At 39.4% G+C, this 144,179-nt stretch overlaps 2 protein-coding genes, 1 long non-coding RNA gene and 2 pseudogenes across 5 annotated transcripts; 1 reads left to right on the forward strand and 4 right to left on the reverse strand.

Annotated features, from left to right (window-relative positions):
- The first annotated feature begins 6,144 nt into the window (after positions 1–6,144).
- Positions 6,145–27,652, forward strand: EMB1579 (ATP/GTP-binding protein family). 2 transcript variants are annotated; one of them, XM_088894150.1, is made up of 24 exons: positions 6,145–6,284; positions 9,746–9,836; positions 10,057–10,257; positions 13,192–13,476; positions 13,618–13,644; positions 13,734–13,807; positions 14,017–14,685; positions 14,791–14,836; positions 15,675–15,767; positions 15,858–15,913; positions 16,179–16,296; positions 16,681–16,892; positions 16,982–17,045; positions 20,456–20,626; positions 20,725–20,755; positions 20,858–22,050; positions 22,147–22,221; positions 25,494–25,568; positions 25,661–25,993; positions 26,528–26,740; positions 26,855–26,896; positions 26,981–27,043; positions 27,155–27,254; positions 27,459–27,652. In XM_088894150.1, exons 2-23 carry the CDS (start codon positions 9,765–9,767, stop codon positions 27,242–27,244), a joined length of 4,203 nt encoding a protein of 1,400 aa, XP_088750276.1. In that variant the 5' UTR covers positions 6,145–6,284; positions 9,746–9,764; the 3' UTR covers positions 27,245–27,254; positions 27,459–27,652. The 2 variants fall into 2 exon arrangements, with proteins under 2 accessions (XP_088750276.1, XP_010274405.1); XM_010276103.3 differs by lacking the exon at positions 27,459–27,652 and having other exon boundaries at positions 6,146–6,284; positions 27,155–27,442.
- A 7,248-nt stretch (positions 27,653–34,900) lies between these two features.
- Positions 34,901–38,214, reverse strand: LOC104609730 (uncharacterized). Its single transcript, XR_016080086.1, has 2 exons — positions 37,175–38,214; positions 34,901–35,978 (listed from the first exon to the last, which is right to left on the reverse strand). It is a non-coding gene; the product is annotated as an uncharacterized LOC104609730 (long non-coding RNA).
- Positions 38,215–39,528: 1,314 nt separating this feature from the next.
- On the reverse strand, positions 39,529–63,956 carry LOC104609793 (anaphase-promoting complex subunit 2-like; annotated as a pseudogene). The gene is made up of 19 exons (XR_016082436.1): positions 63,316–63,956; positions 63,040–63,129; positions 62,358–62,584; positions 57,999–58,058; positions 49,772–50,060; positions 48,447–48,714; positions 46,738–46,813; positions 45,895–46,353; positions 45,574–45,775; positions 45,347–45,461; positions 45,147–45,213; positions 43,845–43,864; positions 42,011–42,126; positions 41,732–41,820; positions 41,577–41,658; positions 41,304–41,492; positions 40,478–40,546; positions 40,212–40,389; positions 39,529–39,984 (listed from the first exon to the last, which is right to left on the reverse strand). The product of XR_016082436.1 is annotated as an anaphase-promoting complex subunit 2-like (transcript).
- A 1,322-nt stretch (positions 63,957–65,278) lies between these two features.
- LOC104609731 (putative complex I intermediate-associated protein 30) lies at positions 65,279–90,893 on the reverse strand. Its single transcript, XM_010276105.3, has 7 exons — positions 90,707–90,893; positions 88,273–88,386; positions 75,620–75,670; positions 72,980–73,071; positions 66,930–67,010; positions 66,688–66,786; positions 65,279–65,745 (listed from the first exon to the last, which is right to left on the reverse strand). The coding sequence occupies exons 1-7, from the start codon at positions 90,756–90,758 to the stop codon at positions 65,557–65,559; spliced, it is 678 nt and encodes a 225-aa protein (XP_010274407.1). The 5' UTR covers positions 90,759–90,893; the 3' UTR covers positions 65,279–65,556.
- Positions 90,894–91,904: 1,011 nt separating this feature from the next.
- On the reverse strand, positions 91,905–93,757 carry LOC104609794 (U-box domain-containing protein 38-like; annotated as a pseudogene).
- Positions 93,758–144,179: the final 50,422 nt, after the last annotated feature.

The following is a 144,179-nucleotide window of genomic DNA, read 5'->3' on the forward strand; positions in this document are numbered from 1 at the left end:
CCATCTCTCTCCATTTCCTTTATAAATAGAGGCCCAGCTCGAGCTTGAGGAGGGGAGAAAAATATGGAAGTTTCCCAACTTCTGTGATACACCCATTCTGCTTGTAATCCTGAAATCCCCGAAACCCAAACTTAAGCCTCATCCCCTATTTTCCAAACTTAACACCAGAAACACTTAGCCAGCTCCTGCTTTGCTCAACTTTCGCTTGAAGTCCTCTTAGCTGCTGGAAAACTTTTGCTAAGGTACATACGAAAGGTAAGTCTTTTTTAGTTTTTCTAGGTTGTTTGAGGTTCTGAAATGTTGGAGAATCATCGTTTGTATTTTCTTCTTGGCTGAGAATAGAAGTAGAGAGGCGATGGTCTTAGGGAAATTAGTACTTAAGACCCGATAAAATCACCTCAAAATCAGTCTTAGGAGAAGTTGGAAACATGTTCCTCTAGATTTAAGAAATTCTTGCAACCATTTCTGTTTTGCTTCGAAAGAAACTGAGCCTGAACAACTCCCATATTGGGCTACTATACTAGCTTGGAGAGAGGGGTGCCTAATACCTTCCCTCTTTCAATCCTTAGGACCCAAATCTCTTGGTTATGTGCCTTTCCCATGGAGGATGGAGTTACTATCAAAGACTTAAATCAAGTTTTTCAAATTTAAAAATGAGGGTCCATTTCCTCTAAAAAAATGGGTGGTGATTCCATCTCTTTTAAGCTGGCCATGAGCTTTCCGGAGCTCACATTGTATTTATTGTATTTTTGTTATAACTTATTGATTAATATTTATTGGAGATTAAACTATTATTTGAGATTATACTACTTTTTACTAAGCTAATATATTTTTAATATTTATTGTATTTTTCATCAATATATTTTCAATAATTGTGTATTTTCGCTATAAATTTTCAATAATTATTGAAAATTAAACTATTGTTAATTATTAGAGATGAGACTATTAATTTAACTGAAATTATGAGTGTTCATGAGTTGATTCGGTTTGATCATAGGCTATTTGGCCAACCAAATTGACTTGGTAAGGTTAGGGAGTTGGTTAGCTAAAACCAACTGACCTTTTGTGAAAACCTACCCATTGTCATATAATGGAAGATTGATTAATTCCATTGCAAATTATAAGTGGTGTTTTAGTAAAATGCTAACTATAGGGTAGATTTTAGTAAATCCATTAAACTATAAGGGGTATTTTAGTAAATGACCTTTCTATTATTTAGCCTTTGCTTAATAAATCTCGTGCATCGCACGGGTCCCCGCTAGTAGCTTATATATCCACGTGTCATCTAGATTCAACTAATGTTTGCTAGGGAGGGGTTTAGTGGTTACTGGTTAGTGATTAACGTGAATGGGAATAATAGACCTAGGATAGATTGCCAATGAGGATGTTCATGAATAGAAAGTACAATGGTGGAGTCAATGAGATATGACAAATGCACAACGACGAGAACTCAATAAGGTTATGAAAGATTGTGAGGTGGTGGACGATGGATGTAGTGATGACGGTGGTAGTGAAATTTTTTATCAATTGGATTTCATTTTAAAAATTTGAGGGTAAATTTGATATTTCGTTTTTTTCTATTAGTGACAATGTCAATTATCAAAAGAGCATGAGAGTTAGGGGTGTCCACGGTTCGGTTACATGGTTTTTTTTGTAAACTGAACCAGTGGTACCGGTTTTTCCATTTCTCCAAACCAAAACCGAACCGGTACCACTGGTTAACCGATCCGCCGATTTTGGTTTTTTATATTCATAATATATATTATATAAATATATGTATAATATTATATTATAAATAATAAATGATATATAATATATTATAAATATTTTAAAAATATATAATAGATCATTATAAATATAATATAAGTATATATTTATATATAATGAATATATATTTATATATAATATATAGAAAATATGTGACATTTATTAAAAATATATATAAAATATACATATAAATATATATACCGGTCGGTTCGGTTAATCGCCGATTTTTTGTAGGTTAATCGAAAACCAAACCGTTCCTTTGTTTTTTTCAAAAATTCTGAACCAAAACCGAACCGATCGATTCGGTTAACCACATTTCACAATTTGGTTTTCTCAATTCGGTTCAGCTTTTCGATTTTTCTGTTTTTCATTGACACCCCTAATGAGAGTAAGGGTATAGTAAGTCAATTAACTAAACACTATTTTTTTATTTTTTTTGCTTGATCGGTTTTTATGTGTTTTATATTATTTTATTTTACTTTTTCACTTGATTGTTGTTTTGCGATCTTGGCATCTTGCGATATTAAGCAAAGGGGTAAAAAGAGTACCGGTCGATTTTTGTCTTCAGCACATATGACATATAAACCATAACCCTCTCTATGTAGGTGCTGCTTAGGGTTTTCTGTTATCTCTCGTGCAAGTATCCACCGTACATAGTCTATCATGTTCGAATAACAAGCGAGATGATCTCCTCGGTTCTTCGCGGTCATCCATTGAAAGTACTTCCTGAACACTGTTCCTCTATTTCTCTTGCAACCTATGTGTGTCGCTTTTAGTCTCTTTGTGCAAATCTATGGTACGGTTCCTCTTTCTCGGACCATGCTTAAATGCATCATAAGCATAGAAATTCGAGCAAGAAGTTATAGAGTTAGTGAAATCTGCAATTTTTTTTTTCTAGCAAATAGTTATATATTTCAAGAAAAAAACTAGTTTTTGACATATCATTGATACAAGGTTACAAGCTCCATTGGTTATGGATTGTCTATCTAGCATGACATTACTTGTATATTTTTTATAACTTTTTTGGATGATCATTTTTTTGCCTTTTCCAATTTTAGTGATCCGTTTGTTAGTTACAACTCTTAGTGGAAAAACGCTACTATGTAATAGTTATTTGTGGATTCCCTTGTTCTTTCTAGCTGAATCTGGTTGTCACAAATTTTACGATAATTACATGCCTCACACCTTCTTTTAAATATTATGGTTCATTCTTGATACGAGAGATTGTTGTTATTTTAAAAATTAATTTCCACCTACCCTACCCCGCGCCACTCCAAACAAAAGGGTCCCCATCATATGGGAAAATAGATGCTAGTATTTTTGGTTAGATGATTCTTTGGTTAAGGTACGAGCACAAGTCAATGCATAAGGTATGGTAATTCCATTTTATGCTTCAATTACCTAGGTGATCATGATTTAATTTTGTGCATTATACGTCATAGGAATTACACACTATTGAAGATGAGGATATTTAGATGTTGTATGATATTCGTTATTTCTTTATTTTGCACATTCTTTTTAAAAATGATATCAGAAATATAATGTAAGTTCAAAAAATTAGGGAAGAGAGGCATCATAGAGGTGGTTGGCCTTTCTCGAATTGTGAAATGTAATTTTTGGTGTATTTATGTAATTGTTTATTTTCCTAGAGTTGAGGAGTTATTATGTCGTGGTATCCATATCTGATCTCTATACTACACATTCATTGTGTGAGCAAATTAAGTTTTACCCAGACATGTCATGTATAGCGGTGGCAATTGGGTGGGTTGGGTTGGGTTGGGTTTGGTTTGGGTTGAACTTCAACCCAACCCATCTAACCCGCCAACCCATTAATGACCCAGTTATATAAAATTAAATGGGTTGGGTTCAATCCAAACTCGCTTTAACCCAATCCAACCCGCCTAAACCCATTAATCTTATATTTATTGACTTAAAAAACAAATTCTCTTTTAACAAATAAGTTGGTCATAACTTGGTGGTAATAGTAATTATTATTTACACAAGTGGTGAAGGTTCAAATCACATTACATGCATGCTATTTTTACACAAGCGACAAAGCCATTTGACTATATTCGGATTTCGGGTTTGACCAAACCACTTAGGTTCAAGCCAATTATACCAACTTGAACTATATAATTGGATTATCTTCGAGCTAATCACATCGAGGGTGGTTGAACCGTTTATATCTGGATTAGTCAGATCAAACTGGGCCAACCCAATTCAATCGATCGTGGATTGACTTTGACCGACCCATATAAGGTTTGTGCACGGGTTTGGGACCAAACCAACTGACCCAAAGTGGGTTAACGTAATTAAATCGGGTCGGATTGTGTGGATATTGGTCGGTCCGAATGGTCCAGACCACGCAAAGCACGCTGACACTGAACCATCCTGCTCAAAACCATTTCGGATTCAGGTCGACTCGAGTCGACTTGTACCGGGTCAAGTCGGGTTGTGTAAATGCTGGTTGGATCGGATGATCCAAACCGAACAAAGCAAACGATATCAAACCATCCTGCCTGGGGCCTATTTCGGATTCAGGTCGACCTAGATCGGCTTGTACCGAGTCGGGTCGAATTGTACGGATACTGGTTGGATCAGACGACCCAAGCTAGGCAAAGTAAGCGATATCAAACCATCCCGCCTGGGGTCTATTTCGGATTTGGATCGATCCATATCGGCTTATGCCAGGTCGGGTCGGGCTGTGTGAATACTGGTTGGATTGGACGACCAAAACCGGCCACAGCAAGCGGTACCGAACCATCCCGCCCGAGGTTTATTTCGGATTTGGGTCGACCCATGTCGATATATGTTGGATTGGGTCAGCCCGCATTGGACTGGTTCGGACTCGGGTCAAATTGATTTGGATTTATGTTGGGTCAAGTGTGTTTATTCAAGACAAAAATAAATTTAGTCGATAATTAATAGAAAAATAATGCATTAATTATAAATTATTTAATTCAAATGAAGAACTAAAAAAAGGCTACGAAATTAATACTTATGTCTTTAAAGGTTAACCCAATGGTTATCCACAACCCAATCCATTTAAATGGGCAGGTTGGGTGATGGGTTGATCATACAACCCACCAAGTAAATGGGCAGGTAAGATTTTGGGTGGGTTCAACAGATTGGGTGAAAAATTGCCACCCCTAGTCATGCATACCAAGTTGAAGTGTCCTTTAAATGTCAAATGCACCACAACAATTTCCAAACATGGAGTGTTGAATGAGATCATATCTTGTTACAAAATGAGATGTTCTTGGTAATGAAATGCTTTTCTTAGATTTGAAAAGAATTATATTACTCAAAGCTAAAGTGGAGGCACAAAAAGTTTGAAGAGGAGTAATGAAAAAAACATGGCTTTGTACACTAAGAAAGATTTTGTAGCTCAACCTTTAGGGGGGGGTTATGGCTTAAACAGAAAAGATTGTGGAAAAGGAATTTTGTAAGCAGACACATCCAGTGTTAATGGTGGAGTAATGTTGATAGCACGATGATAATGCTCATTGTCAACACTCGATTTTTGCTCGGTCTGCTGCTTGAACCTTCAATTTACCTCAAATACCCGATTAGACACTCCTAATCTCTCCGAAATACTAAAAAACCCAAAAATTCCAAATTTCAACCCAAGAGCCCTTAGATCAACCGTTAAACATGCCCAATACCTAACTGATGGCCCTAATCAACCCCTACTTACACCTCAACCATTAGATCAGAACAAAACCATTAGACCCATGACCTTTCAAACACCTACCCATAAATTTTTTGGTTTAATAGTTGAACTCCAAATACATCAAAACACTTGCCCATAAAGTTTCAATCCTATATACCCCCATGTGCCCTTCCATCAAACCAAGATTTCATTTCGAAACATCCCATTGACCCAAATTCCTTCGATCTTGACCCTCTAAGACTGATCAGGCCTACCATTAGATCCCGGATACCTCCAAATACCCACTTGTGAAATCGCATCCCAAAATACCTAATTTTACCCTTTAATCACACTAAGATTCCATTTCAAGGTCCCAAATTAACTAGATTACAAATCTGCCCGATTCGGGCCCAGTTGGCTCAATCTAACCTTACCAATCACCTCAGAGTATCCAAAAATCGTACCTTGTGAAATTTCAGCCAAAAATACCATCTTCGGCCATCCATCTAAAAAGATTTCATTTCAGCCAATCTCGTGGGTCCATTCACACAAAACCCTTCTCAGCGGTAACCACCCACCATTGGTCCACAACCCCGGTTCAACCCCTTAGACCCGGATTGACCCAATTACTCTAAAAGTACCAAAATACCCCAATGTTCTCGAAATTACAAAATTGCCCCTTCCTCCCATATAAATTCAATCTAAACTTCCATTCGCCCTAATCCGAAAAATTCGAAAGAAGGCACTTCCAGCGAAATCAGCAACCTAGACGCACACTCCTAGTTGCAGCGTTAGATTTCAGACCGGAATCCCAATCAAAGTTCCTCTGTTTTGCCGACTGTGTCCAGGCCGGAATCCCAATCAGGTACTCTGTCATCGTTTCTCCTCTTTTCTTTTGTCTTTCTTTTTCTTTCAAATTTTCCCGTTTTGCCTCTCCTGTGTTTTGTCGCGGAATAGCGGGATCCAAATGGGGTATTTAGCCTCTCCAGTGATGGAGTTTTCGTTGAACCAGTTCCGGCGAAACCATCGTCGCCAATCCATTCCCTGAAGTTTTAATTATTATGTGAATCTAGATGGCCAACATCAATTTGTCATTTTGTCTACTTTAACTGTTGACTAGCCTATATTACACTGTCTTCGTTTTTTAGTTATCTGAGTGCAAATTAGGTAATTGCCTGTTTCGTTTTATTGAATTAGTTAGTTTTATTCGTTTTTAATTTGTTATTTGTTCTATCAGTTTAAATTAGTTCATTCGATCTGTATGCAATAAAAAAATGTAAACAAATAAATGTTATATTGGAGACAAGGAGTATATACACATAATAAGAAAGAAGGGGTAAAGGATTCGTTGATGGACGGAGAAGAGTAAATGATAGGGGAAAATTTAATATCAAGTTTGACAAGTCTGAATGGTTAGCCCGAAAGTCAGGAAGCATCCATTGGATAGATGATAGGGGGAAAATTAGCTACTAAAAGGGAAACAGTAATAAAAAGTAAAAAATTATATATAAAAAAATAAAAAAATGAAACATAAAAACATAAAAGATCAAAAATAAAAAAAGAATTCCATAAAATAGATAAAATCAAGTAGGGTTCCTTAAGAAAAACAACAAGAAAATAAATAATTAATAAAATAAAAGGAAGAAATAACAAAATAAAACAAATAAAAATATAATAAAAAGTAAGAAGGAAATAAAAAAATAATAAAGATTGATACAGTAGATTCCCTTTTGTGCTGGCTTGTTTTGATGCTTTGTTCTTATTATTGTTCATTTGTGATTGCTTGTTTGGACCTCATGTGGGCCCACCTATTGGACCCGGGAGAGGGGTGCCTGACCCTTCCCCTCTCCCATCCGAGTCTTACCTGGACTGGCTAGCCAGTGCCCTAGGTTTTGGAGTCACTATTTAATAAAAATGATTTTTATGCCATTCTTGGAGGTTCCATCACCTTCATTTCTTAATATGATGGGTGGCGACTCCATTTCCAGCCCAAGTGAGCTGTTTTCCGATGCTCACACTCACCTTAAGATATAGTAGCATTAAAGGAACATGAAAATGTAAATCATGTTTGTGAAAATCTTGCAGAAACCATTTGAGAAATTGTTCATGCATAATATCTAGTTATATAAGATCAGTATTTAGCATCTTATTTGATGGGCTAGGGAGAGAAGATTCATTTATCTGACACATGATCTTTGTATTTGGATACCTATACTACAAAATGTAAAGGAGAGTGAAAAAGAAAGTCTTGTAAAAGGAAAGAGTAAAGAACAGATAGCCAAGTAAATGGTGTATGTCTAGATAAATGGTGTTGAAGTGTATGTCTAGATAAATGGTGTTGAACATTGTAAGTGGGTGGGATGAAAAAGTAGCTATAGGAACATGTGAAGCGTGTTGAAAAGAGACGAGGGTTCTCTTTTTGAACTGGATGGTTGCAGTGAAGTTCTGTGTGTAGATAAATGGTGTTGAACACTGTAAGTGGGTTGGATGGAAAAAAGGGTGTATCCATGTATGTCTAGATAAATGGTGTTGAGCACCATAAATAGGTGGGATGAAAAAAGTAGCTACAGGATCATGTGAAGTGTGTTGAAAAGAGATGAGGGTTCTCATTTTGAACGGATGGTTGCAGTGATTAAATTGTGTGTCTCTAGACACTAATTATATATGAAAATTGTTTTTTACTTGAAGAGATTATCTGAAGTGGTTTCTTGGTGGACAACTTGAATTTTGTTAATAACATTTCTATTTAATTGCACTTGGATATGGACACCAAATTAAACTTTTTGTATGTTTAGACTGATAAAAGAACCATTTTGCATTTCTGGACTTTGGAACTTGGAAGTTTAGAATAAAGTGATTTGTAAACAAAGTTAGCACTTCACTTGAGAAAGTTGGAGAATTCTTGATGTGAAAGAGATTATTCTTTGTTTTCAATCTCTCCTCCCGTTTCTTCTCTATTTTTATGATTATGATCAGTAACAGGTCATTGTGGATTTATTATTTATAGAATGAAAAGAGGAAATGCAATCAAAGATTCAAAGGTAAACCAAAAGGCTGGCCAGCACCAGCCTCCGTACAAATCTCCATATACAACAGTTAGAACCTAATCTGATAGGGTAGATCCCCAATACAAGTGTCTACTGTTTATCCAATACTGGTTAAAAGAGTTAGCCGAATCATTTGCAGATCTCCTACTTAATCATAATCTAATCTTGTAGGATAGAGCCACAATACAGATGATTCCTACTTATCCTATTCCTGGCTGAAAGAGATCCAAATCATCTGCACATCTCCTAAGTCCTAGCCCAACAGAATGAGATGCTTCCCAAGGATGTTAGTGATGTAGCCTCTATTGTACAATAATGATGAACCAATGGGTACAACTTATTCCTACTTCCACACACCTGGCAAAAAGAATTAGCCACATAATGCAGATCTCTTAAACCAGTGAGCGAGATGCTTCCATTGGATGTAGTTATCATCTCCTGCGTCCCTCATCTAGCCATGCACTACCTGTGAATCTCCCTCTTCCTGCACCCTTGAATTGCCAATAGCATACAATACTCATAATCCTCTCACAATTCGTTCAACTTGAGTAGAATCACCCCATCTCACTGATCCATAATGGACATGTGGTACCTTCCCGTTGTGACTCCTCCCTCTGTAGTTTCCAATCTCCACCTTGGAATCTTGGATTTTGAAAAATCTTCAATCTTGTATATCGGGTGTAGTCTCCTTTGATTTTGTGACTCTTGCCCTGAGACAGACTGTGAACTAGAGGCATGCTAAGGGGTGGTGATATTGAACAGAAAGATTCCAATTCCATTGGAACTAGTGAAGCGGCAAATTGGGTTTGAACTTGACAGTATTGATTTCTGTGTTAAAGTGAACAGTCACCTTCTCCTGTACATTGAGCAACAGACAGAGGACTAGAAGTTCTTTAGAAATCCATATTTATCTTGTAGTTTTAGGGTTTCTGGAATCTAAGTATACCACTATAGGACAATGGAGATCCCAAGGAAATAATTCCTGACAGACCTGTCTTGGCAAGGAGCTCATAAACTGGATCATTTGTGGTTTCGGACAGACCATAGAATATTCACTACATGTATTTAGTAATTAAGTTCGTGTTCATAAGATCTCTCTTCAATGGAAAATGCCACATGGTTATAGCCGATTTGGTAATTTGCGTAAGCTTTATAATATTGACATGTTTGCATAGGAAATAGTACCATTGCATCCAGATTAATTTAATGCTAATTTTTACATGCATCATCATCCTAGTGAAGAAAAACTAATTTGTATAATTTTTATGATTCTGTGCAGTTTTTGTTATCTGAGAGACATGTATTCCTCCAGGGGGGGTAATGCATATGGCCAGCAGTCATATTCTGCACAACCGGCATATGGGCAAAGTGTAAGTGTAGAATGTAGATACAATCGTCAAATTACATTTCCATATTAGAAGTATATCATTTTCAACTATATAAATTAAATTTCTAGATGTTGAGTCGACTACAAAAATAAAAAAAAGATGAAATTGAGTCTTTTTAGTGATGAGTGATGGTTGATGCTCAACAATTTCTGATAACTTAGTATTATATATTGACTATTTTTGCTATCTTTTTACTTTGTAGTCTGGACCTTATTCTGGAGGCTCTGTTGGTGGCCCTGAGGGAGGGTCTCAACTTTCCCTGGCCTCTCGGCATTCATCCATGTTAGGTGGTTCTCAAGAAGCAGATGTTGGTGGATATAGAGCTCATCCATCAACTGCAGCACATTATGGGGGACAATATGGGGCTGTTTATGGTGCATCTTCTTTGAATACCGCTCAACAGGTTAGTTTTTATTTTCACTTCCAAATGTACTAGTTTGCATCTGATTTGTTCATAATTTGTTTGTTCTTTCTCTGTGGTATGTATTTTTTTAGACTTCCTTTTTTTATTTTTATTTTTTTCATATTGTACTTGAGATATATAGACTTGATTATGTGGATAGAAATGTATCAGTATTACAGTATTCACTCTGGTCTGTGGTATGTATTTTTTTAGACTTCCTTTTTTTATTTTTATTTTTTTCATATTGTACTTGAGATATATAGACTTGATTATGTGGATAGAAATGTAAAAGCATAAAAATTTAACTCTCTATATGCACCAAATCCGCCAATGATAAACTTCTCAAATACCATTACATGCTTTGTCCACTTTGATTTTTTTTTGATAATTAATGTATAGCCTGTAGTTCAACAAAATCTTTCCCCTATGACTGAAACCTCTTACTAGCCATGAAGAAATCAGAAGTGAAGTTCCTTGGGGATTACATAGATCCTCTTTAAGAGAGCAATAAAGGTAAAACATATCTAATAAAGTATGTGTAGGGACTAGGGACACTGGAGAAGGAGATTGGGGAGTGATTCCTCATTCTGCACGAAAAGTATCCACTTTCTGAATAGTTAGACAATGTGATTGGTAGTAATTTTGTCCAACACTGCTCTCCACATAAAGAATGAAACTTTAGGTGGCACATTCTCTTCCCATATCCAGTGACAAGGAACAGAACCTGGATGCCTACTAGAGCTGCATAGAAGGGCTTGACTAAGAAAACATCCATCAGTCTGTTTGCAGACTATTCAAGGGGGTTTTGTGCAGGTGGATCTGGAATATTTGTGGTGCATATGGTGGAGTGAACTCCAGGAGTTAGAATTAAGACTATAATTGCAGGACATGAGGGGAGACAACATCCCCCCCCCCCCCCCCAAAAAAAAAAAAAAAAAAAGAGAAAAGAAAAAACTGCTGCAATTCTTTGGAATTGAAAAACCTCTCTCTTGCTCTATACCTAATTCCCAGACCTTCCCTTTGATTGTAGATTACTTCATCTGCAAAATCCTTGTTCCTCTCTAGTCTCTCCATTTCAGAACCAAGTGTAGGTTCAGTCTGCCAGGATGATTTAGTTTCAAGGCCGGCCATGTACAGAGAATTAAAACCTTCATGTTCTGATTGCTCATTTTGTCAGCAGATTTGGTTAATTGTTCTACTCTTCTTTATTGCCGTTTCCAATTACAGCACATGGAGACATGAGAATAACTCTGCAGCTATCAACATGCATTCCCGATCTCTGCTACCCTGGGGATGGTTTCTCTTTGCTTCCTTTTACCACCTACCCTGATTTCATGTAATAGGAGTATCAATCTGAAGTTTCAGTTTCTGTTCATTTGAGTTGATATCATACATGAATCTATTTTGAGTACAAAAGTATTTATCTTGCAAGGTTAACCAGTTAAAAGGCATTTTTTTGAGGAACAAGGTGAAGCTTGATAAGGTGTATTATCACATGTTAAGTTGATTCTGATTTCAACAAAAATGTTAGGGAAATTGTCAAAAACTCACCATGAGTTTTCAGCATCTCTTAAACTCACCACAACTTTTCAAAATGTCTAAAACTCACCATGTCACTAACTTGACGTTAAAGAGACTAATGGCTGTTAATGTATTACCATTTTGATCTTCATAGAAAAATATAAAATATATACATATATAAAATATATACATATGTTTTAATATTTAGACATGAAAAAAAGGAAAAAGTTCAAAAAATATTTTCAAATATAAAATACATAAAAACACAGAAATTACAAAAAACGTAAAAAGTTATAGAAATTGCACACAAATAAAAATTATTTCAAATTGAAAAACAAAATCAGAAAATAAAAATTGTAGAAAAAACACCAAAAATTATAGAAAAAACAGAAATTGCAAATAAATAACAAAAAATACAGGAAATTTATAGATGGTAGAAAATAGAAAAATGTAAAAGAGCAGAAATTATAAAAAACATTAGAAATTATAACAAAACACTTAAAATGTAAAAAAATAGAAAATTGAAAAATGAAAAAGACCCTTTTCCTCTAACTTGCCATTTTAGGGTGATTTGGTTATAAAAATTGTTATTTATGCTGACGTGGACACCTCTGTTAAGAAACATTAACGGTGCGCTAACAGAAGTTGAGTTTTGGAAAATAAAAACTTACTAACATGGTGAGTTTTAGACGTTTTGAAAAGCCGTGGTGAGTTTAAGAGAAATGCTGAAAACTCATGGTGAGTTTTAGACAATTTCCCAAATTATTAATATTTAGCTCTTGGAAATATATTGAATTAGAATTATGTTAATGGAATTCCAAAATTCAATTCCAATTCCCTGAACCAAAGAGAGTCTTAGTGAATATGTTTCCTAATAATTTACACTACACTGACAGTAATGTGTTCAAACCAATTTCTTTTAATTAATATAGTTACTAGTGGAGGGGGCCCTGCGTTGCAGGGGTTCACTCATAAACTATCAGGCTCGAGCTTGATTCGAATTAGAAACTTGAGCTCGGCTTGTGTCAAAAACTCAGAAGTTCGAGCTTGGCTACCTTGCAGGTCTCTCAAGCAGTTGAGGTGCCGAGCCGAGGTCTCCCTCAATTGCCGAGGTGTTATTAAGTTATCATGCCAAAGTTTTGGTGTTATTAATGCAATATATGCTTTGCTGCATAATTTTAGGGGAGTCTTCTGGGTTTTAAGCATCACAGAAGTTAGCATGTCAAAGCTTTCTGCCACCTTTTGATCAATAACTTTTGGCAGATTTACTTGTACTATTCATGTTATTAATGCAATATATTCTTGACTTGCATATTTTGCTATCTACAGGGTCATCTATAATGTTGGCATATGAAAATATAAACTGTTTTAATGTACCATTGATCTTACTAGGTAGTTTGCATTCTTTTTCAGCTTTCTGCAATGAGCGGCAAGGTAGGGGGTTCTTCAGCCCTTCAAAGTCGGGGTTATTCCTCAGCTATGGCAGAATCACCTAAATTTGCATCTGGTGACTATGTATCATCATCAAGCCATGGTTATGGTCTCAAGGGAGACCAATTCTCCTCAGGAAAGGTTTCTGACTATTCATCACTGGATAGACGACAATATAGTGAACAAAATGCTTATCTTGGACAGGAGTTACAAAGTGAATCAAGTAGACGATATGTAGATTCTATTGGTCTTGGTCATCAACATCAGGTGTGAAGATTGTAGTTATTTACACAATTCATTGTTTCTTTTCTTAATCTTCAATTTATGCCCCCAAGTTTTTAATTATCTTTAATCTCTGTCTGCTTCTCTAATTGTTTCCCTGGATGGTCTTCTTGTCCTTCACAATAGCCTGAGATTTATGATCGCATTGATCAGGTAAAATGCCTTTGGGTCTAAGACACACATGTTTCATTTAGGTATATTAATCTCTTGAAGATTCTCATTTGAGGTAAATTATTTGCCAGGCATCTTTTCTACGGCAACAACAAATGCTGAAAGCTCAATCGTTGCAATCTGCTTCTCTAGATGGAGGTGCAAGGTATTTCTCAATTGCCATAATTGTACTTACTGGTAACATTCACATCTCTTCTATGAATGGTTCTAGTATGTATTCCATAAATTGTCCGCAATACTCCCACTTGTTCAATGTTAAGATGGTGTACCATTCTTTGTTAGTGGCAATAGTGCCAACCCTGTGCAGAGTTTTTGTTAGGTTACCACACTGAGTAGCATACACATTTCTGGCAGACCCATTGATTATCTTGCAGCAAGGGGTGCTACTGTTCGTCATGCAACTGAAGATCTTAGCTCTTATGGTGGAAGAATGGATGCTGATCCGCGCACTTTATCAATGCTTGGTGGTTCTTCATATGGTGGGCAAAGCGCTCCATCAATTCTAGGGGCAGCTCCTCGCAGGAATATGGATGATCTAATGTATGCACAAGGATCTTCAAGTGGTGCTTATGGGGTGAGTCTGCCTCCTGGACGGGACTATGTCACGGGGAAAGGACTTCGGGGTGCATCAATTGAGTCTGATTATCCAGGTAGCATGCTTTCGCGTGGTGGGCATCCTGGCATTGGAGCATCCAGGGTTGATGAGCGGAAGGATGACAGAGCTGGGCTTCGTCGGGAGATTGAGATGAGGGAGGATGAGCGTCGTAGGGAGCATTTACGTGAGAGAGAGAAAGAAAGAGAAAGGGAGAAGGAGCGGGAGCGAGAAAGAGAACGGGAGCGTGAAAGGGAACGCCTTCAGGAGCGCCGGGACAAAGAGAGAGAACGTGAACGTAAGCGTGGACTTGAACTTAGGCGTGAACGAACTCCACCAAGAGTCACTAGGGACCGACATGGTTCCTCTTTGATGAGAGATGAGAGGCCTTTACGACGAGATTCTTCTCCCCGTCACGAGGCTTTACATAGGTGGACCTTTGATGTTTTATTTTGCCCTACTATAGTTATGAGTAGATTGCTGTTTTGTATATGGCACGGCCTTCTTAACTGACTCTGTGCTCTGCTATGCTGAAGGCATCATTCACCCGTTAAAGAAAAAAGGAGAGAATATGTCTGCAAGGTAACCACATAAGAATTTAGTCGTTCAATGATGTTGGGAACTTTTTCGACTGTGAGGATCTCAAGATGGGGGGGGTGTTTCAAATCTATCTTGTCTATTCATATCCTTTTGCTATGGAGCTTGGATTTTCTTCTTGAGATATTAATTTCATTTCCTCATTCCTTGGTCCGTAGCTGACGTTTTAAGTCTTGCCTTGATTCTTCTTATCCTTTGGCATTGACATCTGAGTTTTCTTAAGACTTTATTTTCTTTCCTGTCATTATTTGGCTCTGGGGTTGGTTTTCTTCTTAGTACTGTTCTTCTTTCCTCAGATCTTTTGGGTTTAACAAAGTTGCTAGGATCTTGTTTTATCTCGATCTTGGGCTATCTTTAGAACTGAAATAATTAGAGCCATCTATCTCATGTCTTTGTCCAAACAGCTTAAGAGTTGCAGATGCTATTATATGTTTTACTAGGATATGATCAAGATATATTTCGGGGACTTCCTTTTGAACCTATGGAGTCAACCGATCTCTGCTTGTGATTTGAGACCCTCAAATTTGCTGCTATTCATTTCCGATGGTGTTGTGTTGAAATGTATGCTATTAATATAATTTTATTGTGCCACCTTTGGTTAAGCTGTGAATGGGTTCCTTTCCAAAAAGTGACAAGGATTGAAAATTTCTATAGAGTTGAGACTTCCATAGTCATTTGTGAATTTGCTTTATGTTTGTAGACTTTCATTGGCTAATAACTGCTTTGCTCTCTGGTTTTCTGGTTTACTTCATTCTTTTGATCAGGATGCTGTCATGTTAGTTGTGTTTGTGGAGCTAACTTCTCATGTTAATTGATTTTTCAGGTCTATCAATCCTGTTTAGTGGACTCTGAAAAGGATTATTTGTCCTTAAACAAACGCTATCCAAAGCTTTCAATTTCACCAGAATTCTGCAAGGCATGCTATATTTATTTCTTTTACATGAAAGGAATAGCATCATTATATAATTTCAGTCGTTTTACTTAGCTTGGCTTCCAATAATTGTAGGTTGTTCTTCACTGGCCAAAGGGAAACCTGAAGCTTTCTTTACATACTCCTGTCAGGTAGCTTTTCCCAGGATCTTCTGTTTGACTAGGCCTTGCACAACTTTAAATTTTGTTTTGCCTTTTTTGTCTTCTCTTTGCTGTCACCAGTTGTTTCAACATTTTTGGTCTTGGTAGCGTTATTCCAAGCTTCATGTTGACCCTGCTTGGAAATCAAATATAGATTTCATCAACCATTATTATATAAATCTTTAACATTTCATATAGATTTCATCAACCGTTATTATATAAAGCTTTAACATTTCACCGCCATGTTGTGGAACAGTTTTGGGCATGATCTTGTTGAAATAGAGGAGAAATCTGAGCAGAAGGATGCATCAACAAAAGTGTTAACCGAAGAATCTGGGATGTCAAATTGTGGAAGGACTGTGTGGAATGCAAAGGTAGATCCTATCAGAGTTTAGGGTTTTTGCACAGATTCCTTTACATTGCTACCTCTTTGCAGTGACGATTTTATTCCATTCATGGTTGTACCCTGTGAGACAAACATCTAAACATCTAAACGTCAGTGGGAGCTGATCATGGAAGCTAGGCACAAGTGCATGATCTTTTATGAGTTAAATGTGTCGCTATACAAATAGGCATGCAATGATACAGCACAGGCAAAGGTCCAGACATGGCATTTGCACTAAAGATTGATAGTTTCCAACAGGACACTGCATTCATTTTGAACTGTGAAGTGCAATGTAGCACAGATGTAGCTTGATTGTCTATCTGTACAGATTGTCTTGATTAATGCATGCTTTCTGTGTTTGTCATTTACTCAGGTGATCCTGATGAGTGGAATCAGTAAAGATGCTCTGGATGATTTGTCTTCTGATAAAAGCTCTGATGACCGCATACCACATTTCAATAATATCCTGAGGTTTGGCATTCTCAGGAAAGATCGTTCCTTTATGGCTATTGGAGGCCCATGGGATGTTGTTGATGGTGGGGACCCTTCAATTGGTGACGATTCCTTGATTCAAACAGCTCTTAGGTTTGCTCTTATTATATGTTACTTCATTTGTTTGTAAGTAGGAGATTGCTATTTTTGCCAACTAAATAGAGGAGATGATTTATTTGCAGACATGTGAAGGATTTAACTCAACTTGATTTGTGTAAGTGCCATAATTGGAATCGTTTCCTCGAGGTAGTCTCAACTTTCTTTGATATGGCATTTCAAGACCTGTATGCCTAATTTTTGAGGTTGGTTAGTATGGTTTGATGAGAGGTTTGGATGGAGTACATACATTGAATAATGGGTTGAGATTGAAACTTAATGTCTAATATTGATCTAAGCAATGATTTGTCCTTGTACTCAGATCTGCTAAAATCATGCTTTGAGTGTTTTTTTAATGAATTTAACTCAAGTTGATGTGCATTACTTCCGTAATTGGAGTTGTTTCCTTGAGATAGTCTCACTTCCCTTGATGTTGCACTTAAAGACCTGCCTACCTAAATTTTTAGGTTAGTTAATATGGTCTGATGAGAACTTTGTATGGAGTGTACACGTAGAATAATGAATTGAAATTGAAACTTAATGTCTAATATTGCTCTAAGCAATGATTTATCCTTGTACACATAACATATCTGCTAATTTTTAATCTCTAAATCATGCTTAGAATGCTTGGTAAGAGAACTTTGCATTCAGCCCATAGTTGTCGTTGGTGTCACCTAGGTGATAAGGTACCTTTGATAGGGTTCCTAGCCTGAGTGCCCACCTAGGGAACAAAAATTACAATATGGGTGCCTTGTTATGATATTATAATAGTTGCATCCTATTAGCATATTGATACTGAGTTTTTATAATGTAATATATATTACTTATGCTTTGTTTTAGGGGTTTGCTATTTAAATTTAAAGGATGAATTTTGATCACATATAAGGATGGGCTTTTATAATGTACTATATATTACTTGCACTTTGTTTTAGGGGTTTGCTATTTAAATTTAAAGGATGAATTTTGATCACATATAAAGGATGGGTTTTATAATGTAATATATATTACTTATGCTTTGTTTAAGGGGTTTGCTATTTAAATTTAAAGGATGAATTTTGATCACATATAAGGGAGGAGTTTTTATAATGTAGTATATATTACTTATTCTTTTTTTTCTACAACTACTTTCCATCTCTTTTAATAAATAGATCTGTCCCATGTTTTTTTCTCCTTTTGCTACTTTATATCTCTAGATTTTATTAAATGAAATTATAACTTTCTAAAGGATGAATTATTGTTTTTGTTGTTGAAGTTAATAGGTTTAAAATGCTATTTTCTTTAAGTATAATGATTTGCCATGTTTTTAGAGGAAACTTGATGATAATTGTAAAGAGTATTTCTTATAAAAGATTGTAAAGAGTATTGCTATTTTTTATATGCGTGCTGATTGCTATAAAAAACTAGGGAATTTACCTAGAATTATTTTTTTATCTTGAAAAATTATATAAGGGTACTTCACAATTGCCTATAATTGCTTATATATCATAACAACTTTGATTTGGCATCATTAGTGATTCTTTGATCATTCTTGTTAACAAATCATTTAATAGTTTCTCACAGTGAATTGCTTGTTTGTGAAGGGGCAAATTATTGTCAAAGCTATTGATCAAAAAAAAAAAAAGGGCAAAGCTATGAGCCTGACCATGGGGCACAATTTTAGGGCTGAACCTTTCTTTCTTGTGGGCAGGAATACAAACCCCGCAAAGAAAAGATATGCACTTTCACAAGGCATAGGCTTACTATATGGCTTGATTGCACTTATATCTCTATAATTAACGATTATCTCTAATAGACCAGCTTTACATAACCACTGATATAGGATTGTAGAAGACCTGCCAGACACATACATAACTAAGATGTAGCCTAATGTTTTAAAATTCTCTTTTTAATGCTTGGCCTAAGCATCAAAGCACGTTTCCATTTGTCTGCCAAGTTTCTGGCGGCTCCAAGTCGTCTACTTTATTCAACCTTTGGTACCGTCTCTAGGCTATTTCATCATCATCATCTAACCCTTGTCCCAACTATATGGGGTTGGCTACAAGAATCCTGTGTTGTCATTCCAGTCTGTTTGGTGCCATATCCATTGTTAAATTATAGGTGCTTAAATTATTACTTCCACCCAAGTCCTTGGTCTGCCCCCAGCTCTTCTAGTCCCTTCAACCTGTAGCAGATCACGTTTTCGAGCAGGTGCTGTAGATGGTCTTCTATGACCATCTCAATCTATTTCTTTTGGTAATTTTCTCTTTTACATTGTCGATTTCTATGTAAACCACATCCAATTATGTTCTTGCACCATTCATATTATGCTGTTATTTACCTGTTGTACCATCTAACTCTTGGTTGTTTCAATGATGGTGCCACTGCTAAATGAATTGGCATTGGTGATTGCCTACATTATCACCTCAAACTGCTTGTTGCCCACATTAGTCTGCATGTGTGCTTGCACCACCTGGGTGCATGTGTTTGTCCATGTCTGTTAGAGGTGTAAATACAACCCTCTCAAAAAATAAACACAAAGCAATAATTGTCTATTTGATGTCTCTGATAGAAATCCTTTTTTATTAAATTGTATTGAATTTCAAAAAGCTGTATGCATGCAAGTGTGAAGCCTATGTGCATCAATTTGTTATATATTTGAATCTCTTTTGGCTCTCAAAAGCCAAAAGGTGAAACTTACTATTGTATCTTTTAGCTTGAAGTACATTTATTGTTGTTTATGCTGTTCTCTCCATTAATTGAACTAGCAACAATGACATTCACTCAAAGAGGCTATGTTTACCATAAAAACCACCATGGCGGGCATCATCCCCCACCCCAATGAAACAAAAACAAAATCCGGTTCTTGGAATTAGACCTGAAAGTAGATTTTATGGTTCATGCTTTTTAAAGCACATGTTTTGCATGTATTGCACGGCAATTCATATTCTCATACCGAGGGAAAGACTGGCACCCCCAGTTCTGGCATTATGACACTGTGGTTCCACCCCAATCTGGTGCTTTGCAAACCTATGCCACTTACCTAGAGACCTTTTTCTGGTGGTTTCTCTGACTTCATCCATGCCAAGCAATTCTTCTCGAATCATGTCATTAGACATCATATTTTTAATCATCTTGTATCTAGGTTCAATGCCATCTTCCACAATAAAACTGTTAATTGTCACAAGGAGATATCTCACATATGACATAACCAAATGGTTATTGCTGACCATGTGTCACCTCAAAATCCCTAAATGCATGAGTGCCCATGTGCATGCCTACAATCACCTGTCTGAAGTCTGAACCCCACACAAACTATTGATGGTCTGGCATACGACCACCAACACCAGTAACATCGCTACCACAACAAGAACAAATGGGAAAACAAAAGCCAGATTATATAAATAATTGTTTATCGAAGTAAAAATTTGGATTTCTTGCTCAATTACCGACTTTTTAGTTGTTACATGGTTGGTATGATGACCACTGAAATTGGAACACAGTTTTTTAAGGTTCGGTGGTGTAGGACTTTTCTTGATATTCTATTGTCTTGAAATATGAATGCAATCTTTTATTTGATACAGATACACTATGATAGAGTTGGAAAGGATGGATTATTCAGCCACAAAGAGATTACTGTCCTATTTGTTCCAGATATGTCTCAGTGTCTTCCTACGGTGGAAGCATGGAGAGACCAATGGCATGCATACAAGAAAGCCATAGCTGAGAGAGAGCATCAACTTTCTTTAAAAAAGGTCTGCTATTTTTATTTTGTTTAGATTCCTTTCCCTTGGTTATTGTTTTCCATTCTGTATGTATTAACCACCAATCTTGTTCCATTTGTTTCTTTCAGAAATCTAGTGAGAAGAAAGAAGTGGTGAAAGGTGAGTAGTTGGATGTATTTCCATCTAGTGCTGGTTCTTAGTTGTCACAAAGGGTTTCTAACCTTACTATTCAGAATAATGATTTTATTAGTTTATTCTCAGGGGATCGGAGTCAATCAAAATCAGATAAGGACATGGGTTCCCCAAAAACTGAAAAAGCTGAAGGCAATGTAGCAAAGGATGAAAAGGATGAAAAGAAGGGGCCACATGGTACACCCTCTGGACAGGCTATTGATGTCAAGAAAAAGGAGAATGATGATGGAAATGGTGCCAAAGGAAAAACAGCTGAGAGAGAGGGGGATGCACTTGAGAAGAAGAATGAGAAAAAAGATGGAGAAGCAAGTGGAACGGGAAAGCATGTTGAAAAAGTGGAGCAGGATGACTCTTCCACTGCCCAGACAATTGAGCAGAAGCCTGCGAAGAAGAGAGTTGTGAAAAAAGTTACAAAAAAGAAGGTTTCTATTAGTAAGATAAATGACTCGGAAGAAACAGTTGACAAACAAAATGAGACATTGGATGAGAAAAATGTAGAGGAAAAGCAAGTTAAGCCAGAAACCACTGTAGAGCAGGATGGAACTCCTGCGGATACTTCTGGTGTCAAAACCTTGAGAAAGAAAATTGTAAAAAAGGTTCCTGTGGGAAAATCTTCTAAAAAAGGTGGTATAGGTGTAAGCTCTGACGAAATGCAAACTGGGAAAGAAGAAGAAAATCCAAAAGATAAGACAGATCTCAATGGTTCTTCTGCTGTGCCAGAATCTGCTGTCAAAACAACTACTAAGAAGAAAATCATTAAGAAGATACCCAAAAAGAAGGCCAACAATGTGGAAGAAAAGAGTGGAAATGCTGAGAGCAAGGATGTTGAGAAAGAAGAAAATAAGACAGTTGAAGGAAATGAAGCAGAAAACATGAAAGAATCAGCTGCTGATGCAGATAAGCAGGCTGCTGAGGCAAACAAGTTGGGGAAGAAGAAAAACCCTAAAACAGAGTCGAAAGCAACGGACACTGAGAAGCAAGAAGCTGGCAAGGAGATTAAAAAGGAAGAGAAGGATGCTGATATTAAAAAGGACTCCAGGTCTAAAGTGGACTCTGAGGCTTCCAAGGAAAAATTTTCCAATAAGGATAGCCGTGAGGCCAAGAGGGAAAAAACCAAAGATGAGAAAGAGAAGAAAGGCAAAGATGGGAAAGATGAATCTAGGGGCAAATCAAGTAAAGAGGTAAAAGAAAAGGGAAAGTCAGATGAGCCTCCTCAGCATCCTGGCTTGTTACTACAAACAAAATGGACCAAGGATTCTAAAGTAGGTTAAAATTGCATGCCTTAATGTAATTGCTATTTAAATTGTATCTATGTTAACTTTCAAACTGTGTTGCCTGATCCTAATTGTTGTGTACAGATCCGATCATTGTCGCTTTCACTGGATTCACTATTGGATTATAATGACAAGGATATTGAGGAAACAACCTTTGAGGTTTTCTTTTCAACTTAACTGCAAATATTCAATGCTTGTAGTTAGTCTGTTAACATTGACCATTTTATTTTTTATATTCAGTGCTTAATCTTATCCCAGAACTATCCTAATATCAAGTGATGTGGGCCTGAGTTTAAGGTCTGAAGAGGTCTTGGACCTGGATACCCATTGGTAGTTCTGTCAGTGTGTTGGGTCTGGTCCAGGTCAGGGTAAAACTGGTCCCGACCAAAAAAATGAATTTACAGAACCAGTTCTGAACCAGACCCTATGGTCTGTAATTATAGATCCAGTACCAACCCAATTATTAATAGGGACTATTGGGCCTGACCTATTTAACATGTAATTTGACAAAAAACCTACTTAAATTTTTGATGAGTAATAAACCTACTTAATTGAAATTATTAAAAAGTAAAATCTACTTAATTGACACATTTGGACCATAATAATGATAATATTACTAGTATATCATGAGAAAAAATATGTATTTGGTATATTTGTAATATTTTAATAGTATATATATAATCGGATCAGTTCTTAATTGGTTTGGAACAACCAAAATATCCCCAACCCAATTATAATCGCGACCAGTGTTTTAAAAGGCATGGGAGGCATATGCCTGGAGGCGCCTCCAGGCGAGGCGCTCCCAAAATGCTCTGAGGCGTATGCCAGAGGCGCCAACACCTCTGAGGTGTACGCCTCTTGCGCTTTTTTCATGAGGCGTGCTAGAGGCGTACACCTCATGTGCATCTTGCACATCTGATATAAAAAGACAGAAAAAAAAGAAAAAAGAAAAAAAGAAAAGGAAAGGAAGGGGAAAGAAAGGGAAGGGAAAGAAAAAGAAAAAGGAAAGAAAAGGAAAGGAAGGGGAAAGAAAGGGAAGGGAAAGAAAAAGAAAAAGGAAAGAAAAGGAAAGGGAAGGGAAGAAAAGATAAGGGGAAAGAAAGTGGTTTGCCCCTTGCCCCTTTGGCTAGGGGGCTTCGCCCCCCAAACCCCCACCCCCTTTTCAATTCAGCCCAATTTGCTTTTCTTTGAGTTAACCAACTATGATGATGTCTACTAAAGGGCCAAGTCACAATTTAACCAGCAGCCTGCCCTGCGGCCCACTAGGCCTGGGCCTCGGGACAGGTTCCCCGCGGGCGTGCATGTGCAGGCGGTGGCTGTGCGCAGGCATGCGTGAACTGCCACGTGTGGGTGTGCTGTGGTACCCCCGTGGTGTGTCATGGTGCAAGTGGTTACTGTGGTGCCTCCATGTGAGGTGACCAATATTAGAAAACACTAAACTACCTTGGTGTGTGTTAAACATGCTAACACTACACGTGTAGTGTTTTCTACTATTGTAGTGACAGAGCTGTAACACACCATGTAGTAGTTTACAGCCCTACTACACCCACTGTGTGTAGGTAGGGCTGTAACACTACCACTTGTGTTAGGTGCACCAATTCCACCTTTGCATAGTGTGTAGTTTACAGCCCTACTACACTATTAACACAGGGTGCAAGTGGGTGTGCATCGTGGTGGATGTGCTGACACTGCACACAACACCCCATGCTGCATCATTTTGCACTATGTGGGTGTGCACACCCACATTGCAGTTGGTGCCTCATGTGGTGTGTCGTGGTGCAAGGGATGTGCACACCCACAATGCACTTATGACCATTGTTGCTCTTTCAGCATATCACCCATACACACCCCCATGTCACCGCTTTGATTGACAGTCCCAAACTCGTCTTTGTGCACCTTTCTTGCATGAAACTAGCTCATCTTTTCATAAAAGTAGTGTGGGAGTGTTCCCTTTTGATTCTATGCAATCCCATTTCCACAAAATAAATTTTCCCATTTTTTGTAATTTCTAGAAATTAAATATTAGTGAAAAACCATTTTTATCAATACTTTTCGGCATGAAACCAGCTTATTTTGGTGCACAAATTTTTTTTTTGCAGGTGTTCCAAGCAAACCCCTATCCTCCAAAATTATTTTTTCAGATTTTTCCAATTTTTGGTAATTTTTAGTGATTAAAAATTACCCCCCCTTTCAACTAATGTTATGCATCTTTATTCTTCTTAATATAAATGTTTTTTATTAAAAATAAAGAAAAAATGAGATCCCCCCTTCTTCTTCATCCTACTCCTAACCCCTTTCCTCTTAAGGAGGCTTATGCCTCTTGCGTTTTGAACTACGCCTCACGCCTCTAGGTAGTGGAACGTCTCGCGTCACGCCTCCGTGTTTTAAAACATTGATCGGGACACATGATGTAGATTTGGATCCTATATGATTGGAATGTTTTGGTTTAGTTCTATCAGGTCTTCCTTAGTGTTTTAAAAGCGCAAGGGCCAATTTGCGCCTCAGGCGCAAGGCGAGGCACACACCTTTTTGAAGCAAGGCACAAAATTACAAAAAATGGCTAAAAAATAAAAAAAAATTGTTAGAAAATTCAAAAAAATAAAAAAAGAAAGAATTCAAAAAATATTAAACATAATGTTAATAAAAAAATAAACTTAAATTTTAAAATAAGTGTTTTAAAAAACCTGTTATCTAAAATTAAGATACATAAACATAACATGTAAAGCGTATTCAAATGAAAATTTAAAAATAAAAGAAAACATATAAAGCATTTACAAGCATGTAAAACCCACAATCTCTTTTTTTTCCTCAATTGCATTACTTCAAATATCTAATGTGATGTAAAACATATTGCATTCTTGGTTCTATGAGTCGCCTTTGTACCAAACCTCTTGAGACAAGCCCGAACAAGTCCATGTTAGGGTCTTAATTCTTATTTCTCACATAAGAAATAATAATTTTATAACTTTAATTGTCTTTTAAGAAGATATTTTATTGGAATGATGAATGAAGAACATTAGCAAATAGGGGGTTTTTGGAGCTCCGGTTTGGGCTTGCCTCAAGGGGCGTGATCGGGAGTCTAGGGTCTTTGCCCCCGGCCCAGCCATTAGGCTCAAAAAAGCAAAAAGTGCAGAATTTTAAAAAGGCGCTTGCCTGGGCTGAGGTGCAAGGCACATCAGGCACACGGCTAGGTGCACCAGGTGTGTGCATTTTGAAAGGGGTGTGCTTAGGACCTGGGTTAGGCACATACCCTAAAATGCGCCTCGCCTGTGCGCCTTTTAAATCACTGGTCTGCCTGACCATCCCTATGCTTTGGTCCATGCCTGCTCATGCAATCAGTACTTGCCATATTATCATCCTTTGCTTATTAACTTGATAGTTGAAGTTAAACATGACACTTTGCTGAAGTTAAAAATGTGCATCTTTTGCAGCTTTCCTTATTTGCAGAGTCATTGTATGAAATGCTTCAGTACCAAATGGGCAGTCGTCTTCTGACATTTCTTCAGGTTCCTTTCACAAAGCTGACCAGACTATGTATTTAGCTGCGTCAATCTTTTCATTGGTGCTCATTGGGTCAATATGCTTTCTCTGCTTGTAGAAACTGCGTGTCAAATTTGTGCACAGAAGAAATCAAAGGAAAAGACAGCGTGATGAGAACCCTGAGAAGGATACTGATAAGGAGAAATCATCAAGGAAGCGTTCCAAGACGACTGATGAACCTCCTGTGGAGAATGAATCTGGTAAATCTGAAAAGCCTGAGTCCACCAATGTAGAAACCCAAGAAACTAATGCTAAGGAAATGGATACTTCTGCGGATGTGGATGATAAGTCCAATGTGGATAATGAATCTGAAGAAGAGGATCCAGAAGAAGATTTGGATGAAGATCAAGAAATGGAAGATGCAAGCCCCCAAAATGATACTCCTAAGGAAGTAGGACTTCTTTTTTTCCTTGTTAAATTTGTATGGTGTGTTAATTCTTAGGGCAACTTTTTGTGTGATGGATGATGGTTTCCATTTTATTTTTTGCATTTTCCCAAATTAATTATCTTGGATATAGTTGTTCCTAGTTTTCTTTTTTTCCTACTTTGTTATTTAAGTAATTCAACCATTAGTTTATTCTTCATTGAAAGGAAGAACAACCCAACTAGAAAAATTTAGCATCTGGGATTAAAAGACATTTCACTTGGAAGAAAGTGCAGTAAAAATTAAGAGTTGGGGGGAGGAGAAGGTATCGATTTTATTATGTTGTGATCTTATATTTGAGGCTGGAACACTATTGGTAATTGTTATGTCGTGAACTGCCATTGTGCAAGCTTCAAATACTGAAGGCATGCATACATTTTTGTGGTGGCTGGTGCCACTGTAACATCAATGTCGGAGGAGATTCAGTTTTTATTTGTCTTGGTTCATTTTGTTTGTCAACCACTTGCATCACCTCTTGCTATAATTTACTTTTTTCTGCAGGTTGAAAATGAAGACAGGCAAGCTGATGCGGAGGCTAAGCCTGAGGACTTGCTTGATGAAAAGCATGATGCAGAGAAATCTATGCAGGAGCAGAAGACTGATAAGAAATCTTCAGGTACAGAGGAAAAATCCGAGACGTTGGAAAAGGAGAAAGAGGTAGGGGTGGAGACACCTAAGAAAGTAGATCCTGTTGCTGACAAGGAGCTATTGCAGGTGTGCCATTTTCCCTTTTCTGTTTGTTTCATGCTTAATTGTCTAATCAATTATGCAGATTGTGTTGTGTTTTCTGCTATTGCTTATTTGATGGGGATTTTGTATATGTAACAGGCATTTAGGTTCTTTGATCGCAATCGAGTTGGCTACATCAAGGTAGCTCTTATTCTCTTTCCTTTGGGGAGGGGGATTCATGATAGGATTGTGGGTGAGGCCTAAATTCCTTTTCTACTTTTGCAGGTTGAAGATTTGAGATTGGTTCTTCACAGCTTGGGTAAATTCCTTTCACACAGAGATGTTAAGGTGGGGTTCTTGCACCTAGTCAAATTTTCATTTTCAAGGTTTTATTTGTTTCTTTGCTATGTTTTGTTTCCTTGATGACCTGATAGCGATCAGAGCTGTTTCATTGTACAGGAACTAGTGCAGAGTGCATTGCTTGAGAGCAACACAGCAAGAGACAATCGCATTCTCTACAATAAGCTGGTGAAGCTTACGGACATCTGAAATTGGATAGGTGAGTAGCCAGGGGCCATTGAGGTCTTCCATGGATAATTTTCTTTAGGTCTGAGTGAAGATTGTTATACTTTTCGATATTTAATTCCTTTCGGCTCAACTCCAATGTAAAGAATTGGGCGGATCTTGCATTTTACAGAAAATTGAGGATTCTGCTTCTTCCCATAAAATTATTTAATTGGAACTCCATTGTCCTCGCATTCAGGTATGAAATGCAGCGAACATGATAGGTTGATATTTATAAGGGAGCATCCAGTCCACTCCCAAGACCCCACGTAGCTAGGATCGACATTGTTTTAAAATTGTGATTTAGGCATCCTAAAGGGTGTAGATTTTGTTTCAGAAAACAATTGGTGTTAAACTCTGAAGTGATGGTAAAACAAAAACAGAATTTAGAGATGTATGATTTACGAAAATTGATGAGAAATGTTTGGTTTAAGGCAAAACGTATTTTTGAAGTCGGAAGTTTAAGAACATGTTTAGAAGTTCATGTTTTAAAAATGCAAATCACGTCGAAGAACACCCCTAAAATATTCATGTTTTATTGATTTTAGTTCTACGAGACTATTTCTTCTGTCAAGGAAAAAAAGAGAAGTGAAGTTTTTTCAAACTTGAATTGATGGCACACAAATTTTACGTGACGGTAATTATCCAATTGACGTGCACATTTAAAAAATGACATGCATTAATTATTAACTAGTAAAGCCTTTGACGCAATGAGCTTTCGAGTTGTCTGGTCTGAATCTGATAATGGCGAGTCTGATTCATACTGAACCATAAGGACTTTTCAATTCTCAACCTTGTTCAACCGTGTAGTCCAGTTTGTAAATGTATTGGTCCTTGTTGATACACTAATCCAATTTTAGTTAAGGTTCAACCTTGTTCAATCTTTACCCGGACCGTTTAGAATTTGCCTTAAATTACCACCTAGTTTCCTGACAATTGACCAAGTCCTGCAAGTGTCCGTTCACACATCACATTTGACACCATGTGGTTTATAAAATTATTTTAAAATTCAATATTATCTGTTTGTGGTTGATTGTCTTTCAATATTCTTTAATTTTTAAATAAAATTTAATAAATCCAAAATTTCAATGCTTCTACTTCGATAACTGGAGTTCACATCTGTGCCCCACAATACCCACAGTACATCCCTACCTTGTATTTGGAACATCTCCTGTGATGTCTTGTCATTTCCCGTATTATTATCGGGAGGTGTACCCAATACAAGGTGGGGATGTGCTGTGGGGCATTGTGGGACACATGTGAACTCCAATAACTGGTGTCTGACGTGCTCCCACCATTGCCGTTCGCCATAACTGATAAAGAGATTTTATTGACCAAGTGAGATAAAATAATATTGCCATAAGCCTTATAAACTAGACAGGGAAACCCAAACCTTTCGATTGGATCACGAGTGGAGGTGGAGTTTGATATTGTTGTTGAAAACAGACTTGGCAATTCATTATTTGGTAGCTCGCATATAATCAAAGCTCAAAGCCATAAAGGAAAAATGGAAAAGATAAATATTAATGTTGGAAAATATGCCCCTCTCTCTCTCAAAAGTCCCTTCACCGGTTGTTGTAATATGGTGTTCCCGTTTTTATATCAACCAGCAAGGGCAATTAAAAGGCTTGATATAAAAATGTTATAGGTTTATGACACCAAGTTCCCTTTCACAGGTCTCCCTTTTATTCAAGCAAATGAAGCTCTCCTTGCTTTAGGTGTTATTGTAATTTGGTGAATGCAAAGAGGTTGCAGATATCAGTGTTGTGGTCGTTGGAGTTGAGGGATGGCAATTTTCCCAATCCCCATCAGGTAACTGGCCTTCTTGACCTGATGGGTCAGGGATGGAGATTACCTTGACAGGGGTGCAGACGATCGGGGATGGGAATGAAGTCCTATATATATATATGATATTATTTATATTATACATTGAAACATATTTATTTTTTTTATATTTTAAAATTTTCATTATTTTAAGTAAATCTATTTTCTAAAAATACTTTTAATTAAAAAAATATGGGGATTTGAGTCCCTACGGTGAACCCATCTTTGTTGAGGATTGGGGATGAAGTATAACTTTTATCGCTGTTGAGGTTGGGGATGAGGAATATGGTTCCCACCCTATTGCCATTCCTACTGGAGTTTCAGGACATTGGAGTTGTGACATGTCCTTAGTTGTCTATGCGCTAAGAGCTTCGTCTCTCTTCCTTCCATTTTTAAAAAGTAAAAAACAAAGCAACTAGATGTTTATTCAAATGTTTCCATTTTGAAAATTTTAAGAATGAAGGGTAAAATAGTTTTTTCAATTTTTCCATTAATGAATGCTAATGATTGTCAAAAACTTGGGGGGTCTTTAAGGCAATTTCTAAACACTTAAAATGTAGAGTTAGAGTTAGTCCATTTCTTAAATCTTAAGGGTAGTTTAAGGAATTTCCCCTTGTTTAAATCTATAAAATCCTTTTTAATAATTTGTTTCTTACTTAAGACATTTAAATTTGTCTATTTCTGTTGTACTACGGGATTTGGACCAACTGAGTAAACATTTATAAAGTTCGCTTTTGAAGACCCATTTTAGTATGTATAGGGGGAGGCTGATGCAATATAGAAAAAAAAAGATAATAAGTTCTGTGCATGTTGGGACCACTCCAAGACACATAAGAAGTTGGGACGACGTTACTAATCCAACCGAGTAATTAATTACCAAGCTAAAGCCAATAAGGAATTTCTATCTTAGTTTGAATTTATTAAATTAGCATCAACACGAAACTCCTATCTTAGTTCGTAGTTACTAAGCTAGCGATTAGATCGTGATTTCCAAATTTTTGTTTAATGAAGATTTTATATTTGAGGAGATTTAGTAAAATTCTATTATCACACATTAGAAAACTTCCTCTTAGGATTCATAAGGGTGTGTAAGTCTATATAAAGAGTGGCTAAGACAAAACTATGATAGTTTTATATTGATTTTTTCTTAAGTATTCAGTGAAGAATTCTTCTTCCTGTTTATTTCAACTTTTACTCTTTTATTTGAAGTTTCTTTCAACATGATTTCTTTTCATACTGTGCCAATTTTACTCCCAAGTTTTTATACAAAGTAAATTACCTTAGAATTATCTCCTGTGTGGTTATCCACGTGTTTAGAATAGAAGGCCCAATTACACGAGTGATTGGAATTATTACCTATTTGAACACGTATGCAAGATGTAACTATATTATAACGACTAGAAATTTGTATTTGCAATCAAAGGGATTTTCCTTTGATTATGATGGTACCAAAATTTGCAACATGGATAGAATTGGAAAATTGCTGGAGATCTTTGGATGAGAGGGTGTAACCTCAGTTTTTATGGCACCTATGATAAGAAAAAGAATGTTAGAGACCCCAAGGTGATATTTTAGAGGTGTGGGCTCTAATGGTTATGTCAGTAATGCTAATAATAGATATGATGAGTTGAAGAGCTCAATGAAACAAGATAGGAGATGAAGTGAGATTTTCCGTGTATTTTGTGTATAATATTCAATGTAATATCCTTACACGAATGAGGGTTTCAAAAAAGTGTCATTCAAGAATAGGTGTGTCACTCACACGTGATCGGAGCTCGGTTCACTTGTCAATTGATCCTATTGAAGTTGAAAAAATGCCAAGTATATCTGTAGAGGTATTATTTTGAGCCATTTTTTCATATTGACCCCACACTCTCCAATGAAATTAAACGAAAACTTAAAAGGGTGTGGGATTAATATAAATATTAAAGAGTGGGTTAGCCTATTAAAAGGGTGTGGGATCAAGAAGCATGAGCTTTAGTTGTTGGATAAAAAACACAAAAGACAAAAATCCCTTGGGTTTTAACATTAGATGAAACAAAAACAAAAGGAGAAGCTTCAAAAGAAATCTACAATTCCAATAGAATAGCCCTCTCATATATCTTATGCATAAGAGTTTTTAATGTAACTTTCTTGTTTTTTGATGCAAGACTTGTTATAAAGTTAAAACCAATAGCGCACCACATTAATTTAATTATAAACATTACAAGTATAAAATTGTGTAGTTCACTTAATTATATATGCTTTCAATTTTTCCTTTTGGAATTATTTTTTTATACTTATATTTATTTATTTTTGTTTTAAGATATACAATCATTGAGGACAATTGTAAAGTGGCATTTATTAGTTTTTATTGAAATAGTTTGATTAATGTATTAAGCTTTTTTTTTCTTATATTTGTATTTTAAAAATTTTATTTTATTTTTTACTTTTAGACAAATTATTTAATATATGAAAATATTTTTGATACAAATTTTTAAATGACCCCACTGGAAAAAATTACTGGCTACGCCATTGGTCGTAGGCAATGGGTTTGCAATGAATGCATTAACATTGGGATTCTGATCAACTCGACCATACGTAGCATCTGGCTCAATCAAGTTAGCTGCCTCTAGGGGACTTCCTACTAGTTGTCGATTTGGCTGTATCAACTAGCATTTAGGTTTTTTTGCCCCAATAGTAGTAAATGAAAGTCGCTATTCACAACAAAACTAAATTTCTGATTCATTTTCAAACCCATCCTATCAATATTGTAAGTTAACATGTTCAACATCTTTTTTTTTTTTTTTGGTAAAATATAAAAACCTTTCCTGAAGTTTCTGACAATCATAAAAACCTCCCCTATAGTTTCATTTTAACAAATACCTCTCTGAACTTTTGAAAAACTAGACAAAAACCTCCTTTCCGTTACTTCCCCAGATGGAAAACGTTAGACCGATTCACCATTTTTTTTCAAATACCCATTTTACCCTTTTTTAAATTATTTTATACAAAAATACTGAAATAAAACTACTTCAATTCAACAAAAACATTCGAATATGACCATTAAAAAGAGGTTTTTGTCAAGTTAAAATAAGGTTATTTTAGTAATTTTGTATGTAAAATAATTTATAAAAGGATATAATGGGTATTTAGAAAAAAACTAGTGCATCAGTGTCTAACAGTTTGTGTTTGAGAAAGTGGCAAAAGGGAGATTTTTGTCGAGTTTCTCAAAAGTTCAGGGTGGTATTTGTTAAAATGAAATTACAGGAAAGGTTTTTATGATTGTTAGAAATTTCAAGGGAGATTTTTATATTTTACCTTTTTTTTTTAGCAATTAGAAGGATGACTTATAAAGAAGCAAGAATTTGGGGTCAAGAGGTAGATTAGTCTCTCGGTTCTTTAGAGATAAATTGATAACTGGTTTGAGGTTGAGCCTGAGATGGATAGATGTTGAACAGTGTTGGAACCAGGGGCGGAGCCAAGTATATTGGTGGGGGCATGGTTTTTAAAAATGAACCGGTGATCGAACCGGTCAGGGGTTCGGTTACCAGTTCGAATGGTCCAATCGTTCGACCCAAACGTCTGGCCCGTTCTGACAAAAACAATATAAAACCTTAAAAAAATTAAAAAAATTGTAAAACGGTCAAAACCGTTCGAACAGTTCAAATGATTAACGGGCCGGTTCAGCGATTTGCTGACCAAAATCAACGGTTTTGAAGAAAAAAACAGTTTTTGGAGGAAAGCAGAACCAGTTAGGTGACCGGTTCCTAATTTTTCCGGTCCGATTTTGAAAATAGTGGGTAGGGGTCCTTGGCCCCCAAACTTTTTGTTATAAATGTTATTTATAAGAGGAGGCTAGGTCAAAACATAACAGTGGGTCTTTGGCCCCCTCAAAACTTGAACTAAAATGTAACACATCAATCTCTAATGCTCTCCAACTCCCAAAATTAAAAAAATATTTATTGTTTTCTTTAAAAAATATAAAGTAAACCCAAACCTTCTCAGCCCATTTCCTCCCAAACCCTACTTCTTTTAATTCCTATCTCGTTTTCTTGTTTAACTTGATCCCCAAAAGAAAATTTTTGGCTTTGCCATTGGTTGGAAATCAATGGTTAATCAAACAAACATACAAGGATAAAAAATTCATTTCATGGCAAGATGATGAAATCCAAAAATTAGGAGGTTTGTATGGTCTTTCAAAATAGAGTTATCGTAGATAAATTTTAACCATATTTGAATGTGAGTCATACTCTTTCTAAAATTTGACAAGTGCCATCTCCTACGGATAGACACCCCTGCCTTTCGAAGACCTCGGTGGGCGACCTCTTCCCTAAAACTCCATGAAGAGCATGTCCAAGTGAAGCACAACACTTGGGTATTTTAAGGCATATGTTTGGGTATCTCTCAGGTCCTTCACTCTCTAGCTCTCATATCTCTTCCTTGGATCGGACTAGCTTGGCTTGACCGAATTCACCCTCTTACTGACTTGAGTATTGGAGTGCGTGCCATCCTCGGAAACCTCTGACTTTCTTTTGTCTGTAGATCTGTTCGGTGCATCACTTCATCTTTCCACCTCGGCTTCATCCAAGTTGGAAGGACTATCTGCTACGTGTCTGGTTCGACTACACCTTAGGTTGGATTAATCAATACCCCCCATGAATTTTATGAAGACCCACCTGATTGATTACTATTTTTATGATGCCGGTTGATTGGTTGTAAGTTTTTTTTTTTTTTTTTTTCCGGTATTATGTCTTTCTGACATCCTAATCAATCTTCCCCATGATTTTGCATCTCAAAAACTGGTGCAAAATTTGCACCACCTTCCTCCTATGTCAATTTTCTCTATGATATAAAGTGAGGACCACATCATCTTTGCTTCTACCTCACTCCCAAACAAATAAAAGTAACCCTCCTACTTTCACTCTTTTGCATAAGGTGGGGTCACACCATTTTACTTCCTATATTTATTTTTGACAAACACAAAGATAATGTCAAATCTGAAGCAAAAGTGGACCAGAATTAAAATACATTTACAACAGTACAAATGCAACAAATACAGCCTAAGGCTTTATTTGGGAAGAATACAAACACAAAAATATTTATCTATGATGAGTACAAACAAAACTTCAAAGATTAAACACTTTTTTACATTGACCAATTTTGAGTGCAAAAGTTTGGATATATTTTTTCCATGCAAACTTTTCTCTTATTTTGAATGTAAAAATGTCCTAGGATTCGTGATTATTTTATTTTTAATATGAATGCATTTAATGCCTACAAAAATGAACCAGAATGCATGTATATACATTGAACTAGTTTTTGAGAAGAGTATAAATACAAATATGCATGGTTCATGTAAATGACTGCATTTACATTTGTACTCTTCTCAAATGGAGTCTTGGGAACATCTCCCCATGAGAATAGGAGATGTTCCCATGTTCCATTGTCTGGTATTATGCACAGCATTTTGTGGTCCACAGATCCGGACTGGTTTGGAGACACCTGGGCCTGGGTGGTGACTGGGGAATGAATGCTTTACACTTCACAATCACATATGATGGGTAGGGGTGTTAATGGACTGATTTTGGATTGGATCCCATTCAAACCAAAATCAATTTAGACGAATTGGATGAACCAACAAGACATTGAATTGGATTAGTCCAAATTTAATGGCCCAAAATATTTATTAGATTGGACCTGATCCTTCCTTAATACATTTATATTGGATTGAGTTGGATTGAGCCAATATTTGGTCCATTGATAGAAGATAAGAATATAGGTGTGAATGAACCAACTTTAGGTTAGAATTAATCTAAATTAAAACAAATTTGAATAGATTGAAAAGTCCAAACATTGAATTAAACCGGTCCAAAATAGTATAAAATATTCATTGAATTGGATTGGACCTGGCCTATTTGTAATGGATTCACATTGGACTGGATCGGATTGGACCAAATCCAGTCAAATTGACACCCATGGGTTCGATCAAGAAAACCTGCCAGCCATAGCTAATAAGCCCGTTCTGGCTTAATTAGAGCCCTGGGCTGAGACCATATGCATCCGTCATATAATTAATTCTCTCTTACACGACTTTCTAGATGATATGTTTGCCCAACAAAATGAGTCCACATATTTCCTAAACCTGCCATGTCATCCGTTCTTTCCACTTGGCAAAATATGTAAATCAAATATCAGGTAGAAGTAGTAATTTAATGAACGGATAAATATATCTAACTCTTTTAACTCTTTAAGCAGAAGAGGCGTCGCAAGAACAAACACGGACAACGCTCATTGCATGATTGGTAAGTTCAAGTATCTTGACCCTGTGTTTAAGTCCGTCCAGTTCTCTTTCCAGGCACATCACCCTCTCCTTCATCATCAGGCTATCTTCTTCCAGATGTGCAATTTGATCTCCTTGTTTCCTGATCCTTAGAGCTAGTAATTTTGGTATAATGATCCTGCTAGAGTTCTTCTGTGGCTGCCAATGCACCAGACCATCCATCATTCCCTCCTCTTCCTCTTCTTCCTGTTCCACTCTCTTACAGCTCGATGAGACTGACTCGCCTGTTTCTTCGCTCCATTGGCACAACCCCAGAAGTCCTTTCATGGAGCCATAGCCGTAGAAAGAAGATAAATGTAACCCATCGGAATCGTTGTGAAGGGGAGAAGAAGAGGTGACAGGGTGGTGGTTTGTTTCCTTGGCTTTGATAATGTAGGACGTGGTGTTAAGTGGAGCGCTGGGGACATGGAGGAGGGCATACTGATACTGTGCTTTCTTCAACTTATTTGTCGTGGTGAAATGATGGGGTTCTCTCCTTGCCTGCCATCTTCTTGGCCATCTCTTTGGCCTGGGCTTCTTAACAAACCCTCTTGTCGCTTTTCTCATTTGTTGTAGCTAGCTTTTATTTGTTTCCTGAAACATGATAATTAAAACTGAATTACAGATCTGAATTCTGAACAGGGTATACAATAAAACTACGTAATAGCTAGTCCTTTTTTTTTATTTTTTATTTTTTTCATGTTGGGCTCCAAATTCACTGTTTAAGATGACGAATAACAATACGGCAATACCTAATTCTTAGTAATAATAAATGATTAAATTCTTTAAATATCTTCCTATAAAACTTCCTCCGACCATAGAACTCTTTCTTTTAATTTTGGAGCTTGGGTTCTCGTTTAATAAATGCAAGGGACAACTGTCATATGATCATGATGCAAATATTTCTTCATCGGATATAGCAAATACAAATTGGGTTTTTTGTCAACGCTATTGATCTCCTCTGTTTCCAGACTTTGAAGAATCCCACGTTAACAAAATACGTGAAGGGGCAAGAATACGTAACTGGGTGGTATACCGAAAATATGTGGAAATCAGGAACTGGGAACTCGGGGGACTTTTTCTTTTCGTAAGAAACAAGTATTCGTTCTCTCATCCTGTAAGGATTTGATTTTGAAATTTTGAATGAATAAATCATAAATGAGAGTACCTTCTTGATCAAAAGTTTCGCTGTTTCAGTTAATAAACGATTGAATTTGTCAAAGTTTTGAGATTTGTACTGTACCAACCAGAACTTCATTAAGACCTTCATAATTATCGTGATTAATAAAATAAAAAATAATAGGGACGGACAAAAAAAAAAAAAAGAATTTCTAGGGATAATTTTTGCGGGGATCTCAATTCTCAAGGTCTCTTGTATGGATAATTGATCCTCCTCCCCCCATCATCCTCTGCTACATGCAAAATTGAAAGAAGCAATTACTATATGAAATTAATCTTAATCACGCTTTCTTCCTTTCTCTTATTGGGATGCAAAATTAATTTATTCCATCTTTTATGTGAAAGAATGAAAACTTCTCAAGAAAACGCGCCCCACTGCGTCTTCCCAAATTCGGCCATTCTCGGGCCCCTGTTAAACCAGATCAATTTAACCCCCTCCAGGGCGGAAAAGTAAAGAGCAATAAAAGAAAAGAAAATTAAGAGTAAGAGATTCTTATTGGGTTTTAGTTCAAAGAGATAAAAGTGGATGGAAGCGTATTGTAATGAGCGAGGCATTCTAATCACAAGGAGGAAGGAATGTTAAACTGAACAATGAAATTATTATCCCTCACCTGGAACCTAATCGCCTAAATGCTTCGTCTTTATTGAATCTTTGCTTCAGGCCGGCTCAGTGATGAGATTGATTGCATGAACGAATGGAACATAAAAATAAACATAGACTTATAGACCCCCGAAATTAGAAAAGATGAAAAAGAAAACAGATGAAACCCCGTTCAAAACCTCCGAGTAAAGAAATCAGCCGCGGCTTCAGCCAAGCAAAACACGACCCTCCCTAGCAGTGATAGCAGCGTCACCAGAGACGTTAGGGACGGCATGGAATTATTCTGCAGTGGAAATCAGAAATCTGCATTGTGCCTGTCCGTACTTTTCCGTTATTTTTATAGTCTATCTTCTCTCTGTTTGTTTCTCTGGGAAGAATTGTAATAGGACTCTGACTCTCTCTTATCTATTTTATTCTTTCTGATGGCAGGGGATTTAGGGTAAAGATGGACAATAGACAATGAAGAAACTATTGATCGTACGTGGATATAGTCCACAACGCTTTTAAGTTTTTATCGCGTCAATAGGACACACTCTCTCTCTCCTCCGCAACCGATGGCGTTCGCGTGGCATCTCCCATTCGAAGATAAGCCCTGACCGCACTCCAAAAGAATCGAGTCGAGGCAGTCCTGTCCGCACATGCGCTCCAACACTGTGAACCATATTCTCCACATCCACGTCCACGTCCACTCGTATAGAATGGCCCATAACTTGCCACCTGTCCCATATGCTTGAGTCATCTGATCCACCATCAGTTGGGTCTTATCACGTAGATCTCGCGAAGAAAAAGTTATGTTCGGAAGATTAGATCATAACCGCCTGATCTTACAGGGTCATGGTGTAATGGGATAGTGAACAATTTTAAACAAGTGAAGTCGTAAGGATAAATTCCAGATGATACAGTCTGCCGACAACGATCATTCCTGAGATAACCAATGTCTTGGCTGGGACCCATTCATTTGTGGGTGTCAATTCTTCAAACCTAGGCCAAGTCACAGGAAGGTCCAGCTAACCTATAACCATTAGGCCCATATGTGCAAATCAAATTCAATTGCTGTAGCGTATGTAGGCTTTCCTGCGAATCAAACACGTTCATGCTTAAAACAAATGAATGCCAGTCCAAATAAAATTTGCACCGGTGCAAATTGAGTTGGAATCTGCTCACCAAAAAAAAAAAAAAAGAACTGCCCCAATACAGTAGTGATACACTTCTAACATGATGTGTATACATCTCCCAATGAGACGGGGCTCGCCATGTCTGTCGTGTGTGGAGACAGATCATGTTGGAACAGTTTTTGTTGTGAATAGATCCAAACTTGTGTAAATGCATGCAAGTGCAAATAAGTTGTGCAAATTGTAAGTTATTTTTACTCCAGATTTGACTTCTCTTGTTCAAGAGAAGAAAAGATGTGTTCCTAATACGAAAGAAAATGAGATAGGAGGGATTATTGATTTGGGGAGTGAGGTAAGAAGCAAGATGATGCGACTCCCACTTTATATGAGAAAGAATTGTAGGAGAGATGTACAAATTTTGCATACAACGTTTAGGATGCAAAAATGTGCATTGTTAGTGCAATGAGACCAAAAAAAAAAAAATACAAATTTTGCATCAGATTGCAATGCAAAAATAATAGTTACAAACAAATGGATACAAAACTGAACCAGGTGCAAAAATTGTATATGGTTCAGATTTGCACCGCAAACGAACAGCCTAAGTGCAAATACATAATATGAAAGCAAAGACCAAATTTCAATACATAAAAGAATATGTATTTAGCTATTTCTAAGGTCTGAGGTTCTGGCTCCATATGATAAAGTAACTGACCATCCGGGTTTCCAAAAAAGAAAAAGATAAACAGGTTATCTTACCAATGTAATGTAAGGAATATGGAACTTCTCGCCCACTTTCGGTGGTGCTTTGCTTGAACGCAGCAAAACTAATAAATAAAGGTTAGGTAGCGGTACGGTATTGTTCACTAAAAATTCTGGACTGACGTTGGAACAGGTGAGGTAGTGCCGTAGAGGTTGAACATCACAAGGCTTGATCCACACCGACTGCCAATTGAGACCCATCAAATGGTCAAGGGAGCGTTCTCAGGCTCGGTTACTAATTGTCTTGTATCCTCGTACAGAAATAGCCATAGCCCAAGCCAAGAAGCTCAATCCAACCATCTACTGGATACACAGTGGACAACATGCGTGCGGCAATATTTTATATACCAAATTTCTTGGACTCCCCCCTGCACCACCAGCGTTCCTGAAAATTTTGCACGCTTTCAAAAACAACATCAACGTTGGATACAATTTTATAGTTGCTTTTGAATTGACATGCTCCCTCCGGAAACTTGATTCACTCAAGCAATCATGTTCCAACTTCCAACTAAAGCACATTACAGCATTGAAATATATGAACTCCTAATGTAAATATACAAGTACCAAGTACTCCTTGCTGATGAATATTAATACAACAATGCCTTCAGTAAACAAGTCTCATAATCAAGATTACAATTACCAGAAGCATGATATATAGAAATTATCACAGGTTCCTCAAGTAAATGCACCACATCTGCCATTGGGTAATGGCCTTTATCTGCCATTGAGTTGCTGAAGATAAAACTCACTTAAATCAATCCTTAACTGGTATACGACTTCTCAGCAGAGTCCTAAGCTAAAGACTGGCCAACATGGTCCACAATCACATAATGAGAAGAGGGCAGCCAACTTTTAGACTGGTAGTGAATGTAACATGATCTTCCAGCACAAACTACCCAACCTGAGTCCTCCATCTTTAATTCCTATTTCCCCCCTCAAGGCAGCTCAACTGTTTTCTCTCCATGCATAAAAAGTTACCAATCCAAGCATCAAATAATCAATTATTAGCTTCATATAATCACAGAAAAAAAAATTGTAGAAGCAATAGAGGTACAGCTAAACATTACAGAATTTTATGTTTTTGTTTCTAAATGTGTTACTGTAAGATTATACCACAAAGGAACAAATAGCATGTCTAAAAATAAATCTTAATCTTAGAATGCAAGGGATACTTACCCAGATCATTTACTTAAGTCTTTGAATTACATTAATGCAGTCCCTCGATCTTTTGCTACTTCTTCAGAAAGTACATACCATCTCTCAATTCAAGCTTCTCCTCTGACACAAGACTAGACAAGAAGCTTTGCAGCTGCTGCAGTGACTTGTCATAAGGAGGATCAGCTACACAGAACATCTGGATGAAATACCCTTATCAGACTCATTCATCTGGTTATTGTTCACAAACACTGGATAACAGTACTTTGATCAAGACCTTTAGTTACCTTGAGAGTATTATGAATTCGATCCAATGCCATGCTGCCAAAATTGGTAAGCATCCCCATGATAAATTTCTGCAAGAATAACTAAATTTATTAGATGAAACCATCTAATAAACACATATCTCTTTGGTTGGTCATTTCATAAACTTGTTTTCATTAATTAAAGTATAAGTTTCTTAAGAATTCACCACTAACAATACATAAATTTCTTGCTTCTCAGTAAGAAAAACTTACTCAAGAAGCAATGAGTTTTCCTTTAATGGCTGATATTGAGCTATTAGGTGGCAGCATAAAATATGACCATATTATCCATAACATTAATCCATAGACAACACCACAGAGAGGTTGTCCAAAAAATTACGGACAAAGAAGAAAATAGGAAAGATTTTACATGTCTTTTCTATGAAGAAAGTCATGATTGTAATTTTTTTAAATGATCAGTCTTCTAAAAGGCAACAACCATCATATCTCCTATTTTAAACAACACACCAACCAACTTGTTTAATAAAAAGAAACAAACAGATGAGCCTTCTCTGATTTCTTATTTATAAAAACCAAAACAAATTTAAAATCATCTAAGCTCTTAATACTAAGATAAAGCTAATGGTTTTCTCAATAAAACAGGATGACAATGTTTCTGTGAATCAACAGATACTCTAGAACTGTAGTGCCATTCTTTTTTCAATTGTCCAAAGAAAATGGGGAGGCAAAGAAAAAAAGAAGAAAATTTTAAGACAAATGGAATTTAAGTTAGAATGGATATAAAAATTGAGCCGAAAAAAATAGGCTGCACAAAAACTGTATTTCATGAAAGGTGCAGATCATAAACCTCATATACAGTCATCTCTTTCAGTATTTGCTCCTCAACAGAGGCCACAGATCTGTCTCCCTCCTCATCACCTGCTAGAAGCTCCTCACAGGTCCCACTGTTAATGCCATTCTTGTTAGCATCAATCATGCCATCTACAAGGGTAAATGTATGGTCATCTGACCCTGCACCTGATTCTGCAATGATTCCCTGTGCAGCCCCCCAAATAAAGAACATAAGAGAACAACAGTAAGCAACAATTATTTCTTGATTAAAAAGAACGACCAGACATACTTTGCTTATCCAGAAGTTTATCCTTCAACTTAGTATATCCACAGGTACCCCAATAGCGTCTGCAAGGTTGTTAGACGTCCAGCTGAACACACATGACATAAATATTATTAGAACAGAACTTGAAAAATCATGGAAAAGCATCAATTCCAATATACCATGTTTGATCTTGAAATTGCATGATGATTGCAGCATGCACTGGAGCCACTGTGAACTGCACTGCTCGATCTTCAAATTGCAACTCCAACTGAAACAGAAGAATTGACACAAGTAAGCAGAATATTCATGGAGGAAAGAGAATAGAAAATTTCATATTTTGTTTTCTCTAATACAAGATAATCTCCCCAAGCTTCTATTTTCCAAGTTTCACCTCATAAATAATATCAATCTTGGAAATGGACAATAAATTATCTCTTCAAGTTTTGCAAATGGCTAACATTAACTGTACCAAGATTTTTCTTCCACAGTAGCTTCCGAGGAGTCTTGATTTCATTAAACCTTTTCGCATAATCAGAAAGCAATCGGTCCACAGTCTCAGGTATGTTAAGGGTTTCTTCCTGTCATTTCTCTGATGTCATTTAGTGCAACAAGGCCATTGAACTAATGGTGACAAAATTATTCCAATATCAAAGATATTAAAAGGAAATTGATAATTAAGAAATACATGAACATGTGTGTGTCAAGATACTGTCATTTCTACATAATTCAAAGAAAATGCAGCAGAAATATTGTGAAGAGATTCCACAACCGAAACTTTCTGAAGCAATTCTGAAATTCAAAATATATAACGACTTAAGAATAAATAAAAAGTTAATAGAGTATGCTGTGGATGAAAAAAGGTAAAGGGTAAGTATATACATATGCACATATGTACATTGACACATGTATGTATGTATGCATGCATGCATGTATAAATGCTTATTGCGTTCAAAAAGCACTGTACTGTATTGTTTCAAATAAAAATTTCTGCTGACAAAAATGCTTAGGAGTGCATGCGTTAGAATTGTCATGGATTTGGTAAGGTGGGCAATAATGGTAGTATTTTTTTTCATTATGAAATTGGATAGGAAACTGTACATAACTATTTAACAAAAGCTTTTAAACAGTCGTGAACACAACCAAAGATGCACTTGATGTTTCTATTGAATGGAAGACCATGTGCAAATTAACTGCCACACAGAAAGTGCATCTACCCACAATCTGAGAGGTCCCTGTAGCTTGATTTCCATCATAATTTTCTCTTCTACAACTTCCATGCAGTTGGCTAGTAAGCGGTATTACTTCTCCTAAAGTTGAACAGCATTTGTCTTCGCAAGTTCTGATTTCAATACAAAAGGCATTTCTAGAGTCCTCGCTGGTCAACTAAAGACTACCTTGCACTTGGCCATCTCTCAGAACCAAGGAGCCTTTGTGGAAGGGAGACAAATAGTGGATCAAATCCTAGTGGCAAATGAATATGTGGCAGCAAAGAAAAAATAGGGAAGAAAAGGTCTGATATGTAAACTGGATCTAGAAAAAGCTTATGACATAGTGGACTGGTCCTTCCTATTGAGTCTCTTGGAAAAGATTGGCTTGGGTGAAAGATGGAGAATGTGGACCAAAGGTTGTGTTAGCTCGACACACTTCTCAATCCTTTTAAATGGGGTAGCAAAATATTTCTTTCTGGCAAAAAGAGGACTAAGACAAGGTGATCCCTTATCCCCCTTCTTGTTCACCTTTGTTGCTGAGGTTTTTATTAGGCAAATCATCAAGGCTGATCAAGAAAATCAGTTTAGGGGTTGGAGGATGGGTAGGTTGGAGGTAGTGGTGTCTCACTTGCTATCATTTTTTGTGAGAATTGTGATGAACTTAGTTTGAGGAATCTAAAAGCTTTAGTGGATCTAGGTATGTGTAGCTGTGTAGCTGGAATAAACTTGGAAGAGGGTGACATTCAGGCCTTGGCAAGTTTACTAGGCTGTGAGGTAAAAAACTGGCGTCTAGAGTATCTAGGTATGCCCTTGGGGGGAAACCCAAAATCAGAAAGCTTCTGGAAACTAGTTCTAGAGAGATTTACTAAGAAGCTAGCTACTTGGGAAGAGAAGTTATATATCCTTGGGGGAAAGAATAACCTTGATAAATTCCACCCTAGCAAGCTTGCCCACTTATTTCCTTTCCTCTTTTAGGATCCTGGTGAAAATAGCTAGATAGTTAGAAAAGATAATGAGGGATTTTTTGTGGAACTAGGAGAAGAAAAGAGAGACCATTTAGTGAAATGTGAACAAGTCTGCAAACCCAAGGAACAAGGTGGCCAAGGTATAGGAAACCTATTGAAGAAAAATATGGCCCTCCTAAGAAAATGGTTGTGGACTATCTAGGAGGAAAGAAATCAAAGAATCTTCTCTGAGAAAAGCAAATCAAAGGAAGAAGTGATTGAAGCTATAAAAATCAGATCTACACATTGGGTAAAAACTATGGAACTTTTCAGGAATGTCTCTATAAATGACATTCTAAGGAATTGGACTGAAGTGGTACAAACAGATTCACTCAGAGAAAATGTGAAAATGGATTAGAAACCACCTGCCCCAAATAAACTAAATCTGAACTTTGATGGGAGTTCCTTTGGTAACTTGGGAAGAGCAGGTACGAGGGAAGTGCTCAGAAATCACCAAGGAGCAGTTGTGGCACTATTCTCAGGACCAATAGGCATTGATGACTCAAGAATTCAGGCTGAAACTCTGGCTCTCCTGCAAGGCTTGAAAATGGCTGAGCAGATTGGAGCAACCAAATTGGAAATTGAAGGAGATTCACTCCTGGTCATATCTTGGGAAAAGCAAATTAGTTGAGCACCTTGGAAGCTCAAATTTATCTTCAGACAAATTGACTTACTTACAAGGACGTTTAACTCTAAGTTTGGATGGGTAAAAAGGACAGAAAATGGTTTGGTGGATGTCCTATCCAAACAAGGAGCAGATAGACCGACTTTATTCTGGGCTAAACTGTAATCTGTTGTAATCTGGGTCACTACATTGCTGAAACTTTAGAACTCTTGTACTTTAATCAGTAATTAATGAATTAGTAAAAGTTTTATTTGCTGATAAAAAAGGCATTTACTAGTAAAAGGCTGAAAGCTCTTTGGTACTGGCTTTAAATATCTATACTGGATTTACCAGTCAAGTGAAACAACCAGCTAATCTTTTCAGAAAACATATTCCTGACAATTGAGCATGTTTCAATTGAATCAGTGTGGTGCTGTGAAATTGATCTTTGGTACTGACATACAAGTAATATTTTACTTCCCGTTTCCTTCTAGTATCATAATTCTAAGGGCTACAAGCATGAACTTCCATTCATTCTTATCTTCATCCATGGATATTCCAAATCTAATTTTATCTAGGAAAATAGCTCATCAATGTGCATTGATTATAAAGTCCAAGAGGGTGAGCATTGACATTTCAACAAGGACAGGCTTTTTGTTAATGAGGTTGGACATCTTTATTCCGAGACAAAATCTTTCTTTTCTTTTCTCTTTTATCAGTCCCAAAACCTGGTACTAGTTAGAATCAATTATACTAACTATGGTTCTAATACCTGGATAAGTTTGAAGATATGATTGTAGCATCAAGAAGATCCAGAGACACCTCAGCCTCTCCTTGCTCAGCACCTGAGGACAGACAAACAAATCATATTTGCAAATTTTCAATGGGTAAATATGATTACTTGGTAAAAAGTGTCAACTGTACTCAACTACTCAATGATAAGTTCAGAGAGTGAATGCATATTTAGAAAATAAGTGCCTCTTTGTAATGGCTGTTTTATGGTTGCTTTTATATTGGTGTTAGTGCTCTTAGAGTCAATCAAATCATTCAGCATAATTTCACACTTCTGCATGCTGCTCTCACCAAAGTGTATCTGGAAAATGATGACACGAAATGAACATCTTAATACACAAGTCAAACAGATAAAAAAAGAAAAGCAAACTTCTAGTTACATGTAATGAGTTCAATATCAACAGGGACTTCACCTTAAGAAGTTCTAGAGTACGGATCTCTGAATCAATATCATAATCAGATTTATTCAGAAATTTTTCAGCAAGCATAACACGATATTCACTAACTAGTTGGTCCTTTGAACCTATGATGCCAACAATCATTCCAAGTATATCAATCTTCCTTCTGTTTCTGCTACCCTTTAGTGGGTCAGCCTCTACTGGATCAGGCTCCCAGCTGAAAACAAGGATAGAACTCCCATTACAAATATGTACTATCTAACAATATAGGAACTCTCCAAAAGATATCCTTAGAATAAATTAACATAATCCATAACCTACAATTAAGTAACACACCGCTCAGCATTGATCCAGGCTTGCTTGTCATCAGGGTTGAAATCATCTTCACAACCAGCATTCTCCTGATTTTCTTCATCTCTATTTAACTTTTCAAGAAGGCTATCTCCAGTATTTCCAGGTCCATTTGGATTTCCTCCAGTCCCATCAGTAAGCATGGTAACAATGCATTTAATGGTATCTTTTCTTCCCCTTAAATATTCTCTTATTGGTTCACCAACTGCTTCAAGGAAAACACCAGTAGGATCTATTGTAGCAGTGATTTGATGGTTGAAACATATTGGTGTAATATGTCATTTGTTGAGGCACCAGCAGTAAGTAAGCGATATTGCAATGCAGAAATAAATGAATCAACAAGCTTTGAATGTTGTCCAGTATATTCGAGACACTGCTTCAAGTCTTCAATTGCAGGAGAGATGCAATGCCCATAGCAATCATATGGATAAATAGGGAAAATTCCTCAAGATATGCCCAAGAGGTAACTTGAATGAAAGGTAATTCACTATTTTGGTTGGATCCACTAAAACAACTTTTTGATGTCAGAGGTCATTTTAACATACTAGATTTCAGAAAATACATCATACATACTAATGAAGAAGGCTCATTGAGTTTTTTTTTTTTTCTTTTTTGATCAATAAGGCTCATTGAGTTTTATCCAGTAATCATTTCTGTCAAACCTCAGATCAAAAAAGTGGGTTTCTGGTTGGGATTTCAAATAGAAAAGGTCATTACTCAATGCTGGTCCCAGCTATCTGGGGTGGGAGGAATAGCCTGGATATGGACCTAACCTTTATTTTTTATTATTTTGTTTTTGCACAACGCAGCCACTCTAAAGACTCAAACCTGCATTCTCATGATTTTCAGCACAAGATTTTACAATAACACCAAGCAGCAGTCCCTCTGGGATTTCAAATCCCATCTATATGATTAAAAGGTAAGCTAACTGCATTCATATTGTAAGGGAAAAAAATTACAAAGTAATGCCATTTATATTGAGATTCTACACAGGGGCTCTCAGCCTCCTCCTCCCCCCCCCCAAGAAAAAAAAGTTCGTACTATCTTTGCACCAAAAAAGAGTCTTGAGAAAAGCATAAGCTTTATGGAGTGTCCTTAAAGCTATTATGTGCACAAAACTAAGTGTGCACCATCCCTTTTGTCTTTCTAAGAACCCACTTGCCTAGAGCTGCTGTTCATACTAGAAGGATACTTCTGTATATTTTGAATTTTTGATAGGGATGTGCCCCATTCATTAACTTCTTTTTTTTTTTTCTCTCAATCTTGTTTCCCATTCATTAACTTCATAACAGGCAACCCCTTCTAGTCAATCTTGTTTCCTATTCATCAACTTCTAACCCTTACCCACAGTGCAACCCCTTCTTTCAATCTTGTTTCCTCTTCAATAACCTCTAACTCTCACCCTCACACAACCCCTTCTCTCAATCTTGCTTCCTATTTATTAACTTCTAACTCTTACCCTTTCTCCCCTTTTAAGCCCTAACCTAGATCATTAGTAATCTCTGATAACCTAATGCACATCCTTCCACAAGTTACTAGTTATACAGAAGGAACTCTTGAATGGAAATACTGACTTACTGATCTCCAAGCTTCCAGGAAGTTCATTCTCCACCAGGAATGTCATCAGCATACTTATAAGAGGAACTGGCCCTAGATGACTATTATGGGCCCGGGAATAGGATCTCGTCACGGGTCGGTCCACGGGGAAAACCCTCTGTTTTCCCTTGTTCCTCTCTGCTCTTGATGGACCTATCTAAGCGCCCTAATGGTGATTTGTTCAAGAGATCACCTAACTCTCCTTTACTCTCTTTCTTGATTGAATATTCGATATCCTCATTCAATAATGGTGTCTCCTTAAATAGGAGATTACAAGAGTCCTAATCTTAGGGAGTCTCCTTGCTGAATAGGGAGACTTCCAATTCTATCTTGCTAAGGATAAGATAAGCTAATCCTAATTTGATAATAAGATAAACTAATCCTAATCTGATAACAAGATAAACTAATCCTAATCTGATAACAAGATAAATTAATCCTAATCTGATAGTAAGATAAACTAATCCTAATCTAATAACTTACTAACAAGATAAGATAAGAGCAATAGAATAAGATAAGAACAAGCAAGATGATCTAATCTAATCTGGCGGTGGGTCAGGTTCCTGTTGCTGCCGGCGGCGATGGTACGTCTTTCTGAGGAATGCATCCATAACATTACTCCCCTCTTGGACTACGAGCTTGTCCTCAAGCTCGAACTCCGGATATGTGGCTTGGAACTCTGTCAATGGGATCCATGTGGCTTCGACTGATGGTAAGCTACACCATTTCACCAAGACTTCAAGAACTCCTTGATTGAAACGAGAGCGGATGACAGCTTTAGGTTGGGGAATCAGTTTGCCATCTTGCAGGGGTGGCAGGGAGGGGACTTGGTCCGGAGGAACACCCGTAAATGGTTTCAGCAAGGCGATGTGGAAGACATCATGAATCCGACTGGTCTCTGACAGTTCCAGCTGGTAGGCCACACTGCCAATCCGTTGTAGAACCTTGAAGGGCCCATAGGACTTAGGGGCCAGTTTCGGGGCAACTATACTAGGACTAGTAATAGCTGCTCGGAGAAGCTGTTGTTGATCATGTTGTTGCTTCTGCTGTTGCAGTTGTTGCTGTTGTTGGTTGTTTGGCTGCCGTGGCTGAGGGTGTTGCTGCTGCTGTGGACCAAGAAGAGTCTGCTGCTGCTGTTGTTGTTCGCCGGACGACTCCGTCAAGTCTGGTCGGAGGCTGTTTGTGGTTACAGCCCCTTCTGGATTCCTCTCCCTGTTAGAGAAATACGATTCCAACAAGCGTCGCAGCTCCCAGACATCGTCTTTGACCTCACGAACCTCCCTGCTGGTTTCTACGAGCCTATGCTCTAGTTCGTGGACCCTAGATGATAGCTGCTGCAGATCTCCCATGACGACCGGCTCTGATACCAAATATTATGGGCTCGGGAATAGGATCTCGTCACGGGTCGGTCCACGGGGAAAACCCTCTGTTTTCCCTTGTTCCTCCCTGCAATGTTATGGATGCATTCCTCAGAAAGACGTACCATCGCCGCCGGCAGCAACAGGAACCTGACCCACCGCCAGATTAGATTAGATCATCTTGCTTGTTCTTATCTTATTCTATTGCTCTTATCTTATCTTGTTAGTAAGTTATCAGATTAGGATTAGTTTATCTTATTATTAGATTAGGATTAGTTTATCTTACTATCAGATTAGGATTAATTTATCTTGTTATCAGATTAGGATTAGTTTATCTTGTTATCAGATTAGGATTAGTTTATCTTATTATCAGATTAGGATTAGCTTATCTTATCCTTAGCAAGATAGAATTGGAAGTCTCCCTATTCAGCAAGGAGACTCCCTAAGATTAGGACTCTTGTAATCTCCTATTTAAGGAGACACCATTATTGAATGAGGATATCGAATATTCAATCAAGAAAGAGAGTAAAGGAGAGTTAGGTGATCTCTTGAACAAATCACCATTAGGGCGCCTAGATAGGTCCATCAAGAGTAGGGAGGAACAAGGGAAAACAGAGGGTTTTCCCCGTGGACCGACCCGTGACGAGATCCTATTCCCGGGCCTATAATAATGACCCTAGCCTTCTTGTCTTTTGGTTTACACAAAGCTCCATAATAATAAGCATCAGCATGGTAGGATGCTTGAATTAACATCAAGATTCCCAGTAGAACTATTTGCAGTATTAATATACCAGGTCAACATGCAAATATAAATCATGAGCAATGTATCCAATTTTACAACTCACTATAGATCTATCAAAATCTGCTGCTATGATGAGAGTTTAAGGCAATGAAAATGTAAAAAAAGTTACCTTTCAGGATAGTCAACAATTATCTCAAAAAGCTTGGCTATTCTTAAATCTTGCAAAGTTTCATAGGCAAAATACTCCAGGCGTAACTGCCATCTGACAAGTCCTTCAGAGGGAGTATTAATCCCATAGTAGGATGATGAGGGGTGTGAAGCCAAAGGTGATTTCATACCAGATGAAGGGCTATCATAACTAACTGAGTCACCAAGATGAAGGGCTATCATTACAATCATAACAGCTTCTGATTCTCGAGCAGGCTCAATGGCTTTGGCTGATGTGGAGGGATTTGAGCCTGGCATAGACACAATCATATGAGGGCCATGCACGTGGTTTTGTCTTCTGATACTCGACTATAGTGGCTTTGTCTCCTGGTAGCAGAACACCATCCGGTTGGGCCTGGGCTTTTTCTTCTGTGTTCGGGGTCCTAACATCTCCCCCTTCCTCAAGCAAGGCCTTGTCCTCAAGGCTGAGGTGTGGATACAGTTCCAGCAATGGCTTGTAATCTTGTATAGCTCCCAAATGGCTTCCTCAGCTGGTAAACCAGTCCAAGAGACAAGAGCTTCCTGAACCACCTTCTTTCCTGACTTTACCCAGTGTCAAGGATGCATTGCGGCTTAGTGATGACATGGCCTTCTGAAAATTCTGGTAACTTTCTAGTAAAATTGGGCTTGGGGCCTAGGCTCTTTTTGAGCAGGGAGACGTGGAAGACTGGGTGTAGTTTGGAACTGGTAGGTAGTTCCAGCTTGTACGCCACTGCACCTATTCTTTCCACACCTATTCTTTCCATGATCTTGAATGGCCCATAGAATCTAGGTGAAAGTTTATGCCATGTTCTTTTTGCAAGGGATGCCTGTCTATAGGGTTGAAGTTTAAGATAGACAAATTCTCCCACTTGATACTCCACCTTCCTATGCTTCTTTTCATACAAGGACTTAATACGCTGTTGGGCCTGTTTCAAATGGAATTTCAATGTCTTGAGCAACTGATCTATGGCTATGAGAGTTTCCTCAACTGAGGCAACTGAAGTGGACCCTACTTCATACGGTAAGATGGGTGGTGGATCTCTCCTGTAGAGGGCCTTGAAGGGAGTGATACCCGTGGGTGCATGAAAGGAAGTATTATACCAGAACTCAGCCCATGGCAACCATCAGGCCCACTGTCGAGGCTTCACTTGTGAAACATTGAAGATATGTTTCCAAACTTCAATTGAGAACCTCAGTTTGACCATCAGACTGAGGATGATAGCCGGTAGAGTGGTGAGGCCCGGTACCTTGCAACCTGAAATGTTCAGTCCAAAATCAGCTAGGTCAAATAGGACCCTGGTTAGAGATAATGGCCTTAGGAGTACCATGCAGTTTTGCAACCTCTTTAACATAAGCCTCGGCTACTTGAACTGCATTGTAGGGGTATGACAGGGCAATGAAATGCCCATATTTAGTTAACCTGTCCACTACTACCATAATAACGGACTTACCTAGTGATGAGGGAAGCCTCAAAATGAAATCCATAAATACTTCATCCCACACTTGGACTGGAATGGGAATGGACTGGAGGAGGCCAGCGAGAGCTTGAGCTTCGTATTTTTGCTATTGGCAAACCCTGCAAGAAGCCACATATTCTCGGATCTTCTTTTTCGTTGAAGGCCAATAGAAGTGGGCTGCCAGCCAGCAATAAGCCCACAATATGCCAGAATGCCCTCCTAGGGGACTGTCATGAAATAGTTTTGTTGAAGATTAAATAGTTTTATGATGTTTTTTTGAGTAGATGTTTTATACTAGTTGTTAGATAGGAGGTGGGGACCACAGTAGTTATGTGAGTCCAAATTTTATTATGTTTTTGAATGTTATATATGCTGTTTTATGTTTTGCCGCCCTATAAGGGCACAATTGTCTTTGTACTGTTCTATTATTTTAGTATAAATAATAAGTGAAGGGGGTGGCCAGATTATTGCTCTCTTTTCTTTTCAACTTCTCCTCTTCTCTTCTTCTCTTCTTCTCCTTCTCTCTTCCTTCTCTCTTCAAGAAACTACTTTCTTTCATATTTTTTAATTCAACAGATTCCTACTTGGTATCAAAGCATTGGCTAGGGCTTCTTGAAGCATTCTCATGCAGCCCTAGATCAGCTGACTACATGAAGTAGTAAATGGATGATCGATCTGTTATAGATTGCCCAGTTCTTGGAGTTTTTGGTGGCATCTAGACATCAGGAAGGTGATCTACTGTTCGACATCAAAATCAGGAAGAATTGGAGTACGGGGAAGAGTCCTAGAAAAGTTGGACTCTTTGTTTTTGATCTGATCTTGGGCGCCTAGGTATTGTTAGTTTTCTTTTGATTTTCTGAAGAGGGCGGTTTGGTTTTTGAAATTTTCTAGGCCTCCTAGAGTGATCGATTCACTTTTCTCTTTGCTGGGAGGCGTGGGGAGGAGAGAGATTTTCCTTCAGCTAGGGTTTTCTTTTTCCGGAAGGGTTGGTTTCTGTGTGTAATATTAAATTATTTTTTGAAGGTCTCCAATCTATTTTTTCTTATTGTTTAACTGTTTGAAGTAAAATGGAGAGTTGGAATACCAAGATGAAATCTACCGATACTGGGGGACTGGGTGTTGGAGGTAGTAGTGATATTTTTGGGTCTGGGATCATTACTATAGTAAAACTTGATGGTACAAATTATTTGGAGTGGGCACAATCAGCTAAGATGGCTATTGGTGCCCGTGGAAAATTAGAGTATCTCACTAGGGAGGAGAAGAAACCTGATATAGACTCTTCCCGATGGGTGCAAGAGAATTACATGGTAATGTCCTGGCTCTATAATTCTATGTTACCTCATATTGCAAAATATTTCCTATGGGCTAATACTACTAAGGAGATTTGGGATGGAGTGACTGAAACCTATTTTCAGAAGCAAAATGAAGCCATAGCCTATCAGTTAAGAAATCAGGTGATAAGTATGAAACAAGGAGAAAAACCTCTTGCTGTGTATTTTTCCATGCTGAAAACCCTATGGCGGGAAATAGATCACTTAGAAACTGTGGTATGGGAAAGTGTAAATGATGCAGCAACTTATCACAGTCTGGTAGAGAGGAATACGGTTTTTGAGTTCTTGGCAAGGCTGAACCCTGAATTTGACATTGCTAGGCAGCATATTCTTTCTAGAGAGGGTGTGACACTATCTTAGGCCTATGCTTTTGTCTCTGGAGAGGAGAGTAGGAGGAATGTAATGCTGAGACAGCCTGGGATTGACCAGTCGGCTATGGTTGGTACAACAAAACCTAAGCCGAATGGAGACAGGGGGAGTAGTGAGACCAGAAGGGAAGATAAGAAGGACTTGGTGTGTGATTATTGCAAGAAGCCTAAGCATAACAGAGACACTTGTTGGAAGCTTCATTCAAATCTTATGCCTGCTCGGATAAGAAACAAGAAGGGAAATGCAAATGTAGCCACTACAAGAGACATACCAAAAGCATTAGTTGTTTGGTCTAAACTCCTAGAAGAGGATGCAACCTAGGAATCCTACTTAGATCGGCAATCAAATTTTCCCACATTAGACCTTGAGGGCAAGGTCGCTCTAAAGGAGGTGGGGATTGTAAAGACTACTGGAACAGACCAACAGAAAGCAGTTAATCAGTTTTACAAGAGGAGGCTACATCAGCACAACTAATCAACCACTTGCAACAGCTATAATAGAAAGAAATCAAAGATTGTAAACAGTATAAGTAGTGACGCACAAAGAGAAATAAAACAGTAATTCTTTTGACATTAATCTCTCTCTCTCTCTCTCTCTCTCTCTCTCCCTTCCAAAGAATTCAGGAGGTTGGCTCCCTCGAATAAGTAGTGAAGCACAAAAAGAAATAAAACAATAATTCTTTCGGCATTAATCTCTCTCTCTCTCTCCCCCTTCCAAAGAATTCAGGAGATTGGCTCCCTCGAAGAGCCCTGAGTTAGGCAGGTTCCTAACAGAGCTGCACTTGGGGATAGGGTAGGCATAGGGGTTATCAATTACCATGGGGTGACCATTTCTTTGATAATAAAAGTAAATTTATTAAAAGCAAAAGGAGATAATGTATACAAGCAATATATTAGCTTTACAGCACAAGCACCCCACAAGATACACCTCCAACATTCCAATTTTTTTTTGACCAGTAAATATGTATTTTATTAAAATTCAGATTTTAAACAGTTTATACAACTTGGAGATGGGACTGTTGATCCCCTTTAATCACTATTTTATCCCTCATTATAGTGCAGCCCAAAACAATTGTTGTCTCAATGCCCCCTGTTTTGCTAAACCATCAACTAGCCCATTTGCACTTCTTTGGACCCATTTAAATTCAGCCTCAACCTCCTTTGCAATCTTCCCCACTTCCCTAATCATATGTTTAAACGTCCATGGGGTATGGCTGCTGTTTGCTGCTCATGAAATTACTACTTTTGAGTCTCTTTCCACTTCAACATGTCTGTATCCTAGCTGTTTGGCTGGCTTTAACCCTTGTAGTAATGCCAATAGTTCAGCCTTCAGCGAGTTTCCAGTACCAATCGGTCTTGAGAACATACCCAATATCCTCCTTTCAGAATTTCTGAATACTCCTCCTATTCATGAGATGCCCGGATTTCCAAAGGAGCTCCCATCAAAATTCAGTTTTACTTTATTGCCTTTTGGTGGTTTCCATTCCAACCTTACTTTATCTCTTACTCTCGATGATTGTGCTATTTCGGACCGTGTTCTTAGAATGTCTATGACTGAGAAGACTTGAAAGCTATCCAAGGGTTTTACCAAATGAGCTACTTTCACCTTGATACTATCAATCACTTCCTCTATTGTTCTACTTTTTTCCAAGAAAATTCTGTTGTTCCTCTCCTCCCATATTACCCAACAAATTGCTGCCTTTGTTGCTTTCCACATTACCATCCCTCTTTTCTTTCACTGTCTCAAGAATTCATGGTTGAAGAGTCTTGCCACATCTTGAAGGGGAACCCACCTGTAGCCAAAGAGAGTGCAAAAGAATTCCCAAATTCGAAGCACAAAAAGAACAAGATATCATTAAATGAGAAAGAGTCTCACCACTTTCCTTACACAAAGAGTATACATGAGGAGAAAGGCAAATGTATGGCCTTTTTTGCAGCATATTGCAATTGTTTACTTTACCAAGGAATATTTTCCAGCAAAAGGCTTCGATCTTCAGGGGAATAGGCTTGCACCAAATTTCTTTCATAGGGAAATTCCCACCTAGGAGGTTGGGGGAAGCAAGTACTTTGAAGAAAGAGGAGCAAGAAAAGAGAGTCTAAAGAGCCTACCCAAATTCTCGAGTCTTCTAGCGAAGGGTCCAAGTGGATTTTCCCTAGAAGGTCCAACAATCGGATTAAAGACTCACACTCATTTTCCCTTAGTCCCCTTCTGAATCCCAAATTCTAGTTCACACCATTTGGACACGGTGTTCCCAACATGGATATAGCTTCCCCCTTTGAGGTTAGATAACACAAAGAGATCAAGAAATTGATCTTTAAGTGGGGTTTCCCCTACCCATAGATCTTCCCAAAATAGAATTTTATTACCTTGTCCCACACCGAACCGGATGGAATTGAGGAAAGTAGGGTATATTTCATGAATTGCTTTCCAAGGAGAAGATGAAGAATTGTGAGGGGTAGGGGTGGATTTGAGCCGAACCGAGCCAAATAGTACCAGGCTCGAGCTCGGTTCGAGCCAGAACCTTGAGCTTGAGCTCAGCTCGAGTCAAAAGTTCATAAGCTCGAGCTCGGCTCATTTTATATTTTATAAAAATATTTATTATATATTTTATAAATATTTTATTATAAAAATAAAAATTATATATAAAAAAAATATTTTATATTTAAAAATTAAGAATTATAATAGTTAATAATTATAGCATGTTTATCATATATATTATTTTCTATAATTTTATTATATATATTATATATATTCGAGTCGGCTCGCGAGCCTTACGAGTCGAGCTCTAGTAGGCTCGAGCTCGGCTCGTTTATTAATCGAGCCACTGAATTGGGCTCGAGCTTGTTTGAAACCGAGCTGAGCCGAGCTCGAGTAGCTCGTGAAAAGCTCGGCTCGTTGCCACCCCTAGTGAGGGGAAACTTTTGCATCCAAGCCATTTCCATCCACCCCATGAATGCTCTCAATCACTTTGTGCCATAGTTTGTCGCTCTCAAAGGAAAACCTCCAAAGCCACTTACTAGTAGAGCTGTGTTCCTTAAAAGGATGTTCCCAATTCCTAAACCATCTTATTCCTTAAGTTTGCTAACCTGCTCCCACTTGATCAAGTGGTCCTTCCTTTCCTCTCCTGGGTCCCAAAGGAAGTCTCTCATATACTTCTCTAAGCACCTTGCTACCCTAGAAAGGATTCTAAAGGTTGAAAGGAAATAGGTGGGGAGGTTTGCCAAAGTGGCTATAATCGAGGTTATTCTTCCACACAAAGAAATATATTTCCTCTTCCAAAGGGCTAACTTCCTATCAAACCTTTCTAAAACTGGTTTCCAAAACCCAGTTGACCTAGAATTTCCTCCTAAAGGTAGACCTAAGTAACTGATAGGCTAGCTTCTGATCTCACACCCCAAGATCTCAGCAAACCTTATTAGTTCTCCTTCCTCCAAATTGATCCCTACAATTCCACTTTTGGTCCAATTTATCCTCATCCCTATCACTCCCACAATTATTCAGTGGCACCCTCAAATTTTCCACCACTTCCTCAATACAATTCCACTCCTGGCCACTTCTCAGCGGCTGGAAGAAGTCCTTTGTTGTACCATTGATTAAGATTGAGTATTGAGATAAACTTAAGCATCCTTTAATCCAAGACCTCCATCTAACTCCAAATCCCAATCTTTCTAGTATTTTAGAAGGACTTCCCAATTAACTAGGTCATAAGCTTTTTCTAGATCTACTTTACAAACCAACCCCTTTTCTCTACCCTTTCTTCTTTCCATGACGCATTCATTGGCCACCAAGATTTGATCCACAATCTGCCTTCCTTTTACAAAAGCACCTTTGAAAGGAGAGATGACCGAAAGGAGAGATGACCGAGGGTAACACCTCTTTTAGTCTTTCTGATAAGACCTTTGACAGAATTTTATAAACACTCCCAACGAGGCTTATTGGACTAAAGCCTTTAGGAGTTTTGGCCTCCCTCTTCTTTGGAATCAAAGTGATAAATGTGGCATTTGCTCCTGGTGAAACCTCCCCTTTGGATAAGAATTTGTTAAAGACTTTCAAGATGTCTGATTTCACCATATCCCAACACTCTTGATAGAAGGCCATGGAGAAACCATCCAGCCTAGGGGCTTTAGATTTGTCCATTGAAAAAATAGCTTCCTTGATTTCTTGTAAACAAAATCTCCTTTCTAGAGCAAGAGATTGCTCTTCTTACAAAACATTCCCTTCCAACTCTGGAAATTCTAGCATCACTCCATGTGGGCTTGAGAAAATTTTCTTAAAATGATGTACAAAAAACCTTGTAATCCCCTGGCTTTCTCTTACCACTTGTCCCTCATTCCCTCCTCCTCCACACTAAGGATTAAGTTCTTCTTTCTCCTTCCAATTGCAAGAGATTGAAAAAACTTAGTGTTTCCATCCCCCTCTAAAAGCCACTAACACCTTCATTTCTGTCTCCAACAAATTTCCTCCTTTTGTAATATCTCTTCCAGTTTTTGCTTTTGATTCCATCTTTTCCCTCTTTCCTATCTAGCTCCTCAATCCTCCCCACCAAGTTATCTTTTATTTCTTCTAACCTTCCAAAATGGGCTTTATTCCAATCTTTTATTTTTTCTTTTAGCCTCTTTAGTTTCTTGGCAAAACCTATCATTTTCAACCTCCCCAAAGGTCTGAATGCCTCCCATCACTCCTTTAGCCTAATCTTAAATGTAGGATCTTAAACCACATATTCTCAAATCTGAACAGAGAAGGGTCTCCCCTTGGGATTTCTTTCTCAATACAAATAGGCAGTTGTCTGAAGTAACTCTAGGTAATCCTCTTGCTATTAAGGATCCCCGCATTTCTTCGCAATCAAGAGATATGAGGAATCTGTCCAGTTTGGAGCAGGTTGGGGGGGATTGAAAATTTGACCAAGTATAGTCCACCAAAGCAAGGGGGGGTCTCTTAATTCCAGAGAATCAATTAGCCTATTGAACTTCCTCATGCTAGTAGTAAATCCCTGGTTCGGGATTTTGAGTCCCTCGAATATCTGATGACATTAAAATCACCCCCCACACACCATGGACCCTCCCACAAGCCCCTGATAGCACATAATTCCTCCCAAAAAGCTTCTCTGTCTCTGTAAGAATTAGGACCATAAACGTTTGTTAAGGCCCATTCTCTTTCGTCTGACTTTATTTTAATTTTTAGGGAGATTGAATAATGACCAATCAATTCTTCCACACAATCCATTTCCTCATCCCTCCATATGGTCAGAATTCCCCTTGAAGCTCCCCACAAGGGTGCATATGACCAGCTCAAACCCCTGGCTCCCCAATTGCTCCTTATCCACCTTCTAATTCAGCTCTGATAATTTGGTTTCTTGAATCATGATCAAGTCTAGTTTTTCTTTCCTGAATACATTTTTTATTAGCCTTCTTTTCTTGGCACTTCCCAATCCTCTTACATTCCAACTTATTATCTTCATAGTAATGACTTATGACACCCCTGGGCTGGTATTACTCAACACTCCCCTCTTCTTTTTCTTCATACTCCTGTTCTCCTCCTTCTCATAGTTTGTTCCACTCTTAAGCTTCTCAATCTCACTCATTTTCCTTTTCCTTTGCTTACTCTTCTTTATCAGGTAAACTTTCTTTCCTTCTGCCTTCCTTCCTTGTTCCCTCTAGGGTCTCATTCTGGGTTGGCTTTGTCTGGGTAATGAGTTGGTTTAGGCTAGCATTACACATTCCAAACCTAAGGTTGGGTTAGCTAGAACTTCCAGGATTAAAAATACAACTCTAGCCCTCTCTTCCTCTACCCTATCAACCACCAGGTTCTTTGGCTCCAAGATTGTGGCACTTCAGATTGAGAGTTCCATAGCAGGTGGGATTCTAGCAGGACCTGCATAGGTAGCTGAACACGAATTAGAAACCTCTTTAGAAGGAAGCAAAAGATTAAAAGACGGAACAGGAGATAAAAGTGTAGGGGTTCCCTGATCCGACAAGTCCAAATCCTTCCTTCAAAACCTGTTGAGTGAGAGTCCTTGGCAGGTAAAACTGGGATAACGTCTGAATTTTGTCCCTCGTGTATCTTTTCTTCGGATAGAGCTGATATCCAGTTCTCTGTCTTGAATATCCTGAACTTGTGTCTCCCTTGGTATTTTTTCTAGACCACTGCCGGCTACATCTAGGTCCACCTTAGAGATTGAGGCAAGTCTCACCATTGTTTCTTCTTCTGGGGCCGACAAGGAGGCACTAGAGGGTTCTTTAAACAAGATCTGCGTTCCTATTAGCTCATCGTTCCACAAATTGTAAGTTTTAATGGATGAGGCACTTTCGATGCCACTTTCGTCGTTCCAAACATCATCTTGCCTTGGGTCTTCCCAATCATCTTCTTCCTTAGATTCTTCACGCTCAAGCCTATTAAATTTTGGGTTCGGCTTGTCTGGGGTTGTGGAGTTCGTTTTCACAACCAGCTTCCATTTCTAATTTCTCTCTGACCGGGCGCTTCCTAAACCAACGTCGCCAAACGCTTTCAAAGGAGTCTTGAGAGGGATTTTGCAACCGCTGCGATAGAGGAGGTTGCAGGGGTCGATTTGGACGATGATAGACCCCAAAAATCGTCCCCAAACCTTTGGGTCGGCCTGCTCGCAAGCACTTTTAAGTGGTCACATGACTTGTCTAGAATATAAGTTGGTGTTGGTTTGTTTGGTTCAACTGGTTTAACCCCTGGGTCAAGTTTTGGTGCATTTTCAATTTTTTTTCCTTTATTGCCGCCCCTTCCAGCTGCCACTTCAGCACAGGACCTTTTAGTAGCCCCTTGATCTAAGATGGATGGCCCATATTCTAGTCCCTCTTTAGAGTTCTGACCATTCTCTTTTGATTCTACAGTTTGAGCATTTGCCTTCTCTTTGTAGTAACGGTCAGATTTCTCCTTCACGCTTTCCCCCTACTTGACCTTTGCCACGTCATCGTCTTCTACCTCCCACAAGCTTCTATAGAGTCTCTCCTCCACCGACGACAACAACCAGACTACTTCATGCGTTTCACTTTCACCTAGTTCCAACCTCACTGTTCTCGGTATTGACTCTATTTTAACTCCCAATTTCATCGAAGTTGCATTTAGATTGGACAAGTCCAATTCTTCTAGGACTCCTCCACACAGAGCTGCGATTTTCTTGATTGCAAGGGACCAAAGATGAAATGGGAGCCTTAGCACTTTGAGGCGGAAAATTTCTGTCTGATCTACACGATTTGCATTCGGACACCACTGACTGATCACCATTACTCCTTCAGAAGTTTGAATAGGAGATGCATGTATTTCTTCCACCAGATTGTCTACTTCTAGAAGGGCCTTATCTTCTTGAAACGGTCAAAGATTGAAGCGTCCTCCCACTTTCGGCTTTCGTTTAATCTCCTCTGCAACACAGCCTCAACCACCTACTCTTTTGTTTGCGAGTATCACATATTTTTTACACCAGTTCTGGTAGGTTTGATCTTCATTCCCTGCAACATCCTTTTCACCATCTGGATGTGGTTGATTTTCCGGTGCTTGGTTGGGTTGGATATCTCTTGGTTTGTCTTCATTTCTCCATAAAAAGTTCTGCAACTCCCTTACGAACAGCATCCACCCCTTACTCTGTTTTCCCATGGGGATACAAATCATATGTCTTCTACCTTCACCGAACCATTCTGAGACTGTTGCGAACCAGCCCTTCCTGTTGAAGCGAAGTTCAGCTACGAATATCATTCCGTTGATTTTGATTGAGTTCTTCCATGCCTGTGATTTCCTCTAAACTAAAGCTACGTCCACGAAGCCTTTCAGCCAAGCTGCTACCTCCTTTTGGAGATACACCGTGGCTCCATACTTCCTTTCTCCACCTTCCCACTACTTCGAACTCGCCCTCCATCCTTGTCTGATACACATTGGCATCGATGGCTGATATGTAGCTCTCCAACATTCCAAAAATTCAACCAATTGCAAAGGCAAAAAGTCAAACCTTTGAACAAATATCTAAAACATAAAATACCTATAATAATAGACAGACTATAACAAAGACCTTCCAAAAGACAAACATAAAAACAAATAGACAGAAGTCACAGAAAAACCCCAAAAGACCAGGGTAACAGCTACCTATCCACCAACAGATGACTGAGCCAAAAAAAACAGTACTGATCTAACAACATATTGCAGCACCAACAAAAACACCCGGGGAATCCACAATCCAGCCTCTCTATTTATCCAGCTTGCCATTAAGAACATATTCAGAACAATAGCAAATATAGCCTCCCGAGAAAACTGAATTTTCAGTGCTCTCTCTAATTTCTAATTCCAAAAAAGCTCTTTTGGCAAAATCTTCACCCAGAAAAAAATGTACCCAGACTCTTAGCAACTTGAATATCCCCCTCAACAAACCTACTTAATTCCAGCTTATCCTTATCTGAGGACTTCCTTCATTGGAAACAAAGCTATGAGCAGTTTGTGTCTCTTTTTTTTTTTTCTTTCTCTCAAAGTTGTTCTCTAAGCTATGCACCTCCACCAACTTACTGACTCCTACACTCTCAATGCCGCAGACCTCCATCAACCTTCCCATCTGAAATCAGACTTGAAGAACATTCTGCCTGAGTCAAGGCCAACTTTTCTGATAAAGAACTCAACACTTCATCCACACCCTCTTGAGCTTCTTCTCTTATAAACCTTTTGTGTATTTTCATGTTCTAACTACTTATAATGTAACCTTTGAACTTCTCATTTTCTGATAAGATAAACTTTGTAGAGCCAATGAAGTGATTAAATGGGCTAATAAAGATAAAGAAAATTTAATTGAGTATTGGTTCATATCAAAGCTTCAACTCTTTCTGATGTATTGGTTGACAGGCATCTATAACAGACAACTTCTAGATCTTGCCCACCAATGACTTACGAACAAATAACTGTTTAAAAGATAACGAGCAGAAAAGGCTCCAATTTAATAAGTTGATCCCATTTCAACCTCTGGGATGCCTCTTTCTTGTAGATTTATGTTTCTAATTTAATAAAATTGTTTCCCGTTATTCATAAAAAAATTGGTAGGTTGAACCAAATGGTGGTGGTGAAAACAACAGAAACAATACTAGATATGTTTTCATGGAGAAATGGTGGATTTTCAGTTCCCACAACCCTATCTTTTCATTATCGATTCAGCAATGGAGAGGGGAAAAACTTCTAAATAATAATTAAAAAATTAAAGGGAAAAGGAAGATAATTATAAAAAAAAATAGAAAGAGGGGCTTCATATATTAGACCAAAAATAAAAATAGAAATAAACATAAACAGATGTATCAAAGTTGAGTCTGAACTATCTATCAGGAAATTACGCAGCATAGTTCTACAAATGTTTAAGAAGAAATAATTACCACATAAGGACTGAGGACTCCATCATCTGGTACCTAGAACTTACCAGGAAAACAGCGAGGAAGGGATGTCATAAGGACTGAGGAGACCATCAGCTGATACCTAGAAACAAGATGGGGTCTTTTCCGGATTTGGTTTTCCTCCAGACACACTTTCCTTGTATGACTGTAAAGCATGAACTGATATTAGCAGGCACTTTTCCTGATACTGTTTTTCTAAACATATCTCTTCCAGTGACTTACATAACACTTGCTGGGCCTCATCCGCATTAATCTGTATTGACATTTATTATCAGTTCTGTAATGACAAATTTTAATCAATTCGGAAATCAGTACAGCACCAAAAGAGTCCAAACAAACCAACAATAGATATCAATTGCAGTATAGAGATAACAGGGATAACTGAAGACACATTGAGGAGAATCTCAGTTAATTGTCTCCAAAAATATAAGTCATTGCAGATTCATGTATGTGAAAAGAAGTTTGAGTGATCTGAAAGTAAATGGCTTAGTGCAGTAACCATCAGGATGTTATTTGTGTCTGCTAGGTTGATTCTCTAATAAACGAAAGAGCATGCGAGCGGCACACATAACGAAGAATTCAAATACAGACAAGACATACAAATAGAACATCACCATTTTCCTGTATCTACTCAGAAATGCGATTATGAACATCAACAAATAAAAACTGGCATCAACGGAGATATGTTAAGATGACATGGTTTCATACATGGAGTTTATTAAGCTCCGATGTTGCCACGTCACTATAACTATCAAAATGTTGCCAAAACCTTGACGCACCATTTTTCTCAAATGTTTCCTGCAATCAAAGGAGATGCCAATTTCGCACATGAGGAAACCATTTTTTTTTTTTGTATTTATTGCTTACTTTTCCTCTCTCTTTAAGGTCGAGATCTTTAGAGCATTCCAGTGCCATTACAGAAGAAAGGGAGTAAAGGCAGCGCCATTTGAATTGATTAAAAAAAAGGAAAATCGTTTGACAAACCTATAGCTCCCGAAGAAAGTAATCCTGGACAAGAGAGTCGAGGCCGTACTTGCAAAGAATGTGCACTTGAGAAACAAACGCCGACCCAATCGAAAGGTCCCCATTATCCTTCAGAAGGACCTCTGTGCTGGCACAGAAACCGTTCCAGCTCTGCAAAATCTCGTCAATTGATTCATCGCCAATTGAATCCAAAATCCCCAGGTTATGAACCCAATATGCCCCGCCCTTCTCTATTTGCATGGTTACTTAGTTCAGAGGCTCTTTGGTGAACAACGACGTCAATTATAGCAATTACACTGGAGAAACCCTAGATTACCAGATAAGGCACTCGAAGAAAGCATTAATGCACGGAGCGACAGAGAGACCAGTCGTCCTGTGACTGCTACTTGTTTTGGCAGGGGGAACTCGTGAGGCAATGAGCCCTCCTCCGTTGTTACTTGGTTGAGAAATGGGAGATGTGATAGACGAACGAGCGGGAGAATTTGTTCTGCAATTCGCCGCCAGATCGTTAATACGAAGGAAGAAATAGATGAAAAGAAAAGTGGCGCCGGGACGCGATGCAGTAGGCCAAACTACTGATCTAAGCCCATTTGTCATCCATGGACCAATTCATTTGAGTGGATATTCGATCAGGCCCATGGATCAGAACGTCAATTGTGAAAATGGGATCATAAATTACTTTCTCTATTTGATATACTTATTGTTTATTGATACCATTTATGCGAGATCGGGATTCGCTATTCACGTAGCGCTTTCAAATATGCATGTCAATGATACCCGAAAATCCGAGTTCCGATCCAATTATCTTACATTTGGACGATATATTTATGTAATGGAATCAAATTCAAATGTTGTAATTTATATATAATTAATAATTGAATTATTTTTTAATTTGATTCCATCCTTTTCTATTAAATTTTGAATTAAATTATATTATAATAAATTAAAAATATTTCTCCATGAATAACATACAAGTACGGAAAATATTCTCAATGCAGGGTGAGCAAATCCCGTTTCCATTTATCCAGACAAGTTCATCATCTGACAGAGCGCACCTCACAAAAGTTCACAGTATATCAATCACAATCGTACATTGGGAATATAGTCTCATGAATGACAACATACTAGTATGGAAGATGTTTCCAGTGCATAGCTGAAAGCGCTGTGAAGCTGGTGTGAAAAACAAATCCGGATTCACTGAAATTCAAATCATCTGGCCTTTCAAAAATATATCCAGATTATCTGACAAAAGTCTGAGTTTATACAATGTTTTAAATTTCGCTGAAATTCCACCAAATTTTACACAATAATGGTTTTCCTTTCAGAATCAAAATCCTTTGATTTTGGTTTGGAATTTTTTATGGAACTTTGATATTTTGTTGAAATTTTGGTATGTTTCAGTCATAATAAATAAATAACTTAAAAAAACTAAAGATTACATATCCCTAATATATGCATTGTTTTTTCAATGCTTGGTTGAGACAATAAACCTGCAACGTCTCTTGCTTTCCTTTCTCCAGATATCTTAAATACCCCTTATAAAATGATAAATTTAGACATAACATGTATAAAAACGTTGGAGCTATCTTTGCTGTGTGCTACTCTTTATCTCTAGTGTCGGGAGGACAAAGCATAAAGGCTAACAGGTGTTATGGCCACTAACACCTACCTTGTGAATCTTTGATATTCCGTTGTCAAAAGACAACTCCATGGCCTGTCTTGAGGCAGAAAAACTCTCAAGTGCTGAAACACGGTGGATGCCGGAAGGTCACCCACCGCTGATAATCTGAAATTAGCAGCACCATCCCCCTCCATGTGGTTGAGAAGGGAAACAATGTCCACTTTGCAGAAAGTGAGTAAGCTCAAGCTATAGCACCAGCCATGAGGCACAGCTCAGGCTTGAGCAGCGAAGTTAAGACTGCAAATGAGTATTGGACCTGACTTTTAAGCAAGCATGATGTTAGCCTCAGGAATTTGTTATGAATTGTCTTATTCCATGTGAATATATCTACAGAGATTCTCAACAATTGGCAAACTCCCATTGACACAATGTCAGATATTTAAAATTCCCAACGCAGAAAATGTTGGAATACCTAAGACATTGCTATCTTGCTTGGTCAAAAGCAAACAAGTTGTTAGCTGTAATGCATACAATCTGCATCTTTGCTTTATATGTTCAAGGAGAAAATTTCACATGGAAATTTAGAGACTTTGCTTCAATAAAACAGTTCCATATGTAGCTTATTGTGTTCTAAAGGCTTTGATCCAGTCAAGTTCCACTTTGAAATCGCCTGGTCCAGATTTAGCACCAGGAACACCGCCTTCTGCATTGACAGAGAGAGACATACTAACAACACGTGAAGGATTCATTTCCAGCTTTGCATCTATGACATTCCCTCTCCATGTTGGTAAGTATCGATCAAGTGGAATCTGAAAACCTCACGAGTTAATTTCCAACACCATCCTAAAGAAAGAACATGAGCAACAGTGCAAAGCATAAAACATAAAAATGTAGCAAAACTTAAAGAATCTCACAATGTTTTACATAATTTTCAAACAATTTAGGAAACCTTTGATGCATAGAAATCAAATTACTAAAAGCATGCTCAAGTGTTACACATAATGAAATCATTACTTTTTTCAGCTTTTAATAGGATTAAAACCACACAACACCATGGAGTCATTGTAGTTGCCAAAAAAAGATTTGATGATTTCCCAAAATAGTCATTTCTATTATTATTAGAAGCAGGAAACATCTCCATTATGGTGAGCCTGTGCTCTTAACTGCAAAGGAAAATAACAGTGAGATCATTTCATTCCAGGTGGCATCCAAACATGCTGTCAAGTTTCTCTGTTCTTTGTTAGATAATCATCAAGAACAGTCGGAAAATAGTTGATAGGTCATGAAACCATGTTCGCTTTGACATGTACAGGCCTTTAGCCCGATAGAACAGTTTGTCCTACATTCCTGTAGACTGCCATGCACATCAATTAGCCAATGTTAAACAGTATAGCTTGAGATAGGAATGAGTACCATATCATCCAAAAAACGATGAAAGCCACAGCTGAAAGAATGGTAACACTTCTGTTTGTCATTTCTTTTAAGAGAAGCTATTAGCTCTAAATATTTTATGATCTCAAAGAATGAAATAACCTAATATTTTCCCTCTAAGACTATGGTAAACAATGGGATTAACACAAGGTTATTCCCCCTAATTAAAAAAAAAGGAAGAGAAAAAAGACCATATCCATCTTTGATATCCAATCTTGCCAACTAGCATCAAATTTATCAAGGCGAAGAAATGTAAATATTCTTTTTGGCCATCCAACAATTTCAGCACATGAGAATCATGCAAGGGGCAAGCAACTTGCCTTCACAATATACCAATTGTCTTTGGGCACATAAACAAAAGCTTGCCATGAATTGTCTTCTTCTTGTCCAGGTGAATTTACCCAATTTTCTGTGTATATCTGCACTCAAAGGAAAAGGGTTACCAGAGATTCTTTAACAGCTCATACATCCAACAGCTAGGGAAGATTGTAAGACAAGCTGCATCAGATGGTATCTGTTAAAAAAATAAATAAATTGTTCTTGCGGGGAAAGAGAAACTCACTGTAGATATGTAGCATCTTCCATCTCCTTTAAGCCTCAATGCTATTGTATCATATGCATCCAAATCAATAAAGCCATCAAACTGCAAGTAAACATTAATATGTAAGGAATACTGCATGGCTATACTAGCACTGTAGCAATGATATAGGAAAGGAATGGAGAAATTAATTGATTTCTGCTCTACAACCAAGTTGAGTTTGCTGTAAGAAACAAAAGCACTACTACAACTATCATAGCCAAAAGGTGCCTTTAGTCAGATGGTCCAACAGAGATAAGCTTGGTGCATTTCCCCTCATGTGTGTGTCACCTATTGGTTCAATGGAGAGTATGTCAACTGCCTATTCCTTTTTGGAATGGTAGAATACTGATATGTTTCATTCTATTGCCAATGGGCATATTTATACAGTAAGCTGTTGCAATAAATAGAAAGAAAAGAAAATAGAAAGAAGAGAAAATAGAAAGTACAAAAATAGAAAGAAAGAAAAAAACTTTCTAAATCAATCCTTCCACAATCCTAAGAATATATACAATTCTATTTTCAGATCTGAACTAGTAACCCTACGTTTTCCAACACTCCCCCTCAAGCTGGTGAATAGAGATCCTCCCTTCCCAGCTTGGCTATTATTCTCCGAAAGTCTGTACTATTGAGCCCTTTAGTAAGTACATCGGCCAGTTGTCCTTTTGTAGACACATAGGGAGTGCAAATCAACTTTCTGTCCAGTTTCTCTTTTATAAAGTGTCGGTCAATTTCGATGTGCTTCGTCCTGTCATGTTGAATAGGATTGTGAGCAATATTGATGGCTGACTTGTTGTCACAATATAGTTTCATAGGCTCTTCTCGTGGAATCTTTAGGTCTTCTAAAATTATCTTCAACCAGAGTAATTCACACACTCCTTGTGCCATAGCCCTGAATTCTGCCTCTGCACTTGACCGAGCCACTACATTTTGCTTCTTACTCCAAGTGACTAAGTTTCCTCCTAAGAAGGTACAGTAACCAGAAGTGGACCGTCTATCTACTGGAGATCCTGCATAATCGGCATCTGTATATGCTTCAAGAGTCGGTCCTCCATTTCTTCTGAATAAAATTCCTTTTCCTGGATTGGCTTTCAAATAGTGCAGAATTCGATGAGCAGCCTGCAGATGAACTTCTTTAGGATTATGCATAAACTGACTTATTACACTTACAGCATATGCAATATCCGGTCATGTATGTGCAAGATAAATGAGTTTTCCAACTAGTCTTTGGAACATCTCCTTGTCTACACTTGCATTCTCGTTGGCTTCTCCAAGTTTATGATTGGGATCTATAGGCGTGGAAGCTAGTTTACATGCCATATTTCCTGTTTCTCTCAAAAGATCAACAACATACTTTTGTTGAGAGATAAAGATGACTTGTTTAGAATGTGCAACTTCAATTCCGAGAAAATACTTTAGTCTCCCCAAGTCTTTTATCTCAAATTCTCTGGCAAGGCAGTTTTTCAATGCTTCCTTCTCCTTTTTATCATTCCCAATAACGATTATATCATCCACATAGACTAATAGTGCAGTAACTCTCCCTGAGGCTGTGTGTTTGATAAACAATGTGTGGTCACCTTGACTTTGCTTGTAACCTGTACTCAGCATTACCTTCGTAAACCTTCCAAACCATGCTCTCGGAGATTGTTTGAGACCGTATAGTGCTTTCTTCAACCGACAAACTTTGTCCCCTTTAATGCCTTCTCCAAAACCCGGTGGAATGTCAATGTATATCTCCTCTTCTAGATCACCATGGAGAAACGCATTTTTTACATCAAACTGTTGCAAATCCCAATTATAGTTAGCAGCCAACGACAGTAACACCCTTACTGTATTCATTTTAGCTATTGGGGCAAAAGTCTCCTGATAATCTACCCCATAAGTCTGTGTATATCCCTTGGCTACCAGGCGTGCTTTGTACCTTTCTAATGACCCATCAGATTTGTACTTAATTGTGAACACCCATTTACAACCTACCGTCTTCTTGTTTCTTGGTAAATCCACAACTTCCTATGTGTTGTTTTTTTCTAATGCCTCCATTTCCACTCTCATGGCTTTTCTCCACTCCTTATTAGAAAGTGCCTTGGCTAGAGTATTAGGAATTGGAATGGTGTTAAGGCTGGCTAGAAAACTTTTATGGGATTTAGAGAATCTTTGGAATGATACATATTTGGCTAAAGGGTACAATGGGCGTTTGGTACATTCTCTGGTTCCTTTTCTTAGTGCAATAGGTAGGTCATATTCATACTCAGACTGTGAAGGTGTAGGTTCAGGTTCTAAGCATCCCTCAGTTCTAGGATTAGGAGTTGAATGTTGGACTTGCACAGGTTGAGGATCTGGATTTTTCCTCCTAGAGTAAACCTGCATATATCTCACATTATCATGCACATCATTCGTGAGGTTAACAGTGTCCGAATTTGGTTCAATGGTCGGGTTGTTTGACTCTTGTTGAGACTCGGGAATGTGGGGCTCGGAGGAATGTGACTCAGAGGGATGTGATTCTTGACGATTGAATGTCTGTGAGGAGGGTAATACATCTAGGGAGAGTAGATCCGAGGCCTTATCTTCCATTAATGAGGGCTCCCCCTGAAGATAAGGTTGAGTGAAAAAAGATTTTCCTTCCTCAAATGTGACATTGATGGAGGTGTAGAATTTTCTGGTGGCTGGATGATAACATTTATAACCTTTCTGAGTTGGGGAATATCCCAAGAAGACACCCGATTGCTCGTGGGTCTAATTTTCCCTTATTATGGACATGAACAAAGGCAGTGCAGCAAAAAATTCTTGGTGTGAGATTATTTGAGGCTCGAATATCAGGGTAAAATTGAGAAATGACTTGTATTGGGCTTCGGTTGTCAATAACTTTAGATGGTAGTCTATTTATGGTGTAGGAAGCAGTAAGGACAGCTTCCCCCCAATATTGTTTTGGCACCTGATTTTGAAAGAGAAAGGCTCGGGTGGTTTGCAAAAGATGGCCATTTTTTCTCTCAGCTACCCCATTCTGTTAGGGAGTGTTAACACAGGAGGATTCATGCACAATGCCTTCTTTCTGAAAAAATGGGGACAAATTCTGATTAAAATAATCTGTAGCATTATCAGATCGAAACCTTTTAATTCTCACACCAAACTGAGTTTGGACCATGTTATGAAAGTTGGGAAGAATCGTACCCACATCAGATTTAGACTTAAGAAGAAAAATCCATGTGACCCTAGTGCAATCATCAATAAAGGTGACGAACCATCTGGAACCAATAATGTTGGGAATTTGAGAAGGGCCCCATATATCCGAATGAATCAAATAAAAAGGAGTTGAAGATCTTTTATTGTTGATTGGGAAAGAAACCCTTTTGTGCTTAGCAAGTTCACAAACATCACAATGAAAGGTTTCAACATCAATTCCTTTAAACAAGGAAGGAAGCATTGTTTTTAAAATAGGAAATGAAGGATGACCAAAACGGAAATGATGACGCCAAATTAAATCTTTATTGGAGGTAGATAAGAATGACTCGTGTGTGACATGCATAACAGTGTGAGATGATTTGCTGGTTGCTTCAAGGTAGTAGAGCCCATCTCTTTCCTTAGCAAGTCCAATCTTCTTCCCCGAAACCTGGTCCTGAAATACATAGTAAGAAGGGAAGAACACAACATTGCAGTTCACATCTTGGGTGAGTTTATGTATAGAGATAAGGCTAGTGGATAACTTAGGAACATGAAGCACATTTTTAAGTAATAGGGATGGAGTAATTTGAATATTCCCAATCCCTGCCACTATGATGAAAGAACCATCAGCAACAGAAATTTTTCTATTACTAGGACAGGGTGTATAGGTGAGAAAATGTAGTGAAGAGGGTGTCATGTGGTCAGTAGATCCAGAATCAAGAATCCATGGAAAAACACTAGCCGAGGCATGTAATCCTAGAGATAAAGACTCACCTGAGAGAGCAAGAGAGGTAGAACCACTTCCCAGTTTCAAGGATTTTAGGAAGCACCTTAGCCTTTCAATTTCTTCATCATTAAATGGTCCCTGACTTGAGTGTTCTTACTGCGGGGTTGTGGAGACATTATGGGCCTGTTGAACTCCTTTTGAAACTCCTCGATTTCCCCATTCCTTGTTGGATGTGGGAGGTTTCCCATGAAGTTTCCAGCACCGATCTTTCGTGTGTCTGGGCTTCTTGCAATAGGTGCACCAGAGGTTATCGTTAGAGTCACGGGTGGTTGTGTCACGAGCCAAGTTGTGATTGTTCTCACCCTTTGAACCACTGTAACTTCCTCCCCTTGCCACCATGGCTGAGCCTTCGGGGTCATTAGGCTCAAGCATGATTCCACGACGGCTTTCCTCAGCTCTGACAAGGGCTATGACTTCATTCAATGGAGGCACTTCTTCTTTGCCAAGAATTTGTATTCGGACCTGACCAAATTCAGCATTCAGTCCGACCAAAAAACCTATCTCTTTCAATAAAATTCTTCAAGATCACAGCATCATCTGTGCACTTTGTCTCAAGAACCCGATAATGATCAAGCTCATGCCATAAATTTTGCAGTAGATTTGCATACTCTGTAACACTCCTGCTCCCTTGTTTGGCCGCCACAGTCTTCACTTTGACCTCATAGACACAAGCAGCGTCATGGGCTTTGGAATAGGTTTGTCGGACAGCATCCCAAATAGCCTTTGCAGAGGGAAGAAACATACAAGTATCACTGATCTCGGGTGTCATTGAACTCCACAACCATGACATAATCATGGAGTCCTCTTCGTCCCAAGCATCAAAATTTGGCTCGCCCAACCTTGGTCCTGTTCCAAGGAGGTGACTAATTTTTCCTTTTCCCTTCAAATAGGTACGCACTAGTTGTGACCACTTCAAGTAATTCTGGCCATTCGGTCTATATGTTGCCTGAATATTCTGCAAATCACCAGTGTGAGGATGAGAATTTGTTGCTCCTTCATTGGTTTGGACGGGAGCACTTGTTGCAGTCATGTCGGACATTGTTAATGGAGGAAAAATAAGGCCAGCAGGAAAGGAGAATAAAGGAACACTTTTGGTTACAGATCAACACTGAAGGCCAGAAGAGAAAACACAAAAAACTGGCAATGAAGGCCGAAAAAATCTCAAGGTTGACAAACCTAGAGCTCTGATACCATGTTTTGGAATGGTAGAATACTGATATGTTTCATTCTATTGCCAATGGGCATATTTATATAGTAAGTTGCTGCAATAAATAGAAAGAAAGAAAAATAGAAAGAAAAGAAAATAGAAAGAAGAAAAAATAGAAAGAAGAGAAAATAGAAAGTACAAAAATAGAAAGAAAGAAATAGAAAGAAAAAACTTTCTAAATCAATCCTTCCACAATCCTAGGAATATATACAATTCTATTTTCATATCTGAACCAGTAACCCTACGTTTTCCAACACTATCCTTACACAATGGTGTTATGGAATTGCTTCCACTTTTGGGGAGATTTTGGACTTTACCCATGAAAATTACACACTTTTTCTCCTCTGAGCTGATCTCCCTCAATAATACTAAAAGAGATTTTTTTTTTTATAGGAAACAATAACTTTCATTAATGCATAACCTTGATGGTGATAACCTCAGCAAGTGCTTCCTTGGATTTTTCTTGCCCAAGGAAGATCCTATTGTTTCTCTCCTCCCAAATTGACCAAAGGATGGCTGTTCTTGTTATTCTCTACATATTACCCTGCCTCTTTTCCTTGGTTGTCGGAAGGGTGATTATAATTTTGGATTGTATGGAATGAGACAAATGCAAGAATTTCCAAACAAAAGCACAAACAAATGTTTTCCAAACAAAATGCAATAATACCAAAAGCTTATTGAAATGCTGTATTGAGCAAATAAAACCAGAATCTTATGTCTGTGTTATGGAGAAACCACACAACCTAAGGCAAATACAAACATTAATTCAATGAATATTATCCCAAAGAACAAAATCTCAAATATCATGAGATGTAAAACTTTTCATGTTCAACCTTGATTCTTGATTAATGTATCCATGAGGATAATGGAAATACAACTGACCTTCTTGGACCGCATTCCACAAAAACCACTGCGATTCATTCTCCACTTGGAACCCTCAGTTACATCCAAAGAAAGGTTGCCAGAGAAGACACCTTTCAAAAATGTTATAACAGTGTGGAGAGTAAGTTAACAAGAGGATGACCTTCCAACAGTTTCCAGTATAACTACACATATTGGTAGAGATTTGACTACTAGTCCATATATAACTATTAGCTTTAGCATAGTATCATGGTAGGATGAATGGGGGCATAGATGAATTGTTTCTCAATCATAGAAATCAACAACAACGCATCAGTACTTACTATACTATACACCTCTATTTTGTTGTTAACAGAAAAAAAAATGATCATAAGACAGGTTTTGATGTGGTTTTCTTGATATTGAAAACAGAACTAAAGTAAGCAACTTTGGCATTCACCCATATATATCCCTAACAATAACTAATATATACCTATGGAAGAGGAAAAACTCACCATTGTAGCAATTATATAACAGCTTAATAAAACCTTAATTTCTGAGCATTTTACATTTTTACTTATATAATTCACATTTTTACATGTGTATCATGTACTGATCTTCCATAATTCCATTTGATTGTGCTGATGTAAAGACTGATATTTAATGATTTAAATACATAAAAAAAAACAAGGATGAATTCCTTGGCCTTCCCTATCAGCTTATGCTTCTATTTCATCAGTGGGGCTTTGACAATCTTAACCTGTTTTTATTTACCCTCATGACTTCTAAGCTATGAAGATCTTTTGTCATGTATTGAGGGTTAAATTTCTTTTATAGTTTTTTTTTTCAATGGCAAGTAATCCATCTTGTTCACAAAGAAATAAAATCCTACTAACATGCTTGAGAACTCTAGTTGATGTTGTTTCCAATGAGTTTCACGTGGTTTTACTTGTCCTAGAAATTGTTTGTATTCCTTGTTATAAGCCACATGTTTTCCATTTATTTGATAAGATTATAACAATTATGCTGTTGAAAGAAAAATAATTTCTAATAGGGGGATACATCATAAATTGTGAAAAAACACATTATAACCAGCATGTTAAAAGCAAGAAACACAACTAAAGCGCAAGCGGTTCTTAGAGAATGAGAAACAATATGAAAGGTGAGATGTATGCCAGAAATAAATGAAATCAGACCTATAAAAACAAGTTAAAAGAAAAATTAATATATAACAATATGCAAATCAAAATTCCTAAAAAAATAAATCCTGTTAGCTCAATTGCTTAGAGCTTGTGGTATTAACAAGAAAGTTGAGTTTTGTGGGTTCAAGTCTAACATGGCCAACCTCTTTAAAAATCATAATGGCAACCTACAATATAGTAAATTACCTATTCAAACCTCAAATTCAAAGTAAGTTGATCATAACATAGCATGGGCAAAGTGAGGTGCACCTAGGTTCAGGTGAAGTGCACCCCACAAAATAAACCTTGCTTGTGAGCCTAGGCATGCCGTTCACGTTGCATTTGTATGTAATCAATGACATGCTTGTACCATGTGGCATTTGAAGGTATCTAGTGACACATATGACAACACATGGGGGCACATGCATATGCCACATGGCATGCACACATTACAACATCTTGTTGTATCCAAACGGCATTATTTACTTTTACTTTGAAAATCATGTTTTTGAAAAATTTTCGTCCAAACAATTTTGAAGTAAAAATACAAAAGTAGAAATATTACAGGTACATTGTAATTTGGTACTATTGAAGATATAAAGTACGAAGTACCACCAAACAGGGCCTAAATTAGTTGATGTATTGGACAGATAGGGGTAAACAGAAGTCAATTGTACTGAGAGGTAACCCCCCAGGGAGAGAAGATGTAAATTGTAAGAAAAGTTTGGAATCAAGTGGTTATGTCGCCAGCCCTTGTCTAATTTTAAAAAGGTGATTGGCACAATTTAGGGGTCGAATATATAATGGTAACATGTTAGGCTGACAAGTGTAAGCATGTTGGTTAAAGTCATAGAGATGCGACTTTGTGCAAAAAAAAAAAAAGCCAAAGGTCAGGTCCACATCCAGTCCACCCCTCTCAACACCCTAGATAGCTGGGACCAACATTGAGTTGTGGCCTTTACAGTGGTACAATTTGTTTGTTATTCTGTGTCATTAATAATATTTCAGTTACAAATCCAAAAAAATGTTGATATTAAACAAGAATGTTTTCTTTCATTCATGAAATTAAGTTCCACAATCATGTCTACGGTGTATGCGTATAGCAACAACATTGCATTTTGGATTTCCTGGAAACTTGCAAGTACTGTAAAACTGCAACTCCTGTAATCTTCATTGATTACAGAAAAAAAAAAAAACCATGGCCACTTTATTTTCTTTGGCTCTTTATACTTGGTGTGTTTGATGTTTTCTGCTCACAGTGTAGTAACATGATATGATAGTGGCAAGCATGACCATGATGTAGTTAAAAGATCTGCAATTTCACATAAAATAGGTAATAGTGACTTCCTTCTTGCTGCTGCTAATCCACCATCTCCCAGGTCAAGCAGTCATTATTTACAATGAACCAGATGCCTAAGTTGCATGACATATTCCTTTGTGATTTATGAAATCTGTATAATAATATTATAGCATGATAATGGAGTTGGGTAGTCAACTTTACCACTTAATCCACTGCCAGCATCTTTTATCTCCAATGACGCAGAGGACAAACCTGAGAAAGAACCAAGGTAATGGCAAAATTATCAAGAATTCTTTACCCAAAGAACTCTAGAAACACACATGAGCAGAAAGAATACAGTAAACTCAAGATGGTAATATGAGGTGATCATAAGCATACATGGATGCTCAGAGAATAGATCGGATGCTGGTGTATCAAGGTGGGCAATTTCGGCAACCCCGAATGCAATGCACAATATTCTTCCTCAAATCCTCAGTTATATCAGGTAAGATGTGTGTGATGGCAACTCTGTCCTCTTTTGGGAGGACATTTAGGTTGGAGATGTCCCTTTGAAAACCCTTTTCCCCTCCTTGTTCTCTGTTTTTCAGTACAAAAAAGTTTTTCGAAATTTTGCTTCTCATTGGAAACCCCTTGGGCTCCTACTTGGGTTTTTGGGTTCTGTAAGAGGCTTAAGGGATGAGGAGATTGGGTGCTTAGTCAGTTTACTCTGCCTTCTTGAGAAAGTTTGTTTGAACCCCTCTGAACCTGACAAAAGAATTTGGACACCTCGATCAAAAGGATTCTTCTCTTGTGCTTCTTTTTTCAACTCCCTTTTCTGTTCCAACCCTCAGCAAGGCTTCCCTGTTAAGGAAGTTTGGTGCAAACCTGTTCCCCCTAAGATTTTGGAATTTTGCTGGGAAGTGTACTATGGGAAAGTAAATACCTTGGACAATCTACAAAAGAGAAGACCTTTTCTCTGTATTTCCCCCAACTGGTGCATCCTTTGCAAATCTCAGAATGAGGACTGTTATCATTTGCTAAGTTCTTCTTCCTTTACTGCAGAGTTATGGGATTAACTTCTCTCTTTGTTTGGGAGCAGTTGGAACTTTCCAGTAGATTTAAGATTGCTTTTTGATCCCTCTACTTTTGTTTGGCAGCAAAAAAGGGGTAAAATCATGTGGAGGTGTGCAAGAGCTGCATTGATATAGACAATTTGGAAAGAAAGGAATGCTAGAACGTTTTTGGAGAAGGAAACGAACCTTCAAGAGATTAAGGACTGTGTCTTGGTTAGGGTGATTCATTGGCTGGAATCTTTGGACTTGTTCCACCAATTCTCCTTTAATGACATTTGGAGGAAATTGGGCAGCAGTGGCAAGTTGTTCCTCTTCCAAGACTAAAGTCAGAACAAGCTCCTGCAGTCTTCTTGAAGTTGAATTTTGACGGAAGCAGTCTAGGAAACCCAGGCCCTTTTGGGTTAGGTGGGGTATTGAGGAATGAAGTCGGGAATGTGATACTTATCTTCTCAGGTCCTTCAGGAGTGGGAGACTCTACTAGAGCAGAATTGTTTGCTGCCCTGCAAGGTGTACAGTTTGCAGCTCAATTAGGGGTGGAATGGCTAATAGTTGAAGGTGATTCAAAGGTTGTAATAAGCTGGTTGCAGGACCCAGAGTCAATAGTTTGGTGCTTCGGGAATGAAATTAAAAAGTTTAAGGTGCTGACAAGAAACATGGACCTAAGAATACAATGGGTGGGGAGATCAGCAACTGCTATTGCGGACTGTCTAGCTGAGCAAGGGGCAGCTAGGGAAGTTTTGTATTGGGTACAACTGTAACTTATTGCTTTTGTTTTCTTCTTTAGTGGAGAGATCGCAGCTCACGCCTCTCCAAGGGCTGCTTGTATGTGCTAATATGCACTTGTACATGCTCAGAGGGCTTCTCGCCCAAGGTTCAAAGTATCGATACGTATCGGCCTGTATCGGCCGATAAGTATCGTGCCGATGGCTTACTGATACGCCCCTCCAGGGGTTGTATCGGGTCAGCCACCGGTTTAGAGGGTATCCGGGCCTTAAACTGACCCCTCTGAACCGGTTTAGAAAAAAATACATAAAACATAAAAAAAATGTACCGACACAGGCTGATACACCCTACCGGTGTATCGGCCCATGTCGATATTTAGAACCCTGTTCTCGCCCTCCTTTTCTTACTTATTGATACATCTTCTTATCATTTATCAAAAAAAAAAAAAACCTTTGGCATATGGAAAACAAATAATTGACTAGTATGTCTTTAGAAGAAGTTTTCCTGGATGTGTCTAAATAGGATTGTTGAATTTATATAACCAACTCCTTAGAGTCTTTCACATGTTCATATTTCTTTCAAGCTCTTGCTTCCATCCCTATCCTATAATAGCCTTTTCTAGTTAAAAAAATTTGAAGCAGACAGATGCCTCCTAAAAATTAGGGCATTTTGTTGAGAGATGCTCCATGAGAAAATTAACTCTATACAAAAAAGACCAAATTTGTCTTTATCTCCACATATGTGCTTTCTTTATAATGCAAGTTGCAGCTAATCTCTTGTTTGTAAGTATGTGCCTATGTGGAAATGGTTTTTCTCTCTATTTGGTTGCAGATGAACTCCTCCAATAGATATAGTAAGTTTGTTCAATTTGGCATTTTTCACCTTGCCTAGAAGGAGAGATAAGATCCTGTGGCAGTAAACAAGAGCAGCAGTTGTTTGGACAATTTGGGAAGAAAGAAAAACAAGAATTTTCAATGAGAAGGCACATAGCAAGGAAGCTATCATTGAAAGTAATGCAATGAAAGTTATGCATTGAGTAAAGAGTTTGGATATATTTCATCATCATCATCTATGCCTTATCCCAACCATATGAAGTCGGCTACAAGACTCCTGTTTCGTCAATCCATTCTATTTAATGCCATATCCACTGTTAAAATATTAATGCTTAAATAATTTCCTACTACTTCTATCCATGTCCTTTTTGGTCTACCCCAAACTCTTCTAGCCCCTTCAGTACCAAACTACTTGTTCTAAATGGTGCAGTTGGTGGTGTCCAAACCATCTTAGTCTACTCTCTCTCTCATTTTATCACCTATTAGAGCTACTCCTAGGTTCCTATGGATAACTTCACTCCTAGTCCTATCCTTTCTAGTTTTTCTACTCATCCATCTTAGCATTTGCAGAGACTTTGGACATGTTTGCTGATAAAAAAAGACTTCGGATATATTTTCCCTGTTCTCTATTGATGATATCTTTAGAAAGTGACATTGAGTTGTTTCTTTATCGATTGCAAGGAATGTGATTCAAATACACTACAACCCACTAAGTGTTGAACATATAAAATTGAACTCTAAGGGAGGGATGTTGCATCTGAAACAGATCTAGAGGACCTTCAGGTATAGGTAGAGTGTTTCGTGCATAAACATGGCACCATATTAGCAATTCATTTGGGCCCAGTTGGCTATGGAGATTCTATATGAGCTGAAATGCTAGCAATGCTACAAGGTCTGAGAGTAGGCAGATTACTGGATTTTAAAAATGAAGTGGTGGAAGGTTATCTGATGTCTCAAAGGTGGTTGTGGGCTGGCTGCTCCAGCTGGCCCAGTTGATATTGCCAAAGTAAAAAATTTACAATACCTAAACACCATGAGGAAGATAAGATATTTAGCACAGGAATTAGATGCCACTTTGTTGGGTTCAAAGATTAGAAAACAGTTTTACCAACGCATTGAACAAACAAGGGATGAAAAGGGACCAGTTGTTTGGGTTCAATTTAAGTGAGTAATTAATTGGGATAGGTGGATGTTTGCAGCCTATTCTTTCAGATACTGATCTTCTTGTACATATTCCATTTTTTCATGATCTAATAAAGTTTAATAATTACCTTTTAATAAATAACTAAATGGCCAGTATGGCTTAATTTCAAAGTAGAAAAGCTTATATATCAACCTTCAACTCTATCCACCTCAAGGTTTTGAACTTGGAGTCTTGGACAGAATTTTCAGAATAATTCAGTTCCAATTCACAAGCAATTTTGTCAGTTCCGATATTTTCATAATCAACTCATCCTATTCAAAATTTCCAGCAGTTTGCAAAAATTTCTAGAAAAATCACTTTATCCTGTTATGATTGTCAACAAGACTAAGATTGATGTGAAAACGAAATTTAAAATTTGCTCCCCTTAAACCTGAAAAGATTCATATACATATTTTATTGAAAAATTAGAATGAAATAGAAGGATGGCAGTTGAGGCAGGGGAGACAAAAACATAACTTTATTGACAAGAAAATTTTCTATAACATGTTATTGTGGGAAGTCTGGAATAGAGTTCAGAATGTGTGGTCAGATCATATTCATGCATTATATAGAGAAAAGATATATGATGATGCAATCATGCAGTTGGTACTTGGTAAAGAGCTGGATCCTCAGAATCTGTGGCTTGGTCAATTCTTGTTTGAGAATTTGGGCATACAAAGACACAAAATTGTGGGAGGTTTTCTCCTACATTAATTGTTTTTCTTGTTGCTGATTTCAAAAATAAGGGTACGCACACCTGGTTTGAAAAAACATTGCTTCTTAAATTAAAAAAGACAAAAACATCTTCTTTGTTGTGTAGAGATTTCTTGTTTTCAAAACTGAAAGTATGAAACCAGAAATGCATTCTTGAATTTCTGGTTTCAAAAACATGTTTTCCCCTAGTGGTTTGATATTATATCTTATAAAGCATATAATATTCACATAGAGATTCTGATTGAATGGGTGTTATTTTTTATACTTTGGAGCAGTGTTGCATGGACATGGCCACAAGAATGAGAATCTGACACACCTCCAGGAATCTAACTCGGCAAGATTATGTCTATGGAAAAGTATTGTTGAAAGCTGTTATTTTCCTAAGTATAGTACCACAGGGGTACTATTGTACTTTTACCTTTTTATTTTTTTAGTTGCTCTCACCCTAGTATATAACAAATAACCGGCACCGCCAGCATGCTTTTGACTCTCAAATCTTTCTCCTCTCTTATGACTCTCAAAAGGAGAGATCGCCCAGACTTCCAGATTTGCCGCCACCATCTACAGTTCGAGTGATTGAAGATCACCATCATCTACAGTTCTCACGCCTGAAGTAATCTCTATTCTTCCCTCTTTTTTTTCTGGCCGTGCGCCAGGGAAGAACCTGTATTAGGTCTACTGATTGAATGTGAGCTGACCAGCACCTATGTATTTCCTTTTTTGTGGGGTCGACTGACCCCTGGAAAAATTCTGTAGGTCGATAAAGACTTTTATGTGCTGCGATAGCAGCTTTTATGCTGAACCGTAAGGTCATGGTGACCTGTACTTGCTGTAACAGCATCCATGTGTGATGCGTAGATCCGGAATTGATCTGTCAGCCCTGTAACTGCACTGGTGTTTATCAAAAGGGGGCCTGTTACTGCTGTAGTGCTGTAACAGCACCTGTGTTTTCCAAAGAAAAAGGGGGCTCCCTTTTCTTCCTTGGTGTTAGCCTTTTGTTAAGGTTTTGCCCCCCTCTTAAGAGCTTTTTGAATCTGTTACCATGAGCAGTGAAGATTCTGCAACGCCCGGTGTTTCCTCAATGCAGAATTGAATGAGTGGGAGTGTGGACCTATCTTTTCTCATGGCTATTATTCCTCTCGATGGCTTAAATTATTTGGAATGGTCAAGAGGGATTAAGTTGTACATTACTGCAAGGGGAAAGATAGGTTATATAAATGGGAGAATCAAAGAACCCAATTCTGGGAGTGCTGAATATGACTGATGGAACAGCATGGTCATGTCCTGGCTTTTAGTGTCTATGTGACCTCAAATAAGAAGAAACTTTATGTGGGCTGAAACGGCAAATGAAATATGGGAACAGGAAAAATCAACCTATTCTAAGCTGCGTCACTATGCAAAGATTTATCAGTTATAGGTAGAATCGTCCACTTGTAAACAAGGGGAGAGGTGTCTTTCTGTGTACCACTCAGACTTGACCTCTATCTGGAAGGAGTTAGATCATTATCAGAGTGTGGACTGGAAGTGTGATGAAGATGCAAAATTAAACAAGAAACTTGTATCTCAGCAGCTTTTCTACATGGCTTGAATCTAGCATATGAATCCATCAGAGTTCAGATCCTAGGTAGCAAGGATCTTCCCTCCGTCCAGGAAGTTTATGCTCTTGTACAATCAGAAGAAAGTAGAAGGAACTTGATGAACAGTTTTGGAGTGAATGCAGTTGGGTTGGCAGCAAAAGGAAGTGTGATTACAAGTGGTGGGAATACCTTTAAGAGAGGGGATTCTAAAAGGGGGGCAGATGACAAAGACAAACTATGGTGTACTCATTGTCAGAAACCCCGACACACGCGAGATACATGCTGGGATCTTCATGGGAAGCCAAAATGGGCTCAAGATTTGAATAAGAAGCAAGGTTCAGATCTGAATAAAAAGTCAGAACAGCAAAGTACAAGAAAGAACATTGTGGCAAACATGGCCTCTAAGGAAAATCAGCCCCCCATTACTACTGTGACACTGACTCACATCTCTGGGTTTGACCTAAGGGAGAATATTATTAATTCCTTCTGTGACCATTTAGAACTCTATGGTAGAGCAATTCGTCAGATGGATGCCCCTCCCTCAACTTCATTTGCGTCTACATCAGGTAACTCTACCACAACTTTCCATGTTGCATCTCATACCCTTGACACTCCCTGGATCATTGATTCTAGAGCATCTAAACACGACTGGTACGTCCTCTTACTTTCAAACCTAACACCTCCTTTCTGGAAGAGACAAGGTGAGACTAGCTAATGGATCATACACTACCATAGCTGGTCAAGGAACTATCTCTCTTCCTTTTGGCCTTACCCTCTCTCATGTTTTACATGTCCCGAAATTTCCCATTAATTTATTCTCTGTTAGTAGTATTTCTAATTCCTTAAATTGCTCAGTAACCTTTTTTTCCTTCTTACTATGTGATCTAGGATCTGGCCTCGAGGAAGATGATTGGTAGAGGATGTATGGTGGATGAACTTTACATGCTAGAGAATAAGGCTGGTCTTCAAGTCACAGAGTCTAAGAGTCAATCCTGTAAGAGTCAAGTCTATTTATGGCATTGTCGTCTTGGTCATTTATCATTTGAGTCTTTAAAAGTGGTGTTTCCAGAATTGTTTAAGTCAATGTCAATTTCAGATTTTTCTTGTCAAACATGCCAATTGAGTAAGCGGTGTAGAACTCATTTTCCTTCAAAAAATAATAAATCTGAATTTCCTTTTCACATTGTTTATTTTGATGTGTGGGGCCTTGTTACTTTACCATTTGAGAGTGGCTACAAGTATTTTACTACCATTATCGATGATTATTCTAGATATACATGGGTATATCCCATGCAGACCAGGGATGAAGTACCAAAAATTATCCAAGATTTTCAGTGGATGATCTTCACCCAATTTCAAACTAAAATCCAAAATTTTCATTCAAATAATGCCAAGAGTATTTTCATAGTGATCTCACGAAATTTTTTGCTTCATGTGGTTCACTTCACCGTAGCTCTTGTGCCCGAACTAGGGGTGGATTCGAGACGAGCCGAGCCAAACATTTGAGTATTCGAGCTCAGCTCGGTAGGAAAATGCAAGGCTCGAGCTCGGTTCGATTACAAAATTCATAGGTTCGAGCTCAATTCAGCTTGAGCTCGATAATGAACCTTCGAAGTCCCAACGCCTATTTGTACAGAAAACCCCAAATCAGAAATAGATTCGAGCTCAAGCCGCTCGAACTTTGAAGCCCCAACTCCTATCTATAGAGAAGAAACCCAAATCAGAAGAAGAAGAAGAAGAAGAAGAAGAACTCACATAGCCGTATCCTTTGGACTTGTCGCTGCCAGTGCTCTTGTCGGTGATGATAACTGTTTCAAGAAGCAAAGAAAGGAAGGTGCAAACTTTTGTTGTTGGACATCGGTTGTGAAAGCACTAAGAGGAGAACAAAAACCTGTTTTTCTATAGCTTTTTGTGTATTTTGTAATTGTAGCAGAGAGTGAGAGAGATCTAGAACCAGAGGTGTCGAAACTCTAACTCTGAGAGTTGAGAGCTGAGAACCTGAGACCGAAAGGCTCCTCAGTCCTCCCACTTTCGATAACTAGGTGAGAGCTGAGAGGGTGAGAGCGAGACCGTCAACCGCCAATCGCCGACCGGTGAGAGTTGTGGCCTATGAGAGCAGAGCTGCAGTCTGCAGAGGAGAACGAAAGTCTAAAAGTCAAGGAAGATAAAAAAGGGTTTAGCTGCTTAGGTTTTTTTGATCGAAGAAGATGAAATATTTATCTCCCTCTCAAGTCTCGAAGAAGTATACTATGTGTAGGGACCATGGTATAATTGTGTCCCTACCAATAAAATTTTCTAAAAGGGTATATATACTTATATATAGAATATGTATAATATAAATATATATGTTGATATACATATATAGAGGTTCGTTACGCTCGCAAGCCTAACGAGCCGAACTTTAAAATGTTCGTACTCGGCTCAATTGACAGATGAGCCATATATGAGGCTTGTATTCGGCTCGAAGCTCGGTCTGGGTCGAGCCAAGCCGAGCTTTTCACGAGCCGAACTCGAATAGCTCGTGAAAAGCTCGGTTCGTGTCCACCCCTAGCCCGAACACCACAACAAAATGGTGTTGCCAAAAGAAAGAACCGACACCTCCTTGAAGTGGCCCGGGGTTTACTAATCCATATGAATGTCCCAAAATGATTTTGGCTTGAGACTGTCCTTTGTGCTACATATCTCATCAACTGTATGCCCTCTCGTTGGTTAGAGTGCAAAGCCCCACATCAGCTTCTTTTTCCTAAGGCTCCCCTTCTTTCCATTCCTCCTCGTGTGTTTTGGTTGTCGTTGTTTTGTCCAAAATCTGTCACCCACTCATGGAAAATTAGACCCTCGTACTATTCCTTGCATCTTCCTAGGGTATTCTTTCACTCAGAAGGGATACCGTTGTTTTGATCTTGTTTCTCATAAGTTTTATGCTCCCATGGACGTCTCTTTCTTTGAGAATGAGCTTTTTTTCCCTGTCTCTCCTTAGGGGGAGTGTAGGAATGAGGAGAAACTGGTTCAGCTCCCTCCTATTCTTGACCCTCCTCCTTTTCGTGTCTTCTATCGTTGTCATAAAGGCCAACCAAGTTCAAGAGCTGTGGAAAACCTAGAAGTTGTACCTCCAATGTCATCAAACTCTCCAGGGGCAGATCATACTCACTCAGGTATCTTGGTTCCTATCGATGTCCTTGACCCTATTGCTATTGATACCTCTGATGCTAATGACCTTGACCTTCCTATTGCTCACAGGAAAGGTATTAGATCTTGCACCACTAAACACCCCATTTCACACTTTCTTTCCTATGAAAACATTTCACCCTCTTTTCGGGCCTTTCTCACTTACATTGACAGTGTTCCTATCCCTAAGAATGTGGCAGAAGCTCTTTCAGTACCTGAATGGACAAATGCTATGAAGGAAAGTTAATGCTTTACATAAAAATGGCACAGGGGAACTAGTAGATCTTCCTAAGGGAAATGATCCAATTGGATGTAAACGGGTGTTCACAGTCAAATATAGGGTTGATGGCACGATGGAGCGGTATAAAGCTTGTTTAGTGGCAAAAGGGTTTACACAAGTGTATGGAGTTGATTATGCAGATACTTTTGCACCCGTTGCCAAGATGAACTCCATTAGAGTCCTTTTCTCCATTGTTGCTAATCTTGACTGGGATCTACATCAGCTTGATATCAAGAATGCATTCCTGAATGATTACCTTGAAGAGGAAGTTTACATGGTACAATCCCCTGGTTTTGGGGTTCAAGGTAATGAACAGAAAGTGTGCAGGTTGAAGAAATCATTATATGGGCTGAAACAATCACCAAGAGCCTGGTTCAGCAGGTTCCATACAGCGGTTCAGAAGAAACGATACAAGCAATGTCAATCTGATCACACATTATTTGTGAAAAGAGGGGAAGGAAAAATTGCTGCTATGATAGTATATGTTGATGATATATTTATCACTGGCGATTGGAAGGATGAAATCAAAAGTTGAAGATTTTTCTTGCTACACAGTTTGAAGTAAAGGATCTAGGTCCCCTAAGATACTTCCTTGGAATTGAAGTTGCCCACTCACAAAAGGGTATCTTCATTTCCCAAAGGAAGTATGTCCTAGATTTACTCCAAGATACAAGAAAATTGGGAGTGAAGCCAGTTGATTCCCCTATTGATCCTAACCATAAATTAGGTGACTGTCAAGGTGAACCTATCAAGGATGTGAAATAATTTCAGAGACTTATAGGAAGATTGTTATATCTTTCTAGGACCCACCCTAACATTGCTTATGCAATCGGTGTTCTTAACCAGTTCATGCATGCTCCCAAGACCACTCACCTTGAAGCAGCAGAAAGAGTTCTCAGATATCTTAAGAAGTTCCCAGGTGCTGGCTTGTTGTTTCAAAAGCATGGACATTTGAAAGTTGAAGTGTACACTGATGCAGATTGGGCAGGATCCCTGAATGACAGAAAGTCAACTAGTGGCTACTATACCTTCATAGGAGGAAATCTAGTTACCTGGAGAAGCAAAAAGTAGAATGTGGTAGCTAGATCTAGTGCTGAAGCTTAAAATCGGGCAATGGCTCATGGAGTGGCTGACCTATGACCCTATTCTGTGATAACAAAACAGCCATAAACATTGTTGCTAATCCAGTGCTACATGATAGAACTAAACACATCAAAGTCGACAAACACTTTATTAGAGAGAAGGTTGTCACAGGGGAAGTGTGCACTCCTTATGTCAGCTCTAAGGATAAATTTGCAGACATCTTTACAAAAGGGCTACACCACTCACGACATCATGATTTATGTGACAAGTTGGGCATGATTGACATCTATGTCCCAACTTGAGGGGGAGTGTTGAAAGTTGTTATTTTCCTAAATATAGTACTGGAGGGGTACTATTGTACTTTTACCTTTTTATTTTTTTAGTTGCTGCCGCCCTAGTATATATAACAAATAGCTAGTGCCACCAGCATGCTTTTGACTCTCAAATCTTTCTCCTCTCTTCTGCTCTCTCTCCTCTTTCTTCCTCTCTTCTTTTCTCCTTCATCACTGCACTGATAGCAAGTATAAACTATTAAAACAGTCCATTTTTTAATTATGGCATTTTATACATATTGAAAAGTTTTAGAAGTCAATCTTTGTTACAGAAGTAAATCAGTCCTCTAAAACTGATATAAACTTGATTGAAATTAGAGAGAAAAGTAGAAGACAGCAGTACAAAGGAAGAAGATGGAGAAAAGAAGAGGAAGAAGAAGAAGGGTTCGATAATCTCCTCACTCCCCTCTCTAATCCTTTTGTTAATCTTCTTTCATTAAGTCAATTACAAGTATGCCCTTAAGTGGGCGGCCAGCTAAGCAAAAACTTAAAGTAAGCTTATAAAAATAAGTAACAGGCCCATTAACAAGCAAATAAATAACACACTACAAAAAATAAAAGAATAGATACTAGGGCCCATTCAGCCCAGTCTCTCTACAGTTACTTTTTATTAGTAAGTTGAAAGTCGACTTGTTACTTAATAACATTTTATGGGAAAAATAATACTCATTGCATGTGTTAGCTGTTCATCTATGTCAAATAAGAAATGAAACAAAGGACAATATTACATAGAAGTGACCCTCAAGAATCCATTAAGTGACAGAATCAGACGTGTGCCTTAGATAAATGCTTCATTCATTTGGAGAGTCCATGCAACACAGCTTTGGACCCAAATCCATTTATGTAGGTTAGTATGATCCATAGAAAATTAAAACTAGCACTTGCATGAAGATGTATATTGTATAGTACATTTTGGATGTGTTTGTGTGTGTGTGTGCACGTGTGAGTCCCTTATAGAAGTGAAAATGTGTTTTCTGAAAGCATATTTTTGTTGATTTTTGAAACAAGATAATTTTTCTGAACCAAACTGAAAATTTGTTTACTCTACCAGCAATCTCCAAGAACCAGCCGATGAACCAATCTTGCTAAAACTTCCAACCCTAGGAAGTTCTCATGCAGTCGGCCTGATTAGACTCACATGAGAAACCCTAGGTTGGCTCTAATACCAACTTGTCTTGTAGAGACTGTAATCAGTCCTACTCTAGATGAGAATTCAATTAGAAAATTTCAGAGAATAGAAGAGAGAGAGAGAGATCAAAGAGAGGAGAATTCAGAAAAGAGTGTGGGTCAATAACACATTGCCGCCCCACTCATATATTTATATTAATAGTTTATAACATAGTAAACTTACAATATTGCCCCTATTGTTAACATAAATAAACAGCAGCTGAAAAATAACTGAAATAACTAACTTACTAACACTACTAGCATGCTAACAGCAACATAAATAAACATATCATTGCTCTACAACTCTACAAAACTAAAAGGAATTGTAAAAACTGTTGAAGTTCTTCCAAAAAAGTTTGAAAAGTTGTCATACTACCAACTTAACTTTTTATATATGAAGGGGTAGCGCTTGAAAGCCTGCACAATATGTTATGCAGACACAGCAAAGGCATGGCATGGACAAAGTGCTGTACATGAAATTCAAACTAGAAAAAAAAAAAAAAACAAAGTGTCCATTACAGCCATGGGATGCTTTTAGAAGTACCCATGCAACATTATGTAGATATATAAACTTTCATTTCAGACTAGTATCCACTGAGATGCCTTTGACACAGATCAACCTCACATAACATGTCAATGCAGTATTTATAAAGCTTTCTTATATATACTAAATTACAGGCAGGTCAGTTGCATATAATTAACATATTCTGAAGTACTTAAAGAGAGTTAGTGGAAAAATGCAAACCTCCATATTCAGAATCTGAGTACAAATGCCATCTCTTCAGTTCCTCCTTGGAATTGAAATTAAAAATATACTTTTCGCTTGGGGGTACTAGATCTTCAACATTCCATGTGAGAGCTATGATTTGACAAATTAAAAGAAAATCCATCATAATCATATAGCATTGATAAATTTGAATGCAGGAAGAATTTGATTCTATTCCCCTGCCTCAACTATTCAGACAAAAGAAAAGGTGTCATCCAGAGAATTTAAGTTTATATTGTTCAACGGTTCAATGGTAATTCATTTTCCCATAAAGACAAATAATCATCACCATCCAATCCTTATCCCAACTATACGAGTATTTTCTCATAAAGACAAATGAACAAGGAAAAACAACAAAGAGAAACTATTTGCTAATTAACATAGAGTAGTGAATGCTGATGGTAATGGGATGTAAACCCACTTTAAGTCTACAGTGCTCGTCTTTTGGGTTCAATATTGTATTTTACATAACTCTGCCAGTGTGAGCTTGTCTTATGCTGCTGGTTCCAAGCCCAGATAAAGGAGGGTTGTATCAGGTTGGTAGCTAGCATTTAAAACTTTTGCTGAACTCTTACTGGTCAAGGATTCTAAATTGTCTGTGCTCATTTAAACAGAATTGAATTGCAAAACAGGATTCATGTAACCAACCCCATATAGTTGAGATAAGGCTTAGACGATGATGATTAAATTATTTACATATAGTTAGATGAAGAGTTACAGGTTTATGCTCAGTGTTTCATTCATTATGTAATGATAAAAGTGAAGAGTCAAAATTTGCTATGCACCAAAATATTATAAAAGGATATATTGTTGGAACTGAACAACACATCTCTTGCTCATCATTTCTGAAATTTGAAGATTCAACTCTGTCCACATATTTAAGGGTTTCTGGCTCAATTCAGGACCATATTAATAAACACTAAGTTTGTAAAGTGTTTACCGGTGGTTTTGAAAGAATTTTGGGATTGGTTGCTTTGGAATTTTATTTCATTCGCCTTCTGTGAGATGCCATACAATTACAACAATTGAAAACTAGCATTCTTTCCTAGATGTTTCACCATGATGGGGATTTTTCATATCAAGATACAGTTAAAGTAGGGATTTATGAATCTTACCCTCCTTACTTTGATTATTACAAGCTAATACCCCTTTCAAGGTTAATCTTATAATGATAACGAATGTCATTTGAGGAGTATTTTGGATCAGGACAACATGTTTTGCCTCTCCTTTTTTAGCAAGAATTATAGTTTTGCCAATGTTAGAATGAGGAATAGTGAACCTTCACTGTCAAAGCTTCAAAATTTGAGTATGATTTCATATCATACAGAAAAGAGAAGCCTTACAGAAACTTCTTCAGGTCAACAGTAGATCCGATCATGTGAATTACATAGATTTTAAAGACTCTTTATAAAGAAGGCTGGTTGAGCTAGAGTTTCGACTGCTTCCTTTGGCTATGATATATTGCTCTCTAAAGTAAGCTAGTAACTTAATGCTCACAAATAATGGTGCAAGGATTTGAAAATGAAATGAGAAACTAATCGAGCAACTTAGATACTTATGATGGCTACGTGAATAATGATTTTGGCCAAAAATCCATATGCTTTTGTTAGGCCTAACTCTTATGAAATCACTTCCAAATTGAATCATATTGATCTTGTTAGACAGATAACTGATTGAACTTGGTGGCAGTACTAAAACCCAAGCATTTAAGCATGTTTTGATGTGAAAAACTGGGGCCATAAGTAGGTTGCAGACTCGAAACTACAATTTTCGGCTGATTTGAGGTCCAAGTAACAGCTTTGTGAATTCAAGTATCGGCTGTTTTGAGACACCCATGAAGTGGTATCACCAATCCACACAAACGTTCGTCTCTCTTTACTTTTGTACTTATATTGACACAGGTAAAAACCATCGGAATGCCCCACAGCCCAATCCAGTGCTGCAGAATAAATATATGACTGTCAAGATGAACTTGTAATGCTATCAAATTCGTCTCTGACTAGTAATTAATAGCCAGCTCACGAGGAAGCTAATCATGAGAAAAATGAGCTGAAAATATATTACTTCAACAATTATACAAATAAAATTTAGGATGCCATGGTAAAGAGAAAGTCATCACCCTGATGTATGTAGATAAATAAATAAATTCCAGTTATCACCACTTCAGAAAACAATCTACTCATGACGAAATTAAAGTTGTGAGGTCAAATGGTTTCACAACTATGTGAACACCGATAAAAAGTTACTACATTTTTTATGCAAAAATGAAGGTCGGAGGGGGGGAGGGGAGAGATAAAGAGAACCTTTTTTAATAAAAGCGAATCGAAACGTAGTAGAGTACCCAGTTCAGAAAATCAGCAAAATGATCCGCAGGAGAAACCTACAAGAAAGTAGAAAGAGATATTAGAAGTACCTTTCTTGGTAGCATTAACAGAAGCTTGCCAGAGTGCTCGAAACCTCGACATCCTTCGGCGCTTTAATGTTCCAATTCCGCTCAAAATATTAGAAGTCTGTAAATTACGGACAAGAATGGATTGACTGTATCTGTGTTTGCACAATTGCACTTGAATCTTGTTTTCTCACAGTTCCTTCGATCCAATGAACATAGATTTCAATCCAAATGTCAATGTGTGGGCTGACGAGCATGGGTTCGAGCTGTCGCGCTAGGTTGAATTCTGATTCTTAGGCCCAATAAAAGGTCGTGATGGGCCGCGAAGCAAGGGCCAAGGGTGATTCCAATCGTCTCGTCTTCCTCTGATGTCTGATCATGTACTTGCCTTGGTCATGCTATCTGATGGTGTAAACTAAAGGCACAAGAAGCGGTGTAACCAGGCTGGGCTGGGCTGGGCTACTTATTCTAAGCTCTGAGGTCACCTAAGCCCATCTAGATTGGGGGACTTTTGACTTTGGGCCGGGTAGAACTGTGCTTTATTGGCTTTTATTTTCTATTCCACTTTTAACCCCTCTCTCTCCTTGTTCCTGGAAAAATAATCCCCTTATCAGCATGATGGTGTTTGGTATGGCTTATGTTTATTTGAAAAATGGTATCAGTTCATCGTCATCTAGGTGTTTGTCCCAAAACGCTATTTAGTAAGACTGTTTATTTATTAAATGTTTGTCTCGGTTTATGTGTGAGTTAACTGTTGAGGAAAACTTCATGTTACTATTTCTCCCAACACTAAAGTATTTATTTACTGTTCGGCATATGTGGCACCTAACTATCAAATACTACTAAGAAAACATTTATCAATTACTTTTTCTCAGTTTTGAATATAAATCAAGTACAAACATTTTCAAATAAATGGAAGCCATACTAAACATTCCCCATATGTTTAGATTAAGCTCCACAACATTGATGAAAAGTACTAAAGAAAACAAGTAGTTATTCAAAAACCTTCTCAAAGTAGGTTTTTAGACTCAAGCAAGGACCTAATCCCGACCGGTACTGAAAAGCTTATTACTTTGTATTTTAGTGAGAATTGGCCACACAACATTCTTTTCTAAGAATCAGAATTTTCCAGAATTGATGTCAAACAGGGCCTTAATGGCTGAAGCTAAAGGTGAGGGTGTATAGATTTATATACCCTTAAATATTTTAGTATTTAATCATTTTATACACTATAAGATAAAGTAATAAATTGTTCAATTCAATAGAACAACTTCAGCCGTAACCAAAACAGACCCTAAGCTGAATTTCTTGGATGGGAACTTTTCAGTAGGGATGCAAACGGATTAGATCGGATTTGAATTGAGGTATATCCGAATCCAATCCGATAATAGATATCTAAGTTCCGATCCGATCCTCAAAAATGGTGATTCGAATACGAATCCATTAAGGATGTCAGATATCTGAATTTGATCTAATCCGATTTTGAATTATGAAAATTTTAATAAAATCATAAAAGTTTATATAAAGAAAAATAAAAATATGTATTTTTTTCCAATTATTTTCATCATATATATTAGGATAAATTACAAAGATCCCATGTACTTTGTTTTGCGACAAAGACCCCCCCGTGAGACAAAGACCCCCTTCTATTAGCCCTCCATCCAAAAAGACCATTGCAATATCTTTTAATCCCCATACAATCCTTGTAATAACTATTTGGATGAGAAAAACATTGTTCATCTTCCCCAACCTCACAATACACCAACAACAACGACGATAATTCCTTCTACCTCAATTTCCTTCACATTTATCTCTTTCTCTTTCTCCCTCTCCTCTCTCTCTCTCTCTTTCTCTCTCTCTCTCTCTCCCCCCCCCCCCCGATCTCTCTTCTTCCCCTTCCCCTTAACGGCGTCGGGATTGAACCCATTTTCACGAGTTTGGTGTGATTGCTCTGAACGAGTGAGAGGTGATACAAAGCTAGCGCTGAGTTGTGCCGAGCCCGCTCGCTCTCAGACTGGAGCAGGTGTAGAAGCGGCGGCAACGCCCCTAACACCCCTATCGCTGGTTTGTTGTCATCGTCAAGCACCAGGCTGAAGAGGGCACCGGCCGTGTGTTCCTACACCTCAGCGAATCCACCTTTCAGTACATCAATCAATGGTGGTACAGCCCTTGTCCTTAAAATCTTCACCTTGTTGACCTTCTCCAAGGATAGATTCACCAATGCTACCACCACATTTATCTGAATAGTAGAATATTGTGATACCAGGAGAGGTCGCAGGGCTAGCAACAATCGAGGCGTATAGAGGGTAGCCCTAATTTCTTCTTGGGTTCTCGTTACCTTCCTCAAAGAGATCACGACTTCCTCCTACTTGAATACCTAAGAGCTCTTGAGCTTAAAAATGAACTCGTCCTCTTCAGACGAATCGGGGTTTAGATTTTCATCATCTGCGGTAATCTCAGATGAGGACGAAGAAGAGTAACAAGAGGGTCGAGTGGAAAGAGGTAGAGGTGTACTGGGAATCGTAATTGCCACTGATTCCTCCGTGCTAGTATAGAAGTGAGTCGGCCATCGATTTACCTCGGCCTCTGTGTGACTATACTTAACGGGAGGTTTCTCTGCAACCCCTTCCAACAGCTCCTTTTTAGAAGTTCCTAGCTTGGCATCCTTTTCATCTTCCTCCTCTTTATTATTGTGCTCGCCCTGTGATTTTTCTTCCTAGAACATCATTAATGCATGAACAAGCTTCTTTGTAGAGGCATACTCCATGGATTTAGGTCGTTCAATGCCAAAATTATCGCACCAGTTAAGAATAGTCGATTTGTAGGTGATGTTGGGAATTACCATAGAGAAATCGGGCTTGGAGCCGTCGAAGAGGATCGGTATAAACCCAACTTCTTACAAGCTTGAACGCAGCTCCGCTCGAGTGTCTGACCGAAAGCAACAATTATAGGATCCGTGATTAAAGACCCAGAAATTGGACACACAAATTCCTTAGGGTGTTGCTTCGCTTCGGGCTTCAAGGCACTCGAAGAAGACCGATTGAAGGAGAACCACTTGTGCCTTCCACTCCCCATCTATGCGACTAATCTTCCAATCTATTATCTCTCCTTGGAGTTTATTTGATGGAAGCTCGAGTGAATCTTCCCAAAGTTGTTCCAAAAAACTGAGTAAAAATCCCAACTTTCATTGTTTCGATGACAAACCGAACAAACAAACAAACAAGTCGAGATTCGATGAAGTCAAATGAGTTGCAGCGCCGAAAATGTGAAAAGAAAGTCTAGAAGATGGGTGTTACCTCTCTAGTAATCTTGCACAAATGGGGTTGAGGTTACCGTAGATTAAAGTCTTTGTAGGAGTTCCCAACGCTGTTAAGGGGAAGAAGAGAGAAATGTGAAGGAATCTGAGGTAAAGGAGATTACTGCCACTACTTTTCGTGTATCATGAGGTCGGGGAAGATGAACAATATTTTTCTTGTCCGAATAGTTATTACAAGGGTATTATGGGGATTAAAAAATGCAATATAAACATATTTATATCTATACTACCTATAAAAGAGTGAATGTCCCTTTTTTTTGGAATTTTCATTGGACATTTTCTACCCCTTATCTAAGCATCATACAATAGGCATAAAGAGGGCATGTATGTCCTTTACTCTCACTCCAAAAACTGCCCACTTATAACGGTTAAAAAACTATCCACTTATAACTGTTCAAAAACTGCCCATGAATTGTAAATAGTTTTGTCTTGGAGATACTGTCACGTGCAAATGCACGTACATGTTTACTAGTTTATAAATAACTATATGTATGTATGTATGTATGTATGTATGTATGTATGTATGTATGTATGTATGTATGTATGTATGTATGTATGTATGTATGTATGTATGTATGTATGTATGTATGTATGTATGTATGTGTGTGTGTGTATGTATATATGTATATATATATATATATACATATATATATGTAAGTATATAGGGTGACCTAAACTATCCAATATGATCAAAAAATCCAACAAAAAATTATTGAATCCAACAAAGTAGCATACTTTTTTCAGTTAGGGGTGTTGGTGTGATGGACTTAAGATTGTAGGGTTATGCATTGAAGTTAAAACCAATATTTTCAACCCACCAGTCGAATTGTTCAAACTGTCACTTGGGCAGGATTCCGGGTCCAGTTCAGTTAAGACCTGTCAAAATGGTCAAAAACCATTCTACTCAGCCAATTTGACCTGGTGACCGGGTTGCACACTCAATGCATGCAAACTTTCGAAGGCCATAACTTTGTATTCTGATGTCTGATTGAGGTGTCTTTTTCACCAAAAGACTATTGCCCTGTTATTGTTGCAAAAAAAATCCCTTTTAGCCTCAAATTGCAATTTTTAATTTTTATATAAATAAATAATATATTTATACAACATTTATTACTAATATATATATGTGACGTGAGACAGCCCGCGACCTGGAGACAAAAACGGTTCAACTTCTGAATCGATTTTTAAAACATTGGTTAAAACCACTTCATTGACTCTACAATAATCCCGACCTATACTGTACAATCAATCTCATTTACTTCATACACATCCTTTGACTCCACAATAATCATTCTCTCTCTCACTCACTCACTCACTCACTCACAAAAATGTTCCACTGCACTGTACCTGGACAGTTGGACTAATGTGATAATGTCTATACGCACAAAACTTATCTATCTGGACTAGTGTCTAGCTGCTGTTTGGAGGAATGTGAAAGGATGAGAGATCCATCGTATGGACACCTAAATCTTGTGGAATAAGGTGGGTGGATTTCAAAAATTTTTTCTCTCCCTTTCAACTGGGAATCGAATTCCCTATTTAGAAAATCATATTTTCAAGGATCAATCTTGAACCATAAACTGAACCAGATCTGAACAAAAGCTGTAGGAGAGAATTATACCTGATACGGAGAAGTAATATCTCCCAATGGAGATGGCGCAGTGTAGGATGGAGCAGAATCAATAGAGTTCTTCTCCAAGAACCTAGTCCTTCGCAAGAAATAGCAGGATGGCACGTGAGCACAGCTTCCTATCAGTTCTTTCACAAAGAACTAATATCAAGATCAAATCTTGACTTCTCCCACTGAATTGGAGATCGAATTGGCAAGGTAGGCGACAAGAAGACGGAGGCGGCAAGAAATAATTCTACAGGGTTGCTTGATTCTTCCTTCTGTGATTTCAGCACTAAAGAGGATGTGAGTATCTGTCTTCTAAAGGCTGCCGCCCCTTCCTTCTTTTGTAACCCTAAAGGATCAGCTCCTAATCCAATTAGGAGTTGCTGATCCAAATCATATTTGGATCAGACATCCCTTTAGGTGATAAGGATAAGCCCTTATCTTATCTGCAGATTGGATCAGCCTTCTCCTAATCTTATTAGGAGGTTTCCAGATCCAAATCACATTTAGATCTAGACTCTCTAAGTGGATAGGGTTAAGACCCTATCCTATCTACTAATCCATCTCAAAATTCGCCCCATATTTAACTAATTAAATAGCCAAGTTCGAAATGGGCTTTAGGCCCATTAAGGTCCAATGCTCACTTAGCCTTCCTAACTATTGCCCAGTTGGGCTTCCTTGTATGGTGTGGGACCCAAGCATTGATCTACACATCAGCCATATAGGTTTAGCCCAGCCTTTATTACAAGGCCTAGCCAAATACACTGTTATGGACAATGCACCCCCTGAAACCCATCAAATGGTCTTACACTCAACCTCTCAGCCCATAATGATCAAACACTGCCCCGACAAGAGAGGACCTCTCCCTCGGCTGCAAGGAACAGTGTTGCACTCTCTACTTATATGGATCCCGGGAATTAAAACATTTTGCAAACATTTTAGAAACCATAATATATATATACTTTTATATCTCATACTAAATATATTTTGCAAAACAAATCTCAACGATTGAAATCGATTATCGGCAGTCTTGGTTTCCATCAGAAAGAGTGCATCCTCGATCATTATCTTTGTCCGACAAAGGGGTTGATCCTGTCACTATGATCACCCACTCAGATGAATTCTCAGATTGTCCCAACATACCCAGGTTTTGACCTCCGCTAAGGATCTCACTGATTGGTACATCAAAGACAACCCAATCTGACACTCAGTGTAGTATCATAATCGAGTCTAGGGGTCAGGTGTAACTTTCCAGTTTTTGCCCATTAATCTCCAAGGTCTAGGGCAATATTGGAAATCTGGTCTGGGTCAAATATTCAATTGATCCTACACTGCATGTGCCTAGGGTCTCACCCTGGCAACTGAGACAGACCACCCCAACCGACTTGGTGGCACATCAGTGTCAGCCTTATCAGGATAGGTCTCCCCAGACCGACCCACTGGCTGTGAACATTCTAAACTAACACGAGTCTCATTAAGTGTATAGTTTAAGGGTATTACATAGAAATATACCAAGGGAACATGAATCAAATATGTACTTTTATTCATTTACAATAAACTCATAATGTACATCATTCTGATTGAAGCTAAGGGCATACAAAACTGTCCAATAGAATGCAGCCTAAAGAAAGAGCTGACATCGGAAAGGCACTTTCCACTTCCATAATTTCCAAGGAACAACCTGTGATGATGAACTAGCTTAATCTTGAATGAAACATTTATAAGAAGATTTCACTGTGTACTGATGTGAATTAGGTGTCTGATTTTTATGACTTCAACAAATTTAAGAAATTAAAAGTAACAACCAAAAAAATCTTTTTTGCCGACAAGCACTTCCAGGACCTGTTGGTGTTTGCTACTTTGCAAAGCCTTTTTTTTTCAATGGGATTGCTGTATAGTTCAGAGATCATCTTTGCCTCTCTGGTGCCCTTGGATTCTGCATGTAGCACCATTCATGGTAACCAAGTGACTACTAACTACATGGTTGACTGTTGCAGTAATATTGTCACCCTTGCCTTGTTGGGCGGTCTACGAACAGTTGAATTGGGTAAAATGTGGTTCTGCCTTTTTTGTGGATAGGGTGTGCTAGCTCTTTAATTGCTGTATGGCAAGTGATGTTAATTATTATACCTCAAATATTTGATTGACTATTTTATACACCAGAAGACAAACTGAAGTATTTTAGCTTAATCAGTTCAGTCGCTTATTTATATGAAGTTCTCCTGTCTTGGTTGCGCTTATACATCTTATGTGGTGTCGATGTGGTCGGAGTGATAAGGCGGCCGTAGAGGTAACACATGGCACCCGAGGCTAGATCAACCATAACCCAAACACCACTCCCCTAGTTCCAAAGTTGAGGAGTGTAGTGCTCAGTCACGGTGTGGCGTGGAAGAGCTCTTCGTTCTCAATTGACGAACTTGAATGTGCCGGAGGAGGGTGTTTGGGCCGTCCACTACACTCCCCGCAAGAGAATGTGCCAGAGAGTGGAAACCTTGTTGTTTACATGCTGTAGTGGGATGTTCAGCCCAAGGACGAGCTTGATGCCAGCCATTAGGCACGAACTCACCGGATCACAAAGCAGTTCTCTAGAGAGTGTGGTTCTATGTCAGGCTGCGATAGTAAGTCTTCTTGTTACTTCGGTCACTTTTACTTTGGTTGATTACTTCTGTTGTGCTGACAGTTGATCTCTTTTTGCAGACTACTTGCTCGGTGGTTGCCTTGGTCGATCACCTTTGGATGGTGTGATGCCTTTACGAGGCGCGAAAGGCTAAGGTCGAGCGCTCGAGGGCTCAATTAGTCGAGCTCGAGGCTGAGAATGTCGAGCTGAAGTGTGGCATTGACAAATGGAGTGAGACTGTTCACAAGTTGAAGGGTCATATCATCGAGTTGAAGGAAACGCAGGAAGCCCTGAGGAAGGAGGCCGAGGAGAGGGTGACCTAGGTAGAGGAAGAAGGGGTTGCCTCACACTCTTGGGCGGAGGGATTCCATTTCTACCGTGAGAGGATTGTGTATCGGCTCCCTAGTGCCGCCAAGGTCACGCAAGGTCTAGACCCTTTCGATCCCCCTACGCCTACCAAGGGTGGCACTGCTACTATCGAGGTGATTGAGTAGGTCAAGGAGTGTCCAACCGAGGAATGACGTACTCGTCTAGTGCCGTTGCTTCCATCTTCTTGTCTTGTCTCACTGTTATTTGTAGATATAGTCCCATGAGTTATATAGTAATAGCTGGCAATTCATCATGGGTCAGTGTTGTTATTGCTTCTGTTCTGAGATGTATGACTTAATCTTTTGCATTGTATACGGCTCGATATGCCGAGCCTTTTGATATATAAACACTTTTAATTAATGAAAAGATGATTTTTTGTTCCGTGTTGTGTATCCTTGCTTCCTCTTTCCTTTCCTTTATTTTGTTGAACTCAAGTACGCGAGTTAGCTGTAAGCATCGGTCTTATTCTAGCTGAGGTCTAGGGTAGCAAAGATCTAGATGTTCCAGTCTTCAGCTTTGTGCTGGCCGAGGTGCTTTTGAGCTCTAATCGCTTGGGGGATGCTTAGTGGCACCTGGTCTCTAGGAACCTTGCACTGTTTTTGGGCAAGCTATGTTCCTCAGTTGGCTTTGCTCTGATAGATTGTTAATCAGGTGTGCGGAGTTTGATGGCCACCCACTAACCTTAGGAGGCGGGGGCGTCGTTCCCGCTTTGGGCTTCGGCCATTATGGTTCGGCCGAACCATTTGGTGAACTTGGTCGGCTATGCATTGTCGAAGTGTGATTGCATTGTGTAGCGATGAATAATAGTAGTGTGTGGGCACCTCAATCGTTAGAGTTTGGTTGGGCGATGCATGCTATGCAGCGTGTACTGTGCAATGTGTGGTATGCGGTGTGTACTGAACAACTAAATGTAAAAATTGAGTCTTTATTAATGTGGATCACTGATAATACATCCTCAAGTTCTCGGTATTCCAATCCTCAATACAGGCTTCCCGTCGAGGTCTTCTAGCTTATAGGTACTAGGTTTGAGGAATCCAATTACTTTGTAAGGTCCTTCCAATTTTGGTACGAGCTTCCCCTCTCCTGACGCGGGCACTATGACTTTGCGAAGGATGATGTTGCCTATCTTGAACTTTCTTCTTCGGACTTTGGAGTTGTAGTATTTCGCCATCCTATGTTGTTGTTCTGACATCCTGAGGTATGCTTGGTCACGTGCTTCTTCCACCAGGTCGAGCTCTATGCGAAGGTCCTTGTTGTTCTGCTTGTTGTCATAGAGCTCGGTCCGGAGAGTTGGGGAGCCTATCTCTACGGGGATCATGGCTTCGATCCCATATGCTAGGCTAAATGATGTTTCTCCGGTCGTTGTCTGCGGTGTGGTCCTATACGCCTAGAGAATGCTCGGCAGTTCCTCGACCCACCTTCCCTTGGCCTTGTCAAGTCTGGTCTTCAAGTCGTGCAATAGAGTTTGGTTGGTCACTTTGGTTTGTCCATTGTTCTGTGGTCGGTGAACAGCTATGGTCCGGTGATCTAACTTCAAGTCAACGCAAAAGACTTTGAACTTACGATCAATGAACTGGGTGCTGTTGTTGGTGATGAGGACCCGAGGTATGCCGAACTGGCAAACAATGCTCTGCAAGATGAAGTTCTAGTCATTCTGTGTGGTAATACATGCCAGAGCTACGGTAGGGAGGAGGAACTTATTTTGCTCGAACGCAGTAGGGAAAGGTCCAAGGATGTCCATTCCCCATTGAGTGAAGGGCCACGGACTCGTAATTGGATTTAGGGGGACCATTGGCTAATTGTGAAGGTTGGAGTGCCTCTAACAACGGTCAAACTTTTTGATGATCTGGGCTACATCGTTCTTCATGGTCGACCAGAAATAGCCTTGCCGAAGTGCCTTATGAGCCAGGGTTTGTGTGCTGGGGTGATCTCCACAGATACCTTCCTGTATCTTTTTGAGGACGTAGTCGGCCTCGGAAGGGAGAGACACCTTAGGTAGGGGAGAGTGTACGACCGATGGTAGAGCTGTCCCTGGATAAGGCAGTATCGGGCCGACCTATGTATGGGCCTTACTGAACAGGGAGGATGAGGAAGGTTGTAGGCGAGATGTTGGGCTGAGCTATTGTATCCATCTGGACCGTTGGGTTGAGGTCTGTATGCGGCGAACTAGCAAGATTTGAGAGTGCGTCAACTCGTACGTTCTTGGCTCGAGGGATTTGTTGGATGGTGAAATATTTGAGCTGTTGGATGAGCTCTTGCACCCTTTTCAAGTAGCTTGCTATGGCTAGAATCCTTGCCTCGAATTGACCGTGGATCCGGTTGACCACTAGTTGGGAATCATTGAAGGCTTTGACTCACCGAGCACCGAGGTTTAGGGCAAGCCGAAGTCCGGCGATCAGAGCTTCAGACTCAACTTCATTATTGGATGCCTTGAGTTCGAACCTGAAGGCGTGCTCTAATACAGTGTTGTCCGGGCTAGGAGGATAAGTCCGGCTCCGCTGCCTTGCTGATTGGATGAGTCGTCCACATGTAAATTCCAAATCAGTGGTGGTGCGACTGGATCTTGTGCTGAGAAAGTGCACTTGGCCAGGAATTTGGCTAAGGCTTGGGCTTTGATTACGGGCTGCGGTGCGTAGTCGATGTCGAACTCGCTCAGTTCTATGCTCCATTAATTAGGCAGCCAGATGCTTCTGGCCTTTGCAGAACTTTCTAGAGAGGCTGGTCGGTAAGCACCCGGATGCTATAGGCATGGAAGTAGGGCCTAAGCTTTCTTGCCAAGGTTATTAGGGCTAGGGCACCCTTCTCTAGATTTGAGTACCAACCGAGAGATAGAGTAGTAGCATGTCTCTAGGGCTCGGCTTTGTGAGTAAGGGTGGCGAACTCAGGTACCTCTTCAGTTTTTGAAAGGACTGTTTACATTCCTCGCTCCATTGGAAACCCCTCATCTTTTTCAGGGCCTTGAAGAAGGGTAGGCATCGGTCCACGGACTTTGACATGAACCTGCTGAGGGCGACTACTTGTCCCGTAAGGCGCTGCACTTCTTTGTAGGTTTGAGGCGATTGCATGTTGAGAATGGCCTTGATCTCTTAGGGTTGGCTTCGATTCCTCGTTGCGTGACCATGAACCCCTGGAATTTGTTGGAGCCGACCCCGAAAGCACACTTCGTCGAGTTCAGCTTCATTCGATACTTCCTAAGGGTGCTGAAGACTTCTTTGAGGTCGGCTAGATGGTGATTGGCCTTCACCAGGTTCAGCTTAATTTGATACTTCCTGAGGGTGCTAAAGCTTCATTCAATACGCCTCTACATTGTGGCCAAGCTGATCTTTGAAGACGTGGTTCACCAGTCGCTGATAAGTAGCGCCGACGTTCTTGAGATCGAAGGGCATCACTTTATAGCAGTAAAGTCCTTGGTCAGTGGTGAAGGTTGTCTTCTCTTGGTCGTCCGAGTGTATTTGGATCTGGTTGTAGCCTGAGAATGCATCCATGAAGCTCAGGAGTTTATGCCCCACCATTGCATCGACGAGATGCCCAATCCTCGGCAAAGAAAAGCTGTCTTTAGGACATGCTTTGTTTAGGTCGGTGAAGTCGATGCAAATCCTTCACTTCCAATTGGCCATCTTCACAATTACCACGTTTGCCAGGCAATTCGGGTACTTAACTTCTCGGATGAAACCGGCGTCGAGCAGCTTCTGGACTTCTTCGTTGATCACCTGGCACTGTTCTGAGGCGAAGCTCCTTTTCTTCTGTCTGATGGGTCGGTAGCATGGGTTGGCGTTCAAGCGGTGGGTGATGACCTTGGGGTTAATCCCCAACATGTCTACCATCGACCAAGCAAACACATCGGCATTGTCCTTCAACAGAGCATTCGGGGTCGATCGGCCGAGGATGGCATTGTAAGGCGAGAGGGCATGGATGACGATGAAGTCGACCATTGCCATAGTGGTGATGTCACCATCTTTGATTAGAAGAGGCAGGGCGATCTTCCCTAGGGCATTGAGGGACTCTCTGGAGAAGCCTACTAAAGGGGTGTTGACCGGAGTGAGGCAATCTTTGCCGATGTTGAGCTGTTCGAAGTTTTCCTCGAAGAGAGTATCGGTTGAGCTTCGGGTATCCACTAGGATTAGCCAAACTTTGAAGTTGGCCACCTTGGAAATTATCATGAGGATGTTGTCGTGTGGGGTCTGGACCCCCTTGAGGTCGTCTTCTGTGAAGGTAATCAGATCATCCTATCGCCTTCTCTTCTGTTCCCTATCACTGATCTCGAGTAGTCGCGCATATACTTTATGGATCAAGCTGCTCTCTCCCCCGGAGGCCATCCCTCCTAAGATCATTGCGATGACCCCGGCCAAGGGAGCCTGGGTTGGAGGTCTGTCTGCTTGGCATGGTTATTCCTTTAGCTTGTGCTCCTTGATGTCAACGAAGCCTCCTAGGTATCCATACCTGATTAAGTCCTCGAGGTGTTGGCACAAATTGCAGAAGTTGTATGTCTCGTGGTCGTGGTCTCGATGGAAGTCACAGGATTTCTCTTTGTTTCTCTTGTTGTTCTAGAACTTCATCTTCTTGGGCCACCTGACGTAGTTACAGTCAGGGATCTGCATCAAAATCTTTGACCGAGGTGCATTCAATGTGTGAAGTTCTGGTAGGTCGGCGGTGGAGTCCTTGGTCTTCGGTCTTGTCTCTTTCTATCTTGATCCGCCCTCTCTGTCTTGCGCTCATCAAGATCCCTTCTCTTCCTATTGTGCTGCTCTTCTTTGCCCATCAGTTGCACCTATGCTTCTTCGGCGTTGTTGTACTTCTTGGCATGTGTCATCAGTGCAGCAATGGTTTGAGGCGGGTTCTTTGATATCAAGAAACTGAAAGCGGAGGGGCACAGGCCCTGCGTGATGGCTGTGACTGCCACTGACTGGTTCAGGGTGAAAACTTGTAGGGCCTGGACGTTGAGCCTCACCCAGTACTCTCTGAGGGTCTCTCCCTTTCTTTGCCGCACTTACATGAGGCTTGCCGAAGTTTTCTAATGTCTCTGGCTGGCCATGAACTATGCTAGGAACTGGCTCTCTAGCTGCTCCCAAGAGGAGATGGAGCGCGGGGGAAGGGAGCAGTACCACGTTCGGGCAACTCCCTTGAGGGTCATTATGAAGGCTTTACACATCAGACCTTCAGATGAGTCGTGCAACATCATCATAGCCTTGAAGCCTTCGATGTGGCTGTTGGGGTTTACGGCTCCCTCGTATATCTCGAATTGCAGAGCTCACCAACCGACTAGGGGATCTCATCCACGATTTCCTGGGTGAAGACTACTCTTTGGCTGGTTAGTCATTGGGTTCCGCGGGTCAGACCATGGGAAGAACTGCGCTTTTGTCAGCTTGGTTGCATTCTAATTCGGTTAAGCACTATCTGAGTTCCCGGATCTCTACATCTTTGTTGTCTAGGGCTACGTGTGTTATCCTTTCTCTTTTGGGCATTATTGGGCGGTCTTTGATTGAGCTAAACTCAGTGATGGAGCCCAATTGTTGTTGTGTCTATTTGTTGAGCCTTTTTCTTACCGAGATTCTTGCAGAGTGGTGCGTCTTGTTGCGATCGTCGTTGTCTGTACCTAATTTTTGCTTAGTCCGCCACCTGAACCTCCAATTTACCTCAATTGCCTGGTCTAACCCATTCAACCTATCTGAAGCCTAAAAAAACCCAAAAAATCCCAACTTTCAACTCCAAAGCCCTCAAATCCACCATTAAACCTGTCTGATACCTATCCGATAGCCATGATTGACCCCTACTTACACCTTAGCCATTAGATCATACACAACCATTAGATATAGGACCTCCCAAAACACCTACCCATAAAATTTTAACTCAAGATTCTCTCGTATAGCCCCTCATTAAATAAAGATTCCATTTTGACCTCACTCATTAGCCTAAACATTCAGAACCCAGATTACCTTGATCTTGACAGATCCGAACTGATCAGAACATACCTTTAGACTCTAGACATACCATAGCACCTCCCCATAAATTTTTAACCCCAGATTTCCTCATTTGCCTTTCCAATAAACCAAGATTCCAGTCTGAAACGTTTCATTGACCTAAATTCCTATAATATTGACCCTCTAAAACTGATCAGACTTCATTATTAGATCCCAGACACCCCCAAATACCAACCTGTGAAATCTCAACCCGAAATACCTCCTTTGACCACTCCATCGCACCAAGATTCCATTTCAAGGTTTTAGGTTGACCAGATTACAAATCTGCTCAATCCTGCCCAATTGGCTCAATTGGCTCAATCTAACCATACCAGCTACCTTAGACTGCCCAAAAATCCGATCCTGTGAAATTTCATCCAAAGAAGACCTTGTTTTCCCCCTCGATCACACAAAGATTTTATTTCGAGGCCCTAGATTAACCAAATCAAACCCTTTTTCAGATATGCCTGATCTGGGCCCACTTGGGCCAATCTAACCCCACCAATCAACTCAGAATGAAAACCCTACTTTGTAAATTTCATCAAAAAATACCTTCATTCACCCTTCTATCTAAAAATATTTTATTTCGGCCAATCTTACTAGCCAGCACATGGACGACCCCACTCTAGAGTAAAACCTATCTCAACCCTCTATTTTTTTGGCAAAAAAATCCCAATATTGAACCAGAATCCCCGGTTTAAGCCTTGGATTAGGGCAACTTCATAATTTTTGGAAAACTCATGAGCTTTTTTATAATTTTAGGACATTCGAATCAAACCGGGTCTGGGGTCAAACCGGGGATTCTGGTTCAATAATAGGATTTTTGGGCAAAAACAAATGGAGGGTTGAGATAGGTTTGATGGCAGAGTGGGGTTATCTATGTGTGGGCTAGTGAAATTAGCTAGAATGGGATCTTTTTAGACGGAAGGGTGAATGAAGGTATTTTTGGCTGAAATTTTACAAGTTAGGGTTTTCGAACATTCCGAGTTGATTGGTGGGGTTGGATTGGCCCAAGTGGGCCCAGATCAGACATATCTGGAAAGGGTTTGATTCGGTTAATCTATAGCCTAAAACTGGAATCTTTGTGTGATCAAGGGGGGAAACAAGGTTTGCTTTGGATGAAATTTCACAGGATAGGATTTTTGGGTAGTATGACGTGGCTGGTAAGGTTAGATTATGCCAATTGGACCTGGATTGGACAGATTTATAATATGGTCAATTTAGAACCTTGAAATGGAATCTTGGTGTGATGAATGGGTAAACAGAGGTATTTTGGGTTGAGATTTCACAGATGGGTATTTGGGGGTGCCTGGAATGTGATGATGAGGTTTGATAAATCTTAGAGGGTCATGATCGTAGGAATTTGGGTCAATAGGACGTTTTAAAATGGAATCTTGGTTTGATGGAAGGGCAAATAAGGGAATCTGGGGTTAAAAATTTATGGGGAGGTGTTATGGTGTGTCCGTAATCTAAAGGTTTGGTCTGATCAGTTTGGATGTGTTAAGATCAAGGTAATCTGGGTTCTGAGTTTTTAGGCTAATGAGAGAGGTCAAAATGGAATCTTCATTTGATAAGGAGGTAAATGGGGGAATCTTGAGCTAAATGTTTTTGGGTAGGTGTTTTAGGAGGTTCTGGGTCTGGTGGTTATATATGATCTAATGGTTGAAGTGTAAGTGGGGGTCAATCATGGTTATCGGATAGGTATCAAACAGGTTTAATAGTGGATTTGAGGGCTTTAGGGCTGAAAGTTAGGTTTTCTGGGTTTTTGGGGGGTTTCAAAGAGGTTGAATGGGTCTCATTGGGTAATTGAGGTAAATTGGAGGTTTAGGCGACAGACTGAGCAAAAATTGAGTGCTGACAATTGCCCCTCTTTGTTGTGAGGTAAGAAACTACGAAACGACAAAGACCAAAAGAAGCACATAAAGATTTTTGTGAAGGGTAAACTTGGAAGAGGGGGAAACGAGAAAGGAGGGCTGAGACGAAACAGAGTTCCTGTGCAGCATCATTTCATCATGTTCAAGCCATTTTATTCTTGGCAAAGTGATCTCTCCTAGGTATCAAGAACCTTTAGAATTAAGGTACATTTTCCATAAATGAAAACAATAAAAACAACTGATAATATGAAAACTACTCATTTTGGAAAAAAAGACCCCTCCTAGGTATCAGAAACCTTGCGCAAATAGGGTACATTTGCTATAGAGGAAGGCATTAAAAGCCAAACAAAACAGAACTTCAGTTGCCAACAATGATATATTCTTTAGAAAGCATTTTAAAATCCTTGGCAAAACATTTTGAAAACTTGACAAAGGTCTTGTGGATAATATAGTATAACTACTTTTTTGATAAGCGAGAGACATCCTTTTATGTAAGAGCGGTCTATGCTTGAAAACTTCGATGAAACACTCAATAAATCCAACAAGAATGTAGAGCGTTGTGCTTTCAAGTGTGTGACAACGTCTTGTATGATTAATGCATGATTAATATCATATCTTGAACTATTATTTCCCTTTACTCTCTTTGGTGGATGATGGAGAATTTTAACACAATAACAAAATCATCAAAGGTTGTGAGATTGCTAGACATGCTGCCATACGCCTAGAAATGAAGTGGACCTATCATTAAGATTCTCGTTGCCATCATTTTTAATGATATGCTATGCTACAATTTAACTAAAGTATGTTATGTCGTGGCACAAATAACAATCCATTGTAAATTGGAAAATCACAAAACTTATGGTATTCAAGATTTGTAACACGTAAAGCCATGATGCAAATTGGACAATCTACTATAAGCCAAAAAATCACAAAATTTATGATATGTAATTGTGCAACATTCAAAATTTTTAACATGTTAAGTCGTGATGCATTGATACTCCGCCGCGAGGGACTTTGGTGCCATGAAGGCCTTTGATTCCATAACAGGTTTTAATGCCATAAGGGACTTTGAATCAAACATAATTATTATGATCAAATATTGAATTCTATGCTATAGGATGGAAAATGATATGACTATCTAAAAGTTGGATGATTTTTAAAAGCATGGCATGATTAACTGGAAAACACAATTCATCATGTAATGAATGACTTTCAAATGAGATTTTTAATTGATCGATCAGTAAAGACAAATATAATGCAAAATGCCATATTTAGATGATTCAAAGCAATGGATACTCAAAGATAGCTGAATTGGGTTATTTCCTAAACTTGAATAAGAGACAAAAGTAGCCACTTCTAATTCGGATTGGAGTGATTAACACATTTCAAATCTTAAAGACATAAACATTGGGTATGCAATGATTGCTTTTAGAGACCGAGTGAAAGCAAGAAGTTGATAAGAAGACAAGACATATAAGAGGATATTTGCAAAGAAACTTACCTACCTACCTGTAGATACTTAGAAGAAAATGTCTTTCCTCTTCTCTTGCTAGGTAATCCCCAAAAAAGATATTTTGAGGGTTTTCTCCTTTCTTTCTACAATTCCCTTTTCTTTCTCTCTTCACTCTTTAGAGATTGAGTACCCTAAGAATCTCAAAGTTGTTGGGGTTGCTTAGAAATCTTTCTCCAAAAGGGAGGGGGCTTGTCACCTCCCTCTAAGGGACATTAAATAGGGATTGAGGTGGTTATGTAACTACCTCTCATATGAGTGAAGAATGACACTTAAAGAGAGGGAGAGCCCGGTTGATATCTTCCTTAGTGGCCCGAACTTTAATTAACTCATTAACCTTTTTTTTGTAGGTAAATGACTTTTTTAAAAGATCCAAAGCAAATAGATTTTCTTTTATTTGTTTGTTTTTATATTTATTTTCTTAGATGTTTCACAATCTATATTTTTGTTTGTTTTTATATTTTCTTTAGTGTGAATGTAGTTTAGTAAAGTAATAAGTTTTCATTCTTCTTTCAAAAAAAGGTCAGACCCAGTCAAAGAAATAGGATGAAACCATCAAAACAAGATCAACCACCTCCTTCCATGACTGGTGCAGAACCAAAAGATGCATACCAGATGCCATTAAAAGATTATGACACAGAGAAGCAAATTCAGTTCAAATAAGAGGTTGAAATTGAAGCTCACCAAGAGGATTCAAAGCAAAGTTGGAAGCTCATGCACTAATTTGGTTATCTATAAGCTTATGGAGTGTACAATTACAAAAAAACTACCTGTTAGACAAGAACCTATTCTGTGTCAATGCAACACATTTATTTTGCTCAAGACAATTTTACAAAGTTAGAGTTAGTCTTAAATTTTATAGATTAAAACATATTGGCATCACCTTCAGGCTTCAGCTGCATGGTTTATGATGAAGGGTGATTTGGCCCAACCTCATAAATGGGTGACACGTGTACGTGACTCGACATGAAAAACAACTCGACATGAGAAGATCGACACGTGGACATGACTCGACGTAGATTCAGCAAGTATCAGCTCGCCTCAAAATGAGCTCGGGTACAATAATGTCCCGAGCTGAAGGTACTTCGGGTTGAGTCCATCCCAGTTCGTGGACTAAAACAACCAAGTTCACGGCAGTCTAGACCCAAGCAAATGAGCCACCTCGGAGACAACTCACCTCAGGCAGAATCAACTCAGCATGCCACCAGCAGCTCGACACAAGTAGCTCACCACAAGGTAGCTCGCTACAGGGTTCATTATCAAGTAGCCCTGAGTCCCGCGAGAAGCTTCCTATATGACAATCGTACCTGTCAACCCTAAAAGCTGCACCCACGTCCCTTGCCTGGCGGCGCAGCATCTGCCAACTCTAAGGACTGCACTCATTGTCTCTCACCTGGCGGCATCGTGCCTGCCAACCCCGGAGGTTGTCTCCTGCCTGGTGGGACCATACCCTACAATTGTCGCATTAGCCCACCTGTTCCCCAGTCCTAACGATAACAGCCAATCACTCTGAGGCGTTATCTGACAACAGACCGCCACGACAGAGATTTGGGATCAGCTCCTCCAAACCTGCCAGAATATTAGTATATAAAGACTTCAACCCCCCAGGGGCCAAGGTATCGCATATTCACCACTCTCTAGCTTTCTCATCTTCTTGCAAACTCATTTTCTTCCAGCTCGCAACTGAGTACTAACTTAAGCATCGGAGTGTTCCCACCGGGTGAGCAACCTCGGGTTCCTTCATCTCTCTTCGTGCATGTATCTCTTGCCCGTTGCCAGCTAGGAGCTCAGTCACTTCCAGCTAGGAGTGGCCGGATTGCGCATTATCAATTGGCGCCGTCTGTGGGAAATGCTTCGAAAAGCCTTCTCTACCAAATTTTCACCAGCATCAATGGCGTCTTCAAGCAACGCCGGGCAGAACAACGAAATGAACACTTTTGGGGGACACCTTTAGGCTTCCACCATGCGCATCGGTTAGTTTATTGTGCCTCTTAGCGCCTTCGGGGTCCCCACGCTGAACCTTCCCCAGGTTGCCGAAGCGGCGAACGCCCCATTCCCTCCTGCGGTGAACACCACCTTTACTGAACCCTCCATGGTTCCTCCCACCGTGGGGCAAAACCAGTTGGGTGACCTAGTGCAGTGCGTGCGGGCCATTCAGGCCCAGATGCAATAAGTCTAGTAGCTTCAACACTACCAACAACAAGTTCTTTGTCATTTCTATCAGCAGTAGTTCCCAACGCTGTAGCAAAGCCGACAGCCAGCCCAGCCGTGGTGCCCAATAATGCTGCAGAACCAGCAACCGCTCAACCACCGCCGAAGTAGCCGCCCTCATCGCCGAGGAGGAACCTCCCAAGCCTCATCCCATAGCAGGTGAGAGCCCGTAGCTCCCACTGCCTCGTGGCGACGAGGCGGATCAGAAGACACTCGCCCCGCCGAGGCCGGTCTACCCTAGCGCGCGCAACCGGAAACCTCACTGACGGGCAACCGATTCGAAGTCCTGGCCACGAGCTTTGAACGAGACCCTTCAATTCGCAGAAGTCAGTACCAACCTGATACTCACTAGGCCAAGACTTGGCCTGATAGCACCGAAGCAAGCAACACCAACACGGATTTAGCCAAGAGGCAACGAAGGCGGCGTCCCATGGTGCGCCGCGCGATAATTCCTAAACAGCTCGCGGAGCCTAGCCAACCTGAGCAACCCAAAGGTACGACGGGAGTGAGCCCGAGAGTCGCAGAGACCACCCCTCTTCTCTCGGTGCCATCTCCCCTCTCTCCTGATCTCTTGACTGCTCCTATGCCAAAAGGCTTTAAGGTATCTTCTCTAGACAAGTACAACGGGTCGTTTGACCTAAACGATCATGTGGACTCCTTCCAGTCCCAAATGCACCTCGCTGGAGCCAGTGAATCCTGCATGTGTGTCACCTTCTCCACAACCTTCAGAGGAATAGCGCACACGTGGTATTGAAACCTCCCACCCGGAGTAATCCAAAGCTGGGTGCAGTTCGTACAAGCGTTCACCTCGCACTTCGTTACTTGCAAGAAGTGCCTGAGGTCGCAGGAAAGCGTTCTTAGCATAGTCCAGAAAGAGGGAGAATCCATCCGGAGCTACATCAAGCACTTCAACGACACCTGCCTCTTGATCCCGAACCTGGACCCCGCGGTGAGACTTGCCGCAGCAAAGAGAGAAGTCACTCATCAAGAATTCAAGTGGAACGTAGTGGTGAACAAGCCCAAGGACATCACTTCTTTCCTCAAGCTTGCCTACCAATTCATCGAGATTGAAGAGGAAATGAACCAAAAGGCTAGAGCTCCAACGGAGAAAAGGAGAGACGATGACAGGGCGTACCATGGAAGCAACAAGAGGAAGAAGAGCAAATCCCCAACCAAGGGAGATAGCAAGTCAGGTTGGCACCCCCGAACTCCCCCAGTTGAAAGGATAAGTTACACCTCTCTCAACGCAAAGTGAGGGGAAATTCTAATGACGGTTAAAGACGCTCCGTTTGTAAGGTGGCCACCCCGGATGAAGGGGGACCCCGCTACCAGGAGTAAGAATGTATATTGTCATTTCCATAAGGATCACGGTCATAACACCGAAAATTGTAAAAACCTCCACGACGAGATTGAGGAACTTATCCGTCGTGGATACTTAAAAAACTTTGTACAAAAGAGTAATAAAAGCAGGCAGATCGACAAGGAGAGCAGAGGAGAGATGCTCCTGAGTCCAGTAATAGACAGAATCAGGGACCACCGCCCAAAGAAAGGCCAGTCTGCGGAGTGATCAACACAATTACTGGCGGATCCATCATTACGGGCTGCACCTTGGCAGCTGGGAAGACCTCGGTCCGCAAACTGGGGCGTGAGGGCCTGAATCCGCCGAAGTGTCCACGGCCCACGGATCCCATATCCTTTACCGAGGATGATGCACGAGGGGTCCAATATCCCCACGATGTCGCACTGGTCATAAGGATGGAGTAGTGAGTGCACTAGCCGTTCACTAGCCGTTCAAGTAATGAAGTAGTGAGTGAAGTATCATTCCCACGAGGATTTAGGACACAAGTATCAATACTAAATTGAGTACTTCTTATCTGATTAACAAATAAATCAAAACTTTAATGAAAGCTAAAAATCCTAAACTAAAATCTATCTAAATCATTGGCCCAATTGCCTTCAAATCAAGTTAGAAGAGTAAGCAGTAAATGGCAATCTCAGAATTCAGCAATCTATCAATTTGGATCATTCGAATAAATCATGATTAAGCCTTGGTTTGGTGAAGCCCCAAGGTCATGAATAGCCTCTCTAAAGCGCATGTTCATTCTCTAGCAAGAATCTAATCCCCATGCATGCATTTCTTCAAACACTTCTAAAGCATCAATTCAAATCTGAATTGATCACCAACTGAATTGTGCAAGTTATCTCTAACCTTGCACTCAATTTAGTTATTGAATAGTAGATCTGAATTCCTAGAGTTTCTCTCAAGCACTCTAGGAATTCCAAGCTTTAGATCCATTTGACCGATTTGAAATTTGTAGATCTGAATTCTCTTTCAATCAATTCAGATCTTGCAATCTCAGATCTGAGAATTCAGATATGAGTTTTGAAGGTTAATTGGCCGAATTAATCTACAATTTAACTCCTATTCAAGAAACTTCAATTACAATTCATAACCATTCGAATGAATATAAAAGAATTAGATTGTTGAACTGAAATTTTACAAGCTGAAATACATCAAGGAAGAATGGAAGAAGGAGAAAGAAGAAAGAAAATATAACAAAGAAACTGAATTCAAATTAAAGGAGAATGAAACTACAATTGAGTTATTACAAAAGATCTTTGAATCACAAACCCCCAATTTCGAACTCACCTTCTTCTTCTTGCTTGCTTGACTTAAACTTCCTTCAGCCCTTCTTCTTCTTCTTCCTTGCGCCTAGCCTTCTTCTCTTATCTTTTCTCAAGGTGGCCGAACCTCTAAGTGTGGGAGAGCCTTCCTCTCAAGCAATTGAACAACTCTCCCCCCTCCTAGAAGCCTCCTTATATAGTTTTTCAAGGGGGCTCTTGCCCCTTCTTGAAGCCTCTAAAATGGGTGTATTACACCCATTTCTTGAACTTTCTAGAGCTCTCTTGAAAGCCTCCTAAGGGCTGCTATTTGGGCTGCACTTTGGCTCTCTCTTAGCACATGATAGCTATGCTTTGAGCTGCTCTTTTGGGCTGAGAATGAGCCTTTTTTGCTAGGCTGAATTCTACTATTGGATTGGCTTTCTTTTCTTGGGTTTTCTCAAGGAATCCACTTGTTATTCTTGGGCCGAAGTGCTCTCTCTTGCTTCCACAACCGGGCTAGGCTGAATTTGGTCTTTTTGAACTTTCTTTCCTTGCATTTTTCCTTCATTTTCTTGGATTAATTACCCCTGAAACTTATTCTTAGCATTAAGCTAAATTAAGGCAAAATTAATAAAATTGGCATAAAAATCCATGCTAAAGTCCTCAAAAATTATAGATAAATTGTAGGTTCATCACGTGTCTTGGTGGATTCAGGAAGCTCGGCCGACATCCTGTTCAGGAGCACCTTCCACAAGCTGCAGCTCAGGGAGAGCGACCTCTAGCCCGCAAGTACCCTCCTAGTGGGCTTCAGTGGAGAAGAGGTAAGGCCCCTCAGCCGGATCTCGTTGCCTATGGAGATCCAAACATGGCCCAGCGTTGCGAGGTTTGAGCACGCCTTCCTAGTAGTTGCGACGCCTTCCCCGTACAATGCCATTATAGGATGGCCCATCACCCACACGCTTTGTGCGGTGGTATCAACCTACTACCTGACAATGAAGTTCACCACAGACTTCGGGATAGGGGTAGCCCAGGGCGATAAGCTCGAGTCCCGGAAGTGTTATGTCGCGGCCCTCAAAGGGAAGGCCAAGCTAGCAGAAAGCGTTGAACTCGAACGGCCTGTAGAGTATCCTGAAGAGCGAGCTACACCGACCGAGGGAATGACTCTCATCCCGATTTCAGAAGATGATCCGACCAAGACAATCCAGATCGGGGGAACGGTCGAAGAACCTCTTTGAACTCAACTGGTAAGTTTCCTACAAAAAAATTTAGACGTATTTGCATGGTCCGCGACAGAAATGCCCAACATAGACTCAAGAGTAATAACCCACAAGTTAAACACTGATCCCCTAGTCAGGCCCACTAGACAAAAGAAACGCAACCTCGACCCAGAACGCTGGAGGATAGTCGACGAGGAGGTCGGGAAACTTCTTGCAGCCGACTTCATCCAGGAGGTCCATTAGTTGAGCTGGGTGGCTAACCCCATTCTAGTAAAGAAGGCCAACGGTAAATGGTGCATGTGCGTCGACTATACCGACCTGAATCAAGCCTGCCTAAAGGACTATTTTCCGCTCCCCAAGATTGACTGTCTAGTGGACGCGACCTCAGGGCATGAGTTGTTGAGTTTCCTGGATGCATACTCAGGCTACAACCAAATCAAGATGGACCCCGCCGATGAAGAAAAAATGGCTTTCATTACCAAACTAGGCCTGTATTGTTATAAGGTCATGCCCTTCAGGCTGAAAAATGCCGGGGCAACCTACCAAAGACTTGTGAATCGAATTTTTGAGCCGTTGATCGGCGACAAAGTTGAATATTATGTAGACGACATGGGCGTCAAAACCCAATTTTCGGACTGTTTAATAACTGACTTGCAGTGTGTATTTGAAATCCTACGCAAGTATAATATGAAACTAAATCCTAACAAATGTGTCTTTGGTGTCACCTCGGGAAAATTCCTCGGTTACATAGTTAGCTGACATGGCATCGAAGCTAACCCTGAAAAGATAAAGGCTATCTTGGACATGAAGCCTCCTCGCAAGTTGAAAGAGGTCCAGAGGTTGAATGGCCATATGGCTGCCCTGAGCCGCTTCATGTCCAAGTCAGTAGACCGTTGCCTACCCCTCTTCAAGGCAATTAAGAAAGGCAAAGACTTTGAATGGACTAAAAAATGCCAGTTTGCCTTCGACGAACTAAAAAAGTACCTGACTAGCATCCTGATTTTGACCCGACCCGAGGAGGGTGATATTTTAAAGTTGTACCTCTCCGCGAGCGACGAGGTGGTCAGCTCGGTACTAATAAAGAAAGTAGATCGGGTCCAATGGCCTATCTACTACGTGAGCAAAGTTTTGTAGGGAGCCGAAACTGGGTACCCAGAGATCGAGAAGTTGGCATATGCGCTGATCACAGCAGCTCGGAAGCTTCAGCCATACTTTCAAGCCCACACAGTTGTCGTTCTTACCAACCAACCCCTGAGGCAAGTCTTGCTCAAGCCTGAGGTATCCGGAAGACTGACGAAGTGGGCTACAGAACTCAGCGAGTACGACATCAGGTACGAGCCCCGAACAGTGATTAAGGCCCAAGCTTTGGCCGACTTCGTGGCAGAATGCACTTTCAACACTACAACACCCGGATTGATGGAAATCAAGCACACGAAGGAAGCCTCAACCAGCAGAAAACCAGTCCCGATTAGGATGAGGTCAACTTGGAACAAGGAGCCCTGGATCATTCACGTAGATGGTTCGTCGAATCAATAAGGAAGCGGAGCCGAAGTCATTCTATACGGACCAGGCGAAGCAAAACTGGAGTACGCACTCCGTTTCGAGTTTGTAGCATCCAACAACGAGGCAGAATACGAAGCGTTGATAGTAGGATTCATGCTAGCAGGCGAAGTACAAGCGAAGCACCTCATCATCTGCAGTGACTCACAGCTCGTGGTCAACCAGGTAACCAGCAATTACGAAGCTCGCGACCCCACCATGGCCACCTATCTGGCCAAGGCTAGGGAAGTCCTACGCGACTTCCAATCGTACTTCATCAAACAAATTCCAATATCTGAGAATGCTAAGGCCGATACATTATCCTGGTTAGCTAGCACGAGCAGCAACTCCATGAGGACCGTGTTTATAGAGAACCTACTTCGGCCTAGCATTCTCGGGGGGGGGGGGGGTAGAAGAGGTGGCTCCCGTGGGACAAGCAGAGCCGAGCTGGATTGACCCACTCGCGAGCTACCTTCTTCATAGGACCCTCCCCGCGGATCGCAACGCAGCCAGAAGGGTAGAGCGACAGGCAGCCAAGTACGTCATTATAGACGGACGACTTTACCGAATATCCTACACGCTCCCCTACTTGCGTTGCTTACGACCCTCAGAGGCCGAGCTCGTTCTCCGTGACACTCATGAAGGGTTGTGCGGCGGACACTTGGGGGGCAGGGCCCTCGCCCAGAAAGTGTTACGACAAGGATACTACTGGCTTACAATGAAAGCAGATGCACTCGAGCTCGTCAAGAAATGCGATAAATGCTAGAGGCACGCCAACATCCATCATCAACCCGCTGTCGACTTGAAGTACCTCACCATCCCATGGCCCTTCGCACAGTGGGGAATTGACATTCTTGGACCATTCCCACCAGCGACAGGACAAAGGAAATTCCTAGTGGTAGTAGTAGATTACTTTACAAAATGGGTGGAGGCGGAACCCCTAGCGACAATCACAGCTCGAACTGTACAAAAGTTTTTTTGGAAGAATGTAGTATGCCGCTTCGAACTACCCCGAGTACTTATCTCCAACAATGGCAAACAGTTCGAAGATATCAAGTTTCCAGACTGGTGCGTTGAGATGGGGATACAACAGAACTTTACTTCGGTAGCAGACCCTCAAGGAAACGGGCAAGCGGAAGTCACAAACAGAGCCATACTCCGTGGACTGAAAGCCCGCTTAGCCAGAGCCAAAGGACTATGGGTAGACGAGCTACCCAGCGTACTATGGGCCTATCGAACCACCGTCAAGACCGCCACAGGTGAAACTCCCTTCAACCTCACCTACGGCACATAGGCAATAATCTCGGCTGGAATCGAGGTACCTACATTACAACTAGAAGTATACGACAGAGAAGCGAACGATGACGAGCTCCGCACCAACCTTGACCTGATAGAAGAGGTACAGGACCTCGCGTATATCTGGACCGTAGCCTACCGGCAAAAGGTAGCTTGGTACTATAACAACTGGGTCAGGAAGCGGTATTTCCGTGTCGGCGACCTGGTCCTTCGGAAAGTAATGGTGCCTGAGCCCGGCGTGGGTAAGCTCGGACCAAACTGGAAAGGTCCCTACTGAGTGAAACGAGTGCTCGGGGAAGGTACATATGAGCTCGAAACATCGGAAGGAAAGAAAGTACCTTGGGCTTGGAACATCAACAATCTAAGGCAGTACTACCTATGACCATTGAACCAAGGGGGCAGATTGAGAGTCGCTCCTAAGAAGCCTAGGAGTGGACGAATCGCCCCCAGAGTCTAAGGATTGACGAACTTGTCATGATATATGTTCCAGTCGCCTCCACGGCATGGGCACCTAAGTCCCAGTCGCCTCCTCGGCATGGGCACCTAAGTCCCAGTCGCCTCCTCGACATGGACACCTAAGTCCCAGTCGCTTCCTTGACATGGGCACCTAAGCCCCAGTCGCCTCCTCGGCATTGGCACCTAAGTCTTAGTCGCCTCCTCGGCATGGGCACCTAAATGACAATCGCCTCCTCGGCATGGGCACCTAAGCCCCAGTCGCCTCCTTGGCATGGGCACCTAAGTTCCAGTCGCCTCCTCGGCATGGGCACCTTAGTCCTAGTCGTCTCTACGGCATGGCCAAAGCTTAGGAGTGGACTCTGAGTTGCTCCCAGAACCTAAGGGCCAAGGCGACGAATTGATAAAGACCTCGGCACCGTACAAACCCCAGTCGCCTCTACAGCACGGGCAAAGTTTAGGACTCCGAGTTGCTCCCCGAGCCTAAGGGCTACAACACCGAACTAACAAAAACTCCGACAACACATAAGACCTCATTGCCTCGTTACTAGAATCGATGTAGGCAGCTCGGGCGTGAACCCTACGATGTCTACACCACCTTGGCAACGATCGTCGTCCAGGTCCGTCAAGGGACCAACATTCAAACTAGCTTGTATGCGGACAACTCGAGGTAAGAAACTTGGAAAAATTTTGCTAAGGTTACCCTTACTCGTTACCAAGCTCGGTAGCCTGATAATTCAGGGTAACTCGCGCAATTCGGGACAACAATCCCTACTTCGGGTACCCTCACTTGTTGCCATCTCGATAGCTCGACAGCTCGGGTAACCTATACTTGTGTCACTTAGATAAAAAAAGAATCACTCTAGGCAAAAGTAACATCTCATTAAGTTTCCAAGATCTTTTTACAAGAAAACTGGGCTCAACAGCCTCAGAAAGTACATTAACAATCTAAAAAGAAAAGAACTGGAAGACATCATACAAAGGGATCCACCACTTCCACCTCGTCGTCACCCTCCTCTTTTGATGAGTCGGGCTCCTCGTTCGCTGCATCTGCTGTCTCTAGAGCTAGGCCCTTCATCGTGATAGCCCCAAAGTGAAGGTCAGGAAACTCCTGTCAAACCAGGTGTCTGCAGAGCTTGAATCCATAACGGTAAGAGCTCGTGCCATACTCGACCTGGAGATCGCGGAACTCCGAGGACTCCTTGAAGTGATCTACAGCCTTGGCCCTCTCCTCCGACCGAGCCTCCTCAACGGCGATGTCAAAGGCCCGAGCTTGCTCCTGGATCATGGCTTCGAGGCTTTGAATCTTTTGTTGGAGTTGTGCCCTCTCCTCGGCCATCTCCGTAGATTGCTCCTCCTCCCTCGCGGCCATAGCGGAGACCTGCTCCCTGAGCCTGGCGTTCTCCTTGGTTAGTGAAGAGATTTGCCCCTCTTGCTCCTGGATCAGCACCTTCTGGGATTCATTCCCCTTCTTCGCCTGAAGTACTTCACCTCGAGTTAAGCCTAGCTCGGGATGGAGCTTTCGTGCCTCCACCTTAGCATTCTGAGCCCGATAGGACTGGATCATGGACTGACACACCAGCGCGTAAAGAGCGGAGTTCACCTATCAGAGGAAAATTGAGGTAAAAAAAAAAGAAGAGAGAGAGAAGAAAGGAGGGGGAAGGAAGAAAAAGAACGAAGTACTTACGATCATGCAGTGACTGGTGGCCAGCCCCAAAAGCCGCTTCGGGACTATATCAGCCCACCGTGCGACCTCATTCGGGAAGATTGTGTCTCGGCTCTTCCGCACCGCGAGTACATGGTTCGTGATGCTCTCTCCTTCGGTAGTGAGAGCAAACTTTGACTCGACAGCGACAACAAGCTCCTTTGAAGATGACTCAGGTACGTCCTCCGATCCTTGAGGACAAACCTCCTCATCACCACCATCTATAATTTCCACCTCAGGGACCGCGGGTTGGGCCTCCTCGGTGGGGAGCTCGGTAGGAACTGACTCCGTGACTTGGGCCTCAGATGCGTTGGACATTGAGGCTTCGTCTAGCCACGACCTTTTTGCTGCTCTCTTCTTCCCCTTTCGGGAACTCATCAAGAGACTTCGTGCATCGACCTTTGGCATTGTAGCTACAAAAGACAAAAATAAGGTTAGCGTGAGCTATTAAAACCTTAAAAAAAAGGAAAAACCCAAAGCAACCTACTAGGACTTAAGCCGGCCTGCACGAGCTTATCTTCAGCGAGGTAGTTCGCGCAGATAAGGCCGAGCTCTACCCAGGACTGAAGCGCCTCCCTCGTCTTTAGGTCTAGCCTAATGCCAGAATCCTGAATGGAAGCCCTCCAGTGGGTTGGGAAAGGCCATCCTTTGGGGTTGTGGACCACGAAGTAGTCCCATTTCTAGGTCGGGATCTTATTAGGTAGCCTACGAAGAAGCTTGTAACCCGGGCGGGGAGACAGACAATAAGATCGTCTGTGCACGGGGGCACCGCGGGAAGCATTCTTTGTGGACAAGATTGAGGAAAAGATTTAAAGGGTGAGAGGGAGGCAGTACTCGTGGAAAAGGGAGATAGTCCCTACCACGTTTCGGACAGAGTTCGGATGCAATTGGTCTACGGTAACACTGAAAAGCTTAAGGACCTCAATGATTAATGGGTGCAAAGGAAGACGAAGACCAGCCGCGAGCTGTTCTTCAAAGATCACGATCTCATTATGGTCGTGCTCCCAAGGGAAGTTACCCAAAGGGAGACTGTAAGAAAGCCCCCTCGGGAGGTTGTACTGAAGTACCAGAGCCCGGAGTCTGTCCATGGTCATGGAGGAGGGACCGAAGTTATCTGACACCCGACCTCGAGGAGAAGTGGGTGCCAGGTTACCGGAGGCCTCCCGAGCCTCTGGGGGAGACTGACCCTCAAGAAGGCCGTGGGCTACCCCTGAGCCCGAAGTAATCTCGTCTCGGCTTCTGACCTGGGCCGAGGTACCCACCTCGGCCTCATCTAAAAGGCTATCAAAACTAGAAGACATAACCAAACTGAATTGAAGGAAAGCAAAGAGACTCACCAAAGAAAGACAACCGGACTAGAGAAGAGACGCGAACTAGGAAGACCCAAGATAAAGTAGCTAGAGCGCGACCTCAAGTCGAAGGCAAGAGCTTTTGGTGTGAAAAATGAGTCTCGGAACCCCCTATTTATAGCCACTGTATCAAAGCAGCAAAGGTCCAGATCAAAGCAATCTGACGGCTCACAAGAAAACCGGCTGACCCTCGAGACCAAAGACAGTTTAGCGCATTTTTTGGCATCCATGGGACTTATAGTTCGTGTGACGTCCGCACGTAAGCCACATGCGATCTGATGGGGTGGCCTAAACTCCGAGCCAAATCCATTTGTCGCATCATGAACTCCCCGCACCAGATCAAGACCCCTAGCTTGGGGAGTGGGGGGCAATTGATGAAGGGTGATTTGGCCCGACCTCATAAACGGGTCACACGTGTACGTGACTCGACATGAGAAGATCGGCATGTGGACATGACTCGACATAGATGACAACTCAACAAGTATCAGCTTGCCTCAGAATGAGCTCGGGTACAATAATGTCCCGAGCTGAAGGTACTTCGGGTTGAGTCCATCCCAATTCGCGAACTAAAATAACCAAGTCCATGGTAGTCTAGACCCAAGCAAATGAGCCACCTCATAGACAACTCACCTTGGGCAGAATCAACTCGGCATGCCACCAACAGCTCGACAAAAGTAGCTCGCCACAAGGTAGCTCACTACAGGGTTCATTATCAAGTAGTCCTGAGTCCTATGAGAAGCTTCCTATCTGACAACTGTACCTGTCAACCCTGAAAGCTGCACCCACGTCCCTTGCCTGGCGGCGCAGCATCTGCCAACTCTGAGGACTGCACTCATTGTCTCTTACCTGGCGGCGTCGTGCCTGCCAACCCCGGAGGTTGTCTCTTGCCTAGCGGAACCGTACCCTACAACGGTCGCATTAGCCCACCTACTCCCCTGTCCTGACGATAACAGCCAATTACCTAACAACAGATCGCCGCAGTAGAGATTTGGGATCAGCCCCTCCAAACCTGCTAGAATATTAGTATATAAAGACTTCAACCCCTCAGGGGCCAAGGTATCGCATATTCACCACTCTCTAGCTTTCTCATCTTCTTGCAAACTCATTTTCTTCCAGCTCGCAACTGAGTACTAACTTAAGCATCAAAGTGTTCCCACCGGGTGAGCAACCCCGAGTTCCTTCATCTCTCTTTGTGCAGGTATCTCTTGCTCGTTGCCAGCTAGGAGCTCAGTCGCTTCCAGCTAGGAGTGGCCGGATTGCGCATCATCAGTTTACATTTGAAATCCTGTCCATTTCTAATTTCCAATTCCACTACATTAGAGATGCCATTCCTTTTCCTGTCTTGTCTACAATCTCCACTCACCAGTGTTGCTATCCAACCGGACCAGACAGGGATATGGTCCCGCCTATGTTCTTCTAACCATCCTTATCGGGAATTCTGGATGCACTGATGGAGCTAGAACTGCATTACAACATACCCATCCCCACGACATTCATCAAAGGATACATCTATAATCCCCCTGCCCTTCCCCAATTTCACCCTCCTAATCTCATTCCATGACCTTTGCAACTTTTACAACAAAATTCCACGCATAATTATGGGGTGTATGATATTGTATTTTTGAAAAATAAATACAGGATACACATGGAAATTGGGCGTTTTGTCTTTTTTTTTTCATGAGTATTGGGTCCGTATCGGGGGTGTATCAGGGTGTATCGGTAGCATATCGACAAAAAAGATACAGCCAAAAACTGAAAAAAAAGGGGGAAAGCAAGCTTCTTTTTCCTGAAATAAGCCTTCTTTCACCCTCAATTGACTTTAAAACTCCAAACCCCATTCTTAGAGTGCTAGATTTGCAAAAATTTGCAAGAAACAAGTGTGCATCGTTATTTATTTTGAAGATTTTTCAAATTTTCAAAAAATATGGGAAAAATAGGTAAGTTTTTTAATTTTTATAATATCTTGTGATTTATTTTTTCCTTGAATGTTTAAATTTATGTTGATTTACATTTCTTACATTCAAAATCACAATTTTTTTTTTGTGTTATCAATAGATTTATAGAAATTTCATGAAGATATTTGGGAAAATATAAGTTAACAAAAAATTTGAAAATGTAATTTTTTCTCTACCTATAAAGAATAAATATGATTTAGATCTATGGATTTATCTATCATATCCATAGAGCAATTGAAATTTCTTCTTTAATATTTTTTATTTTTTATATTTTTAGAATTAAAAAAAAGTAAATAATAATTAATTATATTTTATCATTTGATCACAACAATTGAATATATTATAGTTCTATGTATGATCTATCATATCCACAGACCAATTGAAAATTCTTCTTTAATAATTATTTCTTTTACTTTTAGAATTAAAAATTAATTAATTATATTTTATCATTTGATCACAATGATTGAATATATTATAATTCTATAGATTATCTTTCAAATCCATAATACAATTGAAATTTATTTTTTTATAAATAATTTTTGAATATATTATATAATGTTTATTTATTTTTTATAATTTTTGGAAATAAATAATAAATAATTATTAATTATATTTTCACTTAAAAGTTATGCCAATGAATGTTTTATGGTTGGATAGGAGAGTTGGGTTTTCCCATTCCATAAAACATTAAAACTTAAGAATTATAATTTATAAATTATAGTTAAGCATGAGATTTTTAATGAAATTATAATTAACTACAATATATTTATTCATAAAACCATTAAAATATATTAATTTAATGTATATACAGCTCATCGAGGTCTTATATTTAGTGTTATTGATGCATTTTTATGATTTATTAAAATATTTATAGTGTTTCCAAGCGTATCTTAATTTTTCTCCGATACGCATGCGTATCCAAGTCATATCCTGATATATCTCTTAAAATTGCCTTTCCAATATACTTGGTGTTTCTGATACTTTGAACCTTGCTCATGTCACTGTGTTCCATGAAAAATAGCACATGTGGGCCTGTGGCAACAAAGTATTCTACTCCATGTTAGGACTGATATCAAGAAAGAATGGCTTTGTGATGTTCCCCTTCAATCAAAGGCTCAAGGCCTCTAGCCCACCGAGAAAGGTTCAAGAATCCGAATACCTCTTTTTTACGAGTAAGTGTGCATATGCATTGCACGTGGGAGGTTCTCATGATAATGATTAAAGTATAAAAAATTAAAAAGAGGTTCTAATGGAAGTTCAACTGTTCCAGTAAGAGAAATTTTGAATAATACATTGTGGTAAACAAAGGCAAATTTTTAAATTAATGAAATCATTGTGTTCACCCCCATCTTGGGAGATCTTCAGAGTATTGATACACAATACCTAAAATTCATTATTGCACAATCCAGGGGTGATACCAAGGTTCAAAAAAAGCGTTACGTATCGGGCCCTTCCCGATACGCCCCTATAGGGGTTGTATCAGGTCAGGGCCTGGTTCAAACGGTAGTTGGGACTTAAACTGGTCCCTCTGAAACAAAATCGAAAAAAAAAATAAGTGGAACTTAAAAAAAAAGGGCCGATACACCCTACCGACGTATCACCCAGTATCGATAATTGTTTAGTGACTTTCCTTCCTGGTAATTGCGTTTTGCAGGATCTAGAGCCAAAGAAGATGATTGGGAGTGGTCATGAGGTGAATGAAGTCTACCTTTTGGATGAGATTCTGAGATAATAGAGTCATCATGTTAGTTGCAACAGCAGTAGTAGATTAGAATCAGTGAGTCAGATTATGCTCTGGTATAACCGGTTGGGGCATCTTTCTTTTAGTTCTTTAAAATTCCTATTTCCAAAGTTACTTGAGTTTGTTCAGTTATCTACCTTGGAATGTGAGAATTGATAGTTGGGAAAACATTGTAGACATTCTTTTAAACCAAGTGATAAAATAAGTGTGTTTGCTTTTGATATTGTTCACATTCATGTATGGGGACCGTATCATATTCCTTGCATAGGTGGCTACCGTTATTTTCTCCTATTTGTAAATGATTATATACGGTATTATTGGATATATTTGATGAGATCCCACGATGAGGTCCCTAACTTGGTTCAATAATTCCATCGGATAATTCTCACACAATTTGGAGTAAGAACTAAGGCCTTCAGGTCGAATAATGCCAGAAAGTATTTTGAGAAGGAATTGACAACATGCTTTTTGGAGCATGGTATAATTCATCAAAGTAGTTGTGCACATACACCACAATAGAATGGAGTAAAAAAAAGAAAAAATAAACACATTATGGAAGTGGCAAGAAGTCTTATGGTATGTGCTTCAGTTCCTGTTCATTTATGGGGAGAAGCAGTTCTTACAACTGTGCACTTGATTAACTATGTTACTTCATGTATTTTTGGGTTTAAGGTGCCATTTAGCCTTTTTTTCCAGATGCAGAGATGTTTCACATTCCTTTGAGGGTTTTCAATTGTGTATCCTTTGTTCACATTCTTGGCCCCCATCATAAGAAATTGGATCATAAGGCAAAGAAATATTTTTTCCTTGGGTTTGCTCAAAACCAAAAGGAGTATTGTTGTTATGACCCTGTGTCGATGAGCAAATTTGACACTATGGATGTTACCTTTTTTGAATCTACCTTCTATTTCTCAAATGGTTCTCCTCAGGGGGAGATTTTTGGAGAGGAGAACTTACAGTTTGTTTCTTTTCCTATTTCCTTTGTACCTCCCTCAGCATCCCCATCAGCAGCACCTTCATTAGTTTCTATACCTGAGCAACACTGGCAGATGATGGTTGACTCCATACATCCACAACCCGCATTACTCTCCGTCAGTCCTTCTAAAACTCCAGATTCAGTAGATGTAGTCCCAAGTATTCCCCTTGAGCCTAAGCCTATCATTTCTTTTAATGATAATGCTCTTCTACCTAACACTATTGTTGCAACTGATCCATTTGACCTTGATCTTCCCATTATTCTTTGCAAAGGGAAGAGAAAATGTATAGCCCATTGCATTTCAAACCATTTTTCCTAGAGTGCCTTATAACCCTCCTACCGAGTTTTTCTTTCTTCCCTAGATTCTGTGTCTATACCCAGGAATGTTATTGATGCTCTTTTCGAACATGAGTGGAAAACAACCATCCAAGAAGAAATAGAAGCCTTGGTTAAGAACCAAACTTGGAAAATAGTTGATCTTCCTCCAAACAAGGAAACAGTCGGATGTAGATGGGTGTTTACTATGAAGTATAGGGCTAATGGCAGGATAGAAAGGTACAAGGCAATGTTGGTAGCAAAAGGGTATACTTAGACATATGGCATTGATTATTTGGAAACTTTTGCACCAGTAGTTAAGATGAGTTTAGTTCGTATTTTGTTATCTCTAGTAGCAATCAACTCATGGCCTTTGTTTTAGCTTGGTGTTAAAAATGCATTCCTCAATGGTGATTTGTAGGAGGAGGTATATATGGACATTCTAGCAGGATTTTATGAAAATATTGGTAGAGGAAAGTTGTGCAAATTCAGAAAATCATTGCATGTCTTAAAACAATCACCTAGGGCTTGGTTTGATAGGTCCAGAGGGGCACTTATCCGTTTTGGGTACACACAAACCTAGTATAATCACACCCTCTTTGTAAAGAGGAGAGACACTTTAGTGTCAATTCTGATTATATATGTGGATGATATAGTGGTTATAGGAAATGATTAGAAAGACATTAATGCTCTCAAAAGGCTATTGCATCAAGAATTTTAGATCAAAGATCTTGGTGAGCTCAAATACTTCCTGGGGATTGAGGTTGTAAGATCAGAGAATGGGATTTTCATTTCTCAGAGAAAGTATGTTCTTGACCTTCTATAGGAAACTGGGAAGTTAGAACCAAACTAGTTGACACTTCTATTGATCCAAACCATAGAATTAATGTTGTGGATGGAGAGTTGGTAAAAGATGTGAGGAGATATTAGAGAATGGTGGATCGACTATTGTATTTGTATATGATACGACCAAATATTTCCTATGTCGTCAATATTGTGAGTCAGTATAAGCATGCACCTTGGGTTCATCACTAGAAAGCTATTGAGAGAATACTTGCACACCTAAAGAAGCACCTTAACAGGGATATTCTTTTTTCAAACCATGAAAATCTAAAATTGGAATCTTATACAGATGTAGACTAGGCAGTGTGTTTAGATGACAGGAGATCTACATTAGGAGTATGCACCTTCATAGATGGAAACTTGATCTCTTGGAAAAGCAAGAAGGAATCAGTTGTGGCTAGGTCAAGTGTAGAGGTTGAGTATAGATCCATGGTCTATGGTGTTTCAGAACTACTTTGGGTTAGATCTCTATTAAGTGAGATTGGGGTGAAAGTAGAGGAGCCTATGATGTTGTACTGTAACAATCAGGCTGCAATCAACATTGCCTATAATCTAATATAGCATGACAGAACAAAACACATTGAAGTTGATAGGCACTTCATAAGGGAGAGGGTAACCACTGGAGAAGTTTGCTTGCCTTATGTCTTTTCAGAGTCACAGTTGGCTGATGTTCTCACTAAAGGAATTGCAAAGCACAAACTTGAACATAATTTACGCAAGTTGGGAATGTGTGACATCTACTCCCAATTTGAGGGGGAGTGTTGAAGATTGGATGATTTTTGTGATTATTTTAGGCTAGTTGTGTTATGTTAGGATTTAGATAGGTACTGGGGACCACAACAGTCCAAATTGTATTATGTTTTTGAGTCCTATTCATACTATTATATTTTTTTTTATAAATAACAAGTGAAGGGGATGGCCAGAATATAGCTCTCCTACTTCTCAAAATCTTTTCTTCTCTTATTCTCTTTCTCTCTTCTCTCTTCAAGAAAACACTCTTTTCTTTTATATTTTTTAATTTAGTAGATTTCTACTATGAAAATCAACAAAACAATGATATTTTGCTACAAAGAACTTTGGTGCCATGAAAGGCTTTACTACTGTAACGAACTTTAATGCCACGAGGGGCTTTGATACTGATATAATTCAAATGAGTTTATGATTCAGCCAGATGATTTCAATGTCTAATATGCGTTAAGCTATAGAACATTGATATTTTGCTGTGAGGGGCTTTGGTGTCATGAAGGGCTTTGGTGTTGTAACAGACTTTAATGCCACAAGGGACTTTGACACCATGAGGGGTTTTGACATTGATATAATTCAAATGAGTTCATGATTCAAACAGGTAATTTTCATGTCTAATATGCATTAATCCACGAAACATTAATATTCTACTACGAGGGGCTTTGGTGACATGAAGGTCTTTGATGCCGTAACGGACTTTAATGCCACAAGGGATTCTAAAGCAAATATGATTATCTTGACCAAACACTGATTTCTGTGCCATAGGGCGAGAAATGATATGACTATCTGGAAGTTGGATGATTTTAAAAAGCATGGTATAATTAACAGCAAAATGCAATTTATCATGTAATGAATGACTTTTAAATGGAATTTTTAACTAATCAATCAATTGAGAAATCACAATGTATTTTTCTTGACAAACAAAATAGGGTATGATTAAAAACCCAATGCAATAGAGATAATATGCAAAATGGCAAATTCAGATGATTCAGAGCAATAGATTCTTAAAGATAGTTGAATTGGGGAATTTCCCAAACTTGAAAAAGAGACAAAAGTAACCACCTCCACCTCGAAACAGAATGATTAACACATTTCAAATCTTAAAGACATCAACATTGGGTATGCAATGATTGCTGATTAATGATTTACATCAAGAAATACTCATCAGAATGGGGGGTTGCCCCAGTCTAGATTGATTAAGTAGGATAATTCACAAAGGAGATTACTGTTCAATTTTGCGCAAAGAAGATTGTGATTTGTCAGAATAGATCACAGGTTTCAAAAGAGGGATGAAGCTAAATTTGCTTAAATTGGGCTGATTGGTATTCTTATTGCACTTCGAATGATTGATCACTTCACCTTCTTTGGTATCCAACTTTTGATGAAAAGATTTTTCTTTGGACCATTTTGCCCTTAGATTTAGAGGATCACCAGACTTGACTTTTCTGTTCTTCTTTTCCCCTCTTTTTTTTTGGCCAACCCATTCAAATATGTCTATTGCTAATTACTAATTCTCAAGGATTGATGAGGACATTTGACTAAGACAAAATGTGGCCAAGGACAAGGGTTTTGAAATAAATGATAAAAAGGTCAAGAAATATAAACTATAATGGGTATTGGATGCTTGGATCTATGTTTAGGGCTTTATTTAAAATTATGCTCTTGTGCTTTCATTTTTCTTCAATTAAACTCTCACAATCATGCATAGAACAAAGTGCTCTTCATGATTTTAAATACTATGGGCCTGATAACTCTGCACTTTGATGCCTTACGAGCATTAATTCAGTGGTATTTTCGGCCTTAAAATAGTCAAGATGTGCCATTTTCCCAGTTGAATGCAATGTTGTGGCCTCTAAGGGTCTCTGTGCAAATTTTGGGGAAAACTGAGAAGTTTTCATGGCTGAAAATGCAGATTTTTGGAAGCTGGTGTGAAGTCCAGCTGAGAGAGGGGGTATTTTTGTGAAAAACTGAAAGCAGGAGGGCGCCTCCTAGCTGCTAAACCCAGTTTGGCGCCCCTCCTACTGTATTAGCATGCTCCCCACGTCTTAGCAAACCTTAGGGCTCCTTTTAACCCATTCTTTTCACTTAACAAACCCTAGCCGCACCTAACTGTTAAATCCTCACCTTCCATCCCTTCTAATCTCCACCATCCATTCTAGGGCACTCTCTTTTTAGCATTCTAACCTTAGGAGCCACCTAACTTCTAATCTTCACCATTAAGCCTTTAGCTATTAAATCTCGGCCTTACATAATAGTGGGTGCCTTCTCCTTTTCTTCTCAACCTTAGGATCACCCTAGAACCATCCTAACCCTTCATTCTAAACCCTAGGCACCCATATTTTTGCTAAAACCCAATTGCTGCCCCCTCTTTCTCTCTAATTCAAGTTATATCCAACATTCTCTATAAAAAGGATCCCAGAGGCCCTGAAGAAGGGGTTGGTCAATTCACCCAGTTAACAAGACTAAGATTTCTTGAGGAGTTTAAGTGTTGTAGAAGGGGAGGATGCCCAGTTCTTGTCAGGAGGTATTCCTACAAGCTGTTCAAACAATCTGCAACTACCACCACTGGATCTGATCAAGGACTTTATTAGAGGACGAAATGTAAATGGGTAAGGTTAAAATAAAAACCGAGAACGAAAGCCACTACGGAACAATATCTTATCGATTTGATCATCACATTTCACCAATTTTTTTTGCTTGCTCTTCTCTTTATCCTTGGTAGCAATTGGTTGGCCCCACTTCTTCTTTGATTCCTCTTTCTTTCCTTCTTATTTTTTCCTTATTTTTGTCTTTACTTTTCTCATTTTTCTTTTTTATTTTAACTTTGTACACTTGTCCCAGATCTTCTTGCTCAATTTTTTTTTTCTTTTCCAAAAACTTGTTGAGATTCATGCACAATTAAACATATGACATCCGCCTCCTAAGAGAGTTTATTTGAAGGAATGGTTCTTATAGAAACTCAAAAGGATAACTAGCGAGATGAATAATAAAGAGGGATTAATGAAAAGGGATAAAGGAATCGGCCAAAAGAGGGCCTCCCATCATTTCTTCATCAAATGCATAACCAATAGGAAAGAACTACATGTTGAGCACAATTTGAACTCCATTGACTTAGGGGTAGTTATGTCATTTGACATCTTCAAGAGTTGAATGCTCTGAGATTACTCGAATGAGAGTGATTCTTTTCCTCATTTTATCTTCTTTCTTTTCTCTTTTTCTCTCTCTCCCTCTCTCTCTCTCTCTTTTAATTTTTTCATATTCTTTTTTTTCTCTTTTTTTCCTTTATAAATTTTTTCCTAGCCCTTAAGAAAGAGGTATCCTGAGAATTTGATGGGTTTTAACAAAGAAGAAGGTTTAATGAAATCAGCTCAACAAGCTAACTAGCGGTATTATTAGTGGTAAGGGTTTGAGGTAAAGAAAAACGACCAATAATGGCCTCCAATCCTTTCCTTGATTAATAAACAATGCACTAGGTTAATATAACACATTTTTTCTATGTTGGCTTCATGAACAATACAAAGGAATGCATACCCAATCACAAAGACTTCAACCTTATGATTGCCCCAGTTTGAGTTATCAATGATGGACTTTTCTATGGACATGCCTGGGAATGGATACTATTGTTTTGGATTATAGGGTTATCGCCCTTTCCTTAGACATTTCTATCGATGGACCTTCAATTAACAATCATTTTTTACAGAGTTATGTCTTTGAGGTGTATTGTAAGGGAAGCAACTACTTTATCTCTTTCACATGCTAGAAAGCCCCCTTATTAGAACTCATTGTTTTATTCCAAGAAAAAAAGGCAAACAATGAAATGAAACAACCAAGTAAAAACTTTCATTAATATGAAATACGAGTTGCACAATGATCAAATTCATTTTCAAACTACCAAAGAGTAGAATATAAAGGAATAATTGAAAAGAAGGTCCTAATGCATCAAAACAACTGAAGATATCTTCTAATGAATCAACTTCTTAGGCATGGGTGGTGCTATATTTGGCATTTCCCTGGTGGGATCAAATACACCCCCATTGATGAGATCTTGAATAGCAAACTTCAGCTGCCAACAATGATCGGTTGCGTGCCCTAATCCTTGGTGATAGCCATTATGAGCATTTTCATCATATTTCTTCGGCTTAGGTTCTGAAGGTGGTCTCCATTTCAATGGCCAAAGATATTCCTTGGAAACAAGAAAAGGTAACAACTGGGCATGAGAGCACAGTAGTTGGGTGAGTACCCTTCTTTCTTTCTTTTGGGGTGGCTGGCCATTTTGAATCATTTGGACTTGAGCGGGGGGTAATGTATGTGATGCCAGATTGGAAGATGATGTGTGAGGCAAAGATGCTAGAGGTGAAATCGGTATGACTAATGGTTTCTTGGCCATTACAGATGCACCAAGTGAATGCCCATGAACAGATGGTTGGTAGGATGTGGATACTGGTTGAGGTGTGGTCCGAAGACAGCGGGACAAGTGCAGATGTTGTATGGCTAGGTGGGGACAAAGGTACATCAGATTGGGGTATGTGAAATGGGTCTGCCTTGGCTTGAGATAACAGTCAATCCATCTTGGAATCCAAGGCATCCATCATTTTCTTGAGCTCTTCAAACTCTTGGTGGGTTACAAATCGATCGTTAGCAGGGGTGGACATTTTTTTGAACAAAACACTAGGCCAAAGAAGCTGAACTTATTATGCAAAATGCAAAATAGATGGAAAAAGGGATGGTGAAAAGATGATTTCATGATGAAGCCTTCATTAAGCACAACTATGTAATTCAAGAATTATGTTACTTTTGCTATTTCCATTAGAGAGCATTGGCAACATGTCCAGAACCTTTGGCCTAACCTCATTCAGTTCTTTCCTTTCTTACATTCTTCTTTTTTATTTTCATCCTAAGGAGTATCAAACCTCTAGATACCACACACATGAAATAATATGAAGAAAAAACCTATGTAAGTTGTGTGTGCCATTGGTTGAGTGAATGAAATCCAAGAAAACATGTTATGAATGACATGGCTGAAGTAGGGTAGGACCTATCAAGGAGGCAACCTCGGGTTATTTAGTAGATATAAAGAAGTATAGAATTGAGAGGTTAGATTTATAAAATTTCAAATGATTACGAAAGTTTCATTTTTATTTTATTATCCAAGTCGAACCCAAGCGCCACTTCTTAGGCTACCTACGTACCCCTCTTGAGGGATCCGACCGAGCGTAGTTCAGGGTTTTTACAACTTCAAATATAATCAAGAGGAAAAAGGAACAAAAAAAAACAAATGATCAAAACTTGTGACATGCTGCTAAGGTTGAAAGATTCCACTATCGATAAGATTCTAAATTGCAAGCCGGAGAGGAACACACTAATCGGTAGGATGTCTAGGCATCTAATTATAATTGCAGAATGTATTTGATCTGAAACCTTGAGGGAGTGGATTTGGAATTGGTTTTGGATGAAGTGGAACCAAATGTCCTTCTTGAACAAGCTGAGGAAGTAACTGAGAAAGTGGCACCGGGAGTGGAGTAAGCTTTCTTTTAACCTGTCTATTTGATTGGGAGGGAGAAGCAGGTTGCTTATGACTCAAAGGTTTGACTTGTTAATAAGCAGTTTGTACTTCATTTACTTCCTGAGATGGTGGAGGACCTATAGTCGGACCACGACTTCCTGAATGAAAGTCATGCTCAATTCTCTTCCCGATGATGACTATGCCCTTAAAATCATTGAAATCCTGATATTTAATGAATGTAGAGAAATGTGGCTCTAAGGTCCTTAGAAACAATTCGATCATTTCTTTCATAGGGAGGGGATTCTTCAACTGAGCAGCAATGAATCTCCATCGGTGTGCATATTCTACAAAACTTTCTTTGGGTGTCTTTCGCATGCCTTTTACTGTCTCTCTTGTTAGAGCTAGATCTATGCCATAATCAAACCGCTTCAGAAAAGTTGTAGCCACCTGATTCCAAGTCTTCTTCTTATCTACCTCAAGTGATGTGAACCAAGCTAGTGCTTCACCCTCCAAACTCTATTGGAAAAGCTGAACAAGGACTCTCTTATCTGCCCGTAGCTGAAACATCTCTCCATCGTTTATGCTGAAATGCGCCCTAGGACACTTTTTCCATCACACTTCTCAAATTCTGGGATTTTAACACCCTTTGGCAATTCTAATCCCGGGTATAAGCACAACTCATTGAAATCTAGTGTAGGAGAAGAGTGAATGTGCTTTAACTCCTCTAAATCTTTCTTCACCTTAGCTACATCTTCACAAATGGGTACTATGCTCAGTGGAATTACCGTGCTTGCTAAAGGCTAATGTTGATCTTCTGCATCAGTGTACAACTATTTGGGAATCTTTCATCCCGATAACATGATATTCTTTGAGCTGGATGTCTTAACTCTATTGGAACTAGATGACATGGTTCTGAAGACACTTTTTAATTCAGAATTGGTGGTTGGCATTTCTATCTTTTTTATTTGTTGTTACTCTTTGTTGTTTTGATTAAAAATTGGGCAACTAAAGGGAATGAGAACTGTTAAGGGCTATGTAGTGGGAGGTTTTACCTAAAGAAACTAAGGTAGGATATGCGGAATGCTAAATGTATGTGATAACCATGCAATGCCAACAAAACATCGAGAAAACATCAGTAAAACCGGCTTGCCCCTAGTTCGGAACTAGATGGGGTGAACACCCGGGCAGATAAAGAAATATGTCTTGATAGTAAATCTGATTGAAGATTACAACAAAAGAGAAGAGAAGAGAAGAGAAGAGAAGAGGAGAGAAGAGAAAATAAGAAGGAAGAAAGAAGAAGAAGGATTGAGGCAATGGAACAGTGCTGGCGGTGCCAACTTCGTTATAATATATAGGGCAAAAATATAAGAAGGGAAATGGCCCTTGTGCCCCTACTAAGTGATGGTACAATAACAGATTAAAATAAAAAAGGCTTTAATCAGCCAAGTAGATCCTAACAAACATAAAATCAATTATTTCAACACTCCCCCTCAAGTTGGAGCATAGATGTCAATCATGCCCAACTTGTCACACAAATCATTATGCCGCACATGATGAAGACCTTTGATGAAAATGTCTACAAGTTGTTCTTCTAAGCTAACATATGGGGTGCACACTTCTCCATTTACAAGTTTCTTTCTAATAAAATGCTTATCCACTTCAATGTGTTTCATCCTATCATGGAGGACTGAATTAGTTGCAATGTTGATAGCAGCCTTATTGTCGCAATAGAGTGACATAGGGTTGCTAACTATAAAACCCAGTTCTCCTAACAGATTTTTTATCCACATGATTTCATCAACTGCATAAGACATAGCTCTATATTTTGCTTCAGCACTAGACCGAGCCACCACACTTTGCTTCTTAGTTCTCCATGTGACTAGGTTTCCCCCTACAAAGGCATAATATCCACTGGTAGACTTTTGGTCATCATCTGCCCCTACCCAATCAACATTAGTATATACCTCCACCTTTAAATGTCCATGTTTCTGGAATAGCAAACCAGCTCCAGGGAACTTCTTGAGGTATCTGAGGATCCTCTTTACAGCTTCAAGGTGAGTTGTCCTAGGGTTGTGCATGAACTGATTAAGGACACCCACTACATAAGCAATATCGGGTCTGGTCATAGACAAATACAAGAGTCTCCCTACAAGTCTCTGAAAATTCTTTACATCTTTCAAGAACTCTTCCTGACTGTGAGAGCAGGTAACTTCAATTCCAAGAAAATAACGTAAGGGGCCTAGATCTTTCACCTCAAATTGAGTGGCTAAGAATTTTTTTAGTCTCTGAATTTCAGCCTCCCAATCTCCTATGATCACTATGTCATCCACATACACAATTAAAGCTGCAATTTTCCCTTCACCTTTCTTCACAAATAGTGTATGATCTGACTAGCATTGTTTGAACCCCATCTGTTGAATCGCTAAGTGGAACTTACTAAACCAGGCCTGAGAAGATTGTTTCAGCCCATTTAAAGATTTTTTTTTAACTTGCACACTTTCTGTTCAATGCCTTTAGCACAAAAACCTGGAGGTTGGGTCATGTACGCTTCCTCTTCTAAGTCAGCATTCAAGAAAGCATTTTTGATGTCCAATTGGTGAAGTTCCTAATCAAGATTTGTCGCTAGTGAAAGGAGAACTCTGATAGAGTTCATCTTGGTTACTGGGGCAAAAGTCTTTGCATAGTCCACTCCATATACTTGTGTAAAACCTTTTGCCACCAGTCTGGCCTTGTACCTTTCAACAGTTCCATCAGCATTGTATTTCACTGTGAACACCCACTTGCACTCCACTGGTTCCTTCCCTTCAGGAAGATCCACCAACTCCCAAGTGCCATTTTTGTGTAATGCATCAATCTCTCCTTCATTGTATTTGTCCATTCAGGTTTGAATAAAGCTTCTGTCACATTCTTAAGAATGGGGATACTGTCAACAGAGGAGAGGAATGCACGATATGAAGATGAAATATGATCATAGGACACAAAGTGAGAGATAGGATGGTTAGTGGTACAAGATCTAACACCCTTTCTCTTAGCAATAGGAACATCAAGATCATTAATGACAAGGGAATCAACATTAAGAGGAGCAAGCATATCAATAGAAGCAAGTGTACCTGGCTAATGGGAAGGATCAATCTCTGGTGAAGCCAATGATGTTGGTTGCATAGTGTCAGGTCGAGTGGAAGAGATATGGTTCCTTGGCCGGCTATGGTAGAGAAAGAACCATCAACTAGTTTTACCTTATCTCTCCCAGAGAGAATATTGTATGCCTGAAATAAATTTGACTTACCGGTCATGTGGTTTGAGGCTCTGGTGTCAATTAGCCATGGGGAATCAGAGGTATGAGATGACACATGGAAGGCAATGGCAGTGTTATCTAAAGCAGATGCAAAAAAGGTAGAAGGAGTAGGACTAGTATCCATTTGGCAAAGAGTCCTACCATATAACTCCAAATGGTCATGAAAGGAGTTGATGATCTCTTGCTTAGGGTAAGAATTGGGATACCTTTCATGAGTTACCATGGGACTAGTCTCTTGAGATGCCATATTAGCTGAGTTATACATTTTCTGATTCTGCTGACTTGGTTTCTTGCCCTGATCAGTTGTTGACTTTTTACCCAAATCTTGTGCCCATTTTGGTTTTCTATGGAGATCCCAATAGGTATCTTTGGTGTGTCTTGCCTTTCGGCAGTGGGTGCACCAAACTTATTATTTGTTTTCTTCTGAGAGTCCCCCTTTTTAGAACCATCTCCGACATTAGTATCTGAACTTCCCCAGACAGCTAGAGCAACTAGCTCCCCCTTTATAGAATTCATCACATTTCTTCTACTTTCTTCTGACTGAACCAAGGCATAAACCTCTTGAACTGATGGCAAGTCTTTACTTTCCAAGATCTGCACCCTGATGGACTCATATGAAGGATTCAGCCCCAAGAGGAAGGCAAATACCCATTGTTGAGAGCCATGACATCACCATATTATTTTCTTGGTTCCATCTATCATATTCAACACTTGTGCTCTTCGATTCCTTCACTTTCCCATTGATGTACCCTATTTTCCCCTAACAGTGATGTAGAGTTTTTTTCCCATAGACCATTCAAGGTAATTTAGACCATCAAAGGGAATAACAGCCATGGGGAAACTCATATCCATTCCCCCACTTACCCCATTTTGATTTCCAAAAATCCCTGAAGTAGCAAAATTCTCAGAAGACATGGTCAACACAGAATTTTTTTTTTTTTTTTGCATAAAAAAAACTTCAACTTAGGATCCCTCCATATATCAGAACAAAAAGCTCCACACACAACAAGTGATTAGTCCACCCACATTGCAGTTTTTTGGACTTAATGAGCACAGGACCAGCACCAATTTTCAGAAAAAACAAGATGATAGATCTGATTTTTAGACCTGTACGGAGTAGCAGTCCCAACCTACTAGTTTTCTCAGAAGGTCTACAAGCAATAATCACAAGGGGAGATCCTTACACACAAGGCATCAAGCCAACAAGTAGAGAAAACAGGTCATACGTGACCTACAACAACCTTTCACAGGTACAGGATCACAAGATCCAAAACAAACAGAGGAAAAACCTCTCAAGGGTGTGCCGACATTCAATGGTTCAGGTCCATTCATTTTCCTCTTGGTACACAACCAAGGGTTCCGCCTAGATTCAACAGCTTGGAGAAGACACTTGATTGCCTAGATTCAATGGCCACGCTCTAATACCATCTTGACAGTAAATCTGATTGAAGATTACAACAAAAGAGAAGAGAAGAGAAGAGAAGAGAAGAAGGAAGAAAGAAGAAGGAAGAAAGAAGAAGAAGGATTGAGGCAATGGAACAGTGCTAGCAGCGCCAGCTTCACTTTAATATATAGGGCGAAAAAATAAGAAGGGAAATGACCCTTGTGCCCCTACTAAGTGATGGTACAATAATAGATTAAAATAAAAAGGCTTTAATCATCCAAACAGACCCTAACAAACATAAAATCAATTATTTCAACAATATGCATAAGGCTAGGAATGGGTTGGCCACCTATAAGGAGGGTAGGTTGCTAAAAGTTGGTTATCTACTCATTAAATGCAAGGGTAATGATGGAAGGACGGGTGTTAAGGAGCTAAGTGTAATGGATGTTGGTTTATTACGCTCTAGTTGCATTAGAATGGGAATGAGCAAAATAGGGATGATAAGGAGAACCAGTTTAGGATGGTGGCTTAGGATTGCTCTATGGCTAGAAAAATCGTTAATGCCTCTATAGCTAACTAATCTAAAGGAATGCAAAATGAAGTACGATGCAAACAAAGTGGACCTCTGTCATGAAAAGAATAGAAATTAAGGAAATACCTTCAGAAGAAACCAAAACTAAGGAAAAAACTTGATTGAGATTAAAACAATTGCAATAAACAGTTTATTTGGATTATCACAAGTTTAAGAGAAAAAATGCAGTCAATCATTAATAACTAGCACACATGTTTCACTAAAGCATACAAAGGAACATTTTGTTATTTTACTTGACCTATTTACATTACATTTCTTTGTCATTTTTTGCTTGTTTCTCTTTTTTTCTAATTTTTTATTATTATATTTTACACTTTTTTTTTATAATTTGTTGTTTTTTTTTTTGTTTTTTATCAATTTCTTAAAGTAATATATGAGATTTTCTCTTGATATTTATGCCAACTCGTTTGAAAATTATTGTTGTCCATTATATTATGGGGAATCTCTCTTATTCTCTTATTCCTTATTCCCTCTCTTTGTGTCCTTTTTCTCTCATTTTTTATTGATGTTGATTTTTTTATTTTTGATTTTATTTTATTTTGTTTTATAACTTATTATTATATATATTTTATTTTATATTTTTATATATTTTATTTTCCATTTTATTACTTATTTTTTTTACATTTTCTGAGATTTTAATCTTTTTATGTTGTTACACTATGTGGGTCCTACATCACATATATACTTTTGATTTTATCTCACTTCTTATTTCTCCTTTTTCTCTTTTTTTGTTTATTCTCTTTATCCTCTTTTGTTTTTTTTTATTTCTCATTTTGATTTATTACTATTTTTATCATTTAATTATCATTTATTTGTTATCTTCGTTTTTTTGGCCTTTAAGATTTGATGATTTTTCTTGAATTTTGATTTTAACACTTTCATCTCTTTTTTTTATGATTTTTGTTTATTTTTGGATTTTGATTTTTTTAGTTATTATTTTTTTTGTTGTTTCCTTTTGTTTTTTTGTCTCTTAATTAACTATCCAAAAGAAAACATGATTAATCATTCTCCTTTAAGCAATTTTGTATTTTTTTATATTTTCTTCTTTTTTTTTCCTCTTTTCCCCTTTTTTCTATTTTTCTCTTTTCCATTTGTTTTATTTTTAATTTTCTTATTTTTTTCTTTTGTGTGTATTTGTGCTTAACTAACCTTTCCTATCCTTTTTATTTTAATTGATTTTTCCTTTTTCTTTTTTTGTTTCTCTTTTTTTTGTTACCCACAAAGTGCTTAACGCATATGTCCTATCCTAGACTAAGGTAATTTCCCCTATTCCTTTCTAAACTCAAAACTTGGATTCTAGGTGAAAAATGCATGGGTTGGTCCAATTTATTTCTAGACACAAGGCTTCAACAAGGTAGGCAACCTTCAAACCTCCACCCGTTAGACAAACGGGCTTCTCTGGTTGGTGGCTAGTTTGGGGGCTTTGGGTGCAATCGCGGGGAGCAAAGTCCATCGCGTCTTGACCACTCACTGACCCCTCTCCTAATAGGACATGGGATGCTAGAATCTAATGCAAATGATATATGCAAATAGTGAGTGATGTTAGGCATGCAAAAAGTAAAGCAAAACTATATACATACATACATACATACATACATACATACATACATACATACATACATACATATATATATATATATATATGTATATGTATATATATACACTTATTAAGTCTTATACTATTCCTATATATTATATACTATACACCATAATAATATAGTATAACTATAGTCAAATTATAGTGATATATATTGTATATTATATACTATAATATACTATAATACTATACCATAATACCATAATATATATATATATACTATAGTATTAATAGTATAATATAGTATACTATATACTATAGTATAACTATATATTATAATATTACACTATTATATAGTAATATTAATAGTACTATTATATAAAATAGTACTATAATAGTAATATATTAATATTATATACTATATTATAATATAATATTAATATATTAGTATTACACATTATACATTAATAGTAATATAATGTATTAATATTAACCACTGCGGACTAATACTAATAAGAGTAGTTATTAATGCTATTATTAGTACTATTAATATTAATAACCATGCAATATTATTAATATATTAATATTAGTATTAATATATTGTGGTTATTAATATTAATACTAACCATTTATTATTGTGTATTAATAATAAACACCGTAATAAATTCAGTGGTTACATTAATAACCTGTGTACCACAATGGATGTTCAATAACCAATGTGTTATAATAACATTAATTTATTCAAATGGTTATTAATACTGTGTTATAATACCACAATTGATAACCACTATGTATCATTAATAACCATCGTCGGATTGATAAAAAGGGTTCTACATTTTAAATCATTTTTATATCATTTTTGTATTTAAATATTTTTTTATTAGTATTTATTAAGTTTGATTTTTAAGTGGAACTAAAATGTTTTTAATTTTTTCTAAGTTTTATTAATAATTTTTAGTTTTAAGTAAAAGTTTTGTGGATTTTTAAATTAATAAATTTTAAAATAGTGTACAAATCCACAAGGTGAAGTGTTAAAATCAATAGTCGTCACTTCAGCTAGACCGTTTGTCTAGGAGTGGGCCACCGAGGTGAAGTTCTGTTGGATTCCCATTTCGGTACATCAGTTCTGGAACTTGATGTTTTCGAACTGCTTCTCGTTGTCCGATATCAACACCTTGGGGAGTCCAAACCTATAGGCGATGTTCCTCCAAAAGAAATTCTGAACATTGTGGCTATGATGGACACCAATGGCTCCTCTACCCAGTCATAGGTGGGAAGGGATCGAGAATATCTTGATCCCTCAGGTCCGCGTCGGGCCAATGTGGTATGCTTGAGTGTTGCTAACACTTGTTACACTTCCGATCTATCTCCATTGCGTCTGCCTTCATTGTGGGCCAGTAGTAGCCTTGCCTTAGAGCTTTATGGGCCAACGCCCTACCCCCCAAGTGTCCTCCATAGAGACCTTCGTGGATCTCATGTAGCACTTGGTTCGCTTTTGTTGGTTGCAAGTAGCACAGGTAAGGGAGTGTGAATGACCTGCGATACAGTTGATCGCCAATGATAACATAGCGAGCTGACTGTCGTTCTACCCTTCGAGCTATGTTGCGTTCTATTGGTAGGGTCTTGTGGCATAGATAATCAATGAGCGGGTTGATCCATATCGGTTTCACAACCAAAATAGGAGCGACCTCTTTTGCCACCCTTTTTATGCTAGGTCATGGCATGTCTTCAATGTAGACTATCCTCTTTGTAATGTCCATTGCACCGGCCAGCTTTGAGAGTGCATTGGCTTTGGTGTTTTGGAATCTTGGCACTTGCTGGATGTACCGAGAGTGGAAGTTGGGTAGGAGCTCTCTAACCTTGGCTAGGTATGCCAACATGGTAGGTTCTTCGGGCTTCATATTGCCCATTCACTTGGTTCACCACTAGCTGCGAGTCGCTGCACACTACGAGATGTTTCATGCTGACCTCCTTCGCTAACGGTAGCTCGGCTATCAACGCCTCATACTCAATTTCATTGTTCGATGATCAGAATGCGAATTGGAGATCATACTCTAGCTTCACCTCACTAGGTCCATAGAGGATCAGCCTAGGTCCTTTTCCGCGCTAGTTGGAAAAGCCATCCACATGGAGGACCCAAGGCTCCTCGCTCTAAGTTAGGTTGGGTGCCGCATTGGTTGATGCCTCCAAGGCGGTCATGAGCTCATCAACTTCAGGATTGGCATGCTAAACATGAACTTAGCGACGAAGTCATCCAGGACTTTCGCCTTGATCACTAGGCATGGCTCAAACCGAATGTCGTACTCAATAAGCTCGATTGCCCATTTTGTTAGCCTTCCCGAGACATTGGGCTTCTAGAGGACTTGCCTCAGGGGTCGATCAGTTAAGACCACAATGGTATGCGCCTGAAAGTAAGGGCACAACTTACAAGTTGTTAGCACTAGCGAGAAGGCTAGCTTCTCGATGTTCAGGTACTTGGTCTTCGCGGTGTGCAGGACTTTACTCACGTAGTAGATAGATCATTGCACTCTGTCCACCTCGCGAATTAGGACTGAGTTGACTACATTGTCACTCGTAGAGAGGTAGAATTTGAGCTCGCCCTCAGGTTCTGGCTTGGTTAACAAAGGTGGTGAATTGAGGTACCTCTTGAGCTCATCAAACACGAGTTGGCTCTCTTCAATCCACTCGAAGTCTTGGTTCTTTTTTATGGTGTTGAAGAATGGAAGACACTGCCTAATCGACTTAGACATAAATTGGTTTAGGGCGGTTATCCGACCTGTTAGCCTTTAAACTTCTTTAATCGACCTAGGGGGTCTTATATTTAGGACATCCTAGATTTTATTCGGGTTGACTTTGATGCCATGTTGGTTCACTATATACTCAATGAACTTGCTTGACATGATCCTAAAGGCGCCCTTATTCGAATTGAGATTCATGTTGTACTTTCTTCAAATGTCAAATATGTCACCGCCATAACTTGAAGGTTGCTTTATTTCCAATTCTCCACATTATTCCTTTCTTGAGGTTCTGTATTTCTTGGGATATTTTCCTCCAAGCCCAAGAAAACAACTTAAGCGGCTTATGATTGAGGAGGTCTATATTTTGGTCTTTTTACTGAATAATTTGCACCCACAGATTATCCTTATTTCATTATCTTTCATCCTAATTTTATAAGATTTGCCTGGTTTATTTGAGATATATTTTTTTTTATTTGAGACCCCATTATCTTTAACAAAGTACACCGAGTTCTAGCTAGTAAGGGCAAATATTTCACTACAAGAAGAACCGGCTGTTTAAAAAATCGCCAGCCTAGATGTTTCTAAGGGGCGGTTTTAACAACACCGTCGACCTTGACTGAAATTAAGCAAAACACCAAATATACCAGCAGTTTTATAAATTAAACCGGTCACTAACTAATACCGAACCAGCCGGTTCAAAATTACAAAGAAATTGAAAAGTGGCACCGCTAATATATCTTCATGACTTGCTAGACGCAGAGTTCCTGCGTTTTCTTCTTCAATGTGGAGTATCCCTTCTTTCCGAGCTCGTCTCTCCCCTTTCTTCTTCAACCTGGGGTATTCCTTTCCTTATTGAGTTTGCATCTCCCTTTGGAGGTCTTTGACTTGGAGTATCCCTTCTTTTCGAGTTTGACTGTCCCCTTCCTCTTCTAGTTGGGTGCACAAAATTTGAGTTTCCCCTTAATCCCAAAGATTTAAGGTTTTGGTTCTTTTGATAATAAATAGGCCAGGTTCTGATCGAAGATAGACAAGAAAGGGGTTCAGCATCATCCTCATTCATCTGCTCTATATCACTTCAACTGAGTTCATTGGAGGGAACAACTAATTGGACGTGATTTTTATTGAAGGAAAAAGCTGCTCCATTCGTTTCACTTGAATGGCACAACAAAATAGGTTTTCAAGTCTTTAGCTTTCTCAAAACTTGTGCTTGATGACAATGGCTTTTCTGGGAGCTTACCTTCGACCATTGGATTGCTAAGATATTTGATTGAACTCTCTATTCATGGAAATTCTTTCTATGGATCTCTTCCACCAGAATTTGCGAATCTGACAAACTTGGAATCTCTGGATCTAGGCATGAACTTTTTCCCTGGAAATTTCCATCCAGCTTGGGAAATTTTACTAAGCTTCTATACTTGGGTGCTAGTTGGAATGTATTCCTTGCAAATTTTCCTTGCAAATTTCCTTGCAAGGAATACATTATTTCTTTGCAAATTTTTGTCAAGTGCTTCACAGAAATTTTTTAGTGCACATTATTTCTTTTTTCCTTCTTGTTATGGGCCCGCGCATAGGATCTCGTCACGGGTCGGTCCACGGGGAAAAAGCCCTGCTTTCCCTTGCATGTTCCCTTGCGTGCAGAACCTATTGTGGAAAACCGAATGGGTGATTTGTCCAAGAGATCACCCGAACTCTCCTAATAGGTGATTTGTCCAAGAGACCACCCGAAATCTCCTTACTCTTCTCTTGACTGGGAAAATTGAATGCCTTTATTTCAATTCGTGGCTCCTTAAATAGGAGATTACAGAAGGAAATTCCTAATTAAACTCAAATTCCTAATTACCTACTCCTAATGGTAACACAACTCTTACTTAACATAAGATAAGGATAAGGATAAGGGATGAAGAATGGTGTAACTGGCGGCGAGTTGGCGGGCAGAGCTGATGTGGTAAGATAAGTGTGGGCCCACCCTGATGAGCTGTCATGTGGGCCCCGCCCTACTGCTGTTGTCGGGTGGTGTGCGCATCTCGTAGTGCTGCTGTCGTGAGGAGCATGCTGCTGCCGTGCGGTGCGTGTTGTGACCGTGCGGTGCGTGTTGCTGCCTAGTGCTGCTGTCGTGCGGTGCGTGCTGCGCACTGCTGAGCGGTACATGTTGCGCGCTGCCGAGCGGTGCGTGTTGTGTGCTGCACATTGTAGGGCGTTGCCGGGCGGTGCGTGCGGCGCGCTGTCGGGCTGCTGTGCGGTG

This window comes from Nelumbo nucifera, chromosome 1 (genome assembly GCF_055504915.1).
Source record: "Nelumbo nucifera cultivar China Antique chromosome 1, China Antique-T2T, whole genome shotgun sequence".
Lineage (NCBI taxonomy): Eukaryota > Viridiplantae > Streptophyta > Magnoliopsida > Proteales > Nelumbonaceae > Nelumbo > Nelumbo nucifera.

Coding starts and splice junctions, on each gene's coding strand:
- EMB1579 (XM_088894150.1), top strand. CDS start 9,765: ATGTATTCCTCCAGGGGGGGTAATGCATATGGCCAGCAGTCATATTCT. Junction 9,837..10,056: donor AACCGGCATATGGGCAAAGT/GTAAGTGTAGAA, acceptor TTTACTTTGTAG/TCTGGACCTTATTCTGGAGG. Junction 22,222..25,493: donor TTGAGGAAACAACCTTTGAG/GTTTTCTTTTCA, acceptor CATCTTTTGCAG/CTTTCCTTATTTGCAGAGTC.
- LOC104609731 (XM_010276105.3), bottom strand. CDS start 90,758: ATGTCGAGGTTTCGAGCACTCTGGCAAGCTTCTGTTAATGCTACCAAG. Junction 67,011..72,979: donor GTGGAATGCGGTCCAAGAAG/GTCAGTTGTATT, acceptor GTTTACTTGCAG/TTTGATGGCTTTATTGATTT. Junction 65,746..66,687: donor ACAATTGGTATATTGTGAAG/GCAAGTTGCTTG, acceptor TGAGGTTTTCAG/ATTCCACTTGATCGATACTT.